General features: G+C 39.7%; 9 protein-coding genes across 16 annotated transcripts in view; 4 read left to right on the forward strand and 5 right to left on the reverse strand.

Moving 5' to 3' along the window:
- The first annotated feature begins 5,907 nt into the window (after positions 1–5,907).
- Positions 5,908–19,267, forward strand: dusp28 (dual specificity phosphatase 28). Of its 2 annotated transcripts, XR_014771632.1 has the most exons (4): positions 5,908–5,971; positions 7,174–7,581; positions 11,416–11,601; positions 19,134–19,267. XR_014771632.1 is itself a non-coding variant. In XM_084731855.1 (3 exons), the coding sequence occupies exons 2-3, from the start codon at positions 7,237–7,239 to the stop codon at positions 11,518–11,520; spliced, it is 450 nt and encodes a 149-aa protein (XP_084587981.1). In that variant the 5' UTR covers positions 5,908–5,971; positions 7,174–7,236; the 3' UTR covers positions 11,521–12,316. The 2 variants fall into 2 exon arrangements, 1 of the variants encoding a protein (XP_084587981.1); XM_084731855.1 differs by lacking the exon at positions 19,134–19,267 and having other exon boundaries at positions 11,416–12,316.
- proca (protein C (inactivator of coagulation factors Va and VIIIa), a) lies at positions 12,388–25,154 on the reverse strand. Its single transcript, XM_084731849.1, has 10 exons — positions 25,037–25,154; positions 24,685–24,723; positions 24,452–24,535; positions 23,025–23,182; positions 22,852–22,876; positions 22,030–22,140; positions 21,056–21,196; positions 20,741–20,859; positions 19,173–19,290; positions 12,388–17,576 (listed from the first exon to the last, which is right to left on the reverse strand). The coding sequence occupies exons 3-10, from the start codon at positions 24,519–24,521 to the stop codon at positions 16,990–16,992; spliced, it is 1,329 nt and encodes a 442-aa protein (XP_084587975.1). The 5' UTR covers positions 24,522–24,535; positions 24,685–24,723; positions 25,037–25,154; the 3' UTR covers positions 12,388–16,989.
- A 5,335-nt stretch (positions 25,155–30,489) lies between these two features.
- Positions 30,490–40,504, forward strand: LOC146317276 (uncharacterized). The gene is made up of 5 exons (XM_084731848.1): positions 30,490–31,744; positions 32,977–33,436; positions 35,112–35,192; positions 35,611–35,691; positions 35,858–40,504. The coding sequence occupies exons 1-5, from the start codon at positions 31,721–31,723 to the stop codon at positions 36,775–36,777; spliced, it is 1,566 nt and encodes a 521-aa protein (XP_084587974.1). The 5' UTR covers positions 30,490–31,720; the 3' UTR covers positions 36,778–40,504.
- On the reverse strand, positions 32,975–60,625 carry saga (S-antigen; retina and pineal gland (arrestin) a). Of its 6 annotated transcripts, XM_084731854.1 has the most exons (16): positions 58,979–59,125; positions 58,128–58,210; positions 56,376–56,436; positions 55,314–55,358; positions 54,173–54,372; positions 53,301–53,360; positions 53,147–53,214; positions 52,824–52,959; positions 51,745–51,829; positions 51,515–51,587; positions 50,244–50,381; positions 50,065–50,142; positions 47,805–47,819; positions 47,040–47,092; positions 46,811–46,820; positions 41,621–42,925 (listed from the first exon to the last, which is right to left on the reverse strand). In XM_084731854.1, the coding sequence occupies exons 1-16, from the start codon at positions 59,001–59,003 to the stop codon at positions 42,802–42,804; spliced, it is 1,254 nt and encodes a 417-aa protein (XP_084587980.1). In that variant the 5' UTR covers positions 59,004–59,125; the 3' UTR covers positions 41,621–42,801. The 6 variants fall into 6 exon arrangements, 5 of the variants coding, with proteins under 5 accessions (XP_084587979.1, XP_084587980.1, XP_084587977.1 ...); XM_084731851.1 differs by lacking the exon at positions 46,811–46,820; XR_014771631.1 differs by lacking the exons at positions 41,621–42,925; positions 46,811–46,820; positions 47,040–47,092; positions 47,805–47,819 and adding exons at positions 32,982–33,111; positions 35,091–35,226.
- Positions 60,626–62,947: 2,322 nt separating this feature from the next.
- cldn15la (claudin 15-like a) lies at positions 62,948–68,954 on the reverse strand. The gene is made up of 5 exons (XM_084732938.1): positions 68,513–68,954; positions 65,245–65,409; positions 64,662–64,743; positions 64,082–64,195; positions 62,948–63,351 (listed from the first exon to the last, which is right to left on the reverse strand). The coding sequence occupies exons 1-5, from the start codon at positions 68,727–68,729 to the stop codon at positions 63,270–63,272; spliced, it is 660 nt and encodes a 219-aa protein (XP_084589064.1). The 5' UTR covers positions 68,730–68,954; the 3' UTR covers positions 62,948–63,269.
- Positions 68,955–73,588: 4,634 nt separating this feature from the next.
- On the forward strand, positions 73,589–83,010 carry crfb16 (cytokine receptor family member B16). Its single transcript, XM_084732293.1, has 7 exons — positions 73,589–73,682; positions 74,499–74,625; positions 76,705–76,895; positions 77,541–77,665; positions 77,985–78,132; positions 79,070–79,232; positions 80,332–83,010. The coding sequence occupies exons 1-7, from the start codon at positions 73,604–73,606 to the stop codon at positions 80,414–80,416; spliced, it is 918 nt and encodes a 305-aa protein (XP_084588419.1). The 5' UTR covers positions 73,589–73,603; the 3' UTR covers positions 80,417–83,010.
- Positions 83,011–83,148: 138 nt separating this feature from the next.
- On the reverse strand, positions 83,149–89,540 carry LOC146317280 (uncharacterized). 2 transcript variants are annotated; one of them, XM_084732290.1, is made up of 3 exons: positions 89,445–89,540; positions 87,227–87,297; positions 83,149–85,860 (listed from the first exon to the last, which is right to left on the reverse strand). In XM_084732290.1, exon 3 carries the CDS (start codon positions 85,760–85,762, stop codon positions 84,107–84,109), a length of 1,656 nt encoding a protein of 551 aa, XP_084588416.1. In that variant the 5' UTR covers positions 85,763–85,860; positions 87,227–87,297; positions 89,445–89,540; the 3' UTR covers positions 83,149–84,106. The 2 variants fall into 2 exon arrangements, with proteins under 2 accessions (XP_084588416.1, XP_084588417.1); XM_084732291.1 differs by lacking the exon at positions 87,227–87,297 and having other exon boundaries at positions 89,445–89,538.
- A 34,347-nt stretch (positions 89,541–123,887) lies between these two features.
- LOC146317281 (uncharacterized) lies at positions 123,888–132,518 on the forward strand. Its single transcript, XM_084732116.1, has 3 exons — positions 123,888–124,028; positions 124,926–125,038; positions 128,145–132,518. The coding sequence occupies exons 2-3, from the start codon at positions 124,939–124,941 to the stop codon at positions 131,855–131,857; spliced, it is 3,813 nt and encodes a 1,270-aa protein (XP_084588242.1). The 5' UTR covers positions 123,888–124,028; positions 124,926–124,938; the 3' UTR covers positions 131,858–132,518.
- Positions 132,519–137,736: 5,218 nt separating this feature from the next.
- The window catches only part of slc39a6 (solute carrier family 39 member 6), a 13,946-nt gene continuing 8,121 nt past the window's right edge, over positions 137,737–143,561 (reverse strand). The window contains exons 8-12 of the mRNA XM_084732122.1: positions 143,308–143,392; positions 142,772–143,170; positions 142,477–142,557; positions 142,082–142,272; positions 137,737–140,037 (exon numbers count right to left, since the gene is read on the reverse strand). Coding sequence (XP_084588248.1) covers positions 139,885–140,037; positions 142,082–142,272; positions 142,477–142,557; positions 142,772–143,170; positions 143,308–143,392 — 909 coding nt within the window. The 3' untranslated portion in view covers positions 137,737–139,884. The remainder of the gene's footprint in view (positions 140,038–142,081; positions 142,273–142,476; positions 142,558–142,771; positions 143,171–143,307; positions 143,393–143,561) is intronic.

Genomic DNA, 143,561 nt, shown 5'->3' on the forward strand with positions numbered 1-143,561 from the left:
GACTTGGTCCCTCTGCTCATAAGACACATGTGGCTGCTGGTCAAGTTCCTGAAAAAGCTTCACGTGTTGCCTGTTTTGTTCGTGTTTACAGGGAAATTCATTTCATTTATAAACCTCCTCAGAAGCAAACGCTCTCAGCTGAATTATGTTTCAGTGACACAGTGTTGTTCGTATAAAAGCCTCACACACATTCAAAGAAATCTACAAACACTCTTTATCTGCAGGAGGCACAATTTTCAAATTATTTCTACAGCAGAGTCATGCCTCTGTTCACCGGGGTCTCTTTCTTCCAACATTTCTGAAAAGCTGAAACAGTAAAATTAAAACAGCTGCTGTAACTGACAAAATACTCTGTTCGTCTTTAAGTTCATGTTATAATCTGTTTCAGTTTTTGAGGAAACTCTTAAGAAACTGGAAGAAGCATCATTTCTCTGAACTGTTGCTGGTGCAGGTGTGTTGAACTGCTGTGAGCAAACAGCGCCCCCCTGTGGAGAATCTCTGTGAGTGAGTTAACAGCTGCTTGAATGAGGTGCTTCACATCTAAAACACAAAAACATTAGTGGACTTGGCTTAATAAACACCCAAATATATCAAACTGCAAGGAGATTCTTCAGTGAAGGAAAACCCATCATATATTTTCCTCTTTTTTCTAAAGTGTCTTTACTGTATCTACTTTAAGCGTAAATGTACGTTGCTAAAAAGCAGTTAAAGTTGGCCAGTGGAAAGTAAGAGAATGATTAATGATCAAGTGTGTTTTCTCTGTTCAAACATTCATTTTTTTCTTCTTCATTTCTTTAAAGGTGCGGTCACATTACAGAAGCTCTGAGAGGCAGCTGAGATTTTTTTTCCTGGTGATCCATTTTCTAAGTCTGATCTAAATTGTGTTAAAAAACACTTGCAGGGATAATTTTTCACTGCAGCGGGAGTAGAGGCGCAGGAAGCTCAGTGATTAGCACAGATTAAAATACATTTCTAACCAAAAGAGAGACATGACAGTGATGTTACACAACTTTGTAACACACATATATCACCTTACGTTAATAGTGCGTGTAGGAATTAAAAGTCACCTGGAGGAGAACCTGAATACTTTTACAGTAATACTATTTAAAACATAGTAGTTTGTAGTGGTGCACTTCAGCCTCTTGTGGCTGAAATGAGTATAACAACAACAAACAAAAACTTTTTTTTTTTTTCACCTAAAAACTTTTGTGTTTGACCAGAAAAGCTTTTTTCCCACAGATGGAAAAAGTAACTTTGAAGTATTTTCACCCACTCTTAAGTCAAAAACAAAGGCTACAGAAACAGGGTTTACATACGTCATCCCTCCATAAAACCAAACTGTCCCTCACACCCTCACAGGTGTAATGTGACCACACCTTTACTGTCATTGCTTCATCAGCTTTCTGTTTGAAACCCCCTTTTTAAAAAATCAGTATACGGCCAAAGATAAACCAGGTTCAAGATTTGAGTCCAGTTTAAAAAGCACTAGATGGATCTGATATTTGGTGAAGAGCTTCTGTCCTATGCAAAAAAAAAAAATGTCACTGATCTTCCAAAAAAACCCTAAATATGTACATGTGAGAATGACATGAAGGTGTTAAACCGTGTGGTTTCACAGCAGAGAGGTTGAGGGTAAATTTCCACAGAAAACTTCTCCCAGTGTGGTGACGCCAGATAAAAATAGACAGCAGATTTTTTTTAAATTTTATTTTCTCTGCTCGTCTTTAGTTCTGCAGCCAAACGTGGCAAAAAAAAAAAAAAAAAAAAGCCACGAGACGCGCTGACAAGCTGCCGCAGACGACTTTACGGACATCTAATCACAGTTTCAAAGCTGCTCGGGAAACATCAGTCAGGTTCCATTTTTAAAGCACGTTACCTCAGTTTGTTCCTCGTCTAATAATCAGTCTGTCTTTCACAGTTTGGACTCTGATTATGTTTCTACTCCTCACATACGAGTCTCATACCTGAGCTGGTTTTGTCAGGAGTAGATGAGAGGAACATGCAGCAGACTTTTTCACAAAACTTTGAACAAAGTCCCTTTTTTATCCTGCAGCTGCAAACTGTGAAGTATGTGGACAGCCCTGTCCTCAAGCCTGAGAGAATAAAATATAATAATAATAATAATAATAATAATAATAATAATAACAGGTCATTTTGAGACTAACTGATTATTTTGATACATTTTAGGATAAAAATAAGTCATTATATAGAGAAGTCATTATTTCAAGAAAGTTTCTCATTATGACGACTTCCAGGATGTTTCTTCATTTCACTGGCAGCAGTGTGCTTCCATATATTTCAAAAATGGTCCCAAAAAACTTGTTTTTCTGTTTCTCTGAGTTTTACAAGAATTACCTCTTCCAGGCTGAAACCAGAAGAGTGTATCCTAAAAAATAAAACAGGTTTTAGTCCATGTTGTGACTATATTCTTGCAGGGAAAACATTTTGCAGCAGCAGGATTAGAAAGTTTAGCTTTATGAAACAACCTACTGCAAGAACTAACAACACTTTCAAACACTTCCTTTAAAATGTCTGTTCTCTATGAAGAAAAGAACAACTTTGGCTTATCGTCTTTTTACGTTTTCTGATGTTATAAATGAAAAATTGTTTGAGTTCTTGAGAGGCAGAAATCACAGAAAGTATTTTCATTTTGGCACCTGGACAAGAAAGGAATCTGTGAAGTTGTGATTAGATGCTCATACAGACCCCTGCAGCTGTTTTCCCAGCATCCTTTGTGGCTCTTCTCCTTTTCAGAGTTTCATATGAAGGCTCAGAGTTCAGCGTCAGACGCCTGAACTGTAAATCTAGTTTATAAAGGAACAGTTTGACATTTTAGGAAATATGCGTCTTCTCCTTCTGAGAGTTCGATGTTCAGATTGGAACTGCTCTCAGGTTAGCTTAGCTTAGCATAAAGACTGGGAACGGGGAGAAATGGTGAGCCTGGCTCCAGCTTCCAGCACCTCTAAAACTCACTAACATGTTCTGTCTTGTTTAAAACAGAAGTGTTGTGGTTTTCAGAGGTTTATGTGCTGGACTGTAGATTTTATGCTAAGCTAAGCAAAGCAACTGTTGGCACTAGCTTCATATTTATCATACACACGAGGTATCAGTCACAAAAAAGCTATATTTTCAAAAATGTTAAACTATTCCTTTAAAAATGACTTTAAAAAGTCCGTTTACACTTTTATTGCCAACAAACTGTTTTCCCACGCCTCTGTGTTGCGTTCAGAGTGACATGGTTCTGTTGGAGGAACGATCATCAGGCCTTAAAATCTGTTCATTTTACATCGAGGTTCTTTTTGATTTAGTTTTAACTGTGTTGCTTTTACCTCAGACTTCATTTTATTTTAGCAACAATGCTCATGTTTGACCTTAAAGGGACGGTTCAGGCTTTTTGAAGTGTGGCTGTATGAGGTGTTTATCCATACTCAGTGTTTTAACCACAGTAGACGGCGGCTGACGCCCCCAGTTTGGAGAAGCAGCAGGAGTACTGGTCTAAGATGTTTGCAGTTAGATGGCAACCTCGAGAAGTTTTCCACATATAAAAGAGGTGGATTCAAACAAACAGAGGACTGTCACCCAGGAGACCAGGATCTGAGTCCTGTGTGAAACCAAAAGTTAACCTAGAGTTATTTAAAGGTTTAAGTTACGTAAAATAACATTGTTATGTATGTGAATTCTGTTACATCGTGTACTTATTTTCCTCCAATCATGACTGTTCCCTAAACACACTCAAGTGGTTTTCATGGCTAAATCTAACCAAACTGCAGCTTTAACCGTGTGTGTGACGCCATGGGACTTATTTAATGTAGTTAAGTTCTGATAAGCCTGACACTGCTGGTACTCTCCACCGTTCACGTATGTTCTCCTGCAGAGGTGTTAGGTGGTGTTGATGATACAAGCCAGATATCACAGTCTCTCTCTCAACCAAAGTCCATTGTCAAAAACAGTAATTATACCCTGCAGGAGAGTAGTAGTTGGTTGACTGCTGCCTCAGTGGGTTAGTTTTGTTTGTGTTCTCGTGTGACTTCTGTGTTTCAAAAGGTTTGTTTAGAATGATCAGATTCACACAGTAACACAAACTAACTAACAGATCAAAGCAGCAGCAGACCAGCAACTCTTGTGTTCTGTGAGGTAAAATTACTGATTTTGCCAGTGGAGTTTGGTTTGGCGAGAGAGAGAGAGAGAGAGGGAGAGGGAGAGGGAGAGAGAGAGAGATTTGGCTTATATAAAAAAGTCAAAAAAGTTTGTCTTACATCAAGGTAAAGTGGTAAAAATATTGTAAATATAACGTACAGTTGTTTTTAGTTGTGTAAAACGCGTGTTGCTGCTGACCCTGTCCACAGCAGTACGCTGCTCAGTGATCCTGCTGCTTCTCCAAACTGGGGGCGAGTCGACCGGCGTCTACTGTAGGTAACACAGACTGTGGATAAATACTTTATACACTCACGCTTCAAATAACACGAACTATCCCTTTAAAAATCACTTAGTTTCACCTTTTTGTTTTTTTGTGGTTTGGCGAAAAAAAAAATCTCAAAAGTCTCAAAATGTGAATCGCAGTTGTTTCGTTTTCAGCTCTGAGGTTTATTTTGCCGTTGAGGTGAAGAATTGCAAGACTCAGCACTTTGTTTGAGAAAAAGAGGGAATGTTAGCGTAGCATGCTCATATTAGCTACAGCCTGAATCATCATCATCATCATCATCATCAGTCAGAGAGGAAAGCGGTCGGTCGCTCAGACGAATCAAAAAGAAGAAAAGTGTGCTCAGACGACACTGCTGTAACAGACTTGAAGTTTTTCTTTGTGACTGCTGTACTAATGACATGAATTGTAATCCAGTTGTATAATAGTATATATTGTAGTATATTTGGACCTGTACAGAAACACAGATTGTTCAGTTCCTTCAGTTCTTTTTTTTTTTTTTTTTGTTAACTTCTCTCTGGTTTGCTAATAAAATATTGATGATACACGGCTTCGACATCGCTGTTTGCATGTGTGATGAATTTTCAACCCCAACAATAAAATCACTTCCTTCACTTGTTTTTGTATTTTGTCGTCACTGACGGATTTTTCTGTTTGTCTGTTACAAAAGTCGATGATGATGATGTTTGTTCTCGTCTGTGCTTTAACATCAGTGTTGTCCATTTTCTAAACACCGTGTGACTGTTTGAGACGCAGGTTTCACTTTAACTCGACTAAAAATCAACCTGCAGGACAGCTGAAAAAAAAGTATAAATTCTCTGATTTGGCATCTTTTCTGGGTTCTCAGATTGATGGATAGATTTTTATTTCGAACATGTAACAAATAAAAAACATCTGAATTATGTTAAGAATAACAGACCAAAAACAGAAAAGCTTAACAACTGAGGAAAGTTTACATGCTGCATTATCTCATCATTCACACAAAACATACATATTTACTGTTGTTGACATTTTTCACCTTTTTCTGACATGTTACTAATCAATCAATGAATAAAAGATTAATTGACAATGAAAATAATAAATAAATAGTTGCAGCCCCATAAATGACTATATACAAAGATACACAAGTAGAGAAAAATATATGTACACAATGAACCTGGAAAAGGATCAACAAATCTCCATTGTTCTGTAAAAAAGGTGTATATCGAAATATTGATTGAATATTGATATAATATTGATATGTTGCTCAGCCCTACTCTTTGTAACTTCCTCTCCTTCTCAGTTGTCAGTCTTGAATGAGGTCGGCATTAGGACCCAGAGCAGCTCAGTCCGCGCAGTAAATATAGCAGCAGCAGCGTGTTGATCGGAGCAGCTGTGGGTCAAGAGGAGACCTGAAGAGACCGGATCGACCTGAAGCCTCCGTCCTCCGTCTGCACGAGCGAACAGGAAACACTTTCCTGTGAAAAACCTCACGGAGAGGAGAGGAGAGGAGAGGAGGAGAGGAGAGGAGAGGAAAGGAGAGGAGGCTGCAGATCAGCTGATCAGCTGCATGTGAGTCACTCTGTCCTTGTGAGGGGGGGAGGCGTTCACTGACCGCTGTCACTGTAGGATCACTCTAGATTTCTTTATCATTCAGTATCATTATATATACAGCATATTTATGTGTGTTTTATTGAATCTTGTTGTTTATTTATTTGTTTGTGTGTTTGTTGAGAGAATAGAAGTCTTAACAAGTACAGTAACACACAGCTCAAAGGTTTGTAAAACTATGAGACACGTTTCTACAACTCTGAGAGTCGCCACCGTGCATTTTATTTTGTCTTAAATGGTAACGATGAGCAGGTGAACAGTAGAAACTCCAAAGTAATCCACCGGCTGCTTGCACTTATTTGATTGGCTGACGCAGTGACCTGCTGGGTGGCGCTGCGGCAAAAATTGAGCCCAGTTTGTTGTCTCCTTTATTGGGGTTTGTTTTTTGTTTTACTGCTTTTGCTGAACGGCGCTTTATTTAATTCTATTTATTCATTTTTCTTTGTTTTATCAATGCAGTGACAACATTACAGCTCCTCCAAAGTGAAGCCAAAACACGTTGATCACCCCCTGGTGGCTGGTTGCAGTATGGTTGCATAAACCTGGACACGGAAAAAACAAAACATTTAAGTAAACATCAAAAAATATTTCCCAAATGATGGCCTCTATCATTTTGGGTAGTTCTTATTAGGGCTGCACAATTAAGAAAATCTTTAGCGGCTTTCTGCAATTTTCAAATTGCAGGAGGTGCAAAATGTGTGTCAAATGATTTTTAAATGAATAAATGTGGTGAGGCAAATAAAATAATCGTGATTAGATATTTTTTTCAAAATAGTTCAGCCCTACTTCTGCAACTAACATTTATTTTAATTGTCAATTATTTTTATCCATTAATGTTTAGTCTAGAAGATGATCAGTGTTTCCTAAAGCCCGAGATGATGCCTCAAATGTCTTGTCACATTGGAGGAGGTGTACAAAATAAAATACACATGGAGAGTTTTCAGAAAAAGTGCAGTGAAAAAACAACATTATGACATTTAGAAACTTCTCTCTGGCAAAAAAAACCAAAACAGATTTATTACGGCTGTAACTAACGATTATTTTCATAGCTGAGTGATCGGTTGATTATTTTCTTGAGTAATCGATTAATGGTTTTAAAATGTCAGAAAGTGGTGAAAAATGTTGATCAAAGTCCAAGATGACACGTTTCTCTTTCTGACCAGGTGGCAGCTGCCTGTGAACATCAGTGTCTGAGTAAGGAAGCCTGTGAGGGTCACTTCTCCAGGATGCTGCAGCTGTGTAAAGTCACCAAGGCTCTGTTCATCAGCAACGCCCGTTCAGCCTGCAGCGACGAGCTCATCCAGCAGGAGGCGGTGACGCTCTGCATCAACGTGTCCAAGCAGCAGCCGTTTCCCTCCGCGGACATCAAGAAGCTGCAGATCCCCGTCTACGACGACCCCAACGAGGACCTCTACAGCCACTTCGACCGCTGTGCCGACGCCATCCAGAAGGAGGCGAACCGCGGGGGACACAGCGTCGTCTACTGCAAGAATGGACGCAGCCGCTCCGCCACCATCTGCATCGCCTACCTGATGAAACACCGCAAACTGACGCTGACGGACGCCCTTCAGGTGGGTGACGTGGACGCAGTTTTAGCAATAAATAGGATTTTTGTTTGATCTGATACAGATCCAATCATCAGCCCCGATACTGATCGTTAGGAACTAATTTATCTACAGTCTCTAATTTTTTTCAATTGTAAAAATCCCTCAGATGAAATAATCTGAGGAGGAAAAAATCATCACAACTGGGACTGAACGATTTTGAAAAAATATCTAATTGCTGTTATTTTGACTGATATTATTTTTGCGATATGATTTGCAATATTAGAGGTATTGATCATTATGGCATCATTATTATTTATTTTGATTGAAAAACATGTTAAAATGACGATGTGTGTGTTTTTGTTTTTTTTTTGCAGGAATCTGATTCAAATGAAGATTTTTTTAAAGTCTGTAGAATCTGATTTGTGTGACATTTCAAAGTTTTTTGGCACATTTTGCCAAAACAAATATTGCACCTCCTGCGATTTGAAAATTGCAGAAAGCCATATTGCGATTTCGATAACATTTTGATCAAATGTGCAGCCTTAATAAGAACTACATAAAATGACAGAAACCATCTTTGTGGAAATATTTCTACTATAGTGCAACCAGCCACCAGGGGGCGATCAACGTGTTTTGATCTCACTTTAGGGGAACTTCAGATAAATCTGTAAATGACCTGCATAAACATGATGAATGCCAACTGTGCATATTTGACTGCATGTTTAAAGAGACTCGGCACAGTTAACGCCTCAGTAATACAGACAAGGCTGCGTGCTCTTAGGATCCATGAAGGAAAGTCTGTAATATTAACAGCAAAATAACGAGTCCCATGACTGTAACCAAAGGAACAGGTAAACAGGAAAAGTCCGTCAGAGGAGGAAGAAATAATGTGTTCAATGGTGTCAGGTTCTGCAACGGAGGATGTTCCCCTTGACAGCAACTTGCATGTGAGAATACGGCCTGACAGTAGATAAAAGTCAGTTTGATTTGCTTGTCAATGAAATAAGAATAATGATGTAAAAATGATTGTTACCTTTAATATTGCAAATCGTATCGTATTGATACAGTATCAGTCAAAATAATCACAATCATTCAGCCCTACTTCAAACTAAACACTCAGAAACTTCATTTCTGCCAAAGAGAAAATTCAAAAGAAGAAAAAAATTGTGCAAGTTCTCATATAATTCACTGGTATAAACCACTGAAGAAAGAAATCAGATGTTCTTGCATATGAGGGCCAGTGGAACATGAGAACATGTCTCACTGTTCTCTGTTCAAAGGTCAAAAATATCACCGTCTGTGTCGAAGCTGCAGCAGTTATTCTGCTGAGACTGAAGCTTGTGTTGGAGTCTGTGTATCTGTTGCCAAGGTGACCTGACACTGAGAGAGAGAGAGAGAGAGAGAGAGAGAGAGAGAGAGAGAGAGAGAGAGAGAGCATCACTGTGACCGTGTTAATGCTCGACATGAGCAAATACAGTAAATCATCTGATTCTTGTTCATCACTTAATCATCAATTGTTTAATCAGTTAATGATTAATGACGTCTTCGCTCCAAACCTGCGCTGTAGATGAATGATGACCAGATGAAACATTCTGAAAATGTGTAGTGAGCTTATTTTCCTTTGGAAATAACAGTTAATATTTCATTCTCTACAGTTAATTAATTACCACTTTTTTTTTCAGACTGAGTACAAGTACAAGTACTTACATTTGGGTACTTGTCGATAATAAGTACCGACACGAGTATTTAAAAATACCATCACAGTTTTTACAGTAACTTTAAAAAATTTAAATGTAACAAATGATTGTTGCTGTATTCCTTATTGAGTTGGACAGTTTACTGTGTATGTGATATATTTCAGTATAATTATCATTTACAGCACTTTAACTAGTTTCTTCTTCAGGTCCTTCTTGTCTAAGAGCTAATTAGTTCCTACCTGTCAGTGTTTCTGGGGGACAGGTTTGACTGTGGTACCGTGTGTGTATCTGTTTGTCTGTCAGACCGTTTCGGTGAAGATTAACGGAAGAATAAAGAAAAAAAACAGAGATGTTGTATCAGTTTATATCACAGACTGGTGGCAGCGGGTTTTTTTCTTCTTCGTCTTCGGATTAATGAGTCCAGACATTTAACCAGGTAACATCCGCCGGGACTTAATGAGCAGCAGCTGCGGTCTGCAGGTGAACTCCGGCAGGTGGGTCCAGTTTTTCATGGACTTAGACGGAGTTTGACGGACAGTTTCCAAAGTCGCAGCGGTCTTTAGTGGATGATGCTGAGGACAGAGAGTCTCTGATGATGATGACGGCGGGACAAAGAAGAGACGGTAAGCAGGGTTTGAATTACACAGCGGGTTTTGAGGAGACCTATTTTCCGGTGCGCACTCATACATGGAAGTGTGCTGCAGTGCGGTCAGCTGCAGGATTATCATCACTAGAGGTCATCATGTCAGAGTCGTTTTAAAAAGACGAAATAACAACATGAGGCTTCTGTTTCAAAATATAACAACACATTTAATATTTTCTTCTTTTCATAATAATGTAATGAGCAAATAAACACACAACACTGACACAGTTTACTATTATTTATTTATTTCAGGACTCTTGATGTACAGAAAAAAACCATAAGCTGTGTATTTTAGAGTTGCCCCTAAATAATGTCTTAAATGAATGTTTCAGGGAAGCTGATGTTTGCTCGTGTTGAGCTGCTGTTTTTGGTGTCAGAGTATTAGAGAACTTTTCTGAATGTTGGTACATCTTATAACAATCTAACAATTTAATTTAGCACAGACTTTGATCCAAAGCGACCTACATCTGAGAGCAAGGATCAAGTCAGGAGAGAACAACACGAGTCAGTGACATGAAGATCAAGTCTGAGAGGACGAGGTGTCTGCAGGCAGTCATACACTCTCGTTGGCTTTAGCTTTGATTATGGCACGAATTCACCGTGGCATCATTTTAATAAACCTGTGCAGCGTCACAACATTTATTTCTGTCCAGAGTTGCATTAATTTTTCTCTCAGATCTTGTACTGATGATGGGAGACTCAGACCGCTGTGTAAAGTCTCCAGAACATCCTAAAGATTCTCAGTGGGGTTCAGGTCTGGACTCTGGTGGACAGTCCATGTGTGATAATGACGTCTCATGTTCCCTGATGAATTCTGACGTTGTCATCTTGGAATCTGTCCGAGTCATCAGGGAAGAAAAAAATCCATGGATGTAAAAACCTGATCATTCAGTATATTCAGGTAGTGAACTGAACGTTTGGACTCCTAACGTTTCTGAACCTCGACCTGAGCGACTGAAGCAACCCCAGATCATAACACTGCCTCCACGGGCTTGTACAGAAGGAACAAGGCATGATGGGAGCATCACTTGATCCACCTCCCTTCTTACCCTGATGCCCCCATCACTCTGGAACAGGGTAGATCTGGACTCATCAGACCACATGACCTCCACACTCCAATCTTTATGCTCCCTAGCAAACTGCAGCCTTTTTGTCTGATCAGCCTTTAGCTGGGTCTCCATCTTAAAGACATTGATTGAATATTGTTTGGCAGCTCGTTCCACAAACGTAGGTCTGGTCCTGCTGGATGAATCAGGCGTCTTTCATTGGCAGAGCGCGGTGAGCAGGAGGGAGTGTAGACCTGGATGAAGGAGTTCAGGTGGGCGGGGACAGTTTCACCGTATCAGACCAATACCTGATCATCAGTATCAGTTCATTTCTAGTTAGTTTCCTCACCTTTATTGATTTCACAGCTGTCTGACACACAGCCTGTCGCTGCTCATCAGATGTTAACAAACCATCACTGTTGTTTCCGACATTAAACACACTTTTAACACTTGTTGCTGTTTCTGTTCCCAGAAAGTGAAGACGGCTCGTCACGTGATCGATCCGAACCCCGGCTTCCTGTCTCAGCTGCAGAGGTACGAACAGGAGCTGAAGAAGAGACGAGGAGAGAAAGACTGACAGCTGGATCGTCCATCTGATCGTCCTCGACCTAAAACCTCCACACTGTCCTCAGCGTGTCGATGTGAAAACAGCCAGCAGGTGAACAACGTCCTCTCTGTCCACCTCCACACTCTGTCTCTGTCAGCCAGGTCTGATCTAAACTCTGTTTTCTGGTCTTGAATTATCTTTTCTGACTCTTTTGCAGAATAATACTAATAACTGACCTCAAAGTTAGCTTCAAATGCTGCAGACATGAAGGTTAAACTGCTTCATTTCACTTCTGTTAACGTGAATATTTTGTCAGTGTGTCCAAAATGAAACATTTTGTAATAATTTATTGATCCAACAGTTTCAGCGTTACAGCAGCTCCTTCACATTAAAAATTTAGACAAAACAAAAGAGGCAGATGAGAAACGAGTACAATTAAAAGGCCAAACAGTGTAAAACAAGAGACTGAAGGAAATATACTGATATAAAAAGAATAAGGACACTGAGGACACTAATATAAGTTTATATAATAAGCATTTTTAAACATAGTTACAAAGTGCTAAAACAAAAAACATTATCCAGCAAAACATTTTTAGTGTACATAAATAAAAAGCAGATAAATTAAATCAACTATATAATTAGTTTAAAAATGTGTTTCCATCTGATTAAAAGAAAACAGGGATGCATGATATTAGATTTCTGTTGATAACTCATTTTAGCTGATATCTTTTTTTTTTCACCTACTTGCAAAGAATATGAATTAACATTTCATGTTTACTCTTATCTTGACGGCCCACCAGCAGATGCAGATGTTAGATATTTTCAATAATAAAAATAATAAAAGATGGTGCTTTTCAAAATGTTCAATGGAAAAAAATTAGAAAGTACTGCTGACTGTTTTTGTTTTCTTTTTTTATGACTAATTTGCAGTAATGATCTGAATGATGACGTTTGAGATGGATAATTAAAGGGACAGTTCAGTCATTATCTACTCACCTTCATGCTGATTGAAGGTTGGGTTTGGTTAAAGTGAATGGTGACCAGTTTTCCAAACAGAATAAAAATATAAAATACCTCCATGCTGCTCATCTGCTGTAATCCAAGTCTCCTAAAGCCCCAACATGCCAAGTTGACTAAAAATAATTTTATTTTATCCTGACTCTTCACTGTAGATCTTTAGCTTGGAGCCACGTTCACATGCACACTGTCTGAACTGTGTGTGTGTGTGTGTGTGTGTGTGTGTGTGTGTGTGTGTGTGTGTGTGTGTGTGTGTGGTGTGACGGTGTACAAACAGCATGTCAGGACTTTAGGAGACTTTGGTTTCACCAGACGAGCAGCATGGAAGCATTTTCTGTTCTGTTGTTTGGGAGATTCTGCAGCTCTGTTTTCCTGTGAAACTCCAGCAGAGTTTAGTGGACTAACAAAATAAACCTGACCTTCAGTCATTGTGAGGATGAGTAGATAATGACTGAATTTTCATTACCGGGTGAACTATCCCTTTAAATTTTTTGTGCTGCAGTTATGTGATTGGCTCCTTCTCACATGACCGACTGCAGTCACTGTAAACAGACAGTTTACTATCTGTTTCAGACACTTTTGTCACGTGCACGTCATTAAAGCGTTATCTTGTCTGCTGAAATGTTCATTTTGGGTCGATACTGATATTTCAGTCGATTCCACCGACGTGCCGACATTATTGTGCATCCCTCAAAGAAAATAAACATAAACACTGGCTTATTCTACAGTTTAGGTGCCATGACAGTAAATGTAAAACTTATAGACTTAAAACCTGTGAAGAGCTTTTTTCTCTTTTCTAGAAGGGCTCAGTAGATCAGAAGCTTATATACAACATATTTAACTCATCATGATACTCTGCAGATGTAATATTTAGTGCAAGTAGAGATGGTAGAAAATTCATTTATTAAGTCTGAATCCTTTCTAATTAATTATTGGTTTTACCTTTTGACATTAACAAGTGATCAATAGGCTAAAATAAGTCAAACCTCAGAGATGTTTAATCAGCTTTTTTTGTCGGAGAAGGTGGAACCGTTCAGAAGTAGGGCTGAACAATTAATCGAAAATTTATCGAAATCGCAATCAGGTCTGCTGCAGTTTTGAAATCCAGGTTGCGCTACCTGATTTAATTTGCTGACTGTGCTCAGTTATGTACGTGAGGTTGACAGATGTGAAATAAAGCAGGAGTACCTGCACGTCTGTGAGCTCCTGTATCAGACTGACGAGTGTCTGTGACTGTCAGAAATGACCAGGATCATGATGAGAACAGACCTAAAACAGGTCACACATGTTGCTTTACTGCTGTCAAGTTTTTCTTTGTAAAGTTACTAATTTTTTTTTTGGAATATAAACTGTCTCTAATGTTTCAGGGGCATGGCTCCTTTTAAAACATTGTGGTTGCAGTTCCACCTCCTACCTCTAGATGGAAGCACCTCCATAGAAAATAATGCAGTATGTTAAACAGTCAGGGTCATGATGAGACGATATTTATCTGATCTGAAGCATAAAAAAAATCTCCACAAAGTCACTCAGGGTGAAAATGAAGCATGAACTCACAAGAAAACAGCAACATGAAAACAGCTGAAGAAGATTTAACTCAACTAATAAAAGCAGGTTAATAACATCCAGAGTTTTACAGTGAATTTTAAGAGAAAGCTTCAGCATTTATTGTATGAACCTTTAACCTGAAGACCAGCCCTCACCTGCATCCTGGTACCTCAGACAGGAAGGAAACGTGGTCTCTCAGGTCAGTTTCACTGGACACTTTCTGTGTTAATGTAACATGAATCTGTTAGAAAGTCAAACACAGATGATGTTACACTGCAGGTTTCTACTTTCAGTCTCACCTCTGCAGTCATGTGGATATGAAAAGGAGAAACTCATCACTTAAAGGGCCGACACGCCCGCTGTACGCCCACACAGGTGTCTCTCCTGTCTTATTGAACGGAAACTTTTTTTTACTTGCTCAGGGCCTTTTTTACTTCACATAATTTCCAGCATGCGTCTTTAACCTGAGCCATGACTGTCGATCCTACTCTGACACGTCTCCTTTACTATTTTTGTCCCGCAACGTCTTTACTTTCTACTACTTTACTAAACTGTTTCCTCTGATGGCCCAGAGAAGAAATGAGATCATCTGAATCAGTTTTTACAGTGCGCTCACAGCACTTAATCATTATTCAGCATGCTTCTCCAAACTGGAGGCGTCTCAACCTCCGATCTGCTGTATTTAATACACTGATCGTGGAGAAGTATCTCATATTACCACGCTTCAAACAATCCAGACTGTCCCTTTAAGGTTCATTGTTGACCTTAGAAATAGTAGTAGTATTAAAACATTATGAACTCTATCAACAAAATGAGATTACTAGATTAATTGACTTGCAATCATTTTCATCATAGTTACTGATATAAATGTAAAGAAATACAGAAAATGTCTCCTCACTTCTGAAACCAAACCTGGGCAGATCTCATCAGCTACACTAACTGAAAGCACCTGTGTGGGTCAACAGGATATTTAGCCTTGAAAAAGTACTGATAAAACTTTGTCCTGTCAGAGTTTGAACCTTTCCAGCCTTCAGTTTGACTTTAAAAGACCAGAAAACATCCAGATAGTCTTTTTTTAATGCTTGTACAGTTTCTAGTTTTAGAATATTTAATTCACCTTACTGTACAGACCATAATTAATACTCTAACAAGCCATCAGATGTCTTAAACGATACTGGACGTAGACTTAAGCTCAGGTTTAAACTAGTAAGAAAAGTAATAAATATTATTGTAAAGTTAACGTGCAGTAAACACATCTGTCAGTGAGATTTTTAGTCGACCAGCACTGCAGGATCACATGAAGTGATTCTGAGCAGTTTTCATTTATTCTGTTTTCTATTGATACTGTGATCAGTGTGGAGCAGGTGATATTTATCCTTCCATTGATTGGATGTTGATACGAGCACACACACGTGCACTTGAGGAGTTTGTGTGTGTGTGTGTGTGTGCGTTTGTGAATCTCAGGTGTGTTGTCTTCATTTTGTGGTGCTGCCATTTAGAGCTGAATTAAAAGCAGTAATTTAAACTAGATGTGATTATAAAGCACATCAGACCTCAACAGAAGTGTTTCAGTGAGTGGATGATGATGATGATGATGATGAGACGTACCTTCTGTGTGAACAGTTTGCAGCTCTGTCATAAAACAAAAGGCCTGTAGCAGGTACAAACATGACGCTGCGTCCCTTTAACACTCTGTAACAGTCTGTGTTTTAATTCTTGAATAATTAAATAAAGTTATGTGTCCATCAGTCAGTGATCAGCTTTGTGTCCCATGATATTTAAAAATATATATATTAAAATAAGTCGCATTTGTTATGAGAGTGATGCACTGAGTTGAAACTGAAGGGAGAGCTGTGACTGAAAATACTGAAATATTGAAAACCTTGTTGTGAACAGTTTCATGTAGGAACTATTCTCTGTCCTCTGATCTGCGCTCGCCAGCCGTATCACCACACGGGATGTGAACATTAATGCCCTCCTCCTCGAGCTCTGACTTTTTGTTCATAAATAGATGCAGGCTTCTTTCTGTGCGGTTCTTTCAGTAGCGATGTTCCTGGTGACTAATTTACCCGTTGACTATTTTTAATTTGGTAAACAGCAAGAAAATCCTCAGAAAGTCAATATTGAGCACAGTTTATTAATTGACAATGTTAAACAAAAACTACTGTGTATTAAGAGCCATTTCAATCGTTAATCACAGTCTACAATCACCAAATCGTATTTGTAAATGCTGCTGAAAGGTGACACTGTGTTGTGCAATACGAACACTGCACATTAAATGCTTCACCTTTTCCGACCGAACGGGATCACTGCTGCTCCATGTAAACAACACGGTTTACCTGGAGCCGACATTAGCAGCCACAGTGTGGCTAACGTTAGCAGTGCTAGCAGCAGCAGCTGCTCTGCTTGCAGGCTAACGTCCGTGTCTGTGCTGAATGTGGTCATGTTGCCGCAGTCGAGTTATTTATGTACCAGTTTATTCTGTCACATCCTACATTCAACTTTATTTAAATTTTCTAGGTTAAAACGCACTGGGCGAGAGGGGCTGCCATCTCATGGTGCCGCAGCCAATACTAGAGGCTGACAGCTGGCATTGTACATGATAAAATACTGAAAAATAGATTAAACAATGGCATTTTTGGTGCTTTAACAGCGCACAGTAGCAGGTCGGTTTTACTTCTGCCAGCTGCAGTAGACTCCCTCAATACAATACAAAATAAGGTAAGGTAGAACTTAATTGATCCTGAGGGAAAGTGGTGAACTGATGGCGTTATTATTTAGCCAAAATTAACGTCACGTGTTTAAAAAAGGAAACCGAAGCGTCTTGAGACAGAATCAGTTTATTTATAAAGTGTGTTACATCTCCCCTCTGCACTGAGGGGCCGTTATCTGGGTGTAACGGATCAGACTGGATCAACTGTTGTGGGCTGAGGTGGTTCAGAAACTCGGAGGTTGTTGTGGATGGTGAGTTTTGTCCCAGTCTTCACGTACTGTGTTGATCCACTCGTTATAGTTGGACACCTTGGTGTAGATGCCCAGCTTGTCCTCCCTGCCGCAGCCCTCGCCCCAGGACACCAGGCCGATCAGGAACCACGTATCGCGGTACAGAGTGACCATCGGTCCGCCGCTGTCCCCCTCGCAGGCGTCCTTCCTCTGCCCCAGGATCCCGGCGCAGAGGACATTGTTGGAGATGTTGTGGGACATCTGGCGGGTACAGATATCGTGGTCGACCAGCGGTAGGTTGATGACGTTGAGCGCCGAGCTGTAGTGGGTGCTGTTCAGGTCATCTTTGCCCCAGCCGGTCACTACAGTGTTGGTCCCGTTCAGGTGGAGCACCCGCTCGGCCATCTTTCTGCCCGGCAGACAGATGGGGACGATGTAATCCGAGAAGGGGGCGGGGGTCTCCAGACGCAGCAGGGCGATGTCGTTGTCCACTGTCCTGCTGTTGTAGTCGGGGTGTTTGAAGGCTTTGATGACCCTCAGGGTCACCTCGGTGCCTTCATCTCTGAGACGCTCGTAGTCACCTAAAGAGACACAACACAGGGTTCCCCATCACTCAGTGGAGATGGTGAGTTCCTACTTTTACATTTCCTGTTGCCAACCAGTTTATTTACCCTGATACTGCAGCGTGATTTAGACCTCTTCTGTGTTTTCTGTTCTTCTAGTATATATCATAAATGTGTAATAATTACATAAGCCCCACAGGAAACCCTGGATAATCATGATCTGTGTACAACACAGCTAGTAGAGACAGTCTATGTATTAAAGGGATGGTCTGGATGATTTGAAGGGTGGCTGTTTGAATATTTCTCCATAGTCAGTGTATAACCTACAATAGATGGTGGCTGAAACGCCCCCAGTTTGGAGAAGCAGCAGAAACAGCCTTTTCCAACAGGAAACTTAAGTTGTATCGCTCTCTCCAAAGCCAAAGATGCTCTACAAAGATTCCTTTGACAAAAAGTAATTTTTTTCTCACAGAGCACAGAAGTTATTGGTCGACCAGTGCCTCAATCAGTCGGTTAGTTTGTGTTATTGTGTAACAATTTTTTTTTTATTAGTCTTTTATAATAATTCATAGAATTCACAAAAATGTCATTTCTTACACTAGTGATCCATAATAAACCTAAACATAAGTTTCTCTCTATTACCAAACTACGATGAACTTGTCTGTCAAACACACAAACTCAAAAGAAACAAAATAAACTCACCAAAAGTCTTTTAGTGTCTCCACTGTTCAACAATCATCGGCTCTAGTTTGGCTGAAAATAAATCCTTAATGTACTGTGGTAGACGTGAAAATATTGTGGCTTCACACTGCCTCTCTAATGCCCTCTCTCCACTTCACACCTCTCCTGTCTCCACCTGCCATGTCCATTGTCCCTGGAGTCAGAGTCCTGACCTGGGCTGTTGTATATCAGCTCATTACAGTACTCGTTGTCGTCGAGCTGGTCCCTGATCAGCCATGTTCACTCATAGCCTGCTGAGCCCTGTTCAGTTTCCCCCAGTACTAAGAGCTGCAGGTCCAGCCAGACCTTTAGCTGCAAAGCTAACTGAGCTAACAGCAGCTCGGAGGCTAGCTACAGCCAGAGCGAGTTCAGTGAGCAGCAGGTAGCAGTTACTCTGGTGAACTTTGACAGCTGGACATATTTTATATGCTGCTTCTTAAACCTTGAGGTTTTTCATAGCAAAGTCACACAGTAACACAAACACACAAACAGGTCGCGGTGGTGGCAGACCAGCTACTCCCGTGTTTTGTGAAGTAAAACGTTTTTGCAAAAGGAGTCTGGTAGCTTTGGAGAGAGTGATATTTGGCTTGTATTAAGGCGTTTTGGGGGCGTGTCAACCGCCAGCTACTGTAGGTAAAACACTGACTATGGATAAGAACCTCATACAACAATACTACAAATAATCAGAGCCAAACCTTTAAGAGCTTCTTGCTAAACTTGGATTCATCATTTTAAAACTGTTAAAGTCCTGTTTTGGTGAACACCACAAATTGTCTTAAATCACTCATACATGTCGCTTCAGAATGAATCTGTGTGTGTCGTACATTTACTTTTTGATTATCATGTCATGAACAGCTGGACTCAGTGTCTGTTGCCTGCAGAGTGAAAACTCACCCAGTCGAACTCCGAATCTCAGGATGTTGTCCAAGCAGTGAGCGGCCGTGAGGACCCAGCTCTCATCAATGAGGACGCCCCCGCAGTGAAAGCGCCCCCTGGCGTTCAGTAACAGCACCTGCACACAAAAACACATTAAAAATGACATTTTAAAGCCCTCTGGAAACTTGGTCTCACTTTTTCTCTAATCCATCCATGGAGCAATCAGGACTGAGTAAGGAAAAGTCAAAGCTGTCGTCTTAATATAGTTTGGAAACTTCAAACTAGCAAGAAGAACACAAACAGAAAATAATAAACCGTTACCTACCCACTGACCTCCATCAGATAACAAACACTAACCATCAGTATCTCTGATAAAATCAATTTTCATAATTTTTTAAAAAATCTCCACCTAGGACCATCACAGAAAACAATCAGCCCATGAGAAAAGGCTGGAAACGAGTACAAAAATAAAAGATGGAAACACTGCAGTTTGTAATAAGTACTTTGTTTCAACATTCAAATTCAAAAAGTGTTACAACAGTCCCTGGTCTCCCCTACCTTATGCTTATTTAATTCAGTCTAATTAATAAATTATTTGTATTTTAATGTTGGGAAATTGGAAATAGAGACCACTTTTGAAGTTTTATTGACAGAGACAATCATAACTGCTGTGCAAAAAGGAAGAAGTTAACCTCTGCAACGTCCGTGTGGTCAGTATGACCGCCTGTGGCTGACAATATCAAATATCAATATCAAATTTTCTTTACCTTTTGTGTAACTTATATAAAAAATATTACTCTTGAAAATACACTTTAGGAAAAGTCAGGTACCAGCAGTGTTGTATTTATTTAATTTGACCAAGTTATTGCACATATAAATTTGAAAATGGTGAAAAGGACCAACTGTTCTAGTATTAATAGCTGTAATGTGCAGCTGTCATTAGAAATAAAGAGCAGGCACTGAGGTGTGAAATAAATGAACATTAACATGATTAACTTTACTTTCTGCCATAATCTTCTTTTGCCTTATTTGTAGCAACAGTGCTGCTTTTTGTTTCTTTATATTCTTCATACTCTCCATTATAAAATCCTGTTTCTCTGTCCGTTTTGTGCAGAAGAGTCAAATAACGTAAAAAATGCCCCTTTTTATGTGAAGGCACACAGAGGTTGAGGAAGAAAACCTGGTTAATGAAGTTTATAACCACCGTCATGATTCCAGTTATCTCTGACAGGATTTTTAGTTTTTTTTCAGCAAGTTAACGCAAAGAAAGCCTGGATATGTCCAGTATGTGTGGTAGTACAAATCTCACTACAGATCTCAGGGTGGCAAAGTTCTCGGTGAAGTTGGAATGTCACACAAGGTGTCCGGATAAAAAAAAACAAAAAACTGTCATTATTCAGTGTTGATGTGTGTTAATGATGAAGAAAAGCAACAGATTTATCACATTTGCAGCCCTGATCGTCACATCCTGGCTCCTGGTCCCTGACTGTTTCTGCTCAGTGTGCTCCAGATGCTCCAGATGTTAAACTGCACTTTTTTTTTTGTCTGTTAGCAGTTCAGCTGAAGTAAAAGTAAAAGTCGGTTACCTGCCAGGGACTCTCTCCTTTCTTTCCCACCTCCCCTCCCACCATCCAGGGCAGCAGGCCGTCCATCGGTTTGCTGTAGGACGACCTGCCGATCCGCAGCTGACCGCAGGACGTGATACCTGCCGGTAAAATGGAGGAAGAGGTCGCATTTAATTTTTTCAACTAGCGCTTGACATTAACGATGTCACATTGACATTGATTGCTGGGTTTGAACTGGGCGTGTTTGTGCTCAGAGATTTATTACACAATTAATTTTTACTATTTAAATCCAAGGTCAGAGGCTTCAAATAAACAAAACATCATGTATTTTCTCACCTTTCGTTTCACATTTCCTGGCGTCGTTGTGCAGTTTGTATCCGTTCACACAGCTGCAGGTCCTCTTCAGGCCGTCCTCGCTCTCCGTACACTCGTGGTCACAGCCGCCGTTATCCACAGAGCAGTTAGTGGCTGTTTGAGCTGAATGACAACCGACGACACAGATAATTACTGGTTTTACATTTATACATTTAAATATTCACGTCTTTAATAGGAGCAGGAACCGAATAGACAGAAAATTAATTGGCACTGTGTCGAATGTTGTCGACACACAAAAGCATTAGCGCCACCATCTTGGAAGATTTATTTAGTGTTTTAAATGTCAAAGTGAAATGGAAAGCACTGGAAGTTTTTTTTAGTAAACTGTTTCAGGAGCTTTAAGTTTCAGTCTCTCTGAACTTTCCTTTAAAGGAGCAATACGTAGCGATCGCATTTCCAGAAATGAGTACAGCAGTTCGAATGGCAAGTTGGAGCCACAGACTGTAAATTAAAAAGGCTGAATCCCTATTTAATTTACAGTTGATGGTTGAAGCCCCTCCTCTGCAGACATGAGGAAGCTCAGGCGGGTTGCAGGACCAAAACTACAAAATGTTTTGGTCCTGCAACCAAAACTGCAAAATGTCTTAACAAGAAAAACGTGACAGATGTCAGAAATACATAAGATAGTAGTTCCTGTCAGGTTCATCCATTTTGAAGAAGGCAGACTGAAAGGAACCAAATTTTTTCCATATAGTGACACCGATCGTTGATTTGCAACAACATTATCTAATTGTTTGCCTGACTGGCTCTATGATTTGGGCTCCTCATAGCTAAGAAGCAAGATAACATTCTTATTTTAAAATTGGAGGGGGCTGCAAAAAGGTGGAGGCATGACGAAGGGCAAAGCACCAGGTTGTGCTGCTCTCATGTTTGTGGTTTGACTGCTGTTAAGAGGAACATGGATCATCACGTACGTCAGTGATGTTCAGACTCACTTTGATCGCAGTATCTCCCCTCGTATCCGGGGTTACAGCGGCAGGCGTAGTCCTGGTACAGATCCACACAGGCTCCATGAACACACATGTTGGAGTGACACTGGTTCCCATCTGAAACACAGTCAGCTCAGCATGAATACATTTCACACAATGCTTTTAATTATTTGATATTGTTAAAGGACTGCTGCCTGCTGCTGCATTGTAGCTACATGCTTCCCTTCTTATCTCTTTTAAGTCCTTAATAATTCTCCTTTGCATCTTTCTGACCTCATGACGTTTCCAGGTCAAGAAAAAGTGTTTACACAAAGACAAAGCATGCAATTTGTTTTTGACTGCAGGGGGAAACCTGCACACCTCAGTGCAAACCAGTTTGATCAGTCACACACTGAAGACTGACAGAGTGACGTCAGATATGAGATGGTTCTGCTTGTTTAGTCATACATTTCTGAGTTTTTCTCTGTTCAACGTCAGACGTTCGTCCTGTTGTTCCATTAAAAAATAAATCTGATTCAGCTTCGTTTCTGTAGTCGTGATCATTTGAAATAGTTTGTTTCCATCCAAGTGTTCAGCACATTGTAAAGAAAATGTCAAATTTTATTATTACAGAGTTCTGTTGACATTTTTTTTTTTATTTCCATGACTTTGTTTTTGGTCATACAGGTGACCGTTGGAGGCAGCAAAGCTCCAAACACATGATCATAAGGAGGAAGCCTCAAGTTTTCCAAATTTCATTCATAATCTTTAAAATGTGCATAAAACCAGGTGAGTAGAATCTGACTTTAGACTCGGTGATGTACATCAAAGAGGTTCAGGGTTTCATACCTGTGTACACCGTCCAGAACTCCAGCTGTGAACAAACAAAACAAATAATGTCTTCAGTGAAGATGAGATTTTTAATTTTTTTTAGCTCAAGAAGCTTTAACACAAAAAAAAGCAGCATGCAAAAGTACTTGTCTAAACAGTTGAAATGAACATATAAACAGAAAACATCTTACTGTAGCTTCCCTGGTTTGGAAAATCTCTCTGGCTTCTTCAAAGTCACATTTTTCCTCCACACATTCGCGCTCCAACGAAGCAGGTTTCAGCTCCTCCAGGAAGGAGTTGGCCCGACGAGAGCGGAGCAGCATGTGAGCCTTCGCATGGTCCGAGAACACTGAGGGAACAGAGGGAACAGAGGGAACAGAGGGAGAAACACAAGGAGAATACATTTGACAAAAACTGAGGCATGTGAGGCGAATCTCACTCAAAAATCACTTTAAAAAGCAGAATAATGACAAATATGATCAAATCCTCAGTCTGACAATGATGTCAAATGAAATGACACCTTTTACTGTTATTATTTACATTACTGTTATTATCATTATTTATTTACAACATTTATTATTATATTACAGTAGCTTGTGATGTTCCAACTAACTTTGTCTTATTTATTAATTTCTTATTTATTCTAAGTAGCTAATATGAACAGTTTGAAACAGGAACAGCGCTGCAGCTGTCAGCTGTCAAACAAGCTGCACTGTAACCCTTATGGGAAACTTAAAACAATCAAAGTTCATCCATAAAAAGGAAACAAACTATTTATTACTCAGTTCAAACCCACCAGACTACATTTACAGAAACAGTAATTTTATCATCATAAAAAACACAATTCATTCAAACCGACAGAAACGACACAAAAGTCATCAAAATCACCTTGGCTCGTTTCTCCACTGTTCCAACAATCACCAACTCTGGTTTGGTTGAAATAAATTCTAAATTCTCAGAGTTAGGTGTGAAAATATTCTGGCTCTGCACGCGGTTTCTCCCACGCTGCGTCTCTCGTGTCTGACCTCCCTCTCGCTTCTCTCCAGATAGTTTCACATGTACCTCAGTGAATTCAGAATTAATTTCAACCAAACCAGAGTTGGTGTTGGGTTTAGGTGAGTTTGAGTTTGTTTCTGTTGAGCCTGAATGAAAATTATAAAATGGCAGTTTTTTTTAATTAAGTCTGGTGGCCTTGAACAGAGTGATAACTCATCGGTTTCTGGTAAAACAAAAATGACTTTACCCTTTAACAAAAAGGTATATTTCCATAATGTTGCCAGACAAGTTTTTTTTTTTTTTTTAAGTTTTGGTTGAATAAAGGAAATTCATTTGTTGGGAATAAAGCCCTGGTTGTCATGTTGAAAGTTGAATGTGTCTGAGGCTTCAACAGACAGAAAACTATAATTAATTTACTGTATATTCACTGCTGACAGCAGAAACAACTGCTGGTTTCACATCATCTCCTTTTAAATAAGGTGAACAAAAAACTGCTGTTAAATCAAACTACACCTGCCAGGCTTACTTTTAACTGACCTCTGTCACTTCCCAACAACAAATCTTAATAGAAAATCACATCAAACAGAGGCTGTTGTCTGTTGAGTGATCGGTGCACACCCACCTGACACACTGAGCACCGACGCCGACCACAGAGCGACGATGATGGACAAACAGAGGACGAGGCGGGACATGACCTCAGTCTAACCTGCGGCCAATGAGACGTGAGCAGATGTGAGCCAATCATCTCATCTACAGTGTTTATATTTATCTACGGTCGCCAATGAAGCAGAAACACGGATCCAGACATTAATATTCATAATGTGTCTGTATGAGTTGTGTTGTGATGTAACTCACCAGATTAAAGCAGGATGAAACAGATGAACTCTGGACGAGCTACAGAAGAGACAAGAAGACAAAATGACAAACACATCATGTGCAAATTTTGTTCTAATTCGGTGTTTTAAATAATCACTTCTTCAGTGAAACATTTCTATAATACTGATCATTTTCTGAAAACACACGGCCTCCACACAGCAGGAGACAATCCCTGTTCGAACCCCTATGACCTTTGACCCCACGACCTGAACAGGGGGTTTAGAGCCGGGAGCGAAGGCGAGTCAGCGTCCTGAAACCGCCATAACATCACGAAGCAAAGACAGAAAAGAAGGAGCATGTCTCAGAGACGGAGGAGTGTTTTCGTACTTACTCGTGAAGAATCGAAGCCGCGGACAGAAACGATGGTTTGCTCTGTTTCTGGTGTGTTAATGACTAACTGCCAGTGTTTACTGAGAGTCCACAGTCTGCAGATGAACACTGTCTGCCAACACGGTCAACACACACACACACACACACACACACACACACACACACACACACACACACACACACACACACACACACCCCTCCCCTTTAACACCTCCACCCACTCACCTCTGCAACAGATCAGAGCTCCGTCTCCCAAAAGTCCAAGATGTTCCTACTGAGGTGACCAGATGAGAACAGGTGAAATTCAGGACAGTGGAGTTGAGGGAGAACATGTCATGTCAGAAGGATAAAAACGTACAGAATAATTTAAACATCAGACTCTAAATCAGATTATTTGATATTAATATTATGAAGATCAGTTACAGATTCTGTAGATTTGAAGCCAAGTTTCCTGGCATATCAACCCTTAGACTGAGACGTCAGATGTGCTACAGTAATTTTAAAAATCTCATCAGCAGATATGACGGTCAGGAAGCTGCAGGACTTAACTTTTTTTTTTTTTTTTTTTTTTTTTTTTAGATGAAAACCAGATTAAAAAAAATTGGGACATTGTGTAAAACACTGCATCCTGTGAAAACAGAAATAATTTTTGACTTGACCAAAATGCAATTTCAGAACTCATCAACTATCATCTGACAACAATTTAGGTTTTTATCAACTTTTACTTACATTAAAGATCTGTTTATAAAGATTAGCCTCAGACTCAAGTTGCACATGTGAGTGAAAGTCTTGGCCCAGCAGTCCTGGCAGATGTTCCATAATTATCACATTTGCCTTTTGTATGATGTATGATCAGTAATGCCAAAAGTCCCATAATGTATGATCATCCAATCATTTTGTCACACTTAGTCTTAGTAGAGGTAAACCTGTAAGTTATCAAAAGTTGCACAGCTGCTGCCTTCCAGTGTTGTGGGAAATTTAAAACTCACATCTACAGTGCAAAGAGAAGACACAACAAATTGGACCGTAGCCTTAATGTCTAGAGCAACATCTAAACTCACACAGCTTCTAAAGTGCATGTTTTTTCTTCAGTATGCCTCTTTTGATAAGATATTTCATATTAGTTATTTAGACATTTTGCTTTGCTTTCGCTTCCCTGCTTTGGTAGCATTTCTCCCGGAGGTGCTGCTGTATCAAAATGGTAACCCTTGTTTAATTTACTGTGTTTCTGCATGGAAGTTTATGACATTTTCATCCATGCTTTTTAGTTTAAGCACTTTGAAAACAACAGCACTTAAATACAGTTTAAAGAGCTGGAAATAATTTCATCAACCTCTTCAGTAACTCTATCAGTATTATTAGTAATAACAGGATACTGTCTGTTCTGTGGCTCTCAAATTCCTGAAGAAAAATTCCAAATCGAAAATCAATTGTGACGGCAAACGTGACGGCACACTGAACTGATGGGAACTGATGCAGATCAGTTATAAGATGTGGTTGGTTATTTCCAAATTAACTGTTATTGTTGGAGCTGACAACCAATCAGACGAAAGAGTGAAAATCCCTGTAAGAAAAACACAGCAAGAAGTTGACGCTGAAAATAAAGAAACAATAATGACAAAGAGACGTCTGAGACCTTGATGCATCCCGTTTTTCAACTTGAATTACATAACACACACACACACACACACACACACACACACACACACACACACACACACACACACACACACACACACACACACACACACACACAGCCCCTCTCTCTCTAACAGTATGTAAAGACTGAGGCATCAAATAACTTTGAGATTAGAAAGATATCAAGAGACAGTGAAGATGAAAAGAGGAAGAGGACACTTACACACTTTTGTCACTTAGGATGGTGCTGCCTTGACTTACAATTATTCTCTGGAGACTCGATATCATCGTAAACACCCTGACGAAATCCAAACCGACTTAACCTTTAAAATTTAAAATTTAATTGTTGGCTTTGCAGGGACCAGTTCCTATAATGTGGCTGTGTCACCCCTCACACAGGCAGCTGTGTTTCCATCTGTCAAGCAAATCTGAAATGAAATTTTGAAATGTTGCAAACAAGACTGAAAACATGAACTAGCGTTTGGCGGTATGGGCTGTTAAACATGCCTACAACAAACAGCTTCAATTTTTCTGTCTGAAAAGTTGAAGCATTTTGCGTGTTGTTGTTCTTCTGTATGCTAACATGCAGTGTTTGTAATGCACGCTACACATTTCAGCAGCATTTAAAATTTGCTTTGGTGACTGTAAACTGTGATTAACGGGGTCAAATGACTCTTAATACACACCATATTTTCAGGACAGTGTTTAAAATGTCACTTGATCAGCTGTTTATCACTCTGTCAGTTGTCTGTAGATGTAAAGTTAAGTCCTAACACTAAAAACAAAAGCCCACTGCTCTGAAAATACACAAACTGGACTTCTTAAATTGTTAAATGACTGTCTCACTGCCTGCCAGACTCCATTTAACCGTTATAAAAATCTCCTCCTCCTTATAAAAGATTAATGATTTATTTCAGCCCGGAAAAGAAATTTCAAAGGAGTGTCTGTAACATTCTTGTCAGAGAAGCAAAAATTTCAACTCCTTGACTCCTCGTTTCCTTGATTTCTTCTTCAAACAGCCATGAACACACCAACATATTGCATATTTCTATATATGCATCGCAGTGGTCACATGACCCTGGAAAAACGTGACCTCTCTCCCTCAGGGTAACATAGATGACAGTTGTTTGTATATGTTGCAGTCCAGCGGAGCCTCAGCTGTCCTCAGGTTGCCCGTCACCGCCCTTCGATACACTGTCAAACTCTTCAAACAGGTATGCAGGCCTTGTTGTTTACTGCGAACAGGTACAGGTGTGAAACCCGGGCCGACCTCCCGGGTGTTGCTGAGCGCTGACGGCTGTGGAAACCAGGGCACTTATCAAGGTTAACTATTCATCTCCTTGTCTTCTTTTGTGCCTCAGGCTCGTTCCCTTGGCTCAATTTACCTTTGTGTCTTCAGCTGTTTTGATTTTTCAGAATAAAAGCTGGGGCATAAAGGAGTCGTCTCTGGTTCCAGGGGCGACTCTGCCATGGGGTGACTAACAGGGAAGCGCCAAGCGAGGGTGCGGTTCTCTCTATCACGCCTTTCTTATGATGGTGGTCTGAGAACTGGACTGCTGCCTGCTGCTTTGTGTTTGGACCAGCTTCCCGTTTGTTCCGTTCACTTCCCATGAACTGTGCTTTTGTCTTTTTGTCTGCCGAGTACAGTTTGACAGATACAGTTGTTGATATAAAGTCTGCTTCTGGTTGAACGCACAGGTAATTGTTTTTTATGATAAACTTTAAAATACATATTCTGGTTGGTCTGTCTTATCTGCAGGTGAGCGCTCAGGAAATTTAACATTAAATGTCATTATGAGACCAATCACAATCCAACACCAAGTTCATGGTTTTTGCTGTGTGGCCCTCAATCCGTTACTCAGTCACCAAAACTTTGAGAACCTCTAGACAAAGAATTTTTGTTCTACTCTACTTAGATTATAGATAACAGTGTCTTACTTCCTGGAACTATTCCCTGCAAACAACAGCCAGACGTAGTGACTTTGCTGAAAGGAAACTGTTTCGTCTTGTTTTTGTTCCACTTTTAGTTTCTAAGCAGCAGAATTGTTGTTGCCTGAAAATGGTGTCTGCAGCGAGTGTTCTGAAGGAGATCTGTTTACAGTCTGAGCTTCTTATCGCACATCGACACCAAAAGTGACAAAGAAAAGAGAAGCTGAGAAGAAAGGAGTAAGAGCGAAAGGGAGATCGAGAGATGGAGGCGAAGAGAGCAACAAAAGTCCTCAAATTCTTCACTTCAGCAGAAAAAAAGTGTCTACATTCAAAGCTTTACTGAAGTAAAACAAGAATAGATATTTCAGTGATAATGTGCCAAAACTCTGTCATCTTTGACAGGAGATTAGGCTGAGGAGTGTCATTTTACACTGCTTTGTCACAGTTTATGTATACGTCTATTATGTGTTCTTATATAAATCCAGTTTTAAATTTCAGCCAACAAGTGTCGACCTTTGTCTAGATGGTTCTTCTTTTGTTTGTAATTAGTTTTATTAATATCCAGATAATCCCGTGAGGTGTTGTTATAGAACTAAGTCACTGTCCTCTATTGCTAAATGTGTTAAAAAATGAAAGTAGGCTGCCCATTGTGAAGAGCTTTCATTGCTAGATTAAATTGTTGAGCAGCCTCTTGTGTCAAGTGAGCCGTTTGTTTAGAGGATGAAAGAACAAAAAAATCCCTCACTTGCCGAATAATTTTTGTTCATCATAAAGCCCCTCACTAACAACAACAAGACAGAACAAAGCAGGTTGCTGCACAATAATCATGAAAAAATGCACATTTGTAGAACACTGACTATTGTTCCTTTATGAATGATGATCTATGCTACATGAATGAGATGCAGTGTTTGGGTGTCATTATCTACATGTACAAACCCTAATTCCAAAAAAGTTGGGACTGATTTGCATATACAAAGACGAGATATTTGATGTTTAAATAAATAAACTTTTTTTTTTTGTTCAGGATCATGTTTACAACTGTGATACAGCAGCTTTTCTTTCATCAACACTAAGTCAGTATTTGTGAACTGAGGACACCAATTGTTGAAGTTTTAAAGTAAAATTCTTTCTTGATATTCGTCTTCAGCTGCTCAACAGTCCACAGTCTCTGTTGTCATACTTTGTGCTTCATAATGCACCACACATTTTCAATGGGAGACAGGTCTAGACTGCAGGTCCAGCTCAGTCTAGTACCTGAACTCTTTTACTATGAAGACACGCTGTTGGAACACATCCACAATGTGTCTTGGCATCGTCTCACTGAAATAAGCAGCGACGTCATCTGGATGGCAGCATATGTCTCTCCAAAACCTGTATGTACCTTTCAGCATTAATGTGGCCTTCACAGATGTGACAGTTACCCATGATGCCATGGGCACTAACACACCTCCATACCATCACAGCTGCTGTCTGTTGAAGTCAGTGCTGGGAACAATCTGGATGGTCCTTTTCCTCTTTAGCCCGGAGGACACGACGTCCATGATAAGTGAAAACAGTCTGAAATGTGGACTCGTCAGACCACAGGACACTTTTCCTCTTTGCGTCCGTCCATCTCAGATGAGCTCTGGTCCAGAGAAGTCTGCAGTGTTTCTGGATGTTGTTGATATCTGTCTTTCTCTTTGCATGGTAGAGTCTGAACTTACATTTGTAGATGCAGAGACAAACTCTTTTGTTGCTCCTGTCACAACTTTTTTGACAAGTGTTGCAACATCAAGTTCATAATGAGTATGTATTTACAAAAAACAATGAAATTTACCAGTTTTAACATGAAATATATTGTTTTGTACTGTATTCAATTCAATGCAGATCAAAAAGTATTTGAAAGTAATTACATTGTTTTTTTTGTTTTTTTTGCCTTTTACACAACATCCCAACTTTTTTGAAATGGGGTTTGTAGTTCGACTACTAGATTAAGTACTAAGTATTTGCAGTAGCTGGGTGGTAGTTTAACTACATCTAAATCTCTGCAGCTTTTGTAGTAGCTAACTACTTTTAATTGTCATTTAATGACAATCACCTGCTTTTTGATGGAAATCACCAAGATATCTGTGATTGAACGCTATGAGCTTCCCAAGAAATTCAAAATTCTCCTGATTTCACGTAAACATACGAAGGGTCCCTATCCTCTTATTAACATAGATCCTCTGGCTGCTTAAGTGAGGACTGGCGTGCCCTTGTCCCTAAATCAAACACACCTGCACTTTACTCTGTGTCAATTCAGTTGTACCTGTAATCCGCCAGAGAATAGACCCAAACAAATTTACAGTTTCCTCCTGATTGTTCAATAAAAAGCAGCTGAGCAGCTGTTTTTGGAAACAACTGAACCTTTTTCAACATGAAACTATATATTTGTGAGGTGTTTTTAAAGATTTAGACAGTATTAAGAGACAGACTAAGTGTTGGTTTGAGTTTTCTTATGGGATTTGTTGATAAAGAGTAAAACGTCATCAGCCAAATCCTTTTAAGTGGAGTTCAGTATTGGTTTTATTGTTTTTTTTGCTTGTTTGTTTGATTTGTTTTCTTTTGGTTCATTTGCTGCTTCAGGAGCTTTTTTGCCTGAAAAGTAGAAAATTCTGCAGGGAAAAAATACTGGAAATCTACTGAAAATAAATCACTATTTTAAAAATATTTGATTGACAGTATTGGCAAAAAAAATCTTGGACTTTTCAATCGAAACTGGTCACATCTGTAACAGACAGAATATTCCAGAGATTGCAGAGCGATGATGAATACAAAAAGTGGAAAAGTGGGGAAGTTGTTGAAAAAGGAGGGTGGAGAACGATGGAGAGATAATCGGAAAGGCGTCTCTTCTTTCTGCTCTGAATATATTTTTGCAGTTTCATGGTGAAGGAGGTCACGTCACAGGCAGAAGGCCCAGTTCTTCTTCAGCAGGACAAAGACGACGTGCCTCCCCTCCCTCCCCTCCATCCTCAGCCTTTGTCTGCGGGCCCAGGCAGGTGAGACGAAGCCTGAAAGAAGTTTTGTCTTGGGCGAGGTTTATAAATGCATCAAAGCCTCCTCGATCCTGCTCATCTGAACACAAATCCTTCTCCAGAAGATGCTGCACAACTCGAACGGAGCGGTGAGTCCCCCCAAAACGCCTCCAGGGATTTTATTTCTTAAGAGTGCAAGAAATTCATGATGACTGGAATATTTTTTCAATATATATATATTCAGGTTTAAATGTTTTCTGAAAAAGTTCAAACTAAATTTAGAAAACAAATTCAACACAGTGTTTTGGAAAAATTCCCATAAAAATGTAGATGCAAGAATTTTCTGGCTCTTAAAAATATTTAAGTATTTAAATTCTTATATTTTTTTGTCTTAGTCTTGAGTTTATCAACAACCAGATGAAGTACAGTTTGGAAAATTTATCGATATATTTAATACTTTAGTGAATGATGTGTTGGCTGTCTCTGTGCATTTCTTGAGTTTTTATCTGCCTTCAAAAGCCAAATCCTTCTCCAGCGTTACCTCAGCACAAAGATATAAAGTGAACAAAGATGAAAGGCTGAAGGTTTTGGAGGGTTGAAACTTGAAGGTTAGCTGTGGCAATGGATGAAATCAGTAAAATAATGTCGGCATGGCTTTTGGTGTACTGTCCTCTCTGTGTTTTATCTCCAAGTGGGATAAAGTGCAGTATTTTCATGCCTGCAGAAAGTTCATCACTACATGTACATGAAGATGAAAGTTGCAAATGCAGTTAAGATCCAAATCAATTTATATCAAAAATGTTTCCTGGGATGAGTGTCAGTGTGCTGCAATAAGAAGATTTTGGCTGTAGAAGAACTGATTTCAGAAAATGCCTGTCGCAAATGATTTATGCTGGCATCAGGCTGAAAGTGAAAGTCAGTTTTAACTTGTCCCTGTACAAACTGATTTATTTACATTAAACATGACAAATAACAGCTAAGACTTAAGTTAATTGTCATGTTTAATGCAGGGATGCAAGTCTAAGGTGATGTCTTTAAACATCTTATTTTGTCTACAACCCAAAGATATTCAGTTTAGGCTGCCATTTAAAGATTAATTCATTATCAAAATAGTTTAATAGTTTAATTCTTTTTTACTACTTTCCCGGTCAGGTAAGTGAATTGCCAGATTTACTTTACCACATGGCATTTCACTTGCCCTGGGCAAGAAGGCAATCCTTATTTTTGAGCCCTAAAATGGAAACCTTTAGAGTTTTTGAAAGAGGAAAATTCAAACAGACTGAAACACTGAACTGAATGACATGTAAAGATGCAGATGTTTTTCATGTGTAATTATCTTACCACCTTCCTTTGGGCTCCCACCGCCCTGTTCTTCCTCCAGATGTTGTCCAGAGTCCTGGGCCTCCTTGTCCTCTCCTCCCTCAGCTCAGCCATGCTGCTACTGAACAACGGCAGCAAGGACCCCAGCGAAGAGTTCGGCTCCACTCTGGACCCCAACACCTACCACTTCTTAGACCTAATAAAGGGGGAGACAATTGAGACGTCTCAGTCATCGGAGAATTTTCCCCACTGGCCATCCGCTGCCCGCAGTGGCCACATGCCGATGCACCCCACTGGTCAACCGTGGCCACCCAGCGGCAACATGACTGACGACCGTCTCCGCATGATGGTGCCCTCCCCCCCGGGGATCCCCCCACCACCATCTGATATGGATATCTGTGACATGATAATGAATGCACCGGTTCCGCCACCTGTTGACCAGATTCCTTTTTTCTGCCTCTGTTCACACTGTAAGGGCACCATAGGGCCCAAAGGAGACCGTGGGGACCGGGGCCCTCCAGGTATGTAGAATCACTTCAAATGACTTGTTTGAGTTGAGCTGACAGCAGCTGTAAAGGATTCCTACTGTGATCAGAGCCAAGTAACAGGTGGACAGAAACTGAAAGTGAAGCACCCACTCCTGAAATTAATGCAAGTGAAAGTGCAATAACTGCACTTTAAATACGCAATATGTTTTTGTAGAAATATTAAATCTTATGTTTTCTGTTAAAGGACAAATTACCTTGATGATAACCTTGTCAAGCAAAGTTTGTCATAGATCATTAAACTTGTTTTAAGGTAACCAGACTAGATTTCTCTTAGTAAAGTATTCAGTAGGCTTGGACCTGTCAGACATTTCACCAGCATATTTGGTATTATGGCGGTATTTGTGTGAAACTTATGTAAAATGGCTCAACTCAACTGTACTCCACTGTGCTGTAGTGCTCCTTAAAAATAGCCGGAGCTGATCGTCACAGTGACACTATTCCCACAGCTGGGAAACAACATGCATACAGGAGCTCTGCTTTGGGCTTGAGAAGCTGCACTGACAAACACAAACCTGAGCTGTATATTTACTGCCAGACCTAGGGATGTCACAAGAACCGATACTTTGATGCCTAGTCGATGCCAAAATTTTGAAAATGTGACATATTCATCTTTTTACAGTACTGTAGGGATGCAATGTAGGTATGCAATTCTTCTGGACATGACAGGGGCAGAATAAACCCTTACAAATGCTGTAGTCTGCAGTTCAATGCCAGAGGAAGGAGAACAATGCCAACCAGCACTGAACAACAACTGCATGTGTAAGAAAGCAACATGTGCAGCTGCGGCAGCAGCAGCTCAACTTCGACGTTTCCAAAAGAAAAAAGTAGTGATGCATAAATGAATGAGTTAACCCACAGGGTGGGAGGGCTCGGATCAACTTTCTTGAAAATACGACAGGTTATGATGGGCGGGTCAAGCGACAAAGCAGAGGTTGGAATATTAAGGACTTCCAGAAAGACTGCAAGCAACAGTCCTCCTTCTACTTGCATCCAGTATGCCCTGTCAGCTCAGCTCATCAGCGCTCAAAGCACCACAAAATAGGTTAAATCTCGTCCTTTTTCTACACTTTGCAGCCAAACACCAGGTAAAAATAAAGTATAGACCTACAGATGTGAACTACTATTCTGTTAAAATTAAGTGAGGGAGAGAAAATGAGAGAGAAATGGCAACTGACTTCACATCTGAGCAGAAATCACTTTAGCATTACTGTCCAGACACTGCAACATATTCTCCGAACAGACAGCAGCGTGTAAAGAACAAGGTGCACAGACTTCGGATAGAGACAAATTAAGTGCTGTTCAGTGAGCTAAAATGTTAAATACAAAATCTGAAGCCCCAAGAGGCTCAAACACAAGGTTCAAGATACACAAATAACCGAGAAGAGCTGAACTGAGAAAAAGAAATGCTGTTTATGAGTGATGAATCATGTTATTGGAATTAAGTTTTTATTTTTCTAACTAGTTTTGCCATTCGTGTTAATGTTTGTTAAATTAGATCAGTTCACATTGGGGGAATTAAAGGAGGTCATGACAAATAAAAGTTTAAGAACCACTGGTCTTTGCAGGAAAGTGAGGACTGTACTAGAAACAGCAAAAATCAGTGAAGCAAGTTTTTGTAAAAACTGACCTGACTATAATCTTTGATTAGGTGCACCTGGGAGTCCTGGGAGAAGAGGAATGATGGGATTCCCAGGTCGGCCAGGATTCACAGGCTCTCAAGGGCTGAAGGGTGAGTTAAACTTAAAGAACTCTCCATCACTGCACTGGTAATGACAACAAACATTATTCCAGGGGTGATGGGGAGGACAGAATAACAAGGGCACCTCAATCAATGTCCATTAAAGCTGTTAAAAGTTGTTTTTAACTGGTTATGAAACAGTCTCAATTTATTAGCATATTTACATTTTTTAATGTCAACCTGCCCAGGGATACACAGTTGAAAATATATCAGTAACACTAACCATTTTTCATTTTGTCTCATTTTTCCAAAAATAGATCCATCCTCAAATGGATTTTGAAAACAGGCCAACAGACTTAAATAATCTTTACTTTTCACTCAAAAAAACATGAATTTTGTCTGTCTTAATGCAGGTGACCTCATCTCGCTTTTCATTTTTTGTATTAATTTCTGTCTTTCTGTGTTACAGGTCAGAAGGGAGACATGGGGGAGAAAGGACAGCCTGGAAGTGCTGGTTTCACCGGGACAAAGGGCGAGCGAGGCTTTAAAGGTCTGCTGAGATTCTTGCAAAGAATTAAAGCAAAACAACCATATTTTTCATTATTAATTTTTAAATATCTGATAGTGGGGTCATTCAACATAAAGTCAGGTGAAGATGTGATGGGATTCCAGCTTTACTATTTGTAATGCAAATATTCTTGATGTGTATTTTCCAGGAGAAAAAGGGGACAGAGGAATGGGAGGGCCCCCAGGTGCACAGGGGCCCCAGGGAGAAACCGGCACATGCCCGGCTTCCTGTGAGAGTGTCCAGGGTCCACCAGGTCCACAAGGCACCACTGGACCAGCTGGAGCCCGTGGCCTGCCTGGGGTCAAGGGATCTATGGGACCCAAAGGTTCTATGGGCCAGAAGGGTGACATGGGTAGAACTGGTGACCCCGGAGTGAATGGCCAGAAGGGTGATCAAGGTGAGCAGGGGGTTTGTGAGTGCACAGATGGGGCAGACGGCAATGATGGGAGCAAAGGAGAGATGGGGGATCAAGGACAAAAAGGTGACACTGGTGCAGCAGGTGCAAAGGGCGACATGGGGCAAAAAGGCGACATGGGTAACATGGGTCTCATGGGGCCGCCTGGCCCCTGCACCCCGGCTATCCAATCGGCATTCTCTGCATGTATCAACGAGTCATATCCTAAGGAAAACTTGCCTGTTCCTTTCCCACACGTCATTACCAACAAGCAGGGGCACTTTGACCCTGCCATGGGCATGTACACAGCCCCCGTCAATGGCACCTACGTCTTCTCCTTCAACCTGGCAGTAGCCAAAAAGATTCTCAAGGTTGGCATATTCCAAAACTACTACCCTATAGTCAAAAACACAGAAGGAACTGACAGGTCTACCACCTGCAAGACTATCGTCCTCCACCTCACCATGGGAGACCAAGTGTGGCTACAAGTTAAGGACTCTGTGACCAATGGCATGTACACCGACAGTGAGAGCACCAGCACATTCTCTGGGTATCTGTTGTACCCTGACTCCTGCCAAATGCCCATGGGCCGATATCACGTGCAACCAAAAACTAATCAAATGGAATACAGCTGGGATGGTCCTGCAGGCCACACCACACCCGCTCAACCATAGTATACCCCAGTCATACATTCGCAAAGCTATAGACGAAGCATTCTCCCCTCGAATCAAACACTCAGTGTATTTATAACTGCAACTTTTAAAGGTGGGGTATTCCAGAAAAGCAAAATTGTCCATCTTTGAAGGTGAGTTTTCTGTCAAAGAAGTTGCTGTGGTGCTTTTCAAGTTGTGTAGCTGGTTCCCCTCATTGTTGGTATCTAATGAAATAGTATTTTTCAAAAAACGAAAACGAAACAAAACAAAGAAACAAAAAAAAAAATCTGAACTGCCCTCTATTCATGGACGGGATCTGGGCCGAGAACTTTCTCCTTGTCAAATCCTGTTTTAATGGCCATGCTAGTGACCAATGATTTGAGCTACACAGCTCGTTTTGGGCACAATAACCTGACAACTTTCAGATCAATTGCTGTGAAATCTGGCCCAGACATTCACGTTCCCTCCAGGATGAGTTGTTATGACTCTGGCAGTCCTACAACTTTTCATGTAGCATCATCATTGGGTCAGCATTTAAGGTTTTTTAGATTTTCATCTTACTTTCTTGTCTTGTGTGTGTGTTTGTTTTTTTGCACTGTGCGTGTTAATAAACATAAATACCCTGATGTATTGGTGTTCTGGAAACCAAACAACATCTTGGAGAAACTATAAGATAAGGTATAAGATGGCAGGCATTAAATTAAGAAAATGTGATGTAGAAATTGAGCAGAAAAATACCCCCCCTTTAAATGTGGAGATAAATTCACTCTTGATTGTGATTCAACTCACTGAAATATGAAAATGCATGTAGAGTCGTATGTGCCAGCTTGACAAATGCATCTGATCATGCACTTGATCCACTTAATAAATGGATAGATCAGTGAACTGGAGACTTTTCAGTCATCTGTAGATTGTTGGATTTGCTTTAATGGTAAATGTTTTAAAAGCACTTTGCATCCTCAGAGTAAATTTATTTTTCTTTGCGATCAGCTTGCTTCAGCGTAGTTTTAGAGCCTTTATCATTTTGCCTTTTCACATGTTGATAATGCATTGAGTTTGATGCTTGAGAAAAAATGAATTATATTAAAATTGCAACCAAAGCGGCTGCTTCGATCATGACTCCTCCGACGTTTTATTTTAGTCATTTTATTTCAGACAAAAGCGACAGTGTCTGAAGAAGAGACGGACAAACATTACAGCAGATTCAAACAACCGCCAGCATTCTCACCAGATATTTTTGTATCATAACAGAAAAGACACATCTCACACAGAAATATCTACTTCCTGTTGTTTCTTGTGTGGATGGAAGGAAGAGCAGGAAATCTAAATCTAATCTAAAGTATTCTGTTTACTATTTTGGACTTAAGCTATTAAAGCTGTAAGTTAGCTCTGCTAGAAACAGCTTTACAGTCCAAAGAGACCAAAGAAATACTTGAAAACAGTCCTTACTATCAAAAACTATTACTTGGAAGAAAGGGTTTTACCCTAATTACCCATTAACTATGGACATTTATTCTGAATCTAAGTTACAGCTCTATGCTGTTTGAAGCTTGTATTCATTCAGCCTCACTGCACTCTGATGTAAAGTTGTTTGCAGCGGATCAGTTACCTGGATAATCTCTTCAGTGCTGGTCTTCAGTACAATGTTTTTGACCTCTCTGGCAGCCAACATGGCTCACTTGTTTGCCACATCCATGCCAGACTTGATAAATTATGTGTCAGAATCAGCGTTATTGCAGGCTGATTAGATGTCTGGTGACGACACCAGCCTGAAACCAGCATGAGGGCAGCTAACCGCAGCTTCACCCTAAACTGGTCTGAGGCTGCAGTATCAAGCCAAATCTGTCACATTTCAGGCTCACATTAAATCATTTTCTTGTACTGACACTCACCTATACTAGCCAAAACTATAACACAAAGGGAAAGTTTGTTTTTTCAACCTGGTCTAAATGACTAATGTGGCCAAGAATTTTTTATTTTGGTCCAGTATTGAGTGAGAACACTGCAGCCATCAGCTGTGAAACTAAGCTACAATGCAGTCCTTATGGGCAACAAATTACACTCACTAGAAGTGAGTGTTTTGTATCACTGACAAGGTCAGATTGTTATTGTGTCTGTGTGTCTATTATGGAAAAAAATCCCTACAAAAATAGACCATTTGGTTAAAGAGTATGATGTGTTTTAAAGAGTAAGATACGTTATGTTTAACCACAAACAGCTGATTTATTGCTCTGAACTAAACTTACCAGAATGTCTGTGCAGAAATAACATCTTTATTCAAACTCAACAGAGACAAATAAAAGACACATCAAAAATGTCTTGGCTTGTGGTTCCACTGTTCTAACAATCACAAACTCAGGTTTGGTTGAAAAGAAACCCTTTATTAACCATGTTAGATGTGAAAATATTGGCAGAGAAACAAGACGGAGTTCGGATATCAGACAAGCAGTGGGAACAAACAGCATGCAGAGCCAGAATATTCTCATATCGGCTTCAATGAATGAGTTCATTTCAACCAAACAACCAGACTGACGGATGAATGTTGGAACAGTGGAAAAACAAACCAAGGCAATTCAGCAAATTTAGTTTTGGTTGAGTTTCACTTTATGATGATAAAATCACAAATTTTGTAAAGGGAATCTGGCGAGAGCAATAAATCATCTGTTTCTGGTTAAACAAAAAGGCTGTTACTCTTCAACAAGAAGCTCTCTCTCTGTACTGATATTTTCCATAATATTGATAGATAATTGTAGCTTGTAGCTCAGTTTTGCTGCAGCAGTCTCCCTCCGTACTGGACCAACTTCAAAAACTGTTCTCCCCTTTACTCACTCAAACACAAAACAAAACCAAACTAAGAGTGAGATTACCATTACAAGCACACAAATTCAACAAACAGAACAGTAACAGGGCAAATAGAACCCTTAAAGTTTAATTTACATTTTCACATTTTTCTAAGTTTCACAGAACGGTTTTCTAATCATTTGTCTTGTTGAGGCAGAGGTTTGATGCAGTTTGACCAGTGAAGGAACAGGTGAGCAGGTATGGAGGGACGCTGTGAAGGAACAAGATGATGGAGAAACCAAGAAGACTCAAGACGAGGTATTAAGCCATGCCCAGGTAGGGTCCTGTCAGGCTGATTAGAGAGCCAATGGGTGCAATGTGTTAATATGATGTCATCGAAGTTTAGCTAGGTCCAAATTCTTTGTATTTAAGTGTCTTGAAAGTCACAAACTTCAAGACACAAATAAATCTCCATCTTAAACAGTCGTCCAGTTTACATTTGGGGACAAACATGAATAACTGAGGCAGTGGAGCGTGAGTATTTAACCTGCTTCAAATAAAAAAATAACTTTTTTTAGACATCAAGGCAGATAAATGAACAATACTGCACAATGAACAAAAGTAATTATTTTATTTATCTGTCCTAATTTTAACAAAAAAGTTGAAGTCACATGACTTGTTGTGATGATGATGTGTAAAGTGGGTTTTAGCATAATAAAACATACCACATATCTAAAACATAAAAACACCTGGATTTGCATGGCAACAATTATTTATAAAACGGAATTTCTGAACAAGAGATTGAACGATACAGATGGTGATCACATTCTGAAGAAACATAAGAGGAGTGAAACATCTTCAGTCCTTGCTGAGAAGTTTATGTTGTGGTGTCACACATCTGTTTGTGCCTCAGTTTGCCGTGTCTGCATTGTGGTTTTTGTCTGAAATTAAAAATAATTTCCTAAGGCTCGTGTCTGACGGTTTCTTCAACGGCTTTTTGCATAACTCCAACTATATTATTCTGGGCCCGACTCCTTTTAAGGTACCAACATTCCTAAACATAAAGAAAAGAATCAAAGTCAGATCTTATTCTGTATTTTTGTGAGGAACCAAACAAACAATTAATTGATCCGAATGACAAGTACTGTGTATGTGTGTGTGTGTTTTTAAAATTAATCTGCTTTCAAGGATTTATGTCCTAAATAGAAACCAGTATGCTTCTAGCTGAGAGACGCAGACAGGAACATTCCTGGTTTGGGTCTTTTGATCGAGTTTAAAATATCAATACAGCAGCTCTCAAAATGTCCTCGGAATCTTGTTAACATCAAGTTTTTTATGAGCTATCAGCTGTCAAGATGTCTGCCATCTCTCTAAATGGGACGCTGCATGTGGTACTCAATGCACCAAAAAATACATTTGAAAAATTCAACAGCAACAAGCCATCTTCTTCTATTATACTGGAGAGAAGTCAGACATCTTTACAGCTGATATCTCCAGAACTGCAACCCACAACCAGAACAGTGTAGATGGATAAATAGCACTATAGGCCAGAAGAAAATTGTTCCTTTAAAGTTGGACTATACTCACAAATGGATGCATTCACAGACAGCTGTGGACACCAATAACAGGTTTTACTTTCTCAAGGTTCTTGGAGGTTCCACACATGCACAATGGATCGGCATCTGTAGTGTCCACATGGACAAGTCCACGCAGTCAGGCTGTACTCGACTTTCCGGCGCACACTGTGATGTGCTAGACAGCACATCTGCTTCCATCTCAGGTAGTGTTTTGGTTTGTGGTGAGTTTACAGCCTGTCATGTTGTTGCACTGCTTTGTGTACAACGATGCAGCTAAAACACAAGAGCTGAAAGGTCTGACTGCATCAGTGTCCAACTGATGTCTTTCAAAGGGCCGTCGATTGCACAGTCACAAAAAACTGGGTACCCCAATGTCTGCACAGAGCCTACACGCACACTATCCGACGACAAAACATATATGCTGCGAAACCCAGAGGACTTTCACACAAAGTATAATACAGTTTTACAATTAGCATTATGCAAAGGAAGAGCAGCTAATGCACAAATGGATCAATCAGCTTTTATTGTTATTGAGTTCAAACTGCACAGTTGCAGAGCAACACATCGCTCTAAATGCCACATTAAGTTTAGCCCTCTACATAAAATGTTGCTACAGTAAATCTGAACTTGTCAGCAAAAGTTTTACAGTGAGCAGATAAATAACAACTCTGATGATTTCCCCCAGAGCATAGCTGACCCAGCTGGAAACTCAGCTGCCTGAGCTGAAGTAATTAAAGCAAGCTCAACTAATTAACATTTTATTCTGTCAGATCATGACATCTGTCACAATACTCCACTTGTTCTGATTGTAGAAAATGAGAATTTGAGTAGTGATGTTGTTACTTCAGATCTAAAAATGTAGTGAGAGTCAACAGTTAGCTGTGTCACTGAAAAAGCACAAAAATATTCTCACAAGTTACTTTACAAGGATTCATCACTTTATCTATTGAAGGACCATGTCAGTGGGTTTGCATGCTAGTGAGCAAACGCTGTGTGTGAGAGCATGTGCAGTCCTTGCCAAAATCAATAGATTTTGGGCTGCAGACATACAGACACAGACACGATCAAATAACAGAATCATCTGAGCTTTAAGGCTCCATTAACAGTTGACAGAAATATTTAAATGCATCTTGTAGTTCAGAATCCACTGGGAATAAACATCAACTCTGCAGCTCAACGTGGTCTCTGGCCTCTTTCAGCTCACGGTTTTGGTTCCACAGCTGCATCCAGACTGTATGTTTGAGGTTTGAGTCCTCCCAGCTCTCACCAGCTCTGCTGTCTAAAGCTGTAGGAAGATGTTTCCAAAGACTAGCTGGTGAAGAAAGTGGACCATCTTGAAACTAAAGAAACAAACATTTTTCTGAGCAGTTGGTGGAGACCATCACATAGCTAAAAGGAGTCTTAAATTCATCGGGTGGATGGGATGGTCATGTTGTTGTGTGTCTGTTGGATGTGTAAACAGCTGTCTAAAAAAAATAAAAGATATGCAGCTGGTATATGAGGGTTGCCATTTTGTTTTGGAGCATTTCTGCCCCTTCTTAGTGTACTTGATGAGGAATTTAAATGATGCTGAAACATGCAAAATCACCGACATGATCCTTAAATTAAGTCTCAACATTTTCTAGCACAAACTCTGACTCAAACTCCCAGCTGTCTTTGTTCCAGTCACTCCGGCTGACTCTCTCCTCTATTTCTCTTTGGGTGCCATGTCGTCACCACCCGACACGTTTCCATCTTCGTCCTCGTCATCCCTCATGCCCTTCAGGTAGGAGCGCTTGAACTCCTGGAACTCCATCTCCTCCTCCACCTCACTACAGACAAGACACACAATAGCAGTGTTGACAAAAACTGATTCTGTCAGCAGCTGACAGAGGCACAGTGGAGGGATCTATCACATGTAGGTGAACTCAGAGTGTCTGGTAAAGCTGGAAACAGACTTAACTGCAGTTAACTGCATTATTTTACCACTTTTGGTCAGTTTTCCTTATATGTTTTTTCTACTCTTAACTTCAAATTTGCAGCTTAACATTCTGCCATGTGCTGCAGGAAATACCATCTGCAGTAGGGAATCTTGAAAAATGGGAATACAGAATTGACAAACACTGTTCTGGAACCAGCAAGTCATCTGACACAGAGTTGGGTGACCTCGCATCATTTCATGTGCATCATCTCTGCTCAACTTTAACCTGAGCAGAGGTCTACTAATTCAGAACAACTGAAAACCTGTTTGGGTGTTCACTTTTTATGTCTTTTCCTTTAAACTGTTCTAGTTCTGTGATTTAAAAAAAAATCTCTCTAAATGTCAACAAGAAAAAAGAAATCACTGTTGCCTTTAGACAGATCAGAGGAAATCACATTCCCATTTCAATCAATGGCTCAACTGTTGAAATTGTGGAGAGTTGTACTGTAGATTTCTTCTCTTGTGAACTGTTTTATCACAGTGCCACTGAGAGTGTCTTGACAAGAATTGGGTATTGTTTGGGTTTTATCCAAAACTGATGCTAAAACAATACTTTTAAAGGAGCACTGGTGCCTAAACAGCACCTGAATGATACTTTTTTAAAAGGGAAGCACAAAATAACAGTAAATGATATGAAAAAACATTTCACATCAACAGCATTTCATTGCTAATGGGCAAAAGTAAAACTGCACACAAAAACTGACCCGGGATTTACACCAGGCGCGCCTGCGCTGCGGAACAGCTGCGCCGCGGTTTTGCTCCGTCATGCACACGACTTCAATTTACACCAGCAGCGTTTCAGAAGCGTTTCAGCAGCGGAGCGTTTTGCCCATCTGATTATGTTTACTTGCTCTGATTTTGTTGATTAAGTCCTCTTGCCTTACTCTTTGTGCTTCTACCATGGATAAGCAGGCTACGTAGTCACATTGTTTATTTTCTGTCTGTCTTTATGATTGCGAGTCTGCCGGGGTCTTTTATTTTGAAAATCAACCGGATTCTCCCGTTTTCCGTGCCTGACTTCCTGCCCGTTCGACCAGCTCTGTGCCAACTGACACGCCATCCGTCTAAAACAGACTTGCTGTGTATCCTCTGCGGAGCGGAGCGCTTCTGGGACGCTGCTAAGACACACCACGGCGCTTCTGGTGTAAATTACAGCATTGACTAGAACGGGTTCTATCTTTCTGTGTGCCGCGGCGCAGCCGCGCCTGGTGTAAATGCGGGGTGATATCACAGTTTAGTTTCTCATTAAGCATCCACAAAGACTTGAGTGAAAATAAATGTTCATAACTATTAGACATCTGGGTTCAAAAACAGCTGATTTGTGTCAGATCGCATTTGATAGACAGCTGTCCCAACATGGAAGCTAAGTCCTGCTGTGGACACAGGCAGCAACAAAATGTATTTTAGCACCTAAACAAAGGACCACCTAAAAAATAATCAATATCTGTTTAATCTGCACGCTGTTTTCAGAAAATGTCTGCTGCTTCACTTTGTCATTAGACAGCATTTTACAACAGGGAACTGAAGCTGCCGTCTCTGCTCTCTTTACAACAAGTCTACACAGGACACAGGAGATGTAGGAGTTTGTGTTTTATTTTTTGACTTTCAGTGCTTTAAAAGTTTTGTTCCAGCAACTCCTGAGTCATGTGTGGTAAAATGGAGTTTTGTGGCTGCGAAGAGCACAGACAGCGGCTTCAGTTCATCCTCAGTAAAGACTGCTTAACAGTAAATTAAAGCTGGAAAAATGTCCTACATGTAGTGCACACTTAAACCGACACTGACTTGGGCAGCAGGTTAAATCTGTTCTGTGTTCTGTTTGTGTTAAAGGAGTGTATAACGTTGCTGAGTTGGCTCAGACTCAGAGATCAGTTGCAGCAGAGAAGAGACGTTTTATTGCATCCTAATAACAGCATCCAGGGTTTGGTCGGCCAGCAGGGCATTCGTGTTTGAAGTGGAAATTCTGAAGAATGGTTCACTCAGACACTGAAGAAGAGTTCAGGAGTCCCAGATGACTTACACAGGAGTATTTAATGAAGCTCAATCGAGGAGAATTCGGATTAGCAATACACTGAGAATATTGTGACTGCCAACCCAATTCTGAAGGTTACTTCTCAAGTGAAGGTATTTAACTGTCCTGTGACATTCCCTGGATGAGAGGGGCTGCAGTCTGACAGTGCTGCACCCTCACCACCTTCTAACACCTCATCTCTGTACTACATCAACTCCTTCACTTGCCACTGAAAGTCATCACCTAACTATAAATGTAACAAATGGGTCATAATGTGCTGCTTGTACAGACGACCTACATGACTGTTTTTCTGATGAAGATGAGTTGTGTTCTCACTTCTTCAGTGTACAAAATGTTACCGGAGCAACAAATCGTACACCACCCGTCTCAGTAACACTTTCTTTCCACAGGCAGTCAGGCTTCTGAACAGCTGACACACCCACACCTCACACTGTTGTGTTATTGTATATTGTATGTCATACATATATATGATGCATAAACATTTTGTGTAGCCTATATAGTCTATGTAGGTCTGTAGTGTGGGTCCTTTGTGTTAAGGCAGAGAAGAATGTCACTGTCTCTCTAACACACATGACGATAAACTTGAACTTAACCCAGTGAAACTGAAAAAAATGTAAGAGAAAAAGGGAGCACAAAAGCAGAAGCAGAGGAAGAAAGCTGATACTGCTGATGAAGACACTGGGGTATAAACAGGAGCTAATAGAGGAATGATGGCCTGAATAAAAGCTGATGAAGTGATAAAAGATCCTAGAATATGAGCTCGTCTCTGGAACAAAAGCAGCGACAGACAGAACATTCACACCAAATTGACACACCAGTGTTTGTTATCACACACAACAAGCAGACCTGTTCTCTGATCTCACTCCACAGTGACTCAGTCCTAATTATTCATTCTTTACACAGGGCTGTACTGCACAGCCGGATTGAGTTAGCAGGGTATGTTGAGTCTAAAGTCAAGAGTTTTCAGTGTCACAAAGATGTCTCTCTTTTAACGTGGCTGGATCACCACGGTAAGTGATGCAGAACTCATAACCTGGTTGGGAGCAGGTCATGTTCTGAGTTTCAGATGAAACTGGCTGTGAAACCTTCACACTTTAACTAATTATTCTCCTGATGTTGTCTTTCATGAGTGACATGAGGACAATAAGGATGCAAAGTTGCTAACCCTAACCCTGATTTGCTGTCAGGTCTGGTTTGCACTGCTGATACTGCAGTTCAGAAAACAATCCTTCTTATCAAGGAAAATATTAAAGTGATTTCTCTTTCATTATGGGACGGTGTCAGACCAACAGTATCATGGATAAATCTGCTGCATCACGTTTAATGTGCAGTTGTCACATTAGACGTAAACAGCAGCAATTTTCTGACAGCATTCCTCTCTTCTCAGTTGTAGCAACAGTGTTGTGGGCGGCTCGATTGTGGAAGGCAAAATCAAACAACACACCATCAAACCTTTTTTATGTCACTGCGCACTGAGCCTGAAGAAGAAAGTCTGGATTAACAAAGCAAGTTGATAACCACCGTCGTGATACTCATTATCTGTGATCGGGGTTTTAGGTTTTGTTGGGTCAGCTCATGCAAAAAAATCCTGGCTTTGTTGAGCTTCCTTCATAGTACAGACCCTGAGGACTGATGCTTCTTTCACAACCGAACAAGATCAGAAAACATTCAAATTCTTTCATTTATTTTTCTTGAACGTCACCTTACCTCTCTTTCACTGTTGGTAGCAATGAAGAAAAACAGGAAAAAAACAGAAGGTTTAAATTCAATTTGTTGGTTGGGCAACTTTCTTTCACCTATTGTTTATGTATGTGAATAAATGCATCTGTTATATAGTTATTTTGGAGTAAAGGTGCTTTTGGAGAAGCAACATGTTTTGCTACAGATGTATACAGCTGCAATAAAACACACAAAGGAGTCAAGTGTGTTTCCTTACCTGCATCAGGTTTAGGATGCATCAGTTTAAAGGGAACTTCCAGGCCGACCTCACTGCAACAAAAACCAAACAAATGTTTCTCACTGCAAACCTGTTGATGAATTAATGCACAATAAATGATGCAACAATCATGTAAACAAACTGTTCATATTAGAGTTCATGTTGAAAAATATACAACATCCTGAAAGGAAAGACTATATTAAAAGCTATATAAACATCTATCTATCTATACAAATAGTATATATATTATGATCATATGTAAAGGTATCATCTAGACCTGCTCTGTATCATTTGGTGCTTTATAAATAAAATTTACTTGACTATATCATCATTTCAGACTTGGAGAAAGAGAGACACTGAAAAACAAGATGTCTCAACATCTAGTCAGGTGCAACACCTTTATGTATGATGACTTGATTGTGTGGAGTTAAAAATATAATTTACACTAACCTTTATTTCAAAACAATGTTAATGTTTAAAATACTAAAGTAGACTTGTGGAAGCTATGTTTTTCTTTTTAATCACTTTAGTATTAAAGACCACTCAGAGGTATTTCTTATTCCTGCCTCTGAGAAAATACTGAAAACTACTTATTGCCTCCTGTCATTCTTCACAAAAGTAATGAAATGACACGGATTGTGTGTGTGTGTGTGTGTGTGTGTGTGTGTGTGTGTGTGTGTGTGTGTGTGTGTGTGCGTGCGTACGTGTGTATAAACTAAACAGAGTAACTACAATTAATGAAAACACACATAAAGACCAACCCACCTTGATCCCATCATCCTGTGAGCGTGGCAGAGGCAAAGATGAAATAGAAATTTAAAAATGATGTTAAATATTTTGATGAACACAGATCAACACACCGACAGCAAATATTTGAAATACGGCAAAAGTCAGAAGGCGATGAGCTCGAAGTCCACCCAAAATAAGAAGTCTACAAAATTAGTTTTTTTTAACCACTTGGGGGCAGCAGAGACACGTCACATGAAAACAACATCTCAGTTAAGTTCAACCTGTTAGCAAACATTTGCTTATTTCCACATCCAGCAGTTAAAGAGCAACATGATAATTCATTTGGAGTCATGTTTGTGTCACCTGACGAATCTAAGTCCAACATTTACTCTCTGTCAGATCCATTTCTAATGTCTCTCATCTCCTGAGGGAAATATCTGTCCACCTAAATGCTCCACTGTGTTCACTACTTAACCTCTAACTGTGTCTGTCTGCTGTTTGCTGCTGAGCAGGTACTTGGGAGGCTATGAGAACGCTGAGAATCAACCAAAACAATAAAGTTGTGGACCAGAAAGAAACAATGAGCGGGAAAATCACTATAAAGCTCCATCCAGCTGAGGAGAGCTGCAGATTCGGCTGATAATTCTCTGCTGGTTCATCACGACCAGACATTCAAAACAGTGCAAAACATCACAACCAAGACTTCACTGGATCCATTTCAATGGTTTGCCATGGCAACAGCAGATGTTACAGTCAGTAGCTCCTTCAAACCTCACTACTGTTTCTGTTTTAATCTGTTATATTTATCGGCTTTATTGCCGTCACCCATGAGAGAATGTATTTGTAGGCACTGGAGTTATGAAATGCGAGGTGGGAGCCAGGAAGAGAGCCGGGATAACTGAACCAGCTTGGACTTGAGGCTGTTCCTGACTAACGTTGAGTCAGGAAAATCAAACAGTCGCAATTGGGACTCAGTCTGGACAAACAACAAGAAACCAGAAACTGTTGTGTAGAAATGGACAAATGATACTGAAGCTCTGCAGCTTGTTTCACTCACGTGAAGCACACTGTTTCAATACATTGTGCCAGAGCTTGTGTTGAACAAAGAACGTCACATGACTGATGACATTTGAAGCTTCAAACGTCACTGATGTTTCAGAAAGCACTTCATTCAGTTTGAGAGTTTTGAAAATTTAAGAGCTGAACTTTGTGGTTCCCACATTAATGGGAAAAGAAGAGAGGAGAATAACTGAGAAATGCGGCAATGTCAAATTTAAGAGACATAATCATAAATATGAGAACATTTTGTTATGATACCAGGTGATAATGTTAAAAAAGTAAGAGGCTAATTTAGTGACTATCACTCTCCAATCACAACACATTGTAACTCCTATGAGATCTCACCAAAGTATCAAACATTAAATTTAAAAACATGAAACTACACCGGTGCATTTATGTTTGGTGTCATACAAAGTATTTTATGTCTAGGCATTTTGAACAGCATGCTATTATTGTGCAACATGTTGAACAATAACATCTATATTTAATGCAGCTTGGAATAAAACTAGGCCTGCAGATTTAATAACATGCCTCCTGGACTTTTATTGCACAAATGTGAGACTAAAACTACTCATATCAGCGAGGTGACGTGGTGCTTCAGTCCCAGTCTTCAAGGGCTGATTTAACTTCTGCAGACCAGCAGATGTCACTGTGTTTGCTGAGTTTGAATCCTCAAAGCTTTGAACCTTTTTTGCAACAAATGGACATAAAGCCACTAAGATTCATGAGGCTTAATCTGTTCATGGCTGCTGTTCTGTCACATCTTACAGAGACCTGCTCCACCACAACATCCCAGATCAAGCAGTCAACAAGTGGACCATGTTCTGAGCTGACAAGATGCATGACTCTGGCAGGATGAGGGGAGGATGACTGTGTTTACATCAGTGATACCTCGTGCTCAAATGCAGTCAAGTTGACAGACGATGTTTCCCAGATGTGGGGATTTTGATGTTTAGATGTCGTCCATATTATCAACACAAAATTATTTCCTGGTTGTGTAGATGTACATGTAAATAAATAACTATATAATACTTTATTCTATTTTATCCTATTTGATTAAGTATCTTATATATTATTATTACATATGTTATATGTGTGTAGCATGAAGGGAGTACAAGTTTCATTTTGCATTTTGTGAAAATCTGTGTTGTAAAATGACACATAAATTCCCTTGATACCTTAAGGACTGTTAACACACAGCGACAGAAACACGGACAGACACACAGATGCTACTGACCCTCCAACAATGAGCTTCACCATGATTCTGTATGAAACCATGATCCCCATAACTTCCTTCAGCACACCTTCCTTGATACTGAAAGAGAAGAAAAAGATGATTTAAATCAGCCAATCTAATAACAACACATGAATCTCACATTTTTAACAGGCCGGCCGTGTCTCAGATTGTCTGCTCACATGCTTGACGATGCCAGGTTGGTGTCCTCATGCTTCAGTTTGCCGTCCAATGCGATGCCCCGCCTCTCCCTGTTGTTGGCCAGCACAGGCAGCAGCTTGTAAACTTTCTGCAGCGTCGCTCCAGGTGATACAGAATCCCTGAGACATAAACACACAGACACACGTGAAATACTAGTAAAATACAGCAATCAAGAGGTCTACCAACAATCCCAGCAATGGATAATGACTTAAGATAAATTCAGTAGTTTTACTGTAGAGCCTCCAAATGTGAAACGCCCTCCCAGCTCACTGTGACGCCTTGAAAATCAAATAATTCTGAATTTTAAAACTGCAAAGATGGTTTAAGATTTTGGGAAGCAAGATTAGAAAGCGCAATAGAAATATTTGATGAAAAGCAAAACCACAAATTTTATTCAGATTAATTTCCTTTAGTGTAATATTATGACTGGTATATTTTTAAAGGGCAGGAACACAAAATAAAATAGACAAATTAACACAGGAGGCTTCTGTAGTTTCATAGGTTTCTCCATATACCTTTTATATAGCTGTGACTATGACTGTACAAATGTTAAAAAGGTACATAAATTCAATGTTTTCATGACTTCCTTGTTTTTGAATGTACAATTAGTTTAATACATTTCATAACCTAATTTTCAAAAGTAAGAAAGGATGATTTATGTGGGAAAATTCAGATTCATGATTAGAGCTTTTGCAATTAACAGTCTCAAACTGATGGTAGAATATTTGCTTTGATTTGTTTTGCAGGAAAAAAAATGTCAAACAATACTTTATCATGGGAAAGTTTAACTTCAGAATCAATATATTCTTCATCTTGCAAAAAAATACAAGACTAAAAAAAAATCAAGCTGTAGTGTTGAAAATAATGACCCTGCAAGATCCCCAGAGAAAACTCTATGACTTCTAACAAACTGTCTTTGAATGTCAGACTGAAGTCTTTTAGAAGTCAAAGTCTTCTAGTGTATAGTAGCATTAGTGGTGTTTGGACAAATGCTGTAATACTGAGGGACAGGATGATTTAACTCTTTTTATCAAGCTGATTTTCCAGGATGTGTAAAAGAATGAGAGAGAAAAAGTAATAGTGTGACAGTGATTTGTAGCAGGCTCACAAAATCTCTCCCTGAGTTTAGACCAATAAGACCAATAAGTAACGAGTATTAATTAACACGTTACACTTGAACCACCTGATACTGTAATTCCAGTGACTGTGTGTTCTGTGAACTGACAGAATAAAATCTGTGAAAATTACATACCCAGTTTCCTCGATGGCCACACATTTCACATAGTTGTCATTGGAGTACAACACCACATTGGCGACCTGATCCACTGAGGAGGACAAGAGGAGACATGAAGAAACTACAGCAGGTCTGATTTTATTTAACACACGTCAAACCCTTACATATTCTACAGGCTTCATACTAATGTGGTACATCTCCGTACTACAGTGTGAGCACGTCTGAAGTAAAGAATCTGTCATGTTTACCAGAGATGATGATGTTCTTGATGTTTTTGTTGGAGTTGTTTGTGACGTTGACGTGCACTTTGATGGTCTCACCATGGTAGTAGATCTGGAAACAAAGTCCAACATCAGAAAGGTAACTGTCAACACATTATTTTTGCATACTACTTAAAATGAATGGGCTAATTTTACAAACATTTAGTTAATGAGTTGATCAAAATCTGCCTTAAAATGGAGAAAAAAAAAAACAAAAAAAAAAACTCATGTTCAGAGTTACAAAAGTTTTTATCAAATTAATAATAATAATATAAGATTAAACTTATGAAGTTTTCCATCATATCAAAACAAGAACTTTGACTTGAGATGCAGGTATGATGAGTTATATGAGCATAATGTGCACTAACCATGAAGAACTTGATCAACTGAGACTTTTGACTTTGGATGCTGCAGCTTAGGGCTGCAGAATTAATCACAATTGCATCAAAATAGCAATGTGGCCAAATGCAATATCCAAATTGCAGAGCCAGAACCAAATCGCAATTTTTTGAAAAAGGAAAAATGTGTGAGAAAACAGCATTATAATGAAGTAGTGTAGTGCTGCACGGCCTAAACATCTTGTTCTCTGTACAGACCTAAATAAATAACATCATCATGCATTTAATAGCCTTTTTTCAGTGTATATGAAAACTGTAATGCAAAACTGATCACTTCCACTAATCACACTGCATATTGCAATTTCAATTAAAAATAACCCCAATATGACTTTTTTTTTTTTTTTTACCAAATCGTGCAGCTCTACTGCAGCAGATTTTGAAACTACATTTACTAACATATGGTCGCGTGCCTCCACCAACCAGTAGAGGTGCAGTTTATATCCATGTATTCAGTGTTAATTCTTGAGTTAGGGTCAAAAATGTGTTTTGTGAGGTCACAGTGGCCTTTGACCAGCAAATCTAATCAGTCTGAAGTTTGAAGAAATTACATCCAATCTCGAGACATGACATTCTTGGGACGGACGATCCAAAACATAATGATTGGCCACAGCTTTTCCTGGTTCAGTCTTGAGTGTTTGTGAAACTGAAGACAAATGTGAGGCAACCCACCTCTTTGTCCAGACTGGCCTTGACATGCAGCGGTTTATCTGACATGACAAAGTCCCTGGTGGTTTCAACGGAGGGCGCCGCTCCCTCACCTTCTGGAGCGTACTGGACCTTCCTGAGCATCAGCGCCACCGAGCTCCTGTTGGACAAAGTAGTAGAATTAATAAAATAAATAATAAAAAAAACAGACTGTATCTTATTTTCTTGTAGTGACTTGGTGATATTTCGGTGCTATGATAAATGGATCTGGAAGGGTGTTGCAGGCTTCCTTCTGTTTTAAGATGACTGATGCAACCCTCCAGCTGTGGACAGATTAGCAGACTCACCGTTTGCGTACTTTAGCATCCTGGCTCTCAGCGCTGAACGCTTTGATCTCAAACTCCACGGCACATTGCTACAGAGGAAGAAAGAAGAGGCGTCACCATCCTGTGATGTTTTCACTTCATCAGTGCCAGTTTGATTCCTCGGTCAGGATCTTACCTTGCCGACATCATGAGGCGCTGGCTGAAGAGCCACTGAGCAAGGCAGGTTGTCAGGAAACTGAGAAGATCAAAACACCAATCAATAAATCAGCCACAACTTATGCAATGCATTGTGTGTCATTTTCCATCCCCATCTCACTGATCTTGTGTAAGGTTAAAATGCCAAAACATTTGTTTTTATAAAGTGTTGTAACAATAACGTCACACATAAATAAACTTTGGAAATATAAGAGCAAGTTCTGTTGAAAGGTTTGGTATTGCTAAAAAACTTCCATGGACGTAACAGTCAAACTATACTGTCACACTGACATAAATCAATGTTCTTAACTTAATATTTCACCAAGGCATTTTAGTCATATCTGAATATTCCTCAAGATTCATTGTTTATTATTATATGTTATTTGAATCGTGGCAATATGAAATAAATAGTGTTTTGGAGTAAAACTTAAACACACATTAAAGAAACCAAACTACAAATGATTAAATCATTATCTGATGAATTGAGTTTTACTAAATCGATCCAGTATTTTCTTTTGCAGAAATGGACTCTGAGTCAAACCCAGTTTAATATTACATACTAAATACTTGCTACATAATGAACTGTCCCTATTCAATTAAAGGCAAAAGCCCCCCCCCCCCGCCACTGGAGATGAAAGGATTTTTAACTGACAGTGAAACATTCCTCTGCTGACAGTTGATTAGTTTCACTGAAGTAAATGTAAGACAGTAACCTGTATTTTAAGTATTTCACTGAGTTGTTTCTTCTTTCCAAAGATATTTTGGATTTATTCTGGCACTTCAGCTGTTATAAAAGCACATTCATGCAGCCTGTGAGCCTCTAATCAGACTGATTTTTTCGGCACATCTCACCTCAAAGAAGAACGGGTAGGCATTGTCACCCAGCTTGCGCATCAGTTTGGCCTGTATCTTGGTGTGGATACCCTTCTCACGGTCCTGCAGAGGCGGGTACACCTGGCGGGTCGACAGGTACAGCTCTCTGCGGAAGGCGATTCCCATCACATCCATGTCATCTCTGCCGTACCGAAAGGTGCAGGCCAGGGTGACGAACACTGGAGGGCAGAAGAAAGACGCTGTCACAGTCATCGGGTGTCCCTCAAAAACTCAAGTCCTTCTCTGTCCAGGGATCAATAAGTAGAACTCAAACACAGAACTTAAAATAGATATAAGCTGGACTCATTTGAATTTGGAACAGTTTATCATCTATAAATCTATCAGCTAATTAGAGATGCAACGATTAATTGATTATTAAATTAATTGGCAACCATTTTAATAATCAATAATAACCAATAATCAATCAATTTAAGTCATTTTTTAAAGAAAAATGTCTAAATTCTCTTACTATCTTTGAGTTGTGGACAAAACAAGAAATCTGAGGTCATCATCTTGGACTATGAGAAAGACAAATTGACATTTTCCACCATTTTCTGACATTTTATAGGCAAACAACTATTTGAAACAATAACTGACTATTTAATCAGCTATGACAATACTTTGTTCCTTGCAGCCAGAATGATTTCTACTTCAAACTGTCGAGCTTCGAGTCTATGTAAAGCAATAATAAATATGAGTTTAATACTCAGGCAGATAAATTTGAATGATTTGAAAAAAATGCCAGGTAGAGCTTTGTTACTACACGCAAAGAATATTTTAATTTGGTGGAACAATGCAGCAATAAAAAATATTCAGACTGAACATCATGTGGAACAGAAAATATATATCTGGTCAGAAAAATACTGGGCCTCAAATATATCTCAAACCTTAATTTTGACAGAGAGAGAGTAAAAATGTGGGACTGGAATGACAGATTTTCAGCAGAAAACAGCGTCATAGACAGAAGTGATGAGAGCTGCTGTGGGAGCAGACAGGTGTGAGGATGAAAACCAGTCCTACACAGACACACAGGTGAGCTGTGGAGTCCCTCAAAAACACAGAAGTGTATCCTGAGCCTGTATCTAATACTGCTAAATGAAAAGTGTGTTTGGGTACTGACCTTTTCTCCCCTGAAGAGCCTCAGGATCAATGATGATGACGCCATCTAGCGGTAAAAAAAGGTGAAAGCTCTTCATTCAATAAAAAATGAACTTTTTACTTCAACCCTCTTGGTAACAACAATGATCGCAATATGACCGACAACTAATTATCTCTGAAGTTGTTTTGTAATTTTTAAGCTTAGTTCACATTGTGCTGCACATTATAAATCTGTTTAGCAGCCTGGTTCCATGGATGAGAATGTCAGTTTCTGATGTGAGTACAAGGAGGTGAATTTCTTTTTCATTATTCAAAACTTTTTTGTCTACGTCATCTGGCTGGAGTCCAACATGACATTACACAGAAAACTTCACTGAAAATTCATTTCTAAATCAACAGCATCATGAAAAACATCACTTTGTTAAAGACATTTCAAAGAAAAAGGGACATTTAGAATTATTTAAACAGATAGTAATTTTTTTTTTAGGTGTCTAAAATACATTACGCTGTTGACTCTGTCCACAGCAGTACATTGCTTAGCTTCCTACACTGGTACTCCTGCTGCTTCTCCAAACTGCTGGTTTGTTGACTGCAATCTACTGTAAGTAATACACTGAATAAGTATCTCATACAACCACACTTCAAAAACCCAAACAATCCCTTTAAACACATCATGAGTTATCATTTTGGTATTGGACTAACTTTTAAAAACTTGTGTTCAGTCCAAAGGTCACAAAATTTGTTAGATTGAGCAGAGTTTGAAAGAAAATTGAGATTTTGTAATGGTGATTTTATCCAACTCCCCCACAGAACATGTTTCTGACCACAAGCTTGGCAACCACAATCATCAGATCTGCACTGAATGAAATGAACAGATTTGGTGAAATTATGTGTTGGCCGACACTGACAGGCCCACAGTGAATATAAATAATAAAACCACACTGGTTTAATGCTTAGGAAGCAGATAAAAGGCTCCACCTCCAGATATAACCTGGAGGCCCTCACACTGCATCAGACATGTGACTGCTGGTTCACTGTCTGAGTGGTGGATGTTTGTTGATGTTTCTTTTTTGATCAAACTCACCCACTGGGTCCACAGAGTCAACACGGTCGACAAAGTCTCTTTTCCCCATGTAGACTCCAACCTGAAGCAGGAGAAAAACAAAATGTCACACTGATGATGTTTTGCATCATGACCTTTCTGGGCCCTTCACAATTTTGTATAGGGGCTGCACAATTTGTTAAAAAAAAAGTCATACTTCAATGAAGATATGCAATAAGATTAATGGAAATGATCAGTTTTACATTACAATTTTCATGTTCAATGAAAAAAAAAATCATGACGATGTGATATTTATGACATCTGAACCAAACAGACATGTTTCCTTTCATATGGAGAACAAAATTTTTAAGCCAGATCACCCCTGCAGCACCACAGTATTTCATTATGATGATCTCAGACATTTTTCCTTTTGGTTCTGTACTTGGCCATATTGCCATGTTTTTTGCAGCTGCGATTAATTGTGTAGTCCTAGTTTATACAAAAGACAACATTAAAAATTAAAATTAAATTAAAAATTTACTGAACCATCATGTTAGGATATTACCTTATTCTATAATGCCTTACAGCTGCTCTGATCTGCAGCAGAATCAGCAGCTCTCTGAGATTTTCTCTAGATTTTTCAGTCATTATTTTTCAGTAAAAACATATTCTGTTAACTATAAACTGAGCTGAACACAAGACTTCAAAAATAGAAAAATAAATGAAGCCATCCTACTTTTGCTCATTTGTACGCCACAATATTTCAAGGTTATGTCGATTTCATTAAAGTCTTTGACAGAGGTGTAAATGAAGGAGTTTGGTCAATTAAAGATCTATGGTTTGATATTTGGTTACTACACACTGACACAGAAGTCACCTGTTATCTGACAGAAAGCTGTGAGTCACACATGAGGCTCACTTCAGCTCACGTTGTCGTGACTTTGTGTCGACCTCGTGAGGATCAGTCAGACGAGCAGCTGAGCTGCTTTACTGAATTAAGTGCAGTGAGATGGAAAATTTCACTAAAAGACCGACGTTCACTGATCTCCTGTATGATGTCATTATCCCTTTTACTATTCAACTAATATGAGCGATAACTATTTCAAAAACAATGTTTGAGGGAAGAACTGGTAGGTAATATCATTACCTCATTAGGAGTTACAAAGCAAATTGCAAATGCATAAAGTACATTGTACAAAATATGGATGTTTTACAAACATCTACATTTTAGCTAAATTGATGCCACTTCTTAACTAAGAAAATGTCCCTGAATGAATGGAGTTGCATCAACTGTATTTTAAGGCAGTAAAGAATTATTTGAAGTCTAATTTCATTTGTGATGAAGAAATGTTTGTCCAAATATTGCTCACTCCAATGCAACCACACATCATTGGCAAAAAAAACTATTTTACCCCACAGAACTCATCTTATCTACCACTGCCTCGATCTGTTAGTTTATTTGTGTTTTTGTGTGAATTCAAACTAGCCCATTAAACCACCAAACAGGTAAAATTACTGATTTTGTCAAGGAGTCTGGTTGTGTTGGAGAGAGACATATTTGGCTTGTATAACAGTGATTTCCCATCAGAAAAGGATGTCTGATATTTTCATTAATTTCTTGTTTTTCAGTTCATTGAAAGTTCAAATTGTGTTAAAAAGTTCAGTATACATTATGTTCTCACATCAATGAAGAATCATTTTTTAAGAATCGCGATTATGATTTTTGCCATAACCAAGTAGCTTTAACTGAAGGTACAGTGGATGATAATATTTCATCAAAGGTGCTTCACTCACCGACTTGTCCTTGCAAATCTTCTTGAAAACAACATTTTTTGGACTCATGTTGGAGCAGGTGGTGGGCAGCGAGTCAGCAGCACCTGAGAGACAAAGAGAGACACATATGAACGTCTTCAAACACTATGGTTGCACTTTATTAAAAGACACATTTTAATTTTACATCATGTCCAAGGCCTTGCATGGTGCCACTAAAATACACCAGCAGACATTACTGGTGGGAAGTTGTCCATAATGCTACAAAATATATATACACACAACAGCCATCATATAGCTTTAGAAGAGACGATGGTGCCTGAGGTCATTCAGTATATTTATTTATGCATATAGTTTGTAATATTACTAGCATATATATTAGTAGGTTATATTTTACTGTGGCTTAAGTTAATGCATTTTTGTAAGTATGTACTTGTTTGTTTACTTCTATTCCCTCTCTTCGTCTATTCATTTATACTGATATTACTTTCTGATTAAAATAGTCAATTCATTTACTGTCATTTGAAGTGATATAACTGCTCGTTTCTGCATATAACATACTTAATAAATTGAAAAAAGGGCTTGATCCCTTACCTTAAAAAGCAAGCTAGAGCATTAAAAGTATAACAACAACAGTTACAAAAATGAAGATTTAATTATTTTCCCCTTTTGGTTCCCGCTGTGAGTGATAACACTAATTTACGTATGTGTGCGCAAGCTAGCTAGTCTAGCTAGCTCGCTCATGCTAATGTTAGCTAGCTTGAAGTATGGAGTGCAGACCGACTGATAAAGCTACTGGTTAGTTTAGTCGTAACAGTCGAAATTGAACTCAACTTTAAGCTTCGCTCATTACATCAATATTTATAACTTTTCACCTGAGAGTCTAGACCTCCGAAACATTCACGGCTGAGCATAAACGCAGACATTTCCATCCAAAACCGGTGCAGCTGAAAACTCCGACCACCGCAACTGTCAACGGCTTTCACTGGAACTACTTTCTACTAAAGAAATAGTCCCCATGAAAACTGTTAAAACGTCCTCTGTGGATGATCAAGGGTAACCGGCAGAACACTGTTTCTGGAAATACTCATTGCCATTTAATTTTTAAAAATGTAATTTTTGTTTTTTGTGAGGACCACAAACGAAACTCCCTTCCCCTCTGGGGCGGAGGCAGACTTCAAGAATATCTCGGCACCTGTGTGTCAGTGGGCATGGTGACACTTTGTCTCCCTCTGCTGGGACAAAGATAAAACTGCAATATTCTGACTAAATTAACACAGGTGGTACATGTAGGCCTAGTTAATTAAATCAAAAACAATAAAAAGTGTATTATTATCTATAATTTTGGCCTTAAGTTGTATATTATTTTTATTAAAATCAAAATTCCAGCCCAACCCATGAAGTTTAATAAAAGCATAGTACTGAGTGAACAGACAAACAATTACAGTATATTTCAACATTTCATTAAGGCAGTGTTCATTTCAGGGCCGTTGGATTACACTGTGGAGGTGTTTCTGATTATTATTATTATTATTATTATTATTATTATTATTATTATTATTATTATTATTATCATTATTATTATTGTTACTGTTTTTTGGTAACTTTGTAAAAAGATAAATGATTTCCCCTTGCCGAGTTAATAGAGTCGAGACACCAGGAGACTTCAACACATTTAACTCTGCTGAGCTTCTTAATCCTTTCAAAACCATCTCAGACATGTTTCACTTCTCCTTACTGAAAACTAAACAAACTAATGTCTTAAAATCTCTCTAGATTTCCTTTGATAATTTTGAAACCAACAACACAACCAGAGGAATGTTGATTTTACAGAAAATGTGTAAAACTTAGATCCATTCAATAAGAAATAAAGGTGCTCACAAAGTGGTTTAAGGTCTCTTAAGAAATACTTTGTTTACTGCAAGTCTAATTATAAAGACAAATGTAAATATTTTAAATAAGAAAGTTGATAAAACAAACTGAAACTTCTGTCAAACATCATACCGATAAATATTTTGACAGCACTGAATTTATCTTTTATTTACATTTTAAAAATCAAGTCAAAATGAATCAAGTTTCAAGTTTCTTTAAAATATGAACAACATATGGCATCCTTTATCTTTTCATTTGGATAAGAAATCTGTCTTTTGTTTGCTATTGAGTCCCAGAAATCCTATGTTATTAAAACAAGTGAACACATCTGTCAGTGTGGATGAAATTAAATCACAACACACAAATCTTTTAACACAGATTAATGCACATTTTCTCAATTGAACGGCACTGTTTGAAGATGTCAGCTCTCATTTTAGATTTCCAGGACTCAAAAATCCACAGAAGGACTGAAAACGTGTCAAATATGTGACAGCAGAGACGTGTTTTAGAATCAGAAGGACTCACCTGTGTTGCAGAAGTGGAAGGAGAGTCACTGGATCAGAGGGGGAGACGGGCGTCAGTTAGAGAAGCTCTAGTATATGTAAACACCTGCTGTCCATCACAGCGTCCCTCAGCCCTTTCAGCCAATCAGGTGACCCGGCTGTGAACTTTGACCAGCCCTCAGCACTCTGCCCTAACCCCCATCCTCCTCCTCCTCCTCCTCCTCCTCCTCCTCCTCCTCCTCCTCCTCCTCCTCCTCCTCCTCCTCAAACCACAGCATCCAGACAGACATGCAGACTTCCTGTGAATGAGCTGACTGAGAGGATTGAAGCTGGTTCCCCCTCAGTCAGCACATCAGGGCCAGATTAGAGACAGACAGAGACACACAGAGAGACGGACATATATATAGTCAGGAAAACACACAGCTACTTTAAAACTAATTTATACAAAAAACATGAAATGTTCTGAAAAAATGGCTGAATATGTGATATTATTTGTTCACTTTAGACTTGATTTATGGATTTTACAAAGTGCTGTGACAGACAAAGACAAACAGACAAAACCCAAAAGTGAGATGAAACTAAACTAACATTGGGATAAAATGTAAACACAAAGCAAAAGACACTACAACACTGTTTTTTTTTTTAAAAACAGAAGAACAGAACACATCTCCAGTCTGGTCAAGAAGGCTCAAAATTCCTTCTTCTTTAGAAGAGCAATAAAAAGCATCCTGTCTGTAAGGTGCACAGCTGAGGACAGGTAGATTCTTCCAGAACATCAGTGGTACCTGTCTACCGAGCGTCAGTGATATCAGGGAGGTGAGGTGATACTGAAAGATAACACCCACCACAGCCACAGCCAGTTCACCCCGCTGCCATCAGGAGGGCAGGAGATACAGGAGTATCCACTGCTGTACCACCAGACCGAAGAGCATCTTCATCCCTCAGGCTGCTTCAGTCATCCTCACCACTCCTCCATGGAAATGATTCATGATTAACTGTGTCATCCTCAAACACATCAGTGTTTTTTCATGAGTGTCAAAGAGGGAACTGCATCTAAATCTCACTCTACAACCCCGTCATATAATGATAATTAAATTGATCTTGCATGTTTTTGCATCCTGTAAGTCGATGCTCTGTTGTTAAATTGCCACCACATTTGATGACGAGTGCGTTATGACTTGTTTGGGACTCGACACACACTTGTTTTTGTTGGTATGTTCAATCGTAATTGGTATCAGAAAATTGTTTGGATCAACTGACCATAATCCTGAGAGAAGATTTGGATTTCCTCATTCACATCAAGACTTTTCTAAGAGCAGCATCTCATTAGAGGGACTCAACAGAACAATATCTGCAGAATAATTTGTGTTTGGCACGTCACTATCACTGCTTATGTTGAAGGCAGATTTGTAGAATTCAGCTGTTATAAGGATGTGTTCAGACTTTTGACATCCAGAGTTCGTCCAGGGGCAGCCTGAAGGTTGAGCAGCGGGTTTGATCCGGTCTACAGTGTGTTAGTGTGTGTAGATGTGTGTGTGTGTGTGTGTGTGTGTGTGTGTGTGTGTGTGTGTGTGTGTGTGTGAGGAGGTCTATACATAGACAGGGTGATGCTGTGGAGCTTTAATCCATTGTTCTGCCTGTCAGCAGGTAAACAGACAGAGGTGGATTACTGCCCTGCAGCGCATTAATCATCATTATTACACAGGAGATTACAGCACACACACACACACAAACACACACACACACAACGTACAACATGCACGTGCAGGAACAAACGTGTTGTGTTTTCAGTAAACACTTTACTTTAAGGGCAGTTATGAACACAGTGAATAAATTATTACCACATCAATGTGTAGCTGTAATCAGATGTCAGTGTTTCAAATGTATTTGTCAACATATTTTATATGAGTACAGTTGTGTTATATTATATTGTTATCATGACAGGTTTATTGAACAGTCTTACAGGACACAGGCCCCGGGGTCAGAGACACACAACAACTGCAAAGAGACACAAATCATCAACAGACAAAAAAAAAAAATGATTTCAACAAGATACAGAACAACCACAGAGAGAGGAAAAATAACCACAAACACAGAATGACCACAGAGACACACAAAACAACTACAGAACCAAAACAACGACAAAGAGACACAAACAACCACAAAAAGATGAACAATAACAGCAAAGAGATGGAAAATGACCACAAAGAGGCACACATTATATTGTGTTCATTTGGTAATATTATTTAGTAATAATTTTTAATAATGTGTAAACTATTAAACATGAAAAACACACAAAATGTGTATACAATTTGTGTATCCTTACATTTATCATGGATGCAGACACTTCGACTTAAAAAAAAGAACCAAAACCCAAATTTATCACATTTTACAAACTTTATTCAGATAATAAACTCCAAACAGAATTACACAATCATTAACAATCATCATTCACTCCCAAGATTTAGATTTAAGATTTACACCTCAAAAACTCTTAAAAAAAATAAGCAAACATTTCAAAAGGACAGAAAAATAACTATGTCTGTAGTTCATTAGACATTCAAATTAAAATCCTGGCAGAGGACATGTAATACAGAACATGTAATAGTGTGAGTGTTTCTGTAATTATCACATGGTGAGGACTGTCCTCACAGCTGGTCCCTTCAAAAAAACACTTATCTGTGGGGTTAAAACTCTTTGATATTTGTTTAAATCAGGACTAAGGTCAAAGGAAATGAATGTAAGCCTTTACAATGTCCTTCAAAGTGTGCAGACTGTATGACACGTGTGTTTAGACGTAAGCTCTGGCTGAATCTGGATCTGACTTGGCTGTTGCCGTGTAGACCTTCTGTGGCGGGTTTGCATAATAACCGCTGCAAAACGAGAGAGACAAAGTCAGACAGAGCTGAAAGGAACAGTTCAGAAACTCTGTGGAAATTTCTTTTCATTATATGAAAATGTAATTAAAGGAGCAACATTGCACAGCCAGAAATAAGTTCAGCAGTCGTAATAATGAGTTGGAGCTCTAGACTTTAAATTAAACAGGTTGCAATTCAACTTTAATATACAATCTATGGTTGAAGTGAGTTGTTTCTTAACCCTAACCCCAACCCTTGCCCTGCAAAGCTCCATTAACATTTTGCTCCATTTAATCGTGATAAACATCTGCTCCTTCTAAAAGATTATTTATGGTTTCTTACGATTCATAAACAGACACTCAGTCATTCAGCAAACATTCAGCATTAATTTAAACTCTAATTAATATGAAACAGGCAAACTAAAACAGTTATTCTAGTAATGAATGGACATTTCCAAGGAGGACACCGTGGCTGTAGCGTACTTGTCAGAGCAGCGAGCATGTTTCTTTAATTTCTGAAGATATATCACTTTCATTTTATGATTTATTGAAAATCACACACCACCAACTATGTCACTCATTAAGGTGAAACTGGATCATATTGTATAGAGAAAATACATTCTGTTTTTCCCTCTCGTGTCCTCGGTTGCTCTTTTGGTACTTGACGGTTGTTAATTTGCTGCTTACGACTAAGAAAAGAAAGAGTTTATCCTTTTAAGAAGTCAGGTGAGGTGTGTAGCACGTACCTTTTTTTGCCTTTAGGTGATGCTCTCCTACAGGCACTGCAGAGAAGAGCTCCACCCAGCATGGCCAGACAGGCTCCACCCCATCCCATGTAGAGACCAGTACCCAGCTCAAACCTGCAAATACAAGGAACAAAGTGAAAAACGTGCACCACCCTCAGGCTGGGAAGATGCACTTATCTGATTTAATGCTATCCTGATACTTGGGTGCTGTTTTGCGATTCTATCTTCCAATTTAATACAATTTTTGTTTGCTTTTTTAACGTATATTTATGAAAACACTACATATAAATGTAGTTAAAAAATTTACTTTTTTAACTAAACTGTAACATTTAGATGTTCCTGCTCATCACGCTGGTTGTTGTGGATGTTTTTATAAGAGGTTTTTATGAGTGTCTATTCTATTCAGTTCTCAGTACTTTTGCGGCATAATTTGGTGGGAGGGGCTTAGTGGAGTGTGACTGTTTAAATTGTTCCCTGCAGCTTTAACTCCAAAACGCAGGAAATTAGATTTGAAGAACTTATTATCTCATGCTGTCAGAACATGTGAACTTCAGATTGATGTGTGTTTGGGTGAACTCACTTCACACCACCAAAGAACGGGTTGTTGAAGTCCTCCACGACTCTGTAGGCGTACCAGGAAACTGCTGTCATGCAACACAGACCTGCAACGCACAAAACAAAACGTTAACATCATCTCTTTATGCTTCATGCTCCAATGACAGTCGAGCAAACTTGGTGCCTCGATTAACTTTCTCCTTTCCTGTTTCCTGTGTTTAAGTGTTTGGCTTGTCTTGAAAAAAGAACCAAATATTGAAGATGGTTAAAAGATGTTGCTGGATCTGTAAAAGTAACATATATTCACATCACAAGTTAGATAATGTTAGGAGAATGCTAGCTAACTAGCTAGCTAATACACATCAATTGTCAGCTAGCTAGTTAGTTGCCAGCTTGCAAACTTGCCAGCCAGTTAGCGAAAACATTACCAAATTAAAGACCTATGCACTTTTACAGGAAAAGGCGAAAATTGACCAGCTTTGTCAACTGTTATTGACTGTAAATAATAAAAAGTGTTGTGTTTTTGTCAGCTGTCAAACTTAGTTACAGGATGGTTTAATGCTTTTTCTAAAAAACTCAAAGCTCAGTTTGTGCTTTTGTTGACTCACCGGCGAGGATGCTCAGGATTCCCCCGGTGATGGCGATCTTGGCCTTGGATTGGTCGGTGGCCGAGCCAATCTTGATGCACTTCAGTCCGAGCAGACCCACGATCATGGAGCCGAGGCCGAGCAGCAGGGAGACGATCATGAGAGCACGACACGCCTGCACGTGAGCTGCACAGAGACGAAACACAGTTACATCATGAACCGTTTCACAAAAACTCTCTGCTGCACGAAAGATCATAACGAGTAAGATGGCTGATGGGAAATGTGATCCTCCTGTGGGTAAATGCTAATATCAGCAACGCCGCCAGACTGATGTTTCCATCATGATCTCAGCCAGTAGCTAGAGTCAAAATCTGCAAAATTCACCTTTAATTGTATTTATCATATCTGAAAATATAAAAACAAAAACTGACCTATAGGAAACACTTCTGTGTAATTTTTCCAAAGTCCATGAATTTTAGTGCCACATTTTTGGGAGAGAGGGGATTTTGAGAAAATATTCAGAAAAAAATTATAAGGGTGAGACTTTAACTGCAGGAAAAACATTTGTTAAGCCTTTAAAGGGACAGTTCACTCTCAAATCAAAAATACATATTTTTCCTCCTCCTATAGTGCTGTTTACCCTCCAGATAGTTTTGGTGGGAGTTGTACAAAAAAAAAAAAAAAAAAAAAAAAGTATGTTTAAAAAACTCAACATCAGTGTCCCAAAAATAATGACCTGGTTACTCAAGATAATCCACAGACCTCGTTGTGAGCAGTTTCATGTAGGAACTATTTTCTTTCTGTGCCAGAATCCACCAGAACAACTTTCTTTTTACTAGAATGAAATTTCTGTGGATTATCTTAAGTAACCAGGTCACGATTAATCAAGTATAGGCATTTGTAATTTGATCTTAATTTGAAAATCCATCTTTTTGCTCATGCTGGTAAAAAAAGAAAAAGAATAGGGAGGAACTGAAAGTAACTGTGTGTGTGTGTGTGTGTGTGTGTGTGTGTGTGTGTGTGTGTGTGTGTGTGTGTGTGTGTGTTCAACAGTATGCTGCTATGCTGTTAGTCAATTATTTACCAGATGACCTCTAATGATCATAAACACCTGTCACACCTCTTTATGAGCCTCGGACAGTTTCATGAGGGAAAACCAGTGAACTGGTTACAAAACAGGCTGAACAATGAATCATACAGAATAATAATCACAATCACAGTCTCATGATTAGCTTAAAAGACACAATCACGCATGTTGTATAAGACTAATTTAAAAGTCTTTGTTTAAGTTCATAAAATCAGAACATCCTCATTCACAGTTGATGTTTCTGGCCAATCACAGGCCTTTGTTTCCAAACCTAAATGATCCAGTGGTTCAGTCTTTACAAACTCATTCAAAACTTTCCAAAGATGAGAAATCTGTCAGGCTGAGGTTTGGAGAAATGTGTCTGAACAGACTTTAAAAAAAAAGTTTTTAATCAGTAAAGAACCAGTTTCAGTTTATAGCTGATGCCTCTCTACGGCCTACAAAAGCAAACAAGACCATCAGAGAGAAAACTGGCTATTTATATGAAATTATTCTTAATGCTGGCCTCTGTGTTAAATTATGAAAGTTTGTCATTGTAGCTTAAAGGACAGACACAGCAGACAAAAACATGTTTTTGCATGTACTGTGTGTATGCTTGTGCAGTTTTGAAATTTTACATTATTTTCCTTCAGTAGTACATCCAGGCACTAAAGACTTAATTAGATACTTTGTCTGTTTTCCAATAAAATGAATGGAATTTTACAATATATATATTTTAGGGACGTTTTCGCTAAATGGGTTTTTATTCACACTCTGAGCCAGAAATCTCCACTTCAGTAGTTCTTACATATACAAGACTTTCCAGTTATATTGCTGACTAAATCCTGAAGGTTTGTACAAAAGGGTTTGTTTATGTATCATTCAGAGCCTGATTTATTTACAGCTGCAGGCATGAAGTATTTTTGTAGGACAACCAGGAAGTTAGCATCAGTCTGGTTCCCTCCACTGAAAGATGGATTCTGAATTAGTGCATAATTTAACATAAAATTTCAGGAAACTTGTAATACTAAAACTAATTCTAAGTGTAAGTAATCAACTGGAAGCATTTCACGGTGAGATCTGTGAGTTGTAGAGTAGAAGTCACCTGTAGTGTCTTGCCTTTAGGGAAAATTACCAACGTCTCCATAAACACAACTGTGAGAACATTTCTGCACCTTAAAAATGCCACAAGGCAGCTAAAAATTACTTCTCCATGACGTCTAAATACGTATATTTGCATCTTAGCCCATGTGATGCACATTAAAGTAAACTACACCAAACTGAAGTGAAGAGAAAGCGACATTACTGGCTGCCTCCACAGACGTTTCCCTCCATTTTATTGTCTTGTCAGAGGAGGACGAGGCTCAAAATGGCGCTTAAAAGATAATCTTATACAGACTGACACATCAAATGGGAAGAAAAACCTTAAAGTCATTAATTAACTTCATTTCTATGAACACAAGACATCTTGTACACGGTGATTCGAGTTTTTAACAAACTTTCACAGTAACTGATCTTCATTTTTGTTTTTTAGGCGGGAAACTTGTGGCTGTAAAATCCACCAACCTTTGGATTCTGAAATGGTGCCACATGGCACGCTGGCCTATTTTCTGTAAAATGGATCTGACAAGCTTGCAAAAAAAACAAAAAAAACAAAACAAAACAAAAAAAAAATCAACAAAACCTCATTTTATGAGATTTACAAGCTCCATGAATCAGCTAGTGAGGTTCAACTTTAGAGTTAGAGAGTGAATTAGATCTTTCAAACTTATTTCGCTTTGACAACCTGAAACCTGGTAGATTACTGATCTACAGCCGCTTTGTGAGGAACTTGAACATGACCTCAGTGCTTCTTCTCAGCTTGACAGATCACTTAATCGGTTTCACAAAAAAATGAAGAAAACCATCTAAAAGTTGTAGATTGACCCACTTTCAATTAAACGTTTTCAAACAAGTGACAGAAGATTCAATCTTGCAAGAAGTCATTCAGTTCAGCACTTTATCTAGACCTTAGTTAAGTCTTTATATCCTTTACATTTTTCACCAATTAAAACTTCCTCTGCCTGTTTTATCTCTTGAGAGCCAAAAAGTAATGAGGATTGTTTTTCTTCAAGAGGTATCTAAAGGTCTTAAAGTTGTGCACTTGAACTCTAACAGAGTACCCATACCTACTCTGTTCTAGAAAAAGTTTTAAAACTCAGTGGGTTGTTGTTCTCATCTTACCAGGGAGGGCGAGCAGCGATTCAAAGTCTCTACACTCGGCGATGCCGGCGCTGTTTTCAGCACAGGCGTGCCACAAGTTTTCAAACTGCCTCTGGGAGATGATGACGCTGCCGGACACGGTGGAAATCTTCCAGTAGTCGTTAACCAGCGCTGCTCCGGTGACCAGCCAGCTGATTATGCACATGATGAACCCGGTTGCTTCCACAGCCGTCGACATGATGGCAACGTTTCCAGAAAACTCTTAAGAAGAAACTCAACGACCACAATCAGTCTAAAACAAATGAAGCCTTCGAGGAAAGACTTCAAAATGTGTAACGGGAGGAGGGTCAAAAGGCCTGGTCCTGCGAGGTGAAGCCTCAGTGGGTGAAGTCAGGAACAGGTTGGCTTGTTGGAGGCTCTGGTCTCTCTCCTTCAGTTATTTCTCCTTAATCTGACGCCTGTGGCTCCAACAAGAGGACTTTACACTCTGCCAGGGGCCATAAACTGCTGGGAGCCGCTCCCTGTAGTTCCCCACCGCCTCCTGCTCAGTATTGATGATGATGATGAGGACAGTGAGTCTTCAGCCACACCTCAAGTAACCATGACTACACCATGACAGGGGTCCTGCATGTTCCTGATGTCATACAGCTGCTTTTTACACTTTTTATCTAATGAAATATTCCTTCACTATATATTTGTTGGTATTTAGCCTTTAAAAACAGTTTCAGTGCAGTCAAAGGCAGCAATAACCCTGCACCAAAACTTACATTTATGTTAACAACACTAACAAGTTATATTCATTAAAGTAAGACAATTTATTTAAAAAAAAAAGGAGGATTTTCTTCTCGTCTGGGGTGGTGTGAAATGAGAGCCGATGCAGAGATGAGACATAAACAGGAACTTAGTGCATAAGAGGAGCAGTTTATTTGACAAATAGAAAGCTAGAGTAAAGATGTGTGACCTCGTTTCATAAGGTCTCATCTGTGCATGTGCGTGTGCATGTATATGTGTGTGTATCCTTGGACCCAGGTGTTTCCCCAAGTGGTAATTTCTGAGAAACTGTCCCCCAGATACTTGATGTTGTTTTGGTGGTCCCAAGAATATGTTGCACCTCAGCTTGTTTAAGTCGACAAACTCTTAAGGTCACATAACGTTCATGACATACACAGAAAGAATTACACTGTTATTTGTGATGGAATATTAAAGCAGTATACAATATATTTATGTGGCATATGTTCGCACCAGCAGGCTTATCGGGGTTGTCCAGACATCCTCAGCTTCTCAGCTTCTTCTGGTGAATCCTGAGGCATTCCTAGGCCAGTGGGATATGTAGACCCTCCAGCAAGTTCTGGGTCTACCCTGTGATCTCTTTCCAGTTAGACATGCCTGAAAACCAGCATCCAGGAGAGCTAAACACGTGACATAAACAGTGGCTCCACTTAAAGCTCCCTCTGTTTGTCCGAGCTCCTCACTCTAACTCGGCCACTGAGCCCCGCCATGAACACTGAGTATCAATACTCAATATCTGTGGTGTCAAAAATTCAGTCTTGTCGACCGCTGGGTGTCTGGCAACGAGGTGGTGTCCACCGAGGCCCCATCTTTGATTCTTTCCTTCTTTTTTCTTTCGTCCAAATGAATCACATTTTTGCTCATCGACGCATGAAACTTGGCACACATGTCAGTCATAGAGAAAGATTGTATATTTTGTGGGTCTCTCATATGGGCATGGCAAAATGGCTCAATAGCACCACAGACATACAAAAAAATATGTTTGAGTACTAACATAAACAAAACAGGAAGTTGGCCATTTTGAATTTACTGTGCAGTTTTTGTGCCATTTTAGGCGTTGTATTTTAACAAACTCCTCCTACAGAATTAATTAAATCAACACCAAAATTGCAGCATCCAATCTCGACACCTTTTCAATAAAAAGTGATTAAAAGATTCGATTTTCATTGAATGGCGTGTCCATTTCCTGGTGCTGAAATTTGATGTTTTGCCATGAAACAGAAAATTTTTGGAAGTCTGATCTAAAGCCAGGCCTGAAACATCCACATGATGATATTCAATCACAGTCATAGCGCCACCTACTGGCAACAGGAAATGACATGTTTCAAACTGTAACATGCTCCTCCACATTCAACTCAAAGGTGCACGAAAAGCCTTAAGACCTTGATAATGCTTTGTGTTAAAGATTGTGTTGTTTTGTCCTGACAGCATGTCAAACTTTTATGTTTCGCTGCGATACAGGAAGTTTATGTAACTTGACACTACATGGTCAATCCTGCCCCAAACTTCACATTTGATTTTGAAGAGTCCCCGCCTGAACACGTCTACATGCCAATATTCAGTCAGTGTGGAAAAATGGGCCAGTAGCGCTTTAAAAACTTTGCAAATCCCAGCTGATTGCATCTGGTAGTTGTAGTAGCATTGCAGTAGGTGCTTCATCATCTGTTGCCTAGCTTAGATCTGAACTCCACTGAGTGACCCCCTCTAGTGTCTTAAATTTTGTAAAAAAATTCAAATCGATTTGATCAGAGGTCAAATAGAAACTGAAATAAGCAGCAGCAGCAGTTATTGCTTTGAAACTGAGATAAACATTTATTGCAGTGAAGTTTCCCCACCCAGCTGCTCAACAATGGCTTCAAAATTTCATTTATTGTTTCTCCACATCAAATAATCTGTGTTGAAGGGAACAGAAACACAGCAGTGTTATCGCCTGTCTCTTTTCCATGCATATTCACCTCTCACATATTTCCCCCAGCGAACCAGCTAACTGTTTACGACCACTGAGGAAAGGTGAAGTCGGACACTACAGGAGGAAGTGAAAGGACAATAAACACTTTCATGCCCAAATAAGGAAGTCCAGGTTCTGCCCTGCTGTCACACTCATGAGTCAAATGAGTAAAGCGAGAAATAAGGTCTACTCATGACATCATATCTTTCCAAGATTTATTGATAAGGCTTGTAGTGAATGGGGTCGCTAATGGTTGGTCCTCAGGAAAAAATAAGATTAGAGTTAACCAGTTGAGGCAACAGTTTACCAACAGCTCCTGTGTTCTCCGAGGTAAAATTACTGATTCGGCCAAAGGAGTTTGGTTGGTTTGGAGAGAGGCTTATATAACAGTGGTTTTCCATCAGAAAAGCCTGATGCGAGGTAAAGTGCAGAAGATATTGTAAAATTAGCATACACTTCAACTGATATTGATTCTTTTAGGTGTCTAAAATACATGTTGCTGTTGATCCTGTCCACAGCAGTACATTGCTTAGCTTCCTTCACCAGTTCTCCTGCTGCTTCTCCAAACTCCTCCATCTACTGACGATGGATAGTCTGAACTATCCCTCACCATTTACCAACATCTAACCTCATATTTAATCACAAATCTGTTGCCATGACTTTCTGTTAAGTTGGTGTGTTCTTGTATTTTTTTTTTTTGAGGCTGCAATGGAATTGCCTGAATTTCCATGAACATATTTTAAGATATTTAGAAATATGGCATTAAAACTAAAGAAAAGAGTAAAGGAATAGAGATTTGAACAGATGTTTTCTGTGTCTGGTGGTTTTCGAGGTGAAACAAAAGAGCTGCAACAAGCCGACGGTCAGCAGGTTACTGTATGTGAGCTGTCCTGCATTTTATTGCTTTATGGTTGGTGACAGTTAATGTTTGATCATCATCAGAGTCCAAAGTCTGTCACTTGATGCTCTCTCTGTCCTCTGTCGGGTGGATCAGTCTGACAGAAACACAGAGACACGATCAGACAGAAGAACAGTATTCACTCCCAGAAAGATTAAAAAGAAAAAGTTAAATTAAATAGAATGAATCCAAATACTTCTTCACTCAAAGATGAGAAAAACTTTTTCTAAATAATTTATAACAACAAATACAGTCAAACAATTTCAGTCAGACAACTCACATTACAGTTTGGCGTCTAGGCTCCGACCTCATCACTCCTCACAGATTGTTTACATAGACATGGGTGTGTGTGTGTGTGGGGGGGGGGGGTTCAGTCACACTGATGCAAAGTTAACAAGAACATGCATGCTGTGTTTGCAGGATGTTTTCTAGATGCTGTTTTGTCTGTTTGCATGTGTTTTCTTCAGCTGCAGTGCGTTTGTCCTTCATAATTCAATTTGAGGAAAAATGTCACATAAAGAAGACACACACTTACAAAACTCCTCAAATCTGAGGAGTGAAGATTGGTGAAAAATGAAGATAGACAACAACACTGTGGTCTTGCAGTCTTTCGTTTTAACACAAATTCTGCATCATCCATTCTCAAATCCAGCTGCCTCCCGAGGTAAGTTATGACCCCAATGGGATAAAGGAATGTCACTTAGTGTAAATGCTGTGTAATTGTGATTTTGGTGATAAACTCCCAAGAGTTTCTCTCTAGAAGAGACCAGGAGCATGAATACACACTTTATACACTATATTTGACACAATCAAAAGGTGGATTTAAGTGGGATGAAAACAGAAACACTCAGCAGAGCTCCAGCAGTCAGTAAAGAATCAGCCACACATACCAGTAGCTCTACAGGCCGTGTACTGTGTTCAGAGCTCATCAGGTGTGTTATGAGTTCAGCCTGTAAATTACAGCTGACAGCCGATGCCCTGAGGGAGCTGATGACAACAAGTCAGACCGGCTCTGTGGCCCAGAATCCACCTGTAGCATCCGGACATACCAGCTCTACTCTGCAGATCCAGTCCAGGCAGCAACAAAGCTCACATGGCTTCTGCTTTTCAGACGTCAAGCAGCTTTTCTTGTGTTTAGAGCAAAAGTTCAGAGGGTTAAATAAACTCTGACAGAAGCCTCACAATGTGGATCATGTGGATCTTAAACTGAACCAGTACCTGGGGAATTACTGTGAACTTCACAGCGGATTTAAAGCCCTTTTTCAGCTTTTGGATGAGGTGAAGGGCAGATCCAGAAACGTGCACTGCGCGAAAAACAAAAGGAGCATCCAGGTTTTCTCTCTTGGGATTTCTGTTCAGCTCTCTGGATTATATGTTGTACTCTGGATCAGTTCTCATGCAGGTCACTGGTAGGATTTAGTCATGGTGGACCTGACGTGACCACATTTCTGTCGTTCTGGAGACGAACGCTCTGGTCATGAGACGGAGGAGCAGCGTGCATCTGCTGCTGGTGATGATGATGATGATGATGATGGTCCTGCTGGACGTGACAAACTGTGAGTTCACTTTCACTGCGACACAGATACTGTGTCAGTTTCTTCTTGGTTCGAACACTCAGAAAAGGCTCCGTTTGGATGAAGATATCAATTTAAACATCATAAATGAGCCTGAGAGTGTTTTACAAATATGTATATTTTTTGCAGATTTTGTTTTGGCCCTGTTGGATCCAATGAACAGCTTGATACACAGAACCTCACAATGTGTTACGAGCACCCATGGTTATAACACTGGGCTGAATACATACAGTGATAATTTGTCATTAATTTTATACTATTTTTAGGTACAATAAGGAGGTTGTGTGTGAGTTGTTGCACAGCTGCCATTTGCCTCTTCACACCCAAAAATATAACTCAGCTAGCTACTTACTTTTTTTTTTATCATGTTTTCCGATCAAAATAAGATCAATGATGTAAAAATTATCATTGCCTCTAATATCACAAATCATGTCGCAATTGCAAAATCAGGAAGGGATGACAACCTTTACAAGTAATAAAACATTTAAAATAAGAAGCAGGAAGTTTTTCATCAGTTCACAGTAATGTTGGCATTTTAGTGATATCCCTGCAGTTGCAGTCTTGAAACAGTCCTCTTTGAAACTGAGATAAATCTGGGTAACAATGACTCTAAGACAAGACCTTCAAAAAATGGTCTGGAAACTATTGGCTACTACCAGCCTGGACCGTTTAAACAGCACCTGTAGAGCTCACTGTTTACATTCTGTTCAATTTAATTTGCCATCTTCTCCCCCAACTCTATCAGCTGATGTCTGAGATAAGATTTAAAATATGTCAATGATCTCTTTGTATCAGCAGATGTCTGGACGCTTCCAGCTCCCAGCAGAGTTTCCATGGAGTCTGTTAACATGAGACACGTACTGAAGTGGCGCCCCCTGCAGGCTCCCTGCAACACTACAGTGCTTTACTCTGTCCAGTTTCAGGGGTAAGAACAATATTTCACATTACTGCCAAACTGATTCTTTCTCTCTCAGTTCAAAGCCTCTGCAGATTCTTTTGACTCAGGGTGAAATATGTGAAATATGCAGCTGATACCTGCAGGCCGGTGAGAGACAAAAAGGTGCTTCTGCCTGATTACTGTCCTGAACACTGAACAATTGAAATCATGTGACTAATACCACAGAAATTAATGACACACCTGTCCGAATCATTTGAATCAGAAGGTGTGTCTGTTGTTAACGGTGACACAGAGCTGCTGTGGTTTTCGCAGGAGGAAGTCTGTGCACTCACACTGCATCACATTAACTGTCAGTAAGTTTTAATTTACTCTCATGAACATTCCTGTGGCTGTTTTGAAGCCTTAAAAACCCTCCTTGGTTTTTCATCTTAATGTTAGCGGCAAGGCTCTACTGTAGGTTCGTCTGTGTGTCAGTCAGTCAGTCAGTCAGTCAGTCCACCACTTTGGTCCAGACTGAAATATTTCAACAACTACTGGATGGATTGTGATGATTTGGTTCAGACATTCATGGTCCCCTCACAGTTATTCCTACTGAATTGACCAGATTTTTTTTTAAAGGATCTAAGCATTATTTGGTATAAAACAAACAAACAAAAAAAAGTGTAATAAATATTGTGTTTTTGTGGTTACAACCACCTATATAGACAGCTATAATTATATATAGTTACTTATACATACCTATTATGATTACTGGTCTCAGTTGTTGCATTCACATGATGATTTAGTGCAAAATGTAACCATTTCTGACCACTGGAGAATTTGTAAAAATGGTCAAAACTGCTATCAGACAAAATGGACAAAATTTTGATATTGAAAGGAATTATTTTTTGTGGGTTGTGATGCTCTTAAAAATTTATCCACTGTTTTACAGCCACATGGCATTAGGTGTTGGACTTTCCCATCAGCCTCAGCTGTTTTTACTTCTAATAGGAAATGTTAGCATACTAACATGCTAAACTAACATGGTAAGCATACCTGCTGAACAGCAGCGTGTTAGCATTGTCACTGTGAGCATGTAGCATTTAGCTTAGCTGCAGGCATGACTGACAAAAGCGTCAAATATCAACGCTGCTTTCATGCAAAAGGTCCATTCTAATGTCTACCTGAGATTTTTTAACATGTAGTTAAAATTGTGAAACAGCAGTTGGGTTACTTGGTTAGGTTTAGGAAAAGATCATAATTTTAGGTGGACGTTCAAATAACTTCATCAGAACTGTATCTGGTATAGATGCTAAAGGGTACACTGTGCATCAGTATGAGGCGCAGAGGGACGTCACAAAATGTCCACATTTAATGTACTTGTGCACTAATACTGTACTTTGTTATGGTCATACCAATAAAGCCTCTGTTTGAATCTTTAATGATCTGGGAATGAGAAAAGGCTGATAGGTTCATAGTCTTGTTTAAACTTGGTTCCTCGCTGTACAGTGTGTTGAAACCACCATATATACTGTGTTCTGATCATCTAGTAGTAACTCATTGTTGAACCTGTATGATATCTAAAAATGGAAATATTTCTCTGCTTCATTTAATACTTTCCACCAAAATTCAGTTTGGGACACCACAGTGTACAGTAAAGCAAAGTTGTGATGTTTGAACAACACCAGTGATATGAAAAAAATAAAAAATAAAAGATAAACTCATATTCTATGCATTAAGCCTAATTTTCCTAGCTTTATAAATTAAATTAGCCTTATATTTTTACACTCAGTAAAACTTCTTGTTGTGTACTCTGAGTGTGGGCTGAGGCTTTCACAGAGCGTCCTGCAAAAACACATCCATCCAGGTGAAATACCAAGTTTTTAGGTAATCAGTAAACTGCTCTAAACAGGATTCTGACTCAAAAAACAAACAAACAGAGAGAGAACAGTCAGGATTCTGCATGGCAACAGCAGCAGTGTGCAGGTATGCTGAATATGTACCTGAGCTTGGTGATTATTGTGGCAGGTGTGCAACTTGTTTTCAATTAGTTTCAGCTTACACAACCAGTTCTGCTCTCATTTGTTATAAAGTGACTGATATTCTGCGTCTGTCTTTGTTTCTCAGGGAGTTCGAGCTGATGGTCCTGAATGGCAGCTGGGTGGATGCTCCTGAGTGCGAGCAGACTCCTCACACTCACTGCGACCTGACGTATGACCTGGGCTCTGACTCCGACTACAACCTCCACGTCAGAGCGAGCTGCGGGTCCCAGCTGTCGCCCTGGACCAGACTCAGCCGGCCTTTCAACCGCAGAGACAGTAAGATGATGGTTTCAGTCCCTCAGCAGCTGATTTCGCTTTCTTCTGCTAAATTAAATGCAGTGAATCAGAGAAACATTATGAAACAGTCTGTACAAGACAGTTTGTACTCCATGAGTGACCCTGGGCGGCGGCAGCCACCACCCTCATTGTCATCATTATTACACCAAATAAAATGCATTTATCAAGACAATAACGAGACTCGACTGGGCACATTGGCAGGTGTCAACGTGACATACCAACCTGTTCTTATTCCCAGGTCATCACATAATGACGCTGCTTTGTCACACTCCTCAGTGTCTGCTGAGAAACTGCTGGGAGAGCCTTTCTGCCAGAAAGCCCTTCTTGATTGGAAATTGTTTCCTGACGGTTCTCCCATGTGCCGGACAGATGCACAAAGTACCCTATACCTTCCCCATGGGGCCTTTCTGCAAGAAAGCCTTTCTTAACATTATGAAACAGTTGTGGCACAGTTTAGAAAGATTTTTTAGGCAACTTGGTTACTTGATTATGGAGATTAAGTTATGTAAGTAGCTTTGGTGACAGTTCATATAATGTTTCCCTTCTGTTGTAGGAATAGTGAATTGTTTAGCACCTGCTTGGTATGAATTGAATGAATGACTGAGTGTGAATCTCCGCTGGCAGCGGTCCTGACGGCACCGGATATGATGGTGACGGTGATGGGCAAGGCTGCTCAGGTGTCGTTCGATAAGCTTCCCCTCACTGCTGTCGTCAGGGTGACGGTGTGGAAGAGAGACGACGAGCTGCAGGTCAGAGTTTACTTCACATCTTTATCACCCTCTTTTTCCTCTTTGGTTCTTGTGCTCCTTTTCTCCATGCCTCTACATTTGATCTTGTATTTCTTCTTATTCGTGGATGGACTGCATGCAGCTCATACACTTTACACTGTGATGATGTTGAAGACTTTTTAAATCACTTTCCTTGGCTCAAGGAAGGTTTTATATGTTCTTTTATTGAAGCAAGTAAATTTCTAGCACAAAATAGTAGAAAAAAAATCTCATTCTGTTGGAGATATTTTGCAGTCTAAAAACACAAACGCCAGTGTTATTTTCTCTCCGTCTCCTTCAGGCTGTTGTGTACACAGTACCAGCTGAACAGATGCCGCTGGACGTCCCTGACCTGCAGGAGGGAACCGAGTACTGCATCAGAGCTCAGACAGTCCTGGACTCACAGCTGCACAGCAGCAGCACCGACACACAGTGTGTGTCTATCACAGGTACAGCTGTACACACACACACACACACACACACACACTTCTGCTTCTTAACTTGTGATAACCTTTACTGACAAACTTGTCCTCAGTGCCCCTGAAAAACATCCTCACTTTGCATGTTCTTACTTTCCTAAAACGTCCAATGTGATGCCCTGCAGAACCGGAGAGCCACAGTTCTACACCCACTACAGACACACACATGTGCAGACCTACAACTTTCAAAGACTTTATCAAGGCTGCCAACATTATTATGATAACAGTCTGTTTTTCATGCATATTTTACAGTTCACTGCACAGCCATTTTAATCTGAAGTCCCATATTTGTAACTCTAAAACCGTGTGCATATGAAGGGCTGTTCTGGACTCTGTGGGCAGAATATTTGGATGTAACCAACTTGTAATCACCAACATTTTGATAGACGGACAAGTCCTGAGTCAAGTCCCAAGTCAAGACAGACAAATCCAGAGTCAAGTTCCTAATCAAGACTAACAAGTCCTAAGTTAAGTCCCAGGTCTATACTGGCAAGTCCCGGATCAAGTCCTAACTACTGAACTTGACTTATGATTCTTTGTGTAACTTCAAATGTTGGACGAAGTTCGAAGTTGTTGTATACGGTATAAATTCTGCAGTAAAAACCAATAATATATTTTATGAGGTCACAGTGACCTTTGACCACTAAAATCAATCAATCAAGTTTTAAGAAATCCCTTCAATTATGAGATATCACACTTACAAGAAGAAGAGATGTCATGCAGCATGCAGTCATGCATGTGCACAAAAATAAGCCGATTGTTCCAGTTGTGTGGACAAGCTGCAGATCACACACACACTCACAAGTGATCGCATGATCCCCTCCCAGCTCTCACCTGATGGAGATAATAATTAAAAGATTTAAAGAAACACTCTAGTCTGGGTTAAAAAAAAATGATTCACCTGCAGATCCGGATCCTGCGTGGAAGAGGCCGGCCACTGTGACTGTGACCGTTATCATCGTAGTGGGTCTGCTGTTCGCAATGTTCTGGTCCGTCGTTCACTGCCGTCCAGACGCCTGTCAGACGTACTTTCACAAAGAACAACTGCCTCAGTCACTGGTCAGTTCCTGCACCCGTACATACATCAATACATACAGAAATAACAGAAGCAGGATCAGAAAATCATCAGGAGGAATATTCTTACTGGTGTTCAGATATTTTATTAAATATGACAGAGTTAAACTATTCAGTTCAAAAAACTACTTAAAGCTGCACAGGTGGAACCAAGTCACAAGTCACAAGTCTCAAGTCAAGACCGACAAGTCCAAAGTCATGACAGTCAAGCCCTGAGTCAAATCCCAAGTCAAGGCTGACAAGTCCCAAGTCAAGATTCAATTAAAGTCAGGGAAGTCAAGTCAAGATAGTCAAGTCTCGAGTCAAGTTTCAGTGCAAGTCCCATATGAAGACAGTCAAGTCCCAAGTCAAGACTGGGACTTCAGTCAAGTCCCAAATAAAGTTCCAAGTCAAGAAGGCATGTCCCAAGTCAAGTTCCAAGTCAAGACAGGCAAGTCCCAAGTCAAGACTGGGACTTCTGTCAAGTCCCAAATAAAGTTCCAAGTCAAGTTCCAAGTCAAGACAGGCAAGTCCCAAGTCAAGACTTAGACTTCAGTCCAGTCCAAAATAAAGACCTGAATAAAGATAGGCAAATTCCAAATCAAGTCCCAAGTAAAGTTCTAGGTTAAGACAGGCAAGTCCCAAGTCATGACTGACAAGTCATGAGTCAAGTCCCAAATCAAGCCCTGATTCAAGACAGTCAAGTCCCAAGTCAATACTCAAGTCAAGATATGCAAGTTCAGAGTCAAGTTGCATGCCAAGACAGGCTAGTCCCAAGTCAAGTCCCCAGTCAAGACCGACAAGTCCAGAGTCACGTCCCAAATCAAGAAATCTCAAAAATCAAGAAAACTTTTACCAATAAACTGTCAGAATCTGACATCCTCAATCATAAATATATGACAGAATCAGTACATTTTTGGATGTTGTTTTTTTTTTATAAAACATGTATTATATATATAATTCACTCAGTGAGACGAACAGCAGAGTAGCTGTTTTTGACGTTGTAAGATATCAATATGTGTTGTATCACATTAAATATATCTTATTAAATATGTGATAAAAAGTTGAATCTTTAAATGTAAATAAAGAAAACTATCCTCTATTGCAGCAGTCTAAGGACATTAAAATCTCTATGAACCTTGAGGAGGCGGAGCTTTGTGAGCTGATCCATGTGATGACGAGCATCGACTCCTCACACTGACGAGCCGAGCATCTCAAACCTTGAAGAGTCACCGCACATCTGGAAGACCAAAGTACTGAACTCCCGCTCATTCTGTCGGGTTCATGCTGCTGAGCCCTGCCCTCCTGGGAATTTTTGTAGATTAGGGGGCATTCAAACCTTGTGGGAAAAACTGGAACAAGCAGAAGAAACACAAGGAAACAGCATCAAAACACACAAAAAAGAAAACTTAGCTGCTTTGTAAATCAGGTCGTCAGACCTGGTGATCCCTGGCTTAGTGATAATAATCAGCAGACCTTTGGAAGACACTGTGGAGACTTTTGTCCCCTGGAAAAACTACAGCATCATTAATTTCAGCAAGTGTCCAAAAAACAACTTCTGTTTACATCAAGTGAGCTTTATTAGTAGAGGTCATAAGAATAATGAATCTTGTACTGAAGAGGAAGTCGGGTGACGTTACTATTGAGCTGCTGAGTCCACAGACGGAGGAAGTCAACAAAATGTCAGACTTTGTTTCCTGATTTTACTGACAGTAAATGTTGGTCCAACATGTTGTCATACAGATGGTAACAGGAATCATGTGTGTCTGTATGAGCTGCTGAGAGGCGTAATGAAACGTCTTTATTTGACAAGTTGCATTGAGTTGAGAATGAGCATGACTATGATTGTTACCTAAGACATACGCATCATGGCTGCCTCACGTATGCGGCCTCCATTTGGCGCAACGCTTATGTGTGTCATCAGAATTTAACGCTATGCAAACGTGTGGTTAAACAGGAAGTATAACTCCAGCTTAAACTCCTCTTCCATGGACGCTGCCATGTTGAGCCATCATGTTTTTACAGCAGCCCAGAACAGACAAACCAAAGAGCCTTTTGTGTTTTTCGTGGGTTTTAAAGACGCTGTGCACTTGGAAGGGTGGAGTTCAAGTGAGTGTGTGCAGTTTGCAAGCTTGCCACTACATGGCATACATGCTGGTCCTTTGTAATTAATTAAGTAATCATATATATTTTTATAAATGATGGATTAATTGATTAAATACACTGTTAAAATTCTAATTGTCCTTGTGGCACAGGTTTACAAACTCCTCCATGTTCTGTCACCACATTAAATCCTCAACCTGAACTGCCTCTAATCAACAGTTAAATGCATGTTGAGAGTCTGGAATAATATGAGCTTTAAATTTACATGAAGTCTCCTCTGGTGGAAGGTAATTATGTCCTTCTCTGATATTACAGAAAAAGTATTATATCATCATTGGGAATAGTGTTATTTATCCCATAAGATGAGCAGGACTACAAACAAACAGAATTAAAAATGGAAGAATATATACAATATGATGGTACTTTTAAATATATTGTACATAACTTCAGTTTTGGAGTGTTTTATAAATGTTTTTATTTCTTGGTTACAGAAAACAACCATCATGCATCAGTGTATTTATTTTCTATAATATTTGACAAGGAAAATTTGCATAATTTTCCTCAATGTGTCCTCGATGTTAACGCTTTAAAATTATATTTATGCTGCTGTCATGTTGCTCTGCTACATGTTTTCATTGTTTTGGTGGTGCTTTATTACCTTAATATTGTTTTATATGCTATATTGTTTTTTTTCTACATAAATATAGATGAAGGGAAGTGAACAGTGTGTGTGTGAGGGAGAGATAAGATGATATGAAGATAAAAATTTGTAATAATATTGCTTATAATATATATTTTATTGTCATGGTGGCCTCAGTCTCTGCTGACTCATTAAATCAAATGTGGACAATGAAACAATGTCAAACTCATGTGTCATTAAATGGATTTCATTGGTTAAACAAACTCTTCTGACAGTCAAATTTCCATAAGAAACAACAAAGCTTGTCTTTCAGGCTGCTAATGATGATTATTTTCATTATCAATTAATCTGTTGATTATTTTCTCAATTAATCAATCATGGTTGGACAGAAAACAGTGATAAATGTTGATCAAAGCCCAAGATGATGTCCTCAAATGTCTTTCTGTGTCCAAAATCCAAAGATATTTATTTAACTGTTACTTTGCAAGAAGCAACAGAAAAAAGAAGAAAGAAACTGCCTGCTTGATTTGGTATAAAGATCCCAGGATTTAGAACTTGTGGAAATAACTCTACCCAGAATATTTTGTGGATTAAACTGTGTGTTTGTCTGCTGTAATGTTAGTAGCTGTCTATCTATAGAATTAAGTGGTTGCCACCAGCGGTAAGAATGAGACAGGATCTTGTGGACAAAGTTTGAACTGTGAAGAATCTTCAAACGTATTCAGTTCACAGTGATTACAACCTTCACAACTACTGACGTTCATTATGAAATCCAGTCATCATCATCTGGTCTTCTGGCACAATACAAGCATTTGAATCAATGTGATGGATATGAATTTGATTTTTAATCAGGTGATTTGGAACAATGAAGTGGATATTCTGTGTGGAGTTTGCATGGTCTGAATAAGGTGCTGGATTAGAACTGGAATTGGTCCTCTGGTTCTGCACAGCGGCTGCACACTGTTCTTAATACTAAGATGGGATAAATGTAGAGACTGGATCTGACTGTATGATTGTTTTGTTTTTTTAAATGTTTGGTTGTAATAAAACTGATCTTTATGTTGGATAACTTGAGGTTGATGCCAGCAGTGTAAAGGCTGATTAAAAATGTCCTAGAAGAGAAGTGAGCTACAGAGGACCAAAGTGCACAATGACACATCAGAGGACAACAGACAATACTGGAGGCAGTATTCAAACATATCAGAACTGATTTATTGTTCATTATTACAGAATCTATCCATCATTCAGCAGGAAATATCTTATTACTACAGAACAATAAAATGTAATTCAAAACACATCAATAAGTCATCAACATTATTCATGTTAACAATGTTTTTCAAATGTCAAAGAAAATGAAAGAGCAGAAAAGAAAAGAAAAAACTTGATAATTTCTCAACAAGCTGATCTTGTTTAAAAAACCTGCACTGAACAATGTAAACTGTCTGCAGTGTGACGGGTGACAAATGAGGGAAAAACCAGAATCAGAACCAACCAAACCAGAATCTCATTATTTTTAGCATAAAAATGTCATAAAATCTATCAACAGGAATGAGTTACCCAGAAGAAAAGAACTATATAGGCAGTGTTAAGTAATATAGTGTTAAAGTAAGTGTTAAAAACATGTTAAAATCACTAAAATGTACAGCTGATTGTGACACTGTGTTACTTTTCCCTTGGGCTCTAAAGAAACAGGTGGATTTGGTGCAGTAGGCCTGACATCAACAGACTAACTGATGAGAACAGTCTGTTGTATGTTTGATTTAGATATATTTCCTTGTAGCTCTGTTGGAAAATCCCTCATGATTTATCTACAGCATCAAGTGGTTCAACAATACTGACAATACTTTCATCATGTGGCTGAATTTTTTATTCTTTAAGTGGCTTTTTAAAAATACGATTATGTCAAAATCTGTATATAAGTTCCAAGGTAGCTGTTGTATCACTGTTCAAATAATAATTATAGGTTTTATTGATCTTATTTAAGGTCTCAATCTTGTTTTCGTTATATTGAAAAGTTTAAGTCAAGATCTCTTGGACCCTGATCAGTATCACTCACAGTCCTGTTTTGTTCTTGATTTCTATGGTTGATTTTAAACATGTCAGAATGTCGTGGTCTTAAAGAAATTTGTTTCAGTTTTATCATTTGCCCTAGGTTTGAGATTCTTGACGACGGAGAAGTTTCTCTCCTTTGCCTACTTTTGACACATACTCTGCTTTTTCTTTCATGGCTGTCAGGGACTTAATTCGTTCTTGCCAGCCTGACTTGGCCTCAGATTTCTCTCCCTCAATAAGCATGTCGATGTACTCAGGAGTGGAGAGAGGATCTGGCTTCAATGCGATCTCTTTCAGTCTGTTTAAACACTTGGCTGAGCTGTTCATCAATTCCACCACCTCAACCTGCACACGATCATATTCAGCCGTCAGTGTTTTAATCAATGCATCAACAGGATTCTTAGCTTCTTTGGCTTTTAGATACTTTTCTTTCAGCTCTTCCACTGTTCGTTTTTCTTTAACTTCCTTATACTCCCATCTGTACCTCTGATTATAATGTACACTCCAAACACATTTCCTTGGACACACTGTACAGTGTCCATCTGATCCAACTGCAGCACAGCCTCTTTTATCTGCATCGTTGGGTATTCCACAGGGATAGTGACAGGTAACGTGACACTGCTGACAGTTGGTGATGTAATTTCCAGTACCAGAAATGTCTATTTGATCAGGCTTTTTGACAGTGACTTCAAACTCAAACTTCTCATTTCTGCTGATCTCTGCCTCGTGCTCCTTCAGTTTTGCACTCGTCTCTTTTATCTCCTCAAGTTTGGATAAACCAACTTTAACCTGCTTGTGCAAACCTTCAACTGAAACCTCGAGGGATTGTCTTTCTTTGAGGACCTCCTTTGTCATTGTCAAACTTTTTGTTTCAATTTCATTCAAAGCAGAAAAGAACCTCTTCATGCTTTTTGCCCCCATTTTCCAAAACATCTGATCAAAACTTTCTTCATCTGATTCATCCTCACTCGTTCTGTCTGTTGATCGACTATCTGCAAATAATGCAGAGTTGTTGAATTTGAAGTGAAGTGGCAGCCCGTCTTTTGTTTTAGGACATGGGACACCTGAAGCATTGATCGCCTCTAGAACTGGTGGAAGCTGGCCGTCTGCAAATGTCACCATAACTCTGATGTTTTCTGCCACATCTTTGCCAAAGATTGAGAGCACAGAGTCAAACACATATTTCTGTGTTGGTGTGAGTCGAGCTAAAGCAGCCTGAGCTACAAAACACACAGCATCAATTTCACTGACACCGAGCTGAGCAGTGAACAGATTACGCAGCTGATCTGTGATCTCTCTGTCTCTTTCTATGCCTCTTGTATCTCCAAAGCCTGGAGTGTCAACAATGGTCAGTGAGTAGTCGATTTTAAAACCCTTCTGGTGGTTGAGTTTGTACACAGTGACTTCAGAGGTCTGACTTTCAGCTTGTGATGTTGACAGATTCTCATCAACTAACTTAAACCGAAATGAATCTTTCCATTCGACCCCTAGAATGTAATTGATCATCCCGTTGATGAGAGTCGACTTTCCAGCTCCAGTTGCTCCGAGAACCATGATGGTGCGATTTTTTTTACTGACGTCCTCTTTCCCAAAAATGAAACGCCTGCATCCATCGACTTTGATTTTGTCCTCTTTCAGTGGAACTATATAAACTTCAAGAGGACCTGCTGAATCTACTTTTTTGCTATTTTTTTTTATAGCATCTGCAAGCCTTTTGGGGCTGCTGGAAAATACATTAAGCATAGCCTCCATTTGTTTATGAAGTTCGGATTATAAAACAAGACGAGCGACTTCAATGAAAGCGTTCGTCTTCTGGTCTTGAAGTAAATGAAGCGCACTCAGGTCCAAATCTGCAAAAGATGAAATGTACAAAAATAAAAATGTACAGTATTCAGCCCTCACTTGCAGTTACCATGAGAGTGAGTACACCATTCTGTGTTCTCTACTGCTGCTGGTACACCATGAAAAGTAATACACACTCACATTACTACGACTAATCTGAAGATTAACTAGAGCACAACTACATTCATATGTAAGTTCCAGTCGACTCCACTGCAAAAAGAAAGTAGCTCCTACATGAAACTGTTCACATCAATGTACATGGATTACTTTCAAAATAATTATTTAGTGTCTTAACATAATGAATTACTTATTGTAAGTTGTTATAATGTGAAAAATTCTTGAAATAATAAGTCACTATCTCAAAATAATTATTTATTATTTCAAAATATTGTAGTATCTCAAAATTGTGATTTATATTAATAAGTTATCATTTGAGAAAATGTTTTCATTATTTTGAAACACTAAATCATAATTTTGAGCTGAAAAATCATTATTTCGACAAAGAGTCACATTGCAATGACTTACAGGGTCTTTCTTTTTCTCATAATATTGGCAGAAATGTTCCTTCGTAAATAGACGTATAGAGAAGATTTGGATCCATCTGTTTCTAACAGACTTCTGCACTTTATACACGTCTCTGATACACTACAGAACTACAGATAAACATCAGACTTTATGGTCAAAGAAAGTTTAAACTTCTGTCCTTATTCATGTTCTCTACCTTTCACTTGTACATATGTACATATATATCCAATCCAATCCAACTTTTTTTGTAAAGCACTTTATAAACAACCACAGTGGACCAAAGTGCTGTACAGAAATAAAATACAAGAACAGATTAAAAGACATAAAACAACTATACAGTTTAAAGCAATAGAAAAAAAAAAAAAAAAAAAAAAAAAAAAAAAAATATATATATATATATATATATATATATATATATATATATATATATATATATATATATATATATACATACATATACACACACATATACTTATATATACTCATATATCACTTATATATATAAGTGAATTGAATTCAAAACCAGTGTCTTTTTAAAAAAAAAAAAAAAACATGACCCATTAACTCATAACAGACCTTGTGAGCAGTTTCATGTGGGAACTACTTTCTCTCTGCAGTAGAATCTATCAGAACTACTTTTCATTCGACTAAGTCTGTGGAATCTCTTCAGCAAACAAACAAAACAAAACAAAATATATCACACGTCTGGCATTCCTAGACATTTAAATGGGGGAAATATTGCATGTTAGGCTGTAACTTGAACTGGCCTCCTGTCATTTTGTAAAAGGGCAAAGCTAGTTGAGAATGAAAAAGGTCCCCAAAGTAAATATAATGGCTGTAACTTCTTACCTGCAGGGTTCAGCCAAGTGAGCACCAGTGCAAGCTGCTTGAGACAGTCAGAAGACCCGAAGGAGGAAAGCCTGCAGAAATAAAGACAAGACTTAATTTGAGAAATGCTAAAAAATTGCTAAAAATTGCAATGATTTGCAAAAACTTTTTGCTCTATGTGCAGCTGATTACAGTACAAAGACAAGATACAGCATATTAGAACACAGGCACAACGTGTCTTGGCAGCAAAACAAGTAACCCTAAATTAAAGACATCAGTCTGGTTCTCTCTCTTACTCTTTTTCCCTTTATCTTACACATACACACATAATGATCATTTACATCTTAACAGTAAATTTTGACAGAACAGTAGTGTATATCTGTAGCTCCAGTGTCTTTTTTTAGCCTACTGTTTGGTGACGTGGTGTAAAAATGAAGAGTGGAGTCCACAGATCCAGGATTTAGCCTATAGATGGACGCTGAGCTCTGAAGAGCTGAGCTGAAGGTGTGCAGTGAATACGTTGTGTGCACCGCTCTATCCTGCATGTGTGTGTCTGTGTGTGTGTGAGATGGAGAGAGACAGAGAGAGAGAGAGAGAGAGAGAGAGAGTGGCAGAAAGGGAAGAAGAGAAGGAGGATGGCTCATTGCACACACTGTTTCTGTAAGTTATTAGTAAGTTACTCAGACCGCAGCTTCATCACTTGTTCATATCTGTGTTCTTAGGATGAATACCACTGTCCTGAAAGTCTCACGTGTTCCTAAACTCTGCACCAATGAATAAATAATCACACTGATATTATTTATTTTAAAAGATGCTCTGTAAATTATTGAAATAATTGTTTAAAATATTACAAACTACTAAAAAAAATAAATCCCATATTATACAATATTATACAACAGTGAAATTGAAGAAAACACAATAACCAATTACTTTTGCACAAACATGTCAGCAGTAAAATGTGTATAAGTGTGCTCTTAAGTGTTGTAGATTCTGTTCTTACTGAAGAACAAATCCCATTGGTGAATGCCACAATCTTTGTGAAAACTGCGTAAGTAGGTTTTAAGAAGAAATTTCTTCTTAAGAATATTTGGTAAATGAAGCCCATACTTGTATAATTGTTCATCTTCTCACTCTCATTTTACATTCAGTTTATGTAAGTGCACATTTGTCTTTTTTGTTGGATGTCTATATCTATATATATATGTATATATGGTCGACCAAAGAAGTTGAGTGCACATGCTCAGCGTCATATCCAGAGGTTGTCTTTGGAAAATAGACCTATGAGCGCTGCCAGCATTGCTCCAGAGGTTCAAGGGGTGGGGGTTCAGCCTGTCAGTGCTCAGACCATACGCCGCACACAGCATCATGCTGGTCTGCATGGCTGTCGTCCCAGAAGGAAGCCTCTTCTAAAGATGATGCACATGAAAGCCCGCAAACAGTTTGTTAAAGACAAGCAGACTAAGGACATGGATTACTGGAACCATGTCCTGTGGTCTGATGAGACCAAGATGAACTTATTTGGTTCAGATGGTGTCAAGCGAGTGTGGCGGCAACCAGGTGAGGAGTACAAAGACAATTCATTGAGGGAACCATGAATGCCAACATGTACTGTGACATGAAGCAGAGCACGATCCCCTCCCTTCAGAAACTGGGCTGCAGGGCAGTATTCCAACATGTTAATGACCCCAAACACACCTCCAAGACGACCACTGCCTTGCTAAAGAAGAGGGTAAAGGTGATGGACTGGCCAAGCATGTCTCTAGACCTAAACCATATTGAGCATCTGTGGGGCATCTTCAAACGGAAGGTGGAGGCAGCTCCGTGATGTCATCATGGAGGAGTGGAAGAGGATTCCAGTGGCGACCTGTGAAGCTCTGGTGAACTCTACGCCCAAGAGGATAAAGGCAGTGCTGGAAAATAATAGTGGCCACACAATATATTGACACTTTGGGCCCAATTTGGACATTTTCACCCAGGGGTGTTCTCACTTTTGTTGCCAGCAGTTTACACATTAATGGCTGTGTGTTGAGTTATTTTGAGGGGACAGTAAATTTACACTGTTATACAAGCTGTACACTGACTACTTTACATTGTATCAAAGTGTCATTTCTTCAGTGTTGTCCCATGAAAAGATATAATTAAATATTTGCAGAAATGTGAGGGGTGTACTCACTTTTGTGAGATACTGTATATATATATATAGCTATATATATATGTGTAAAAATGAATAACAACAAACCTCTGTTTGCTGTACTCAGTCCCCTCGCTCAGGTCAGGATCCAGCTGTTGATATTTCAAAATGTTGCTTAGGATTTACACCTTGTTCTCCAAATTCCTGCAATTAAATGAGCACAAAGTTCATTTTTATGGCCCAGTTATTTTATTTTCAAGTCCAACTTTCACATATATTCGAGATCCTTTTTGAAATGAATGAAATGTTTTTTATATATTTGTTATGAATAAATTTTTAAGAATGTGAAAGAATGTGTATTCAGGTTTGTTAGTAAGTCAGACACGAAGGAGACTTTAGAAGGAAAGCTGATGTGGACATTGTAAAAATACCTGCTAAAGTATTGCCAGCTTGAGCATCTTAGTACACTGTCCACACAGAAGCAACATTTTTGAGGAAGAACTGACAGTGGGATATATTTAGACTAGGGCTGTCAAAATGAACGCAAATTCATTTTAATGCCACTATTTTTTTTTTTTTGACATGCGATTAACGCACATTCTGTTATATTGGCCTGACCAATAGTTTGAATGAGCAGCTGCAAATAAATCAGCTCGAAGTTTTAAAGATGCGAGCTTCTGTCACCCGACAAAGTAAACAGGCTTGTCTTTTCAGGTAAATGGCTCAATGCAAAGAAACAGAAGTACATGAGGGAGATGAGAGAGTGCTGATGGACCTGCAGCTCCACCTGAAACCAGGTAAAAATAAAAGTAAATCTGACCCACAGCAGAGAGAGAGAGAGAGAGAGGAGAGAGAGAGACTGAACATGATGTGTCGACTTGATATAAAAACTTTTTATGATCATGAATCATAATGTTAATGTACATTTCTGTGGTGTGTGATTTTTTACTCCAAGTCTGATTTGTGTACTTTTAAATATTTAATTACTTCATGCTGATTGATCCTGACAGTGAGGGAGGAGAGACGAGCTGCAGAGAGGAGAGAGGGAGGGAGGGAGAGCGAGTGATGTTACTGTACAGTTCAGTGGTTTAAACACTACAGAAAAGACCAAAGACCAAAGACCAAACTGACAGACGCTCGTCTCCACAAAACGTTTGTCACTGCGCTGCATTATTGTAAGTCATGATGAAGAGTCTCTCCTCTTCGTCTCCTTGGTGTGTGTCAGTGTGCAGTTTGCTGTCTGCTGTGGTCTAAAACATCCTCACTGATGTAAACTGTCAGAGTGACACTGATGTAAATGATCCTGCTGCATTAATACAAAAACACTGTTTCATCATTTTTAGACTGAGCTGAATAAAGGAGAGGATTTTTCTCCTCAGTGGACTAACTATTAACAACAATAATACTAAATAAATAAATGAATATAAATAGTAACCTTTTCCTAAAATACTGCTGGTTCTGTGGTGTTAAATTTTAAATTTGAGGACTGCAGTGAACCATTGAAACTACAGTTGACTTTTCTATATAAGCTTTTAGTGCATCTTAATGTTAAATTGAGCAGATTAATATGTTCATCTGTGCCTGATGGACTGATGGGTTTATAATATTATTATATGAACATATTTTTTATGTCAAATGCAGTGACTTTGAAGGTTTCGGGACAATATTTCTAATTGTTTTTGCTTAATATCCCTTTAAGGTACATTTTGAACAAACAAAAAAATGTGTGATTAATTTGTCATCAATCATGATTAAAAATTTTAATTGATAGCACTAATTTAGACATAAATTTGTCAAATGTCATCATCAAAGGGCCTTTCAATCACCAAGTTGCTGGATGGAAAAAACACAACATCATCACCAGCAGGAGCAAGAGGACCTGGTGACACAACAGGTGATGGACGTGAGTCTGTGGAGGCGGGGTTAAATAATAAAAACAAACATGACAGATCTGTAACAACAACCAGTTGAGTATATTGCAGTTTGCAGCACTTGTAGTGAAGTTAGCTGAGAGAGAGCTAAATTTTAAAGACACACTCAGCTCAAAAACAAAACGTATTTGCATGCAAACACATTACACGTGTCACTTTACATAGGCATATTAATGTAATAGAGCAAACATGCCTATTGCTGTGCCATGTCATGTGCAGTTTGGCAGTCAGTGAGTTATGCTAACTACATCCGTTACCAGTCATATCTCTGTTGCATGCTGATGCTGTCAGTCTCAAATATTTTATTATAGCTATATTTATTAATTCATTATTTTATATGTAGATATACACTCACTGGCTGCTGCATTAGGTACAGCTGTGCAATCGAATGCAATCAAATAGAATTGATATGCCATAATTTCTATTTTTACAAAGCTTATACATTTTCAGTTTTTGCTGACATGAGTGTGATCATTGTGCATAATGTGTATTACTGAGGTCATAGTGGATGGTGGTGCTATACAGCAGAGAACCCAGCTGAGCATATACATACAGATAGTACATTCAAATGCCTTTATGAAGATTTATAATGTGTGTGTGATCATATGAGAATTATTTATCAATGTCCCTGCCTCTTTCTATTCCATCCTCTCTTCTGTCTCATCAGGTTGTCTTGAGCTGTTAAGTTCCTTTGTCAGCTTCCCTTTTCGGCAAATGAGCCTTTTTGAGTTGGTGAGTATACAACCTATTGTCCAGTAGGTGTCACTACAGCACCAAAAGCAGAGCATATATATGCAGATAGTGTATTTGCTCTACTGGATTGCAATTTTTCCAACTTGTCAACAAGTTTGTATAGGTCTCTGAAGATGTCTTTGAATTTCTGTTCTGAAAATCTGACATTTCTGTCAGTTTTTGTCCTTGTGTTCAAAAATCAGTGCTTGATTCAGTCAACCAATAATGTTGTGGGCCAGTCTGGGCCAAAAATGCCAGGGCTGATTTTTTGCCCCAGTCCCCCAGTCCACCCCTGGCATTTACACTGTAGGTAAACTGAAACTGCACTACAAACTGTCAACCACCTAATGTAAACATGAAAAATACTAAAAGAAATGCTCTCAAAAACACCAATATTATTTTTCAATATTATTTGGGATACAGTGTTCATTGACATGTACAACAACAGGCTTCTATTATGTTTAATGTCATGTTTTAATATCATGTACAATATTACTTTCCATCATCATGTGCAATAGTATTTTTTTTTATGTTTCATGTACAATTTTTAAAGCTGTCTACAATCCTACTTGTCAATATCAGGGGATATATAATGTTCTTTATCATGTGCAGTATTTAATATCATGGGCTATATATGCAATAACATTTTTTTCCTATTACGTTTAATGTCATGTTTTAATACACTTCAATATTACTTTCACTATCACTATCTTTCATTATTATCATGTACAATTACATTCAAAATCATGTGCTATCTTACAGTCATTATCTGGTACAGTATAACTTTTTTACTATCTCTCAATACAACTGCCAATATTACTTTCAGTGTAACTGTCATTATTACTTTTTGCATTTACTCCTTATACCAGGGGTGTCAAAATTACGGCTGCGGGCCCGCCAGAGGGTCCAATCCGGCTTTGCAAAGTGTGTAAATTACAGAGAAGACACAGGGTTGAAACGATTCCTCGAGCAATTCGAGTAATTCGATTAATAAAATCCGTTTAAATCTGAACAACTGTATACCACACTGTGTTTCACATGTGGGGGTTATTAAAGACCAGAGTATTGATGAGCGCTGACATTTAAATTTTGATGTAATTTATTATCACACAGCGTCTCTCCTCTCTGCATCAGTGCAGCTCCTCCACACACACACGTACAGTACAGACACACACGGAGGAGGTCAGTGTGATTCTCTGACTCTGTCTGTATCTGATCTGTTGTATTTTCTTCATCAGCAGGATGTTTTATGAAGACAAAAAGATAAAACCTAACCTGCATTCTGTGTTTTTCCCTACATATTAATCCACCTGCTATTCAGTTTTCACAGCAGCAGAGAAGCTGTGTGTGGAGGAGACTGTTGTTAATGACGGAGTTTATTACAACAGAAACTAACGTGATGGTTAATGACATCGACACCAACCAGATGCACTTATAAAATTAAACAATTGTCTATACATAAAACAGGAGAGTCTGTGTTTCTCTGTGAGAAACTTTCAGACCTTCTCACAGGAGAGTGAACAGGTGAGGGAGGAGAGGAGAGCAGACTGATCACTAATCAATCACCAGTGTTGGGGCTAGTTATTCAAAAAAGTAATATATTACATATTACATATTACGCTCAAAAATAGTAATGCCTTACTTTACTTTATTACTCCCTGGAGAAAGTAACTAGTTATATTACTAGTTATATTACTAGTTACATTCTTTTTCTTAATTACTCTATAATTGCCTGAGATGCATCAGATGGAGGGAGAACAGACAAAGGAGTTGTCTTTCAAAAAGACAGCGATTCAACGGTAGAAAGACGTAACATTTCTTCTACTACGTACAAGGCAACAAGCTTATTTATCTCTGACACAATCTCATAAACACTGAAAGATATAAACAGAACGGACAAAGAGCTTTTCAGTAACTTACCACTCAGTTTGTCTCTGATCAGGAAGGGAGGGTGAGATCTGCTGCAGTTTAGTCTGTAGCTCCTTTATATGTTCAGTGTACACACACACACACACACACACTCACACACAGACACACACGCACACACAGAAACAAAACTCATAGGCGTGGCTTTAATCTGTGCATTGACCTTCCTTCAAAGAATGCCTTGATAAGAAGCCAAATCATTTCTCAGAAATCTCACTGTGCAAAATGATATGAAAAAATGCTGCACTTTGCCAGAGGCAATGTGCCTGAAGCAGGTGCACCTGGCTCATGGATGAGACTCAACTTTCTCCTCTCTTTAAAAAAAGAAAAGAAAGCGATGTTTCAGTATCCCCTACAAGTTTGTCTGCTCTCCGAAATACATTTTGTTATGAAAACAAATGCTAGAAATGACAAATTATTCATATCACAGCATCAGTGTGCTGCATGTGTTGTTGTCTCCACACACTCAGTGCTGCATCAGCACTGCTGGAGGTGGAGCTAGTTTGAACTACTTTATAACTTAATAGCCACTACTGCAACTTTATAATTACTTTTTGCTCATTCATAGATATAAGCAGTGGTGGAAAGAGTACTGAAAATACTTTTACATTGCTAAAATATTACTCAATTACAAGTAAAAGTACTAGTGTTAGAAAAATACTTAAGTAAAAGTACAAAGTATTTGTCAAAAAAACTACTCAGAGTATTAGTTAATTTTAACTGATGATGTCACCATCACCTCTCCAGACTAGGGCTTTTGATTTTCTGTATTTTGCTTTACCAATAGTTAAAACACTAACAATTAATTAATCATTAATAATTGATTTGACACAAAACAAATGTTTTTTCCCCTCATTTTGATTGGCTGTTTTTTTGTCCTTTTTTCTACCATTTCAAGTTTTTATTTCCTTATTCAGCAAATATCTCCAGTAGACAAAACAAAGCTAGGTGAGGTGCAGTTACAGCCACGACTATTGATTAAATATCCATGAAAACATTTTAACTGGTTAAATTCTTAATGAAAAATAAATTGAAGATCAGTCATTAAATATATTTTTTTGTTTGTTTTGTTTTTTGTCCATATGTCCTGGTTTTCATTGGCTTTAGCTATCAAATCACTTTATTGGCTACAAAAATGCAGATAAAAGGTCTGGATATTAATTAGAATTGTACTCAGTACTCAACTACGATTTTAAAAGTAACTAAGTAGATTAAATGGCATAATGAATACTTAAGCACAAGTGAAAGTACAGACTTGAAAATCTACTCATAAAAGTAGAAGTACCCCAAAAAACTACTTAATTACAGTAATCTGAGTATTTGTAATTAATTACTTCCCCCCCCGGATATAAGTATTTATTAAAATGTTGTAGTAATTCTATATTTGGGTTTTTCTGTCTGATACTCCACTCTCTCTCTCTCTTCCAACACTCCCTCCTCTGGGCTCTAGCTTACACTGATCTAAAGCACATGTTGGAAACACAAGGCATAATGGATTTAAATTTTTCAATGTGTGTCCAAATACACCTTTGCCATCTTGTGCCAGGGGCTCAGGGGAATCCTGGCCTTTCCCACCCCTTAAGCCAGCAGGGCACAGCAGACCTGTCAGCTGTGCACAAGTGCCTTGACTAATTCATGGGTGTGTTTAGGCTGAACACGCAATAACCTGTGCACATGTGACAACCGTGCATGCAGCCTGCTGCGACTGCTGCTGTTTGTCTTTTTCTAATTTCCTAATTTAACTATTAATTTTATTTGTTTGATTCTTTTTCTAAGCAACTTACTTAAGCTGCACCCTCTCTAAATGCTGGTGGAGAGAGTTCTGGTTCTGGTTTAACTGAGGAAGAAGACGTATTGTTTAGTTGTGGGATAAGCTGATCATGGAGACCACATCAACAGATATTCCTGAGGAGATCTAGAGATGGACACACGGGAGGAACAAAGTAGCAGAGGAAGAGAGCTGGTTCAAGGCAGCACCGGCTTAGGGAGAGGATTTGCCCTCACATTGGCAGATCTGCCTAACTGTCTCATTCATTTCGGGGATGTGCGCAGGCAGCACACCGTCAAACAGTGGAGTCAGTGTGGACACCAGGCAGATTTGCAAAGTGGATGCACCCAATTTTACAGTTCAAAACTTAGACCGTCACTGTCACAGAGAATCATCAGCACGCAATAGAGTTGCTGTGGCTTGTCTCTGCAGGGAAACAAACACTGTCAGACAGCAGACTCATTACAGCGCCTGGGCGGATCTGCACTACGTATGCGCCTTTTCTCCGCCTACTGACGCCGAGTCCAGTCTCAGGCCAATTTCAAAGCTTTAGACGCAAATTTGACAAACTAGACTTGATATGTATTCTTCAAGGAGTTTAATCACACTGAAAGGTTATATTTGTGTAACACCCGTCCCATGTAGCTATATTATATTATGTGTCCTGATCTGTATAATAGTTCTATGGGCGGGGCCTGGGTTCTGTTTCAAATTTAGTGCCACTATTTCTTGTACTTGTAAGCTATTTGGATCTTTTACAACTTTTGTTCTCCTATTATGAAACTAAAAAAAAAAAAATAAATAAATAAAAAAAATATGTCTCTAATTAAGTTCTTTTCCTGGTATATTAATTCAATTCACCCTTTGTAAATGGCTTTTTCCAAACAACCCAAATGCAATATATAAGATGAATTACACCACAAGTATAGTTCAAATACAAAATCCCAAACTTTGGGTATTTATTAACAAAAGGTACAAAAATAAAATGAAACAAAATTAATTTAATTCACTTAAAATAAAATATCCCCAAATATTAATAAACACAAAATAAATATCAGTTCACCTTGTTACTTCAGGGGGCTGTACTACAAAGCAAGCTCAACACAGCCAGGCTTTCTTTGCATGATCTGGATCAACAAAGCCTAAAACCTCAATCAGAGATAACGGGTTTCATGATGGTGGTTATGAACTCACTTTGTTAACCCAGGCTTTCATCTTCAGACTCTGTGCGCGCTCACATAAAAGGGGCGTTTGTTGCGTCATTTGACTCTTCTTCCGCATGAAATGAAGCGATCGCGAGCCACTTACTTAAGTCAAAATCATCAAGTTGTTATAATTATGAGCTGTGGAAAATATACAAATACATTACGGCAAAAAGCAACACTGTTGCTGCAAATAAAGCAGGAGAAGAAGAATGATGTCAGAAAATTACTGATCGACTAAATGTGGTCTTAATGCTGCTGTTTATTCTAACATGAAAACTGCACATTAAACAATAAAACTCCATACAGCAGATTTAAACATGATGAAGTCTGTCTGACTCTGTCCTATGATGACAGAGACGTGGACATCACTGAAGTTTTTGACCAAACCAACGTAAAATGAGTGGAACTGATTTAAGACTGTCTGTGATGATGATGAATTTTCTAATCAGTGATCTGAGCTGCAAAATCACAGAGACAAAACAGAGAACAGTAAAAAGTATTCAAAGTGTCTTAAGTTGCTTCATCATTATTTTACTGTGTGGATTATATACCATGTCAATTTAAAGTGTTAATATGATCTGGAGCAAACGGGGAAAATGACTCTGCATCACCAAACGGAGGTTACTGTGGTGTTTGAAAGACCAAGGATGTTTAAGATGAAAATATATACTGCTGGTACTGAGTTGGGGCGCTAGAGTTGTTATGTGTTAAGGCCAATAGGAGGCACTAGAGTGCTGTGTGTAACAGAGGAACTGCACACAAGCAGGACGTTGTTTTATCTGCACAAAAATAAAGAGCCATGTTGTTGGGCTAAGATACTCTGTCGTTTTTTTCACTGGAGACTTAAATTTCCCAGTATGGTCTGAGATACAACAGACTTTTGGCGACGAGGATGGGATTTTCTCCAAGTGAAAAGAGTTTTTGCAAGTAGGAACTCCGTCGAGACGAGAGGAGCACGACAACAATGGCGGCTGCATTTGGAAAAAGTGAAGACTTTCACTTCGACGAAAACGAAGAAGGATTCGAAGCCTATTTGGAAAGGCTAGAACAGTTCTTCGTAGCAAACGGGCTGACTTATGGAGATGAAAAGTCCAAAGCCGTTTTTCTGACTATCGTGGGCAAAAAGAACCACACCCTGTTGATGGATTTATGTGCGCCACTGAAACCGTCAGAAAAGAAGCTAGCGGAGTTAATTGACCTGCTGCGGACACATTTTGTCCCGAAGACAAACTTCATCGCAGAGAGGTACAAATTTAATTCCAGAAATCAAAGGGACGACGAGTCCATAAGTGAGTACATGGCTAGTTTGAGGAAGCTAGCATCCACCTGTAAGTTTGGGACATTTTTAGATGATGCTCTAAGAGACAGATTTGTATGCGGAGTTAAAAGTACGGAGCTCCGCGACAGAATGTTGAATGCAGCCCACACTAAAGACTTGATGCTGGCAGGAGCTTATGAGATGGGACTTGCACACGAAGTGACAAAGCAAAATGCACAGCAGTTGTCACACAAGTCTTTCAAAGCTAACGCCATATCGAAAGCAGCAGTGCCAAAACGGGTGGTAACAGCAGCAGGGAAGCCTTGTTACCGATGCGCTGGCAAGGGACACTCGCCAGATGAATGCCGTTTTAAAGAGGTGGAATGCCGGGCATGTCAAAAGAAGGGACACATCGCCAAGGCCTGCTGTTCCCGACCCGAGGGGAAGAAAGAAACGCAGACAAAGTGGACTAAGCACCTGCATGCTACAGCCCAGGCGGATGGCAGCGACCAGAGCAAGGTGCGGGAAACACCGGTGAAAGAAGCCAGTCTTCCCAGCGGTCCGCCCGAGGACGTCCCCTCACCGCAGACGGAGTCTGCCACACAGCAAGTCAAGCCAAAGCGACAGGAAACGGGAACGCCAAAGACTAAACCGGCACCGGACTTTGTGACTGAGTACCGGGCAGGTAACGTCAAAGGAATTGAACTGTTTTCTATTGAGACTGAAGGTGAGGACAATTGTTCTGAAAATGAGGCAGAAATTGAAAAACCATACTATGTGTATGTAAACGTGAATGAGAAGCGGTTAAAAATGGAAGTAGATACAGGAGCAACAGTCTCTGTAATATCAGAAAAACTGTACAAACGCAGGTTTAAGAAGGTACAGTTAATGCCTACAAACTGTGTTTTGAGAACATACAGTAAACAGTTACTCGGACTGAGAGGGAAAATCTCTGTAAAAGTGAAATGCAATGGTAACAGTCATATCCTTAACCTACTTGTGGTCAAAGGTAATGGTCCAGCATTAATGGGAAGAGACTGGATCAAAAGGTTAAAACTGGATTGGTCTTCTGTGAACAGAGTAGCACCTGAGGGTGTAGAGGTGACAGATACCCAGAGGTGTTTCAGCCCAGTTTAGGGAAGGTGACAGGGATCAAAGCCAAGCTTCATGTGGTACCAGGGGCTATTCCCAAGTTTTGTAAACCACGCTCTGTACCTTATGCACTAAGGGAAGCAGTAGAAACTCAGCTGAACAAAATGGAAGCTGATGGGGTTATTACACCTATTGAGTACAGTGAATGGGCCGCACCCACTGTCAATATTCCTAAAGTGGATCAGTCAGTGAGGATATGTGGGGACTATAAAGTGTCTATAAATCCATGGCTTGAGGTAGATCAGTACCCCATACCAAAACCACAGGATCTGTTCACAAAACTGGCTAATGGTGAGAAATTCACAAAGCTTGATTTGTCACAAGCCTATCAGCAAGTAGAGTTAGATGAGAACTCTAAACAGTACTTGATCATCAACACCCATAAAGGGCTTTATCAAGTAAACAGACTCCCTTATGGTGTTGCAAGTGCACCTGCCATATTTCAAAAGTTAATGGATCAAGTTCTCCAGGGCATAGATGGTGTAATCTGCTATTTGGATGACATATTGATCACAGGACAGGACACAGAAACACACATGGCAAACCTGGAAAGAGTACTAAAAAGACTAAAAAACCATAACCTTAGGGTTAACAAAGAAAAATGTGCCTTTTTCCAGCGTAGTGTGTCATATCTGGGACATGTTATTGATGCAGAAGGCATTCACCCAATGCAAGAGAAGTGTGAGGCTATTGCTAAAGCAGCAGTTCCTACTACTACTGAACTTAAGTCATTCCTCTCACTACTGAGTTACTATGGAAAGTTCATACCTAACCTCTCTACCCAGATAGCACCTATGACAGGGCTACTGCAGAAAGATGCTAAGTGGGAGTGGTCAGACTCCTGCCAAAAAGCATTTGAAGAAGCTAAGAAACAGCTTCTCTCTAACCGAGTTCTTGTGCATTACAATCCAGATCTACCCCTCATATTAGCATGTGATGCGTCACCAGTAGGGGTAGGTGCAGTGATTTCTCACAAAATGCCAGATGGGACTGAAAAACCTGTAGCGTTTGCTTCTCGAATGCTCACAAAAGCTGAGAAAAACTACTCTCAGATAGAAAAAGAAGCATTAGGCTTAGTTTTCGGTGTGATGAAATTCCATGAGTACTTGTTTGGTCGTAAGTTTACTTTGGTAACAGACCACAAACTGCTACTGAAGATCTTAGGTCCTAAAACAGGGGTACCTCCCTTAGCCGCAGCTAGGATGCAGAGATGGTCCCTGATTTTAGCAGCATATACCTATGAGATCCAGTACAAACCGTCTGAGCAACATGGAAATGCAGACGCGTTATCCAGACTTCCAATACCAGATGACAGATTTCCAAAACCAAATCCAGTGTTCAGAGTGTCATATTTGGACAGTCTGCCTATCACTGCAAAAGATATTGCAGAAGAAACACAGAGAGATCCTATACTGACAAAAGTGAAACAGTATGTTATGTCAGGATGGCCAAAGTATGTACCAGAAGAGGTCCTACAGCCATATGTCAAACGAAAATTTGAGCTCACACTAGAAGATGATTGTCTTCTTTGGGGATTCAGGGTGATTATTCCAGAAAAACTACAAAACAGGTTATTGTCAGAGTTGCATGACAGCCACTGGGGTATGGTGAAAATGAAATCTCTCTCCAGAAGCTTGTTTTGGTGGCCCACACTTGATGAGGATATTGAAAGTGAGGTGATTCTATGTGACATATGTAAACAGCAGCGTAACATGCCTGCCACAGCACCTGTACATACTTGGAAATGTGCTGCAGGTCCATGGGAGAGAATACATCTTGATTTTGCAGAAGTAAATAAGCAGATGTTTTTGGTTGTTATGGATGCATACTCCCGCTGGCCTGAAATAATTCAGATGCAGACCAGCACAGCCAGCAAAACTATTGAGGCTTTAAGAAATCTATTTGCCTCATATGGGTTACCTAAAGAAGTAGTGACAGACAATGGACCTCAGTTTGCCTCAGGTGAATTTGAGTCGTTCCTTAAGCTAAATGCAGTTAAACACATCAAAACTCCTGCTTATCATCCAGCCTCAAATGGATTAGCTGAGAGGCTGGTACAAAACTTCAAAAAGTCTCTAGCGAAGAATAGAGCAGTCGGTGGCATGTCACTACAGCACTGTATTGCTAATTTTTTATTTAGTTACAGAAACATGCCACACACAACTACCAAGAAAACACCAGCAGAACTGTTTCTGAAAAGACAGGTCCGCACTAGGTTGTCTCTAATGAAACCAGAGGTGTCACAGTTTTTCCAACCAGAGAGTTTTCCAAACCCATCAGGTAAAAAGGGAAAACTCAGGTCTTTCTCTGTCGGTCAGGCAGTGCTTGTAAAGAACTACAGGGGAGGGGGGAAGTGGTTGGATGGTGTGATTACTGATGTTTTGGGTCCTGTAACATATATGGTGAATGTAAATGGAACATGTGTAAAAAGACATGTGAATCAAATGCTGGATGCAAAAAGGAAAATTGTGGATCCAGATAAGACTGTAACAAACAATGAGGGTGACTGGGATTATCCTATTGATTCAGGAGATGATGTGCAGGATGCTGACACTGTCACTGTTGTCTGTGAGCAGACACAGGAGGACTCTCAGAGCTCAGAGGAGACAAACAGAGCTCTAGAAAATCCTTCAAGTTCAGGATGTGCTGAGCGCCCTAAGAGAAATGTGCGCCCTCCTCAACGCTTGGACTTATAAAGGACTCGCAAACAGAGACTTTGGAGTAGGTCTCTAAAACAGTGGACATGCAAATATTCTTTGCACACAGGGTCGTTAAAGGTGAAACCTTGTGTGTGTGTGTGTTCAAAACTTGTGAGTTCATTGCTGTTTTTTTTGTGTTGGAAAAAGTGTTAAAAGTTAAGAACATAAAAAAAAATTGGTTTAAGTCTTATGCTACAGGGGAGGAGCTGTGGTGTTTGAAAGACCAAGGATGTTTAAGATGAAAATATATACTGCTGGTACTGAGTTGGGGTGCTAGAGTTGTTATGTGTTAAGGCCAATAGGAGGCACTAGAGTGCTGTGTGTAACAGAGGAACTGCACACAAGCAGGACGTTGTTTTATCTGCACAAAAATAAAGAGCCATGTTGTTGGGCTAAGATACTCTGTCGTTTTTTTCACCGGAGACTTAAATTTCCCAGTATGGTCTGAGATACAACAGTTACCATGACAGCGCGATGCACACAGTTTGTGCTTCTGTTACATTTTTACATTATATGGATTCGTTCTGTGATATTTGTCAAGCCTGCTGCTATTAAGTCCCGAAGATAGGAGTGATTATGATGCTTTGGTTGGGGCTCTAGAGAGGCGGTTTGGCCTATGCTCAGTGGCTAGCCTACTACGCTCTGAACTGTGCAGCCGCCAGCGACGACCAGGGGAACCACTGAGGGAGCTCGCCAATGACACTAAAGGACTCTGGTCAATGTTTGAATCTCTGCGCCTATGTGATGGGGTGCTACAGAGGGGGTGGAAAGAACCAGCGACAGGAGAGACACGGTGGTAGGTGGTGGTACCAAAGGCTCTGCGGGAGACGGTTCTCCAAGCCATGCATGGTGCACCAGGATCCGGCCACTTTGGGGTTACCAAGACCCTCCGCCACCTCCGACAAGGGTTCTACTGGGGCCAGCATAGGCGGGATGTGGAAGACTATTGCTGCCGCTGCAACAGCTGCACTGCACGTAAAGGCCCCACAGACAGGTCTCATGCCCAGCTCCAACAGTTCCCAGTTGGGTGCCCCGTGGAGAGGGTGGGGATTGATGTCCTCGGGCCGTTTCCACGCACGGACAGCGGTAACCGTTTCATCCTCACCGCCATGGACTATTTTATCAAGTGGCCCGAGGCATACAGCCTTCCAGACCAGGAGGCAGAGACCGTCGTTAACGCACTGGTGGAGGGAATGTTCAGCAGGTTCGGGGTACCTGAAACCATTCACACAGACCAGGGCAGAAACTTTGAGTCCCGTGTGTTTGCAGTAATGTGTGAGAAACTGGGCTCCCACAAGACCCACACCACACCCCTCCACCCACAGAGCGACGGTCTAGTCGAGAGATTTATCCGCACACTAGCAGAGCAACTGGCCATAGTGACAGCTAAACACCAACGTGACTGGGACGCACATGTTCCCCTGGTGTTAATGGCATACTGCTCGGCCGCTCAGGACTCCACTTCCTGCTCTCCTGCCCTCCTCATGTTAGGGAGGGAAATTCGGACCCCAGCAGAGATGATGGTAGGCAGACCCCGACACCCTCGTGGACCCTCGGGGGCCAGAGTATGCAAGGAAGCTCCAGGACCGCCTCGAGTCTGCCCACGAGTTCGCCAGAGGTCAGTTGCTGGGTGCAGGAGCAAGACAGAAAAGGCACTACGACGTGCGCTCCAGAGGACGTCATTTTGAAGTTGGGGAGTCAGTGTGGGTGTATAACCCCCAGAGGAAGAAGGGCAGATGCCCTAAGCTGGACAGTGAGTGGGTGAGGCCTTGCAGGGTCCTGGAGAGACTGGGTGAAGTCGTGTACAGGGTCCAGCTACCACCAAGAGGACGGAAAGTTGCCCTACATTGAGACAGGCTGGCCCCCTACAGGGGCACAGACACCCCAGTGGGATCAAGGAGTGGAACGCAAGGGACTCCAGATGTGACCCTGAGTCCCCAACGAGCCCCCTTGGATGTCTCATCCTGCCCTTCACAAACTGAACTTTTTTTCCCTCTGCCCCTGCCCTGCCCCTGCCCCAGCCCTCTCCCACCCTAACGCAGAACAGACATGGCCCCGGAGAAATTGCAGACCCCCTGCTCATCTGGGAGACTTTATTTGCCCCCTTCAGGGGCGAGGGGCTTTGAAAAGGGGGGGTAGTGTAACAGACTGAGTGATGTGATGTTAACTGTATGGTTATGTTCAGCTACAGTCAAAAGTTTTGTTATGTTATGGTTACTACTGAGTTTTCCTTAGTGTCAGTGAATGTGTTATTTCAGCGAAGTTGCATGCCTGAGACGCTGTGAAGCCTGTCAGTCAAGATCAGCACCTATGACAGTGATCTGTGTGAGATACCCACCTGTGATTGGCAGAGGCTCAATGAGGGAGGGTTGTTGTTGTTCGTGCTATTCATGTGTGTGTGTGGGGGGGTAAGCTGACGGGCGGGAAGTTGTTGAAGAAAAAGTGGAGAGAACACCTTGTAAAAGCTGGCAGGTTTTTTTTTTATTTTGGCATTGGCTACGGCCCACAGTAGCCTGTGTTAAAGTTCAGCAATAAATAGCGGCAAAACCGAGTTCACGTCTCGTAGCCTCATTGATAAGGGACGCTACAATAAGTTACCATGGTGATCCAGCCAGGAAAACATATTTTGCCTGGCTTAGTTATTTATTTTTTTTAAACTATTAACATTTTGATGCCTAAATGAATTTTAGCCAGGGCTACATTTGGATTTGACTGGGTTAAGACTCTGCATTACTGTGGAGGTGGCTTTTGCTAAATGTCCGTGTGCCTATTAATGTTACCAAGTATGGTAATTTTCTGATGGTTATGTTAAAATCCCATTTGGAAAGATTAAGTAACTAACCAAGCAACTTGAATACATTCTCTAACTCCCCCTGTAATGTTGACTCGACAACTTGGGCTTTAAAAAGGGTAAATGTCCGAAATTTTATATGGTAGAAGAGCTGTTCAGATGCCTTACTTCACTAAATATACCAATACCACAAAGTACTGCATCACAAGTAAAAGTAGATAATATTATCGGCAGTATCAAAAGCAGTAGTGATTTTGCAATCAAATGCTCCCTAATGATGCTGTTACTGCTGTGTTCATGTTTCATTTTACTGCTGCAGATATTTACAGGGATAGCGTGCATTTTTTGAACTGTAATTGTTTGTGTTACGTGGTCCTGACTAGAGGTCTGTCAGTCTCGTGTTTGTCCTCTAGTCATCGGTCTGAGTAAGGTAAGATTAAATGCTGTTTTAAACTTGATTTTGCTGACTGACTTTTAAAGTGGGTTAAGAGGGAGTTGTTAAGCATTTTTAGAGTGCCCAAATGATTTCAATTCCATGATTGCATTTAGTTTTCATTATGTGAGTGAAAATTATAGTGACGGAGTAAAGTTATTTGGGCATATGTAGGCCTGTCACGATAACTATTTTTGGTGGGTGTAAATAATGTTACATTAATCGAATAATATAAAAATAATCATAATATTCATCAAAATAATTAATCATTAGATTAATCGAGTAATTGAAAAAATAATCATTAGATTAATTATTTAAAAATTAATTGTTAGGAGCAGCCCACAATACTCTAGTCTTTCATAATTCACCCATCTTTCCCCTGTTTCACTGTTCTGTGTGCTGTTGTTGCCACTATGATGTCTGTGCCAGCAAGGCTTGGTGAGTGCTGTGTGTGTGAAAAGGAGCTGCTCTGATACAGAGCAGAGAGAAGCAAGCGTGAGTGTGTAATGGGCTAAAATCAGTCAATATAGTAATTATCGCGGCAGGCCTAGGTGCAGGTTGCCACACACATTGGGTGATTTCAGTCTTGCCATGAAGACATTTTGATACTATTATCAACCATGACAAAATATTAGAGAAGATGTTACACTGGTTTATTCACATGTTCTTTATTTTTCAAAACAGATTTACAAATTATGGTCCTTATTCCACACCTTACTGGTTGCTTTCACTTTTGTGTTTCTAAAATATTTATTTTTAGATAAAAAACATAATATAAAGAGTCTGTCTGTGTCCAGCTCCACCTTAAGACAAAGAACCCGTGTAGATGTAGATAAATGACTGAAAGAAATTAGTGATGACTGCACAAAGAAAAAAACAAATCATGATCACACTGCATCACACTGATTACATGATTACATGAGAAATAACGTGCTAATTAATTTGATTGAGGGCACTGGGGTGATGTGAATGCTGGGGGCATCGAAAAACATTGCAGGGTCTTAAAAAGAAAACACCAGCTGATTAACTTGCTGCAGTGCGCACATGAGACAAAGAGAGAGCTCAGGACAAGTGACAGAGAAATGCGTGTTAACATGCACAGAGATGAAAATGTGATATAAAAACTTTATTAAATCACAAAGCATATTTTTCCATAATTCTATGGAGTGTAAGCGAAGTGTGGGAACTATACTGCAGGCTGGAGTTGACAGTGAGAAATAGACAGGTCCACGTTATGCTTGTCCCCTCTGGAGCATCTGTATCCCATGGAAGCCCATTTCTGCCAATATGATGGAGAAAATAAAAGTTTTGTCGCATCCTTTAAGTCATAATGAGAATTATTCATCATTTATTAATTAGCTTTTCATTTAGTATCTTTCAATAATGCAAAACTTCTTCAAAATGACATACATATCAATCATTATTTTTTGATACTAACTCAATATTTTAAGATGAGGGTGACCTGGGGCAAGTGTAACATTTTTTATTTTTTACTTTTTCACAGACCACTTGAAATACACAAGTCATCTTCTGATATGACCATGAACATATATGTACACTAATACAATTGATACATTTTCACCAGTAAGGACAAGCCTAATATTAAATGTAATTCAAGAAGTCAGAGTGTTACCATTGCCCCCTTGGTGGGGGCAAGTGTTACAGTGGTTGTGGCAGTTATAACAGTTAAAAAATAAGTTGTGGTTTTTGTCCAGATTAAACAAGCAAAATATAAAGCGTTGATTAGTGGGCTGTAGGGGCGCAGTTATGAGGACTTTGTTAGGTTTTGACAGAGCCATACAAGCTGTTTACACACACAGACTAACATGAATCTGGCTATAGCTTTATATTCACTGTTCAGGCATGAGATTTACTGAGTTTTGTCAACAATATCAATAAGGACACCTAAAATGTCAGGCAGCAAAGTTTCACTTTAAAAGCCAATGGTTATACGCATCTTTTTAAAGCATCACAACTGGTTTTTGCAACGGGGGTTCATGAAATTTTATGTGAAAATCTGTTTGTGTGATTTCAGATGCTGTAAAAAAGAGTCAAGTTGCCCGTGTTGCGACTGAAGAAGAAATCCTCAAACATGCAATTCGCTGGTTCAGCCTGGCAGCCGACAGGGGAAACTCCAGGATGCGTGCCAGTTCCACCAACGAAGACCAACCTGTTGCAAGTTAAAATAAAAAATCATTGCAGTGTTCTTATGTAGGTGTACGTATGTTCTTATGCTGAGGTGAAAGAGTAGTGTAAATCTGTATTCAAGTACAAGTACTGTTAGGTTCAAATGGGTTCAAATGTGGAGCACATGTCCACATGTTTGGACCCATTTTTCAAGTTCAGTCTTTCCTGTAATGATTACTCTCATTATCAATTAATCTATTGATCATTTTCACCACTAATTTGTTGTTTGGTTCATAAAATGTCAGAGAATGGTGAACAATATCAGGCGATATGTTAAGCAGCAGCTGTCACTCTGCAGACTATTAAATTAGCAAAATAGAATGACGAATATCAGCCAAAAAAGGGACCCACGATGGACTCAGCCCGTCACCGATAGACGATATATTCATTCAGTCACCCAACCCTAGTGTCTCTCAAAGTCCAAGATGATGTCCTCGAATGTCTTGTTTTGTCCACAACCTAAAGATATTGATTTTAGTGTTAGAGAGGAGTAAAGAAACCAGAAAATATTCACATTTAAGAAGCTGAAATCAGAGAAATTTGACTTTTCTTTATTTAAAAATGACTCAAAACAATTAATTGATTAATTAATCTTGTCACAATGTTGTCATGATGTTTGGACCTATTTTTCAAGTCTTCCTGTAATGATTATTTTCATTATTGATCAATCTGTTGATGATTTTTTCCGCTAATCGATTGGTGAGCCACACTGCTCAAAATGTTTCTAAGTTTAATCACCATGACTGTCGACTCTGCACATTTTGCCACAAAATGACCTACATGTGATTCCTTGTTCATTACTGTCACCTGGCAGCTCATTTGCCAACACAAACATCTCGCGTCAGAGATATTTATGGAATATACATGTATGTCTGACAGGTTTTGATAACTGAATGCATCATTTTCCATCTGGTGGCTCAAATGGTGAAAAAATGTGTAGAAGTTGTAAGGAGTCTGACAGTTTCACTGAGAATCAATTCATCAGTTTTGATGAGCAAGCTGTACGCAAGTGGTTGTTGTGCAAATGGGTTTGAAACACGTGTCTTGAAACACGTAATGATCATTGTAGTGCTGAGCCAAAGTAATGAGAAAAACTGTATTCCAGTTCCCCTCTTCAACTCTGAAAGGTAAGAGGAAGTTTTATGAGCACAGGACTGAGATAAACAAGAACAGAAACCAGTTTAACATCTTAACAAGAAGTCAGACCATTTCTCAAGAACCTCCCCATGTAAGCCTTACAGAAAGAGAAAGAAAAACTGAGTTCAGCAAAACTTGTGTAACTTGTGACACAACACAACAGCACACCTGTCAACAAGTGATTCTGCTCGTCTGTTTGTTTATGACACACTCGTACAGAGTTGACAACCTCATGGATTTATAACATAAAGCTTTTTATGTGTTCCTGAATAAGGGGCCGTCGCTTCCTCTGACACACATACCATAGGAACTTCCACATGGATGGCAGGACCCAAGGTTTCCCAGCAGAACATTGTCCAAAGCATCACACTGCCTCCACCAGCTTGCCTTCTTCCCATAATGCATCCTGGTGCAATGCGTTCCCCAGGTAAGCGATGCACACGTATTCAGCCATCCATGTGTTGTAAAAGAAAACGTGGTTCATCAGACCAGGCCACCTTCTTCCATTGCTCCGTGGTCCAGTTCTGATGCTCACCTGCCCATTGTTGGCGCTCTCGGCGGTGCACAGGGGTCGGCATGGACACCCTGACTGGTCTGCAACTATGCAGCCCCATACGCAGCAAACTGTGATGCACTGTGTATTCTGACACCTTTCTATCAGAACCAGCTTTAACTTCTTCAGCAATTTGAGCAACAGTAGCTCATCTGTTGGATCGGACCACACGGGTCAGCCTTCACTCCCCACGTGCATCAATGAGCCTTGGCCGCCCATGACCCTGTCGCCGGTTCACCAATCTTCCTTCCTTGGACCACTTTTGGTAGATACTGACCACTGCAGACCAGGAACACCCCACAAGAGCTGCACTTTTGGAGATGCTCTGACCCAGTCGTCCAGCCATCACAGTTTGGTCCTTGTCAAACTCGCTCAAGTCCTTACGCTTGTCCATTTCTCCTGCTTCTAACACATCAACTTTGAGGACAAAATGTTCACTTGCTGTCTAATATATCCCACCCACTAACAGGTGCCATGATGAAGAGATAATCAGTGTTATTCACTTCACCTGTCAGTGGTCATAATGTTATGCCTGATCGGTGTATGTGGACTAACATAAGTCACCAACATCTTGAAAGAGACGAAAAGAAAGATACTCATCCTTGTTGGCTGTTTCAGCAGCGCATTTTCCAGCACTGTACAGATTACAACACAGCGCCACGCAGCCACCACGTTGGTGCCGTGACACAATTGCAGTTACAAATGACAGAAATCCACTAAGAGCAAGGCTTGCTTGAAGTCCCCCATCTCGAGAGCTGGAGGTGGTATGAAATTTGATGGAGTCAGCCAACTCATATTTCTGAATGCAGGAAAAACCCTGATGTATGCATGAAGTATTGCACAGGGTTAGCATACATACATGGTTGTCACAAAATTCCAAGACACACCTGGACTTGCTTCAAGGCACACCAGTGTGCCTCAGCACGCTGTTTGGGAACCGCTGCCCTTTACAGCAAGCAACAAGTCTCATTAATTTCTGGTTCCTGTTCTTGGAATATTGCAAACACATAAATGAAACAATATTCTTTCATTCTTTCACTGTTTAATGCACACCTACTTGTTGATTATCCCTTACTTACCAACTAGAAAACACTACAGGTGTGAGAGTCTCATGGGTACTGCACTAGAATTACCCAGGGGCCAATAAAGATTTATTGTTTCGGCCTACATTAAAAAAAAAAAGAAAAAGAAAAGTGAAATCTGCCTTAATGAGTTGTTCAGAGCTGACTGGAATGAATGTATGTATTCTAATGTTCTTTAACAGCTGCTGAAGTCCACATTATGAGCCTGCTGGAATATATAAAACACCAGCAAGAGCAATTAATAGCCAAAGTGAATTATTTGAGGAGCAAGCTTAACCCAACTGGCCAAGACACAGACATGCCTGAGCCCGTTCAGTTCCCATTGGGTTTGATGGAGGAAGTGGAGGAATTGGAGGACTGGCTCAAAGATCCTGCCAACTCAGAGTCTGCTGAGTTCAGTTTTTCTTTATTTTGTTATCGTCACATTACAATTCAATTTTACTTTACTTTTAAATTTTTCTGGATTCGAATATGAGCTTTTTTCAGCCTTAAAGCCTGTGGAATCTTGGTTTCTGTTAGAGTAATTCTTAAACAAAAACACAGGAACACAGTCTGAGATTCAAAATGAGTAGGATTATTTAATGAAAATCTTGCAAGCAACGGAACAGGTTACACACAGGAGTCTGCAGTGTAAGTGTTCCAAGAAAGAATGTTCACTCGGGATTTTTATAATGCAAAATGGGCAAAATATAACATTCTTACTAACAGTCTCGTGACAGCAAATGGGTTCGGTGTCCTTGAAAACAAAACTACTTGTTCTGTTACCCTGTGGAATGTCAGTTCCTCCTCTCAAGGGTGCAGCTTCTTCTTCACACGCTCGCACAGTCATGTCTATGTACAGCATAGTTATTTCAGTTCATACAGTTCAAACAGTATAGAAAGTATAAAATCACCATATTTTTCTAACAGTTTCACATGAATGTAATATCTCTGTGTGTGTGTGTGTGTGTGTGTGTGTTTAGGTTTCCTCACTGGGAATTATTGGGGGCCATGATACAAGGCATGTGACATGGAACATCCTGGCCCGCATATTCCATGATGATGTGGGATGGAAGATTAATTGGAAGGGCATCAGCGGAAAAAAATCATTCAGCCAGATGGCTAACAAGACAGTGCTTCTGCATAAGTAATTGTGATAACAGTCTTAGACAGTGATATAACTGTTATAATAGATTACATGAGAAATAACGTGCTAATTAATTTGATTGAGGGCACTGGGGTGATGTGAATGCTGGGGGCATCGAAAAACATTGCAGGGTCTTAAAAAGAAAACACCAGCTGATTAACTTGCTGCAGCGCGCACATGAGACAAAGAGAGAGCTCAGGACAAGTGACAGAGAAATGCGTGTTAACATGCACAGAGATGAAAATGTGATATAAAAACTTTATTAAATCACAAAGCATATTTTTCCATAATTCTATGGAGTGTAAGCGAAGTGTGGGAACTATACTGCAGGCTGGAGTTGACAGTGAGAAATAGACAGGTCCACGTTATGCTTGTCCCCTCTGGAGCATCTGTATCCCATGGAAGCCCATTTCTGCCAATATGATGGAGAAAATAAAAGTTTTGTCGCATCCTTTAAGTCATAATGAGAATTATTCATCATTTATTAATTAGCTTTTCATTTAGTATCTTTCAATAATGCAAAACTTCTTCAAAATGACATACATATCAATCATTATTTTTTGATACTAACTCAATATTTTAAGATGAGGGTGACCTGGGGCAAGTGTAACATTTTTTATTTTTTACTTTTTCACAGACCACTTGAAATACACAAGTCATCTTCTGATATGACCATGAACATATATGTACACTAATACAATTGATACATTTTCACCAGTAAGGACAAGCCTAATATTAAATGTAATTCAAGAAGTCAGAGTGTTACCATTGCCCCCTTGGTGGGGGCAAGTGTTACAGTGGTTGTGGCAGTTATAACAGTTAAAAAATAAGTTGTGGTTTTTGTCCAGATTAAACAAGCAAAATATAAAGCGTTGATTAGTGGGCTGTAGGGGCGCAGTTATGAGGACTTTGTTAGGTTTTGACAGAGCCATACAAGCTGTTTACACACACAGACTAACATGAATCTGGCTATAGCTTTATATTCACTGTTCAGGCATGAGATTTACTGAGTTTTGTCAACAATATCAATAAGGACACCTAAAATGTCAGGCAGCAAAGTTTCACTTTAAAAGCCAATGGTTATACGCATCTTTTTAAAGCATCACAACTGGTTTTTGCAACGGGGGTTCATGAAATTTTGTGTGAAAATCTGTTTGTGTGATTTCAGATGCTGTAAAAAAGAGTCAAGTTGCCCGTGTTGCGACTGAAGAAGAAATCCTCAAACATGCAATTCGCTGGTTCAGCCTGGCAGCCGACAGGGGAAACTCCAGGATGCGTGCCAGTTCCACCAACGAAGACCAACCTGTTGCAAGTTAAAATAAAAAATCATTGCAGTGTTCTTATGTAGGTGTACGTATGTTCTTATGCTGAGGTGAAAGAGTAGTGTAAATCTGTATTCAAGTACAAGTACTGTTAGGTTCAAATGGGTTCAAATGTGGAGCACATGTCCACATGTTTGGACCCATTTTTCAAGTTCAGTCTTTCCTGTAATGATTACTCTCATTATCAATTAATCTATTGATCATTTTCACCACTAATTTGTTGTTTGGTTCATAAAATGTCAGAGAATGGTGAACAATATCAGGCGATATGTTAAGCAGCAGCTGTCACTCTGCAGACTATTAAATTAGCAAAATAGAATGACGAATATCAGCCAAAAAAGGGACCCACGATGGACTCAGCCCGTCACCGATAGACGATATATTCATTCAGTCACCCAACCCTAGTGTCTCTCAAAGTCCAAGATGATGTCCTCGAATGTCTTGTTTTGTCCACAACTTAAAGATATTGATTTTAGTGTTAGAGAGGAGTAAAGAAACCAGAAAATATTCACATTTAAGAAGCTGAAATCAGAGAAATTTGACTTTTCTTTATTTAAAAATGACTCAAAACAATTAATTGATTAATTAATCTTGTCACAATGTTGTCATGATGTTTGGACCTATTTTTCAAGTCTTCCTGTAATGATTATTTTCATTATTGATCAATCTGTTGATGATTTTTTCCGCTAATCGATTGGTGAGCCACACTGCTCAAAATGTTTCTAAGTTTAATCACCATGACTGTCGACTCTGCACATTTTGCCACAAAATGACCTACATGTGATTCCTTGTTCATTACTGTCACCTGGCAGCTCATTTGCCAACACAAACATCTCGCGTCAGAGATATTTATGGAATATACATGTATGTCTGACAGGTTTTGATAACTGAATGCATCATTTTCCATCTGGTGGCTCAAATGGTGAAAAAATGTGTAGAAGTTGTAAGGAGTCTGACAGTTTCACTGAGAATCAATTCATCAGTTTTGATGAGCAAGCTGTACGCAAGTGGTTGTTGTGCAAATGGGTTTGAAACACGTGTCTTGAAACACGTAATGATCATTGTAGTGCTGAGCCAAAGTAATGAGAAAAACTGTATTCCAGTTCCCCTCTTCAACTCTGAAAGGTAAGAGGAAGTTTTATGAGCACAGGACTGAGATAAACAAGAACAGAAACCAGTTTAACATCTTAACAAGAAGTCAGACCATTTCTCAAGAACCTCCCCATGTAAGCCTTACAGAAAGAGAAAGAAAAACTGAGTTCAGCAAAACTTGTGTAACTTGTGACACAACACAACAGCACACCTGTCAACAAGTGATTCTGCTCGTCTGTTTGTTTATGACACACTCGTACAGAGTTGACAACCTCATGGATTTATAACATAAAGCTTTTTATGTGTTCCTGAATAAGGGGCCGTCGCTTCCTCTGACACACATACCATAGGAACTTCCACATGGATGGCAGGACCCAAGGTTTCCCAGCAGAACATTGTCCAAAGCATCACACTGCCTCCACCAGCTTGCCTTCTTCCCATAATGCATCCTGGTGCAATGCGTTCCCCAGGTAAGCGATGCACACGTATTCAGCCATCCATGTGTTGTAAAAGAAAACGTGGTTCATCAGACCAGGCCACCTTCTTCCATTGCTCCGTGGTCCAGTTCTGATGCTCACCTGCCCATTGTTGGCGCTCTCGGCGGTGCACAGGGGTCGGCATGGACACCCTGACTGGTCTGCAACTATGCAGCCCCATACGCAGCAAACTGTGATGCACTGTGTATTCTGACACCTTTCTATCAGAACCAGCTTTAACTTCTTCAGCAATTTGAGCAACAGTAGCTCATCTGTTGGATCGGACCACACGGGTCAGCCTTCACTCCCCACGTGCATCAATGAGCCTTGGCCGCCCATGACCCTGTCGCCGGTTCACCAATCTTCCTTCCTTGGACCACTTTTGGTAGATACTGACCACTGCAGACCAGGAACACCCCACAAGAGCTGCACTTTTGGAGATGCTCTGACCCAGTCGTCCAGCCATCACAGTTTGGTCCTTGTCAAACTCGCTCAAGTCCTTACGCTTGTCCATTTCTCCTGCTTCTAACACATCAACTTTGAGGACAAAATGTTCACTTGCTGTCTAATATATCCCACCCACTAACAGGTGCCATGATGAAGAGATAATCAGTGTTATTCACTTCACCTGTCAGTGGTCATAATGTTATGCCTGATCGGTGTATGTGGACTAACATAAGTCACCAACATCTTGAAAGAGACGAAAAGAAAGATACTCATCCTTGTTGGCTGTTTCAGCAGCGCATTTTCCAGCACTGTACAGATTACAACACAGCGCCACGCAGCCACCACGTTGGTGCCGTGACACAATTGCAGTTACAAATGACAGAAATCCACTAAGAGCAAGGCTTGCTTGAAGTCCCCCATCTCGAGAGCTGGAGGTGGTATGAAATTTGATGGAGTCAGCCAACTCATATTTCTGAATGCAGGAAAAACCCTGATGTATGCATGAAGTATTGCACAGGGTTAGCATACATACATGGTTGTCACAAAATTCCAAGACACACCTGGACTTGCTTCAAGGCACACCAGTGTGCCTCAGCACGCTGTTTGGGAACCGCTGCCCTTTACAGCAAGCAACAAGTCTCATTAATTTCTGGTTCCTGTTCTTGGAATATTGCAAACACATAAATGAAACAATATTCTTTCATTCTTTCACTGTTTAATGCACACCTACTTGTTGATTATCCCTTACTTACCAACTAGAAAACACTACAGGTGTGAGAGTCTCATGGGTACTGCACTAGAATTACCCAGGGGCCAATAAAGATTTATTGTTTCGGCCTACATTAAAAAAAAAAAGAAAAAGAAAAGTGAAATCTGCCTTAATGAGTTGTTCAGAGCTGACTGGAATGAATGTATGTATTCTAATGTTCTTTAACAGCTGCTGAAGTCCACATTATGAGCCTGCTGGAATATATAAAACACCAGCAAGAGCAATTAATAGCCAAAGTGAATTATTTGAGGAGCAAGCTTAACCCAACTGGCCAAGACACAGACATGCCTGAGCCCGTTCAGTTCCCATTGGGTTTGATGGAGGAAGTGGAGGAATTGGAGGACTGGCTCAAAGATCCTGCCAACTCAGAGTCTGCTGAGTTCAGTTTTTCTTTATTTTGTTATCGTCACATTACAATTCAATTTTACTTTACTTTTAAATTTTTCTGGATTCGAATATGAGCTTTTTTCAGCCTTAAAGCCTGTGGAATCTTGGTTTCTGTTAGAGTAATTCTTAAACAAAAACACAGGAACACAGTCTGAGATTCAAAATGAGTAGGATTATTTAATGAAAATCTTGCAAGCAACGGAACAGGTTACACACAGGAGTCTGCAGTGTAAGTGTTCCAAGAAAGAATGTTCACTCGGGATTTTTATAATGCAAAATGGGCAAAATATAACATTCTTACTAACAGTCTCGTGACAGCAAATGGGTTCGGTGTCCTTGAAAACAAAACTACTTGTTCTGTTACCCTGTGGAATGTCAGTTCCTCCTCTCAAGGGTGCAGCTTCTTCTTCACACGCTCGCACAGTCATGTCTATGTACAGCATAGTTATTTCAGTTCATACAGTTCAAACAGTATAGAAAGTATAAAATCACCATATTTTTCTAACAGTTTCACATGAATGTAATATCTCTGTGTGTGTGTGTGTGTGTGTGTGTGTTTAGGTTTCCTCACTGGGAATTATTGGGGGCCATGATACAAGGCATGTGACATGGAACATCCTGGCCCGCATATTCCATGATGATGTGGGATGGAAGATTAATTGGAAGGGCATCAGCGGAAAAAAATCATTCAGCCAGATGGCTAACAAGACAGTGCTTCTGCATAAGTAATTGTGATAACAGTCTTAGACAGTGATATAACTGTTATAATAGATTACATGAGAAATAACGTGCTAATTAATTTGATTGAGGGCACTGGGGTGATGTGAATGCTGGGGGCATCGAAAAACATTGCAGGGTCTTAAAAAGAAAACACCAGCTGATTAACTTGCTGCAGCGCGCACATGAGACAAAGAGAGAGCTCAGGACAAGTGACAGAGAAATGCGTGTTAACATGCACAGAGATGAAAATGTGATATAAAAACTTTATTAAATCACAAAGCATATTTTTCCATAATTCTATGGAGTGTAAGCGAAGTGTGGGAACTATACTGCAGGCTGGAGTTGACAGTGAGAAATAGACAGGTCCACGTTATGCTTGTCCCCTCTGGAGCATCTGTATCCCATGGAAGCCCATTTCTGCCAATATGATGGAGAAAATAAAAGTTTTGTCGCATCCTTTAAGTCATAATGAGAATTATTCATCATTTATTAATTAGCTTTTCATTTAGTATCTTTCAATAATGCAAAACTTCTTCAAAATGACATACATATCAATCATTATTTTTTGATACTAACTCAATATTTTAAGATGAGGGTGACCTGGGGCAAGTGTAACATTTTTTATTTTTTACTTTTTCACAGACCACTTGAAATACACAAGTCATCTTCTGATATGACCATGAACATATATGTACACTAATACAATTGATACATTTTCACCAGTAAGGACAAGCCTAATATTAAATGTAATTCAAGAAGTCAGAGTGTTACCATTGCCCCCTTGGTGGGGGCAAGTGTTACAGTGGTTGTGGCAGTTATAACAGTTAAAAAATAAGTTGTGGTTTTTGTCCAGATTAAACAAGCAAAATATAAAGCGTTGATTAGTGGGCTGTAGGGGCGCAGTTATGAGGACTTTGTTAGGTTTTGACAGAGCCATACAAGCTGTTTACACACACAGACTAACATGAATCTGGCTATAGCTTTATATTCACTGTTCAGGCATGAGATTTACTGAGTTTTGTCAACAATATCAATAAGGACACCTAAAATGTCAGGCAGCAAAGTTTCACTTTAAAAGCCAATGGTTATACGCATCTTTTTAAAGCATCACAACTGGTTTTTGCAACGGGGGTTCATGAAATTTTATGTGAAAATCTGTTTGTGTGATTTCAGATGCTGTAAAAAAGAGTCAAGTTGCCCGTGTTGCGACTGAAGAAGAAATCCTCAAACATGCAATTCGCTGGTTCAGCCTGGCAGCCGACAGGGGAAACTCCAGGATGCGTGCCAGTTCCACCAACGAAGACCAACCTGTTGCAAGTTAAAATAAAAAATCATTGCAGTGTTCTTATGTAGGTGTACGTATGTTCTTATGCTGAGGTGAAAGAGTAGTGTAAATCTGTATTCAAGTACAAGTACTGTTAGGTTCAAATGGGTTCAAATGTGGAGCACATGTCCACATGTTTGGACCTATTTTTCAAGTTCAGTCTTTCCTGTAATGATTACTCTCATTATCAATTAATCTATTGATCATTTTCACCACTAATTTGTTGTTTGGTTCATAAAATGTCAGAGAATGGTGAACAATATCAGGCGATATGTTAAGCAGCAGCTGTCACTCTGCAGACTATTAAATTAGCAAAATAGAATGACGAATATCAGCCAAAAAAGGGACCCACGATGGACTCAGCCCGTCACCGATAGACGATATATTCATTCAGTCACCCAACCCTAGTGTCTCTCAAAGTCCAAGATGATGTCCTCGAATGTCTTGTTTTGTCCACAACCTAAAGATATTGATTTTAGTGTTAGAGAGGAGTAAAGAAACCAGAAAATATTCACATTTAAGAAGCTGAAATCAGAGAAATTTGACTTTTCTTTATTTAAAAATGACTCAAAACAATTAATTGATTAATTAATCTTGTCACAATGTTGTCATGATGTTTGGACCTATTTTTCAAGTCTTCCTGTAATGATTATTTTCATTATTGATCAATCTGTTGATGATTTTTTTCCGCTAATCGATTGGTGAGCCACACTGCTCAAAATGTTTCTAAGTTTAATCACCATGACTGTCGACTCTGCACATTTTGCCACAAAATGACCTACATGTGATTCCTTGTTCATTACTGTCACCTGGCAGCTCATTTGCCAACACAAACATCTCGCGTCAGAGATATTTATGGAATATACATGTATGTCTGACAGGTTTTGATAACTGAATGCATCATTTTCCATCTGGTGGCTCAAATGGTGAAAAAATGTGTAGAAGTTGTAAGGAGTCTGACAGTTTCACTGAGAATCAATTCATCAGTTTTGATGAGCAAGCTGTACGCAAGTGGTTGTTGTGCAAATGGGTTTGAAACACGTGTCTTGAAACACGTAATGATCATTGTAGTGCTGAGCCAAAGTAATGAGAAAAACTGTATTCCAGTTCCCCTCTTCAACTCTGAAAGGTAAGAGGAAGTTTTATGAGCACAGGACTGAGATAAACAAGAACAGAAACCAGTTTAACATCTTAACAAGAAGTCAGACCTTTTCTCAAGAACCTCCCCATGTAAGCCTTACAGAAAGAGAAAGAAAAACTGAGTCAGCAAACTGTTTGACATCAGTATAAATTTATTTCTCCATTGTAGTCCCAAAAATGAAAATTGCAGCGTTTCAGAGGTCATTAAGACTCAAACAAGTTTTGACATCAGGCCAGTGTCTGTTATTGATACAACACATATGAGTGGGATAAACACAACAGAAAATATTGTGAGAAATTTTCATTTAAACTACTCTCTATACAGTGAAACATTCTTCTGTCATCACAATATTTTGTTGTATCTTTTGACTCTGCTCACATCAACGTCACAAAGGCACAGGGGTGTTTGTAGCACAGTCTTTTAAGTCAATCTGCTGGTCATGTGGTTTCTGGGAAATCATCCTGCTCCTCCTCTGTGCCGCCTCCTATTATTGACAAAAGATCTGGGGGCGTTTCTCTCTCAGAGACAATATAATGTGTGAGACTCCATCAGTGCCTCAAAGGATCACACACATATCTGCTGTAAGTACTCTGATGCTCTTAACTGACCAATGTGTTGCTGCATGCACCAGTTCTGCTCTTTATCTTGTGTTGTGGTTTCAGTGTCCTGCAGTGTGTCGTTGTTTAACCAAAGACTGTAGATGGAGGTTTGAAGGGATAATTCAGATGTTGTTTGAGCTACTCATCCATAGTCAGTGTATGTACACGACCCCAGTTTGGAGAAGCAGCAGGAGTCCTGATGTAGGAAACTAAGCAATGTCCTGCTGTGGACAGAGTCAGCAGAAACATGTATATTAGTCACCTGGGGTCAGTAGTGAAGGCAGAAATCACAGTGTGGGTCTGCCCAGAGAAGATCAGGTGGACTTAAAGTCTGACTTGCAGGTTGAATTTCTTACTGAAATTTATATGTAACCTTGTGTAAAATCAAAAAGTTAAAACTTAATTTATCTTTATGGACATAAGGACAAAAAATGAGAGAAAACTGTGATGTGATTGTCAGTGGTCTCTCCCTCAAACTCTCTTTCTCGCTGCTGCAGCACTGTGTAAATTTAAAGGAGGCAAGGTGATTTGAGAGAGGACTGATAAAAGCTCATACTTGAACATGAGCTGAATACAGAATTAGCTGATAGCTAAAGCCATTCACTCACCCAGGAACCTTGTGGTCCATCATATTCATATGTAGATACATTTTCAGCCTTTTCAGAGTCAAAACTCGCATTGGGATCCAGTTTTATTAATGTTCATTCTGATCTAATTCAGCTTCAGTCTACATCACTTCTGGTTTGACATTCTTAGATGTGGCTCCAAGAGTCAATGTGTGTTCGTTTTTGTTTTTTTTTTAAATCAGGTTTATACATCATTTCACTAAACTTTAATTCACTGAGGGCTCCAACCTGCACGTTACAATTTAACATCAACAAGACCAGTCATATTCATCAGGCTCAGAAATGTAAAAGTTAACCAAACTATACTTGCCTGATTTTGCGCACACACACACACACACACACACACACACACACACACACACACACACACACACACACAGAGCATCATTAATTAAACATATGAATAGAGGAACACCAGCACGCTCAGCATCATTCAGAATTACAACTGAACATAGCCTGACCCGGCAGCCTTGTGTTTTTATCTGATTTTGGTGAATTCAAACAGTAATTTTTGTCTTACTGTGGTTTCCTGTCAGAAAAGTCTGTGACAGCAGAGTAAAACTGTGAAAATACTCTTCTTATAGCGTAAACTGACATTGATTTATGTAGTTGTCAACAGTACATTTTTCCTGCTGACCCTGTCCACAGCAGCACGTTTCTTAGCTTCCTACAGCAGAACTCCTGCTGTATCCAAACTGGGCTGTGTTGACCTCCATCTACTGTAGCTAAAACACTGACTGTGTATCAAATTATCCCTTCAAATTATGTAAAATATGTACAAATGTACAAAAAAGTCAGAAACTAAGCGATTGTTGTAGGTCCCAGAAGATGATACCACAACAACACAGTACAAATCTGTAAAATACAGATTAAATGCAGCAGCAATGAAGACACGCAGCACTCAGTTCATCGTCCAGGTTGCATCTCTATTCAAAAATTCACAATAAAATAATACATTACACTACATTCCTCTGAGTGTCAGTTTCAGTTCTTCAGTTCTGTTTCAGTCCATTCTAACTGTATAAGGTAAATGCAATAAACATCCAAAAATCTATTGGTCCAAAACACCTCACATAATACATTCACAGCTGTATAACAGATTCATACTTAAAGCAATATTCTAGTGCCTGCTATATCACTTGTACAAAAGTGCATTAGGGTTACTATAAATATATAGTGCAAATAACAGTAACATTCAACTGTATTTTCTGCTATGATTCTGGACATACACACTTACTGAAACATCACTTCCACTCAAAGAGAAATGTAAACAACTTTCCCATGTGACACCGTTTGGTTTTCACCATAACACTTTACCTTCTCACAACATCTTTTTTTTTTACAGTGTAAACACTTTAAAAAACGAATTTCACAATATAAACATTTCCATAAATAAATGCATTAACGGTAGCATTAAATCTCTTCTATGTAAAGCATTTAACAAAATAGCATTTCCTGTAAGATTATTTATGTGTGGGAACCCGAATCTCACTCTGTGTAAGGTAAAAAAACACTCGAGACCTGTCTGCAAGACCAAACTCAGGGTAAATAAACCCAACGAACCGGGGTGCGGTATGTGTGTCTGCCGCCTCTGCGGAGTTTTAAAGTCTTTTTAAAGCTCACAGAAATATTAAAAACAATAAAAAAACAATTGTTCACATGACATTGGCTTTTAAAGAGTTTAAATTGGTAACTTTCACCAACTACTGACCTGTAAAATACAGATAAAATGTGGCAGCAGTGTAAACACGGAGCGACCGGTTCATCGTCCAGGTTGCGTATGAGGTGTGGGCGGGAGGTCCCACCTTACACCACCCGGGGCACAACTGCTCCCGTGAGAAGGTTCCGCTTGGGTGCTGCTTACATTCACTGTAAACAACAGGGTGGGTGAATGTCGTCTGGCTGTGCACAACTGGCCTAATTTTCCGGTCAGAGAAAACGCAGCAACTTCTCTCCTTCAGATGAAGGTTTATTCCAAACAGGCAGGTAATTCCAACAGTGAGGGGGTTGCAATCATAATAAAGCAACTTGAAGCATTTGCATAGGTATGTGTGGTTTGTGATATCTGCAACAGAACAATGATAATAATAATTACTAGCCAGCAGCATCAATTTATAACTTGCATGGTATCAATTACATACAAGAAATGTCATGTCACTAAATAACCACAAGGGGTCAGAGCATGCACATAAATAAACTAACATGGCACTGGCTTCGACAAGCTGTAGGTCACGTGACCGGGTAGTTACTTCAGCCCGCTACGGAGTTGAGATGCTAACGCTATTTATAGCAACATAACAGTGATGCAGACTACATCAAACTAGGAAGTACACAACATTAAATAATTAGGCCGTAACTTAAAGATAACAACTAGCAGCATACAAACAGGACTCAACTCTGCTCGTTTCCCCAGAGAAGCTACCGACAAGGTAAGCTAACAGCCTGCTAAATATTATGAATCTACACACGACAGTATTAGCTCCAGTAACTTAGTGCCATGAATTATATCATCTGTGATAACTTACGTTGTCACCAACGTACACTGTTGCAACAAAGAACAAAGATGGCAGAACTGAGAAGCCGAGTGAGGGTAATGAACTGTTCACTCTGTTAAAAGGTCTTAATTGCACGAGTTGTGTGCAGGCGCACAGAGTCTCTCAGGCAAAGTAGGAGTGGCGTGCCATGACGTCAGTCGTCCTCTAGCAGGGGATTTTTTACATTCACCATATTTCCTTCACTTTTCACATGAAAATATTACTCATTAGGGACAATTTTAAACCATCAAAATTAAATGCTGTTCTACAGCTCAATATATCAATTAAACACAATTTTGGTCGCACAGTTTTGGGTGTAGCACATAATGATAAATAATAGAATAAATATATAATATATATAAATGTTTTAAATAGTAAAACAAGGCTGCATGACCACAACAGCCATGTTATCTTAGGGATGGAAATGTTGATCAGTTTGGTCTGGACTGAGATGTCTCAACAAACACTGCATGGATTGTTTTAAAATTAGGTTACGTTTTACAAAAAACAAAAACAAAAAAGGAGCGCCACTAATCAAATTTTTCATTTCTGACAAACATCTGACACCTCAGACACATTTATAGTTTGGAGATGATGTTCATCATCAATGCTGATTTACAATAGTGATGTGTGATGTGTGTATAACTACGCTCCTGCTAATTCTGACAGTCATGTTCCCCTCAGGACGAACTGAAATAACTGAAGGTGATCCTCCATCAACTGCTGCTATACTTTCATACTTTGTATATATGCGATTGCAAATGTTAGCATGCAAACATGCTAAACTATGATTATGGAAAAAAGTATAAACTTCTGACAGTAATTATCTCACAGCACCTCTGGGCCTAAGAACAACCCCAGAGTCATTAGTGCTGCTGTAGACTCCCAGTGTTGTTTTCCATTTACATAAATGATCTTTGCCTTCAAGTCCCTAAACAATGTTGAGCTGATGGAAGAGGAACAAATATTATTTTATTGACATGTGTTAAGATATTCAAGCATGCATTGAAGTTTGAAAACATCTGGGGCTGATCTTTACACATTTCTTGGATTTTAATTGTTTGACACGTTTCTGAAGTGTTTAGATCTTTGCTTTAGGAAGAACTACATAAACTGTTTACCTCAAACTGCGCTAATCCATATTTTTATTCAGAAAATTTGAAGCTTGGAATATATACATTGCTGGTTTGCAATAATAAATGAATTCTTAATCTTTTTAGGGGAAAGCCTACGTGAGTCCAGATCAGAAGTTAGTAAAGCAACAGCTGACAGCTGGTATGTCTGTAATTTCTGCTCTTTTTCCTGTTCTTTTGTTTATTTATTTAATTTGACAAAAGAAAACAGTCAAGATAATTCAGTTTGTTATTGTATATTTATGACTACATTTCATTTTCTGATTGCATATCCACAGTTGTTTTTGACCACATTTGTAGTAAAACACTAGTGAGAGTTAGTTCATCTGTATTTGTAGGAAACCAGATGAATGATGATGATATGATGATGGTTGTATGTATATGTTGGCTTGTTATAGAAGTAAATAACAATGAACAGGAAAGAAACAAAGAAATCATTAAAGGTGCTGCGGGTGAAATTCACTTTCAAACGTTTTATTGACTGTTTAGTTATCACCATGCTGAAAATGGATGTGAGGAAGAATGAGAGGAAGTTGAATGCAGAAAATATGCATGTGAACAGGCATGAAGATGAAGATGTGGGTGTCCTGGCTAAACAGAAAGAGACTAAATAACAACAAGCACACAGGGACTGTGATGTCATTCTCTGCTCAGGAAGACATTACTACACTATATGTGTATATTGCAAATAGTTTATGGACATCTTATGAGGCTGAATGTTGTATTTAGCACCTTTAAAAATCACATTTCTTAAAATATAAAAAGTTGTTTTAGTTTGACATTATGTTTACAGAAATCTAAGAATCTCAGCATTTCACTGATGATCCATGATTCACATATAATCCACAGGCGATCCAATAAATATTGAACTGAAAAACATGAAAATCATCTAAATTGGCAACATATTTTACTTTACTGTCGACTTCAGTGGAGCTTTTCTTTGTTACAGCAACCGTACAAGACAATGGTTGACTAACCAGACAACAGGTGACTAATGAGAGTCACAGGAGAAAACTAACAAACTTTCTGTTTCCTCTAGTCTAGACTCGGACATGGACCCTGAAGCCAGCAGAACGATCGAGGTGGCAGCACTTGGCCGACCATTCAGCCTTGGGATGCTGTACGACTGCCGCCAAGATACACTTGTTCCTGGTAAAGACTCTAGAGATGAACTTTTATAACAAAAATACTAGCTGATACTCATGCACACACACACACACACACACACACACGCACACACACAAATAGAAAGAGAGAGTGTGTTCTCAAATGGCTGTGAATACTTCTTGTAGACTTATGAAATACTAGCTTTCTCTGTGTTACTTTGTCCAGCTTTTTGACCCTGAACTGTAGTTGGAAGCATAAAGGTTTCTTTGGACTAATTTAGCCGGGCTCCGAGCTGGTAACTAGCTCTCTCTCTCTCTCTCTCTCTCTCTCTCTCTCCCTCTCTCTCTCTCTCTCTTTCTCTGTCTCTCTCTCTCTCTCTCTCTCTCTCTCTCTCTCTCTCTCTCTCTCTCTCAATTTCAATGTACTGAGCTTTATTGCATGGAAACATATTGCCAAAGCAAACATATATTAACAATAATAATATAAAAAAGTAACCGCATCAGTTATAAATATGCTGTTATAAATGATGGCAACAGATGCAAAAACAAAGTAAATGTGCACCTATTTCTACAGTCACAAATCTTAACACACAGAGCATTGTAACTCAAATTAAACAATCATTCACTCTCTCTCAAAGACAAGTAACCTGCATGAAACTGTCATGACATGATCCTCTCACACACTCTTTAACTCTCTAACAGTCTAACAGCTAATTAGCTAACAGTTAGCCATAGATCACCTCTACCAGCATCAGAACAGGGGGGAAGTGGTAAAGTAGTGAAGCCTGCCTCTTGCTTGATTTGAATGAATGAATGAAACCTTTATTGATCCCACAACGGGGAAATTCCATTCAGTTACAACCCGTCCCAGAGGACACAAAAGCACAAAAAACAGTACAAATAACTGACATGGGAGGACAGGGACAGGAGAACCACGATGCAGCCAGCCCTGAGCGGCGCCTCGCTTACTTAGATGAAAAACAAATGAAAAACAGGAGGGGAGGAAGAGGGAAAAAAAGGCAGATCCCAGACTATGTACCTGATGAGGGGGGACACAGTGTGGGATTTGGAAAAAAACACCTCAGCACAAAGCAACAGTTAAGACATTATAACAAAACTCGAACACCTGCACATGTGGGTGGGGGGAGGAAGTGTGTGTGTGTGTGGGGGGGGGGGGGGTCACAGCGCAGTCACAGCGCAGTCACAGCGCAGTCGCCCAGGGGAGGGCTACTTGGACAGGGGAGGGCTACTTGGACAAAGTGTGACACTGACAATTTTAACTTTTGTAGGATACAAAGGTGGTTAGAAAAATGTAGTGCAAGATGTAAGTGCACACCAGGAAAACCATAAGAAAATAATGGTTTAGCTTGCAATATGTTTGTAGCGACTCATCTCTGTGTAACTGCTCCTTTAGGCTCTGACCTGAGCTAATCTCACCACTTACACTGAGTATTATGAATCACTTTATGATGCATTCTTCACTCACACATTAGAGAAATCTGCCTCCCACAACACCCACACCACCACCATTTTTAAATAAAGGACAATAGTCACATAAAGTATAACTTTTTTTTATATATAATTTAACAACTATTTGAAATTTCAAAAATCATGACCCATTCCAAAAAGATTCACATGTAAAGTCACTCAAATGTAACTGAACCACAATTAAAGTGTTGAGATGCTGTGTAACGTGTAAATTAAAAACAGAATGTAGGGATTTTCAAATCTTGTATTTAAAAGCTTGTATTTGATGGATTACGGTACAAAGACAATATATCTAGGCAGAGAAAGGTTAGATCTGACTCGTTCATTAGTGAGGACGTCATCACCAGGACAGAAGGTTGTTTGTTTAGAAACACACAGGCTGTGAATTCACCAATCACATTTTGATTTACAGTGGGTGGGACCAAAAGTAACCCCCTCAGGCCTTTTTGAAGGACAGGGATCTCTTGCTTAAGATGAAGCAGACGAGGCCGATGTCGTTGTAGCGGAGCATCTGTGAAGGGCTGCGTTATTTAGACTGAGACTGAGGTTGCGCTCATCCCTGAGTCTGTTAGAAAATGATTTTCAGAAACAGTGCAGCTCAGCAGACAGAGCTGTGTTGGTAGACAGAAATAATAGAACTGGAGATCTGTGCTACATGTAACTGTGTGTAGAACTGAAACAGAGAAATAAGAAACTCAGAATGATTTATAAAGATTATTACAGCTCTTAATATCAAACACAAACTTAATTATAACTTATCCAAACAGGAGTAACAGAATAAATGGCAATTATCTACTGTTTAAAGGGATAGTTCAACCAAAATTGAAAATTCAGTCTCATGCCAATTAAAGGTTATGTTGAGTTTTTTAGTCCACAAAATTCTGCTGGAGTTTCACAGGAAAACATTGTTGCAGAATCTCCCAAACAATGGAAGTGGATGATGACCAGTTTTCAAATGTAAAAAACAAGAGAATAAAAATATAAAATGCCTCCACACTGCTCGTCTGGTGTAATCCAAGTCTCCTAAAGCCCCAGTTGACTAAAAAGATGTTCTTTACACCATGTTTTTATCCTGAATCTTCACTGTAGATCTTTAGCTTGGAGTCACGTTTGTTTGCACATGCACACTGTCCGAACTGGGTGTGTGGACTGGAACTTGGATTACATCAGACGAGCATTATGGAGGCATTTTATGTTTTTTTCCAGTTGTTTTTTTTTACATTTGAAAACTAGTCACCATCCACTTCCATTATTCTGGAGTTTCTGCAACACTGTTTTCCTGTTCGTGTCAAGGTTTGTAGGAGGCAACTGGACTTGATAGAGTTCTTGAAGACGTTTCGTCTCTCATCCAAGAGGCTTCTTCAGTTCTGTCTGCCTGGTTTGGGAGTTCAGGTATTAAACCTAATGGGCTCGTTAACACCTAGAGGGTCATGTGAATCATGTGACCTCCACTCCATTGTGTGACTCATGAGTTTCACCTGGGGGGAGGTGTGAATGAGAGTCGTTACGGACTCTGCTATCATGTGACTTGTTGAAGAAGTAAGGCGTAACAAGACCATTTAAATTTCAGTTATTATTGACTGTGTTATGTAGTTTGGAAATGTAATTAGTTACATGTCTAATTACCAATAAAAAGCTGTTTAATTTCTTTTTGTTTTTGGCAGGCATGACACTTTGGGACAGCAATGACCTGGAAAAAGATACAAGAGAAAGACGAAAACCTAATAGTGACTTTGAGATAGTTGCATCTGAATCAATTGAGGATAAATCCTCAGCACTGAACGTTGAAGCCTCTCTGAAAGCAAGTTTCTTGGGTGGACTGGTAGAAGTTGAAGGATCAGCCAAATACCTGAACGACAGTAAGACTTCAAAAAGTCAGGCCAGAGTAACACTGAACTACAAAACTACCACAAAATTCCAGGAACTGTCGATGAATCATCTTGGAAGAGGAAATGTGAAGCATCCATATGTCTTTGACACAGGAATAGCAACACATGTGGTGACAGGTATCCTTTATGGGGCACAAGCCTTCTTTGTCTTTGACCGTGAGGTGTCTGAAAAGGAAGATCATCAAGACATCCAAGGTAACTTGAAGGTGATGCTCAAGAAGATTCCCTGTCTTGCAATAGAGGGTGAAGGTTCACTGAAAATGGACGACTCGGAAAGAGCAAATGTTCAGAAATTCTCCTGCCGATTCCATGGAGACTTTTGTCTTGAAAATCCTCCCATGTCCTTTCAGGATGCAGTACAAGTCTACCAAAGCCTGCCAAAATTACTGGGAGCCAACGGAGAAAACGCTGTGCCAATGAAGGTCTGGTTGTTGCCACTTGCAAGTTTAGATTCTTCTGCAGCTAAACTTGTCCGTGAGATCAGTATAAGATTGGTTCAAGATTCACAGAGTGTCCTGGAGGACTTCAGTGAGCTGGAAATGAGGTGCAATGATGCAGTGAGAACCACAACTGTCCAACAGTTTCCACAGATCAGTAAAAATCTGAAATCCTTTAAAGTGATGTGCTCTGAGTTCAAGCTGGAATTCCAACGAACTTTGGCAAAAAAACTTCCATCAATCCGAGGAGGAGGAGAAGAGGAGGCTGTGCTCGCAGAGATCCTGAAGAAGATTCATTCTTCTCCTTTCAACAGCAAAAATCTGAATGAGTGGATGGACTGTAAAGAGAGAGAAATCTGCATTTTAAAGTCTTTCACCAACATGATGAAGAACACCAAGATCGTCCAATCTCAAACTGGTCTTCATGAGGAAATTCTCAGTGCAGATCATGCAGTGTGTTTTGTTTTCACTTCACTGGGAAGTCCTGAACCGTACCTCTCAGCTTTATCAAACTATCTGAAGCAAACACCCAAACCAGACGACCCTCAAGATCCACATACATACGATGTAGAGAAGGAACAATGGTACCTTTCAAACGAAGTAGCAGATGCAATGAGGAATAAGACAAAACTCTTCAGTGATTTTGCAGAGACCAACAAGGAGAACAAGAACATAAAGTTCTTAACAGTTGGATTAACAAATGAGAAGCAGAAAGGTTCCAGCATCTACCTTTATAAAGACGGCTTTTCTGTCACTGAGAACTTTGAGCCTCCTTCAAAGCCTGAAACAGTAACAGTAAGAGACATAAACCACAACAGTGTGACACTGAAGATTTGTCCACCAAAGTTTGGAGCAGAGAACATCACCTCCTACTCTGTTGAGTTCTGTGTCAGTGGAGAGGAAGAGTGGCAACAACAGACCACATCAAAAGCTGAAGAGGTGACAGTGAGCGGTCTGAGTCTAAACACAGAGTACATGTTCAGATGCAGAGCAGTGACCTCAGTAGGTGTTGGTCCAGCCAATGAGCTCAGTGGCTCCATTAAGACCTTAGCTTGCAGCCCTCCTGGAAAACCACAAGTTGAACCACACTCAAGTGAGATGTCAGTTAGATGGGACAAACCTGCTGAGCTTGGACAAGATGTCCAGATTTTGAGTTACATTGTGGAGTACGCCAAAACAGACGAGGGGGTGAGAGAGGAAGATCTCCAGTGGAACCAAATGATGTCAAGAGCTGAAAAGGCCATCATATCAGGACTTCAGTCAGAGACAGAATATGTTGTCAGGGTCAGGTGTGATTGTGGTGCAGCTGGCAGAAGCAAAGAAAGCATCTCTGTTAATGTCTGCACAACAAAACGTGAATTTGCGCGTCCTGCCGAATTCCTCAAACATATCAGCAAGAGGATCCATTCTGAATCTCCATCAGTTTACAAAGTGCCTCTGGAAGAAGAAGACATGGACATAGACGGATGCCGGAGTTATAACTTGGGCAAAGAAAGCATGAGGCAAAATCGCACAATAATGCTTCTTGGAGCGACTGGTTCAGGAAAGTCCACCCTCATCAATGGGATGATCAACTACATTGTTGGTGTGGAGTGGAAGGACAGTTTCAGATTTAAGTTAATTGATGAGGATCAGTCAAGATCACAAGCCGAAAGCCAGACCTCTGAAGTCACTGTGTACAAAATCAACTACCAGGATGGTTTTAAAATCCCCTTCTCTCTGACTGTTGTGGACACACCAGGGTTTGGGGATACCAGAGGAATAGGAAGAGACAGGGAGATTACCGAGCAAATTCGGAGGCTTTTCACCTCTGTTAATGGAGTCAGTGAGATTGATGCAGTGTGTTTTGTTACGCAGGCCTCTCAGGCACGACTCACGCCAACACAGCGGTATGTGTTTGACTCGGTGCTGTCGATTTTTGGCAAAGATGTAGCAGAGAACATTGAGCTGCTGGTGACCTTTGCAGATGGCAAGCAGCCACCGGTTCTCGAGGCAATAAATGTCTCTGGGGTTCCATGTCCAAAAAATGACATAGGGCTTCCAGTTCACTTCAAATTCAACAACTCAGCATTGTTTGCAGACAACAGAAGCATCAGTGACAGAACCTGTGATGGGGATTCTGATGAGGACGATGACAACTTTGATCAAATGTTTTGGAACATGGGTGCCAGAAGTATGGAGAAGTTCTTCACTGCTTTGGGTAAAATGACAACCAAAAGCCTGCAAATGACCAAGGAGGTTCTCAAAGAACGAAGGCAGCTCGAAACAGCTGTCGAAGGTTTGCAACCACAAGTCAAAGCTGGATTAGCAAAACTTGAAGAAATCAAGACAACCAAAGAAAAGATTAAAGAGCATGAAGCAGTTATGACTGCAAATGAAAACTTTGAGATTGAGGTGGATGTTATTAAACCCGTCAAAAAACAGCTCACAAAGAAAGGAGAGTACATTACCAACTGCCAGAAATGTTCAATAACATGCCACTACCCATGTGCGATAGCAAATGATAATGAAAAACGTGGCTGTGCATCAATGGATAGGACAGGGATGTGCACTGTCTGCCCTGGAAAATGCATTTGGAATGTGCATTTAAACCAGACATACAGCTGGGAATATGTTAAAGTAAAAGAGAAGCAGACACTGCAAGCTCTTCAAGCAAAGTACAGAAACGCTACGAAAGAAAAGATGACCATTCAGGAATTGATTGAGAGGCAAGAGGAAGAAATTGTTCACCTTCAGGGCATGATAGTGTCCCTCATGGATCAGTCAGCTCAGTCAATAACTCGTCTGCAAGAGATCGCCCTGAGACCAAACCCTCTGACCACTCCAGAATACATCGACATGCTGATTGAAGGAGAAAAGTCTGAGGCCAAAGAGGGTTACCAAGCCCGAGTCAAGTCTTTGGAGGCCATGAAGGACAAGGCAAAAATCATCTCCAAAGTAACCAAACGAGACACACTGACAAAAACGGAGGAGGAACTGTCTGAAGAAAAACAGCAGAGGCAAGAAAAGAAGGGTTTGCTCAAGAAATTTACAAATTTCTTTGGATATTAGGGAAAATTTTCACATATCCTGCAGATCTTCAGCCATGTTAGCAGCACTGTGAGGTGATTACAGTGAACACTGGAGCTGCACAGAGACATTATTATTTTTTATATCTGTATATCATCAGCCAACAAATCTTCGTTTTTGTCTCTGTATTTGGAAAGAAGTAAGTACTTTTTACTCTGCAGGTCAGACAGATGTTTGATTTTCTACCCTCATGTTCACTGGTAATGGAACTGTTGTGCCTTCAAAGCACACATGTTTTATGAACTATCTGAAGTCCGCCACCACCGCCCCTTTAACCAGGGCAAATTAAAAAATCAAAACCTGAAAATGACTGAATTTCTTTTTAATCTGCTGAGGCAGTCATGGAGATTTTAATGTTTTAATGTTTATCATCAATCTAATTATATGCTGATTGTTTTATGATTAAATACATATTGATTCTTGTCAGATACTCAAACTTTTTTTAAAAGACAGATGGAAATGATTGCATCTGATTTTACATAATTAAATTGTTGGGTTGATGTAGCTTTTGCAGTTTAAAACTGTTACCTGTGAGATTCAGCTTATGTATGCAGTTTGTGGAGTTTGAACTTGTTTTGAAATGGAATTGTTCATGTTAACCAAATCTACCAATGCCAATAATAAATCGATTTTGTTGGATCAATGTTGTTCTCGTCCTGTCTCCTGTCTATGTTTTTCTCACTTTAGAAGTTTATTGCAGGTAATGTTTTATATTTCCATGTCAGGATTCCAAACTTTAAATTTTACTTGACAAAAGTGCTACTCTCCACATGAGCAAGGAAACAATCTGACCTTGTGTTGAATATTATTATTGCCACGTGTTGTTGAAATAGGCATACTTCTAAGTCAGAATATTTAGGTTTTTGTCCATATACTTTATTTTAAAACTTTGTGCATTCAGTTACATGCTTACATTCATTTTACAAGCTGTGTGTTTCTGAATACTTGGACTTTTGACGTTTCCACTAAAGTCTTTGTTAAGAAAATAGAGGATCTGTAGAGAGACAGCAGGACACTGAAATACAACCAGTGCACTTTGGTAAATAATTATGTTACATGTGTCAGGGAGGCAGCCTGCACAAAGCCAACTGTTACACTGTGTTCATGTCATATCAAAGATACAGCAATTAACAAAATATACTTTTACTTTTAATACTTCAAGTACATTTAGCTCTCATTAGACCTCTGTACTTTTACTGCTGGTTCAGTAACTACCTGATGCCTGTAATACTGGAGTACTTATTTTGGAAATGCCCTAAAATGTGGTATTTTTATATTTTTGTACTGATATTTTTTTAGCGAAGTAAAAGATCTGATTACTTGATCAACCAATCACCATGACATGTATTCACTAAAAACTTTTCTGTCTATCTGGATCAATAATTAAAACATCTGCAGCTAAAAACAATATTTGAACTAAATGTTTAATAGGACAGTTCACCCCCAAGTCAAAAATAAAGATTGTGCCTCTGGCCTGCAGTGTTGTTTATCCACCTATACTGTTCTGGTGTGAGTTGTAAGTACTTTTTTGGTGCTATGAGCACCACAAGCCGAGTGTCATTTAGTTCCATTATATTGGAGAGAGGAGAGACAAAACGTGTTTTTGATTTTGGGGTGAACTGTCCCTTTACACAGTTAAACACAGTCTCTTCAGATAAAACTGATCAGAAATACTGACAATCTTGTTCTTCTAGAAAATTGATAAATACATATGAACACTTCATAGAAAGGTAATTACAAGTCAAACTGACATAAATGATTTGAATCAAGTTTTTAATTTGGGTTTTGATGTGTTCAGGATGAGTTAGGAAATATAAAATCATCAAAACATACAGAGGGTGAAGCAGAGCATTGTGGGAAGGCGGTCAAGTTTATTTGTGTTCAGGAATGTCAAAGAGCAAAGTGAGTCAACATCACAGCTGCCTGGACGTCGCCGCAGGCAGTGATTCAATACAGAGGTGGTGGACAAAATAACAGAAACACCGTTTAAACTAGTTTTGCGGCAAATTCTCAGATGGGTGAGTCTCTCTTTATTGGAGACGCTTACAGGTGTTGACTGGACTCGATGGTCATTTCTGAGGCAGGTCACAAACTGCTGCGTCAGAATTACTGTGATTTTAAACAGCGAGTCAGTGTTAGTGAAGGAGTACTAACGTCCTACTTTGTATTTTGATGAGTATACACACATTTTACTTTTACAAAAACTTACACTGTCTTTCTGCAGTCAGACAATAAATGTAACAAAATAAATAAACTGATGATTTGAGCTGCTTTCAAATGAAACTCATGTGGCTGTATTTTCACAAATCAGGAGATGAATATAAAATACTGACCTACATGATATTCAAGTAAATCAATTCATGAAAACACTGTTGCTAGGCGCTGACAACAAAGACACTTTGTCCTCTTTTTAAACATGGAGAATTATTTTTTTCCTTCATTTTAACATCATGTTTGTACAGAAGCCCAGAGAGGCAAGAAAGAAACAACAAGTGAAATAAAAGTTTTGCAAAGATATTCCTTCTAAGTTCCTTCATTTTTTCCCCATCTGTGAAACCAGAAGAGAAAAGTAAGTTTTGACAGGTGAGTTTTCTTTGTCAGGATCATTTTTCTGTTGTTTTTATAGCAGGCTGAGGTGCAGTTTTCCTCCAGGTGTGTTTTAATAGTGCTGCACATCAGCCTCTTGTGGCTGAAATGAATATTACAACAACAAACACTTCATTATGAATGAGAGCAGCTCCTACAGGTGCTGCTGCTCCTACAGGTGCTGCTGCTCCTACAGGTGCTGCTGCTCCTACAGGTGCTGCTGCTCCTACAGGTGCTGCTGCTCCTACAGGTGCTGCTGCTCCTGGGTCTAATTTGACTGAGGGTTTGTACAAATTCCGACATCTTTGATATTTTAAACACATTAAATAAGAAAATCATATCTGTTTGGTGTTGGTACACTGAAAAAAAAAGAAAGTGGGGTCCTTTCAGTCTGCCTCCATCAAAGTGGATGAAGCTGACATACAGCTACCTTACTGACTCTTCAGGTCATTTATTTCAGACATCTGTCACTTTTTACATTAAGATTTTATTTTGGCCACACGAGGCTGAAGTCCACCACTATAAACTCTCCTGGGAGAAAACAGAAATGCTTTTTGTTCCACTGAGGACATGAAGTTTTGACCCTTTCTTAAATCAGAAACACAGATTACTAGTTTTATTCAAGTATTCTACCTTTTATTCTTGTTTTTTTATTTTAACATTCAGCTGTGGATGTTTTTATTTCTGTGTATATTTGTAAAGTTGTCAATTTCTGTCTCCTAATTTCTATAATGATAATAAAGGCTGTTCTACTTTAGATCAGACCTTGAAAATGGATCACTAAAATCTTTCTTTTTTCATTCATTTGCCTCTCAGGGCTTCTTCTATGTTTGAGAAAAGAGTAGACGACACAAATGACAAACTGACATGAAGTTTTTTCACAAAGGTCACATCTCATGTCAGAAAACTTCCACGTCATGAAGATAAGACGGTGGTGTTTAGATGGTTAATACGACCTCACTGTGGGGTAATTAAATCAGGAGACATCTGATCAAATAAGAAAAGTAAAACTTAGTATTACTAGCACTTATTTTGTCATTTTTTCCTTTAAAAGTCAGCAGGATGCAGGAAACAAAGTCTATAAAAGTCAGAATTTTCTTGTTTTTGAGGTCTAAAGGTTGGCAAGTGTGCACAGATGTGGTCTCCAACATACCATCCTGTATTCATCCTTCACATTTCAGGCTATAATCTCACTGTTGTTAATATTTTTTGACATATTAGGAAAAACAGGAGGAAAAAAATACAATAATGCCAGCAAAAAACATTTGGGAATAAGTCACAACAAATTTATCAAAGTTTTGGGCCTGTGGGTTTTTTTGGGTTTGTTCCTGAAGTTAGAAACTCCAGTTTGATGCAGACGTCGTCCAGATGTTTTAAACTTCTTCTTCTCTCGTTTAGCAAATTTTTCTTTGTGCCTGATGATTCATTTTGAAGGGATTTTAGTTTCACACAATCTCAAAAATGACCAATGAGTCAAATCAATAAATTAATAAAAAATATTAATTCTAAACACTTTTAGACAAAAACACGAATAAACAATTTTCTCCTGTTTAGATTCCAGCATGTTTACCAGACAGTAACTTTCTCTGACTGAGATTCTTTTGGTTTGTGTCGAACATGATGAAACTGAGACTCACATTCTTCACAACAAACAGCACAAATGAAACTAATGAAACACGTACGTGTACAGTATTGTACATAAATATATACATACAGTATAATATCGTACATGTAATATACACAGTGAGGTTCATGTCTGGACTGAACTTGCTTTTTGTTGTTTTTTTTGGGCACTTAAACTTTTTTTAAAGGTCAGAAAATAATATTTTCATGACCTGTGAGGAAACCTTGTTATTTGACCTAAAAAATCAGAACAGCACCTTCTAAAAAACATATAGTGACAGAAAGAAATACAGAAAAGCCTTCAAACTGAGCTCATGATGGACACCTGCTGTGATAAATCAAACTGAACAGGAGTGATGTCGTAACTACGGAGACTTTTTAGAAGTTTCCTCTGAACACGATCAGTGTTGAGCTGCCACAATAACTCTTCAACTGTAACAATAACATAAAAAAAATAAATTAAAAACAAATTAAAAAACATGATGTAGCAGTCTATCTGCTGAGTTTCCCCTTTTTGTTGCCATAATTTGCTTTCAGTTAATTAGCTCTTCTTCTCCACACGTTGCATTTGGCTTTTCTCAGATGCACTTGGACACATTTCACCAAGAAGTCAAAGGTCAAACAGTCGGCGTCGCTCCTTAAGTTTGGGCCACATTTGGTTGAAAAGAACTAACTCATACGAAGTGTTTTCAGTAGAGGTCGGAAGAGTTAAACTCGATACCGTTTAAATATTTAAAGATTTTTTAACCGTCTCTCCTGGAGAACATTTATAGTGTTGCGCTCATTTGTAGATGTTAAAAACGATGGAAATAGTTGTGTAACAAATTCAAAGCGTACCTGCGTTCACACCTGGTAAATCACTGTGTAGTGTGGCTGTCTGAGGCTTTGTTCAGACTGCAGGAAAATCAGATTCCTTTCTTAAATCAGAACTTAAAGACTGACATCTGCATGTGACCAGAACAGATTTATGTCCAGACATCACCAACATATCTGCGTGAGTTGCTGTGGTAACGGTGCAAACGTAGAGAGTAAAAGTGATTTCTGCTGCTGAACTTCTAATATAAGTTGAACTCAGAGTGCAGCAGTGGTTTAAATTTACTGACATGGTGACAGACATCACAGACTGAACAGTAAGGAGTCAGGATGACAGCCTACAGGAGCTACCAGATTCACTTATATCCTGTTAGCCTTTAGCATCGAGAAGCTGCAAACATGGAACACAGTTACACAGCGGTGCAGCTGTCTCAAACAAAAATATTAATTAATGTGTATTTCAGGTTAATGCGTTCCGTTTTTTCCCAAATATACGATTAATCCTTGATGATCTCAACACCACATCAAGATGTCTGCAGTTCTTTATCAGCCACAGGAGGCCCAAATATACACCGTTTCTCAACCTTAATCTAAACCAGAGTCTTAAAAGTAAAGGAAGTGAAACTATGCTGAAATTGCCCTTCAAAATGTTCACAAACATATCAAAATAAGTGCATCTGCAACATTTCTTCAAAAGTGGGAAAACAATTTAGCAAATAGGAATGAGGCTCCTGTGCAGCTCCTCAGATCAGAGCTGTCAGGGTTTGGGGTTCACAGAGACCTTTTTCCTTCATCAGGCTGCTGATTTAATGGACGGATTTCCTGTTGATTTAATTAAACGCCACACTGTTGTATCTCTGATGACTCTACCTGAGGCCTCCTCACAGTGAGTTTGATGCTCCTAACGTGCTTCATCCATCAAGACTTCATCAGACTGTCTGATGGCTGAACAAAAGGCCACAGGTCTCATCTCTCCTGCAGGGTTGGGGACTCACACCGATTTCCAAAACCACCAGCTGAACCTCAGCACTTTCTAAGACAGACTTGATGGGACTGTCGGTGGAGAACTCCCTGCAGGTTTATATGGCACCAGGAACACGTTTTCTGATATTAGTTAAGGGCAGCGGACGATAGCAGCGTGGTACAACGCATGTCACTGCCTTCTGTTGTGGGGTCATCAAAGATCCACGTCAACAATTTGATCAGATCTGCTCCTAAATCAGCACGTTCCAGAGTGCTGACACTGTATATTTTGTATGTGTGACACGTCTGTTGCCTGGCGTTACGTGACGAGGTTGGTGTGTGTTGCCCTTTATGGAGAACTTCAGGGATAGTTCAGATTATATAATGTGTGGTTGTATGAGACACTTAGCCATAGTGAGGCACGTAGCCTACAGTAGAAGGCAGTCAGCACACCCCGTTTGGAGAAGCAGGAGTACTGATGTAGGAAGCCAAAGGTGCTGCTGTGGGCAGGGTCAGCAGCCAGACACCTAACTAAATCGATATCAATTTAAGTGTACGCTATATTTAGAATATTTTCACTGCTTTACTTTGCTGTCAGACAGCCTTTTCTGGCAAAAAAACACCGCTATAAAAGCCAAATATCCTTCTGTCCAAACCAACCAAACTCCATTGGCAAAATCAGTCATTTTACCTCACAGAAACACAGGAGCTGTTGGTCTAACGCTGCCTTGATTGGTTGGTTGGTTTGTAACATGGTGTAACTTCAGAGTTTCAAAGGTTAGTTCAGATTCACTGGGATCACACAAAAACACAAACAAACTAGCAGATCAGCACAGCGGTAGACCAGCAACTCCTGTGTTTCAGTGAGGTAAAATGACTGATTATGTCAATGGAGTTTGGTTGGTTCAGAGAGAACAGTATTTGGCTTACAAAACAGCTGTTTCTTGTCCGTCTGATAGGAAGGTAAAGCTGTGAAAACATCCTAAATATAGCGTGCACTTAAAGTGATAGTGTTTTTTTAGTGTCTAAATACAAAGCAGTACATTGTTTAGCATCCTACACCTGCACCCCTGCTGCTTCTCCAAACTGGGTGGCGTGTTGAGCTCCATCTCCTGTAGCTACCACACTGACTCATACGACCACACATCAAAACACCTGAACTATCCCTTTAGCAGTACTGCGTTAACATTTTCTAAGTCCACTACATAAACATTTTCATGAAATATTTAAGCAAACTTGCCTTCAGGGAAAATCATTTCTCTGAACTGTAACAAATGTAGTTTTATATTTCTGTCAACAAACACAAGGAGGAGTCCCTCCGAAAATCTAACACTTTGCACCAGATTGACTTTCAGAACTGATCAAAACGAGAAAAATGAATATTAATTGTTCAGTGTTGTTGCAGAATCATTTTCTGTTGATAGATTAATGGTTTAGGCTCTAAACAAAAATGCCAGTGATTCTTAAATTGTAAATATTTGGTGGTTTTCTCTCCGAGTATCTTTGGGTTCTGGTCAGAAAAAAGCAGGCAATTCACTGGCCAACTGGCAAAGATGGTGGTATGAAACTTCCACCTCGGAGTTCTTATAGGAGGGACTTTTAAATGTAAATTATCACCCAGTACTGTGTTGTACCCACAGTGGGGCTGTTATGGCACTTTGGATATCTCCTGGAATACTGATCTGGTTTGACTCAGCAGCAGAAACAGCAACATAAAACAACTCTGACAAAATCAGACAAGCAGTGTAAAAAAAAACCAAAAAACAATGGAATCAAATATGATGGCAAAGAGGTCCACCGGAGGGCAGAGTTGTGGGTAACAGCAGTTTCCTCATGCTGATGATAGAGGCTCAACATGGCAACTAGCTTACGTTTGATTTCTGTGTTTGAACCGACACGGCTTCTTGAGAAAACACTAAAACTAAACCAAGGTGACTAGTCTGATCTGTCTACAACAAATTAAAACACACTACACTGAAATAAACATGGAGCTCAGGACGAGACACCTCGGAGACCACTCTCCTTCAGTATCCCAGGTCCAGCTGGATTTTGTGCTCAAAAATGGCGATTAGCAGCATTATGCAGAAGCCCAGCAGGATACCGGCGTTCTGGAGCAGGAAGAAGCCACAGTGGCTAAAGCCGTGGTCCCCAGCGTTGTTATGTAACATCTCTGGCACCTGGAAAGAAAAAATAACACAAGTAAAGTACACTGATCTGTGAGTAGTTTCTTAAAGGGATAGTCTGGATTATTTAAAGGGCGGTTGTTAATCACCACCACTCATCCTTAGCTTGGGGAAGCTGAGAGGGCAACCGGACAGGAACAGAGCAGAGTTCTGCAACCCGCTTCCCACCCGACTATCAAAACTTTATACTTTAAGCACTGTTTACAAGCCGCAAAGACACTGGCATCGTTATTCTCACCGTCTCTGATCAAATCAAGTTTATCCCAGCAAGCAGCGACCCTGCATCGCTGTCGCTGATAAGACAGTGACGTCGCTGATTTCTGACATTTCTGATTTCTTCAGGAAAAAAAACAGTATTATTCTACTGTACGCATTATATTATTGCTCTCGCCTGCTTCCCACCTGCAGTTCATTGTTACTCATGTCCATACCTGTGAATTTTGACAAATGTATTTACTTATTTTTACCCATTACAAAACTTTTTGATTCACGGCAGGACTCTGGGAATGGCTTGATACCTAAATGTATTTTAGCCAAAAGAGACAGACTTAAAAAACCCCCCATCAAAATCAGTTTAAGTGTACACTATATTTAGAATATTTTCACCATGTTACCTTGCTGGAGGCCACTGTTATAGAAGCCGAATGTATGCGTCTTCTCACCAACCAGACTCCATAGGCAAAGATCAGTATTTCTACCTCACAGAACACAGGAGTGGCTGGTCCACCGCTGCCTCCATCATTTAGTTTGTTTGCATTATTGTGTGACTTTGGCAAATCTGATCTGTCCTTTTAAAACATCAAAGTCACACAATAACACAAACAAACTAACAAATGGAGGCAGAGGTAGTCCATCAATGTCTGTGTTCTTCAAGGTAAAATAGCTGATTTCACCAGTGGAGTTTGAGAGTTTGAGTTTTGAGAGACTGATATTTGGCTTATAAAATGGTGGTTTTCTGTCAGGAATGCACAAAGCATCTCTGAAGTCCTGAACTCACTGTGAGGTTTGTTCAAACTCTGTTGTCAACTAAACCAGCCGACTACAGGATGGATTATTTCTGGAAGACACCATTATTTTACATGGATATGTGTCTGTGACAGAGTTGGATATATTCACTGGGAGCGCAGTGCAGAGCAGCAGCCACAAGAGGTCGGCCTCGGACAACAGAAGCTTTGCTGTGTTTTCCAGACAGACGGCAGCGGGTTGTGACAGCTTTACGTCTCTGTGTTTGTTTTTATAAACTTGTCATGTGTGCAGGTTTAACTGTGTGCGTGTGTGAAGAGGCCATCTGGTCCTGAAGGCTGCTGCTCTCTGACAGACCGAGTTCGAGACCTGTTGAGTCGACAGAACAGATGCTGCTGACTGGATGAGAGCTGACGAGTTTCAGATCTCCAGACTCGGTGAATAATCAATCATTTCTGTTCTAAACTGCTTCCTCAATATTTAGTTCTGCCTGAATATACTTACATACATTGATTTATTAATTTCTTTTTTGTCAAATGTCTGTGCAGAAATCCATGTAGACAGAATCATCTGGCACTAATTTGGCACACACATTTGTCCTTTAATGTCTGACAACTAATTGAAGTGGACCAGAAAGCACCAAGCTGATGTCCACCATGTGTTGTTGAGTGTCTGTTGTCTCTCAGTGTGTTTTGTTTGTCTTCAAATAATGTTCTAAGGATGAGGAAACCAGACTTCTGACTTGCTATTTTCTGTCATGCAGCTTCAGACCACATGCCTGTAAACAGCCTGTGATTGTCACATGCTGATGTGTTGTTTGCGATGCATTTTTGAGGTTAAAGGTTGTGTAAAGCAACAATAAATGTGTGTCCTGAATTCATCACACTGCAGAAATGTGTTATTAACCACCCAGACTAATTTGAATGCTTAAAAAATGCTAAGGATATAAAATTAGGTCTCAAAATCATGAAAAAACGAGCAGTTGTCTGTATTCTGAAACGCTGGAACATGTCCGCTCTGAGTAAAGGAAAAAAACTCCCTTTTTTCCTTTACTCAGACTTAAACGTTGACTCACCATGTCCACCAGAGCCACATACAAGAAGAGTCCGGCAGTGAGGGCGAATATCCACATGGAGATGTTCTCTGCGTAGTGTCCGATCAAGATACCAGTCACCATACCCAGGTAGGCCATCATGGCTGACAGCACGTTATAGAGAATGGCCTGGCGCACCGTCATACCGGCCTTCAGGAGCACCGCAAAGTCACCTGGAAAACAGAAAAAAACATGTTAGCCTCCAGAGAATCAGATCATGTACTTTAAACTGTCATCGTGAGACAATGCCATACATAAATACCAAGATAAAACTGCGATGATGAATTATTTTATTATCAAACTTCACCCAGTGAGGGTTGTAGGCTGTCGTTGATGAATCTACAGCTGAAAGACTGAGACGAGAGTAAAGATCTTACCCAACTCATGAGGCAGCTCGTGACAGAAAACAGCCACAGACGTACTCAGACCACTGGACAGACCCTCAGTGAAGGCAGCTCCTGCAGAATAACAGGAGAATATTCAAACCCACTGTCACCACTACTACTACTACTACTACGCTATAATAATATAACATGCAGACATTAGCATGTTGCCAACCCTACACTTTTATATTACACACAATACTAAAGGTTTGCAGGTACGACAAAGTAGATATCGCCACAGCCTGATGGCCATCGTGAAATTCCGGCACTGAGTAACAGTAAGACTCACCAATAGCCAGGCCGTCGCTGAAGTTGTGCAGGCCGTCTCCCATGATGACCATCCAGGCGAGCGTGGCCACGCCGGCCTGCTGGAAGTGCTGCTCCGAGTAGGAGTGTGAGTGGCTGTGAGGGTGGTGGTTCTGGGAGTGGTGGTGGTGCAGGATGTGGTGGTAGTCGTGGTGGTGGTGGTGCATGCTGTCGGCCTGGCCCACCGTGTCATGGAAGTGGGAGTGGCACTTGTTCTCGCAGTCCTCGGCGGTGTAGGCCGCAGCACCCGACGCGCCGCCGTAACCCTGAGGGGAGACGACAGACACCTGTGGCGCCAGCATCACCTGCTCCTCCTCCGCCACGCTGCCGTGCAGGCTGCTCCCGTGGTCGCCAAACAGTCCGGCACCATTAGTCTCAACATCTGGAGGAACAGAGACTTTTGCTGACATCAGATTTTATAAACATTATTATTATATTACAAAGTTAAAAAATGTTGAGCTTTTTTTCCCCCTCAGAGTCAAAGTGTGTTTGTTTGTTTGTTTGTTTGTTGTGTGTCACCCTCAGTTGGCTTCAGGTCGTTCTCTTCCAGAGCAGGCTGCTTCTCTGGATCTGCTTTGTCGTTCTGATCCCACTTCTTCTGGATCTGTTTGGACGACAGCAACACCTTGTTTTCATGTCATACAACAGCATGAACAACCACAGCATCATGTTTCCATGGTGATTACAGTCTTCAACCTGCAGCCTTTAAAACCAGGAAAAGACGACACAACATATACCTAATCCATTTTTATTGTATTTTCTACGGTTAATTG

The sequence above is a fragment of the Lutjanus erythropterus genome, chromosome 12 (assembly GCF_056507025.1).
Source record: "Lutjanus erythropterus isolate fLutEry1 chromosome 12, fLutEry1.hap2, whole genome shotgun sequence".
NCBI classification, from domain to species: domain Eukaryota; kingdom Metazoa; phylum Chordata; class Actinopteri; order Lutjaniformes; family Lutjanidae; genus Lutjanus; species Lutjanus erythropterus.

Excerpts from the sequence above, each read along its gene's own strand:
- dusp28 (XM_084731855.1), top strand. The coding sequence starts at position 7,237 with ATGCTGCAGCTGTGTAAAGTCACCAAGGCTCTGTTCATCAGCAACGCC. Across the intron at positions 7,582-11,415 it reads CGCTGACGGACGCCCTTCAG|AAAGTGAAGACGGCTCGTCA; the intron begins GTGGGTGACGTG and ends TTCTGTTCCCAG.
- proca (XM_084731849.1), bottom strand. The coding sequence starts at position 24,521 with ATGTCCCGCCTCGTCCTCTGTTTGTCCATCATCGTCGCTCTGTGGTCG. Across the intron at positions 22,141-22,851 it reads GTTCTGGACGGTGTACACAG|ATGGGAACCAGTGTCACTCC; the intron begins GTATGAAACCCT and ends ACTGTGTTTCAG. Across the intron at positions 17,577-19,172 it reads GAGATTCGGAGTTCGACTGG|GTGACTACGAGCGTCTCAGA; the intron begins GTGAGTTTTCAC and ends GTGTCTCTTTAG.
- LOC146317276 (XM_084731848.1), top strand. The coding sequence starts at position 31,721 with ATGCTGCACAACTCGAACGGAGCG. Across the intron at positions 33,437-35,111 it reads TGGGGACCGGGGCCCTCCAG|GTGCACCTGGGAGTCCTGGG; the intron begins GTATGTAGAATC and ends ATCTTTGATTAG. Across the intron at positions 35,193-35,610 it reads AGGCTCTCAAGGGCTGAAGG|GTCAGAAGGGAGACATGGGG; the intron begins GTGAGTTAAACT and ends TCTGTGTTACAG.
- saga (XM_084731854.1), bottom strand. The coding sequence starts at position 59,003 with ATGTTTCGGAGGTCTAGACTCTCAG. Across the intron at positions 53,361-54,172 it reads CCTACCCGTTCTTCTTTGAG|TTTCCTGACAACCTGCCTTG; the intron begins GTGAGATGTGCC and ends TGATCTTCTCAG. Across the intron at positions 50,143-50,243 it reads AACCTGGCATCGTCAAGCAT|TATCAAGGAAGGTGTGCTGA; the intron begins GTGAGCAGACAA and ends CTTCTCTTTCAG.
- cldn15la (XM_084732938.1), bottom strand. The coding sequence starts at position 68,729 with ATGTCGACGGCTGTGGAAGCAACCGGGTTCATCATGTGCATAATCAGC. Across the intron at positions 65,410-68,512 it reads ATCGCTGCTCGCCCTCCCTG|CTCACGTGCAGGCGTGTCGT; the intron begins GTAAGATGAGAA and ends GTCTCTGTGCAG. Across the intron at positions 64,196-64,661 it reads CCGTTCTTTGGTGGTGTGAA|GTTTGAGCTGGGTACTGGTC; the intron begins GTGAGTTCACCC and ends TTGTATTTGCAG.
- crfb16 (XM_084732293.1), top strand. The coding sequence starts at position 73,604 with ATGAGACGGAGGAGCAGCGTGCATCTGCTGCTGGTGATGATGATGATG. Across the intron at positions 73,683-74,498 it reads CCTGCTGGACGTGACAAACT|ATGTCTGGACGCTTCCAGCT; the intron begins GTGAGTTCACTT and ends TTGTATCAGCAG. Across the intron at positions 74,626-76,704 it reads TACTCTGTCCAGTTTCAGGG|GGAGTTCGAGCTGATGGTCC; the intron begins GTAAGAACAATA and ends TTTGTTTCTCAG.
- LOC146317280 (XM_084732290.1), bottom strand. The coding sequence starts at position 85,762 with ATGGAGGCTATGCTTAATGTATTTTCCAGCAGCCCCAAAAGGCTTGCA.
- LOC146317281 (XM_084732116.1), top strand. The coding sequence starts at position 124,939 with ATGGACCCTGAAGCCAGCAGAACGATCGAGGTGGCAGCACTTGGCCGA. Across the intron at positions 125,039-128,144 it reads CCAAGATACACTTGTTCCTG|GCATGACACTTTGGGACAGC; the intron begins GTAAAGACTCTA and ends TGTTTTTGGCAG.